Source organism: Leptidea sinapis, chromosome 4 (assembly GCF_905404315.1).
Source record: "Leptidea sinapis chromosome 4, ilLepSina1.1, whole genome shotgun sequence".
NCBI classification, from domain to species: domain Eukaryota; kingdom Metazoa; phylum Arthropoda; class Insecta; order Lepidoptera; family Pieridae; genus Leptidea; species Leptidea sinapis.
Genome location: NC_066268.1, coordinates 4,009,615 through 4,153,793, shown reverse-complemented (window position 1 = coordinate 4,153,793; position 144,179 = coordinate 4,009,615). Strand labels below are relative to the sequence as shown.

General features: G+C 34.3%; 1 protein-coding gene, 1 long non-coding RNA gene and 1 pseudogene across 4 annotated transcripts; 2 read left to right on the top strand and 1 right to left on the bottom strand.

Moving 5' to 3' along the window:
- Positions 1 to 38,371: 38,371 nt before the first annotated feature.
- On the bottom strand, positions 38,372 to 40,754 carry LOC126980045 (uncharacterized; annotated as a pseudogene).
- A 287-nt stretch (positions 40,755 to 41,041) lies between these two features.
- On the top strand, positions 41,042 to 45,601 carry LOC126979853 (uncharacterized). Of its 3 annotated transcripts, XR_007732887.1 has the most exons (5): positions 41,042 to 41,468; positions 42,027 to 42,218; positions 42,411 to 42,677; positions 42,770 to 42,910; positions 45,386 to 45,601. It is a non-coding gene; the product is annotated as an uncharacterized LOC126979853 (long non-coding RNA). The 3 variants fall into 3 exon arrangements; XR_007732886.1 differs by lacking the exon at positions 42,027 to 42,218; XR_007732888.1 differs by lacking the exons at positions 42,027 to 42,218; positions 42,411 to 42,677.
- Positions 45,602 to 51,722: 6,121 nt separating this feature from the next.
- Positions 51,723 to 138,382, top strand: LOC126980044 (uncharacterized). Its single transcript, XM_050829671.1, has 17 exons — positions 51,723 to 51,825; positions 52,597 to 52,717; positions 53,259 to 53,283; positions 56,169 to 56,309; positions 56,877 to 57,060; positions 60,189 to 60,338; positions 68,553 to 68,724; positions 80,586 to 80,714; positions 83,228 to 83,373; positions 85,564 to 85,780; positions 87,164 to 87,438; positions 87,803 to 87,984; positions 91,255 to 91,446; positions 118,136 to 118,295; positions 125,458 to 125,582; positions 126,426 to 126,595; positions 133,385 to 138,382. Exons 1-17 carry the CDS (start codon positions 51,723 to 51,725, stop codon positions 133,566 to 133,568), a joined length of 2,676 nt encoding a protein of 891 aa, XP_050685628.1. The 3' UTR covers positions 133,569 to 138,382.
- The last annotated feature ends 5,797 nt before the right edge of the window (positions 138,383 to 144,179 follow it).

Below are 144,179 nucleotides of genomic sequence, written 5' to 3'. Positions count from 1 at the left end.
ATTTTCAAGGCGTTTAGAGCAAGCCCTCTAAACTGACCATAAATCATGATTAAAATCGGGACCCGACGACGGCCAATCTTCAGCTCTGATGAAGTCCGAAACGTTCATTTCCAACCAAGACTGCGTAGACTGAGGTTTATGACCAGACCCGGCGCCGAGTCTTGCTGGAAGGACCATTCTTGGTTATTGAACATGGTGTTGTTAAAGGGCTTCACAAGTTTCTGAAGAATAGTATCTTTTTTTTATGGAATTGGAGGCCAAACGAGCGTAAGGTCACCTGTTGTTAAGTGATCACCGCCGCCCACAATCTCTTGCAACACCAGAGGAATCACAGGAGCGTTGCCGGCCTTTAAGAAAAGAGTACGCGCTTTTTTTGAAGGTATCCATGTCGTGTCGTGCCAGAAATACCGCACAAGGAAGTTCATTCCACAGCTTTGTAGTACGTGGAAGAAAGCTCCTTGAAAACCGCACTGTGGAGGACCGCCACATATCCAGATGGTGGGGATGATATCCTAACTTGTGGCGTGTCGTGCGAAGGTGGAATTCGGCGGCAGGAATCAGGTTAAACAGCTCTTCGGAACACTCACCTTGATAAATGCGGTAGAAGACACACAATGAAGCGACGTCTCTACGCAACGCCAAGTGATCTAGCCGTTCACAGAGCACTGGGTCCCCGACAATTCGAGCTGCTCTGCGTTGCACGCGGTCAAATGGATCGAGCTGATACTGAGGTGCGCCAGACCAGAGATGATAGCAATACTCCATGTGTGGCCGGACCTGCGCATCTTAATACACTTGTGACGATGTTTTGATACCTTTTTCACAAAAGTATGTCTCAGTCACATATTATAGCTAATACCCCACCAAACCATCACTCAAGTCGGATAGTTCCTACATTGCACTCTGTCGACTAATTGGGAAGCTTTCTTTGAGCTCTGAGCCGAGTTAAAATGTTGCTCAATTGTAAAAATTTTCTCATCTGTAAACAAGATTTTTCTGTGACCTCCTTTTGCGTACCGCTTCAGTAGTTGTTTTGATTTTACATCCCTATTCTTTCTTAAATTAAGATTTAAGAAATGACTACTACGTCTCTTATAGGCTGCAAGTCCTAAGACATCTTTTAAAATACGCGATATGGTTCTTGGTGCTATCTTCATCTCCCAAGATAAAATCTTTTGCTTTTGGACAGCATTTCTTCAAATTCTTTCCTTTACTGCTTTGACCACCTTTTTCGTACGAACACTAGGTTCTGAATGGCCAGATCTTTTTCTGTCACAGACAGAGGAGGTCTCATTGTACCTATTGATAGCCCGGTACATAAACATTTTATTAATAACAAGCGTATGAAGAGTTTTAAAAATTGCATACCTACTTTGTGTAATACAATCACAGTGATTCCGTTCGCTTTATCACCCCATTTTAATATCGCGAAATTTTGTACAATGTATTGGCGCCAAAATCAGAATACTCAATGAACAATTATATAAAAATGATAGATTCCAAATTCAAATATAATATTTTGTTTATTTTTAATTGTAACAATATTTATGACCAGACTGATTATAAATTATAACACCCTGACACTCTATTATTAAATACATCGTGAACAATAAATCGATGCTTAAAGTAGGTCGTAAGTAATACGTCAATTGTAGCCACAAAAACCTCTAAGGCGGTAACAGAGCGACCTAATTAATGAAGGGCGAACCTGGGGCAAATTAATCCATATATAAAACCTTCTAGCCGCCCACCACATATGCTGCTTGAGTGACTTTTTCTATTTCATACAGCTATTTATATCCTCAATGTTTACGTTGCAGAGGGTAGGGGTTTTATGAATTTAATTATGTGAAGCATCAACACCGGAACCGATGTGCTTAAAAACTCTTATTTTTTTCAAATATTGTTTCTTTTTTTATTACATAATTTTGCTAGACAACCGATGAAGACAGGCCAGGAATATTACTTTTGTTTGCGTGGCAAGCTACGTCTTACACTTGCGATCACTGCTTCTCTATCTGTAATGAAATGAAGAAATAGTTACTCACATGAAAGTTAGTTAAGAGTAGGTCGAGTACTAACGTAGTTTTTAAGTCTGACTACCATGATTTTGAGTCTGGAAGTAGTTAAATCAAAAATCAAGCAAGATGATGCGTCATTCAAACGGTTGGCTCAGTTGGTAAGAGCACTCGAACGGAATTCGAAGGGTCACGGGTTCGAGTCCCACATCGCTCATAAATTTTGGTTACAAAAAAAAATTATTGGATATATTTAAATATCATATTGGAATAAAAAATTAGCATCGCGGGGGTTTGTTGTGACGCAAACTCTTACCCTTTCACTCAAGCTCATTTAAGGCATTTAGTGTTTAAAGGACCTTATTAACTCAAATATGTGACTGATTTGCGAACAAGGCATATCTCTATACGTTTTCACGGAATAATTTAAAATCCAAACGGTTTTATTACTACAATCGGAATGGGTACTAATTTACAAATATAGAATTAAATTAATATGTGCAGTGTACAATACTAGTATTTTAAATTTTAGATTTCATGAGGTAAGAATTTCAAAATGACTCTTAACCTTGTGATGAGACAACATCAAGATAGCAACCTATCTTCAATGTTATAAGATACTTTTTCAATAATTGATGAGAAGTCAGCCTTTGATTTCGAAGCTTAATAAAGATGAAGATTTAATAAGAATATAGGCAGTAATATTCAGGTTCGAATTCTTCGCGAGTACAATAAGTTAAACGATACCAATTCAGAACTTGATATATTCGGTGGTGGGCTGGTCAGGTTTAAAGAAAGTGTTGTTAAACACTTAGCTGGTACTCAATCTGCATTTGTCAAATAAGTAGTTTTTCTTTTTTTTTCGTCTTCATTATTTTAATAAGTTAAAGTTATAATTTGTACTTTCATTTTTTATTTTTTTGTTTTTATTATAGTTTAGATAGTATTAGTTCTATTTTTCAGAAGTATGTAGGGAGTATTTTTTGTAATTTTTATGTTCACCATAATTGTCGTATGCTTTAGAACTACTAATTGTAACATTAGATTAAGAAAATTGTATTGTATATGATGTGGTGTGCTTTAATAAATAAATAAATAAATAAATAAATATACAAATTATACATTTTAAAATAAAGGTAAACCTTTGCTTCTAATTGTTTTCTCAAATTTTTTATACAACTGCTGTGAAAAGGGGGGCTTCCTTGCAAAGGATTATGGTTGATAAATCAGTAATGTGCAAGCACTATATAGTAGCTGGGTAAATTACTTGGCTAATTAAGCTTCACATCTTATCTATCGAGTGACGAGCGCAACTGTGATACTGCAAATAATTTAGGATAAAAATCTAGAATCCTGAAAGTGCAATGCATTGTAATGGGCAGGACCTATCACTTACAATCTAGGGAATGTGTTACGAATATTGTCACCTTTTTTCATAACAACACAACACTATTACTTACACACACACACACACACTCACGAACATTAGCACACGCGATTGCGCGAACCGCGCTCTTTATTTCTATTTGCTAAATTTAATCTATAATACTCACTACAAGACTATATTATATGTTACATTTTCTTTTATTTGTAAACCTAAGATTTTTTGGTAATGTTAAAATTTATTGAGCTATAGTTTGTAAGTAGCCATGGGAAAAGTACTCAACAGTCACCGTTCAAGATGGCGGCCAGGTCGAAACCCGCCATCTTGAACGCCTTGCTTTGCTTAACACCTCATACCTTCTAAATATATATTTGAATGATATACAGTTAAACACAATTATAATCTACATTTAATGCGTAAAAATATTTTCATATTCATTTAAATATGTATTAAGCCTGAATATATATATTCTATCTAATATATAAAATTCTCATGTCGCGGTGTTTGTAGTTAAACTCCTTCGAAACGGCTTGACCGATTCTCATGAAATTTTGAGTGCATATTGGGCAGGTCTGAGAATCGGACAACATCTATTTTTCATCCCCCTAAATATTAAGGGTGGTCCACGCAATTTTTTTTTATTTTTTTTTTTTATATTTTTTTATTTGTTTGATTATGAGTCAGCATTAAATAATAATATAATATATAAAATACATACAACTTCAAATTTTCACCCATCTACGATCAACAGATACTTTTGTATCGCGATTTTAATTTCGGCAATACAACGTTTGCTGGGTCAGCTAGTATATAAGCATATCATCATATAAGCCTTGAGTGAAACATATACATACGTAACTTATATAAATACATATTAAAAAACTATAACTTGGAAATGAATATTCACATATATCATACAGATGTTAATTGCTCACTACGATTCGACCCCGGGTCCTTTAGCTCAGAAATCAGGGGTGCCAACGACAAGGCTATAAGGCCGTAAAGATTTTTGAAGATAAAAATTGTAATCATACAAAAAAAAAAGTATAGAATTAACAGTTTTATTAAGAATTCAGATGTTGTTATTTAACAAATATCGCATTGTTGCAGTCATAAACTGCGAAAACAATTAAAAGTTTTAGTTTTGAGGTAAGAATCTGTTATGTGGATTCTAAAAGTGGCGGTTTGACATTTCAGGCATGCGCAGTACATTCCGTAGTCGAGCTTTCGTAGTGCGACGTATCGCATCATAAGGCTCGCACGCGGCTTGAGCTGAACGAGCGCCCTGGATCGAGAACTTGACCACGTGTGTCTATGACTTTAGACATTACACGTCTGTGCTGTTAGATTTAAAGTGAATATTTCTAGTGAAGTGAGTGAAGTTCTTTGGTTGTTCTTATGTTATTTTGGTAAGTTTGTCAACTTGAATACTCCTAACATAATATTATTTTTGCCGGCTTGATTATGGGTACCACAACGGCACAGGATGGCGCCTTTTTCAACCGCAAAGCAGTAATGTGTAAGCATTATTGTGTTTCAGTCTGAAGGGCGCCGTAGCTGGTGAAATTACGAGGTCAATGATACTTAACATCGTATGTCTCAAGGTGACGATCGCAATTGTAGTGCCGCTCAGATTATTTGGGTTTTTTAAGAATCCTGAGCGGCACTGAATTGTAATGGGCAGGGTGTATCAATTATCATCAGCTGAACATCCTGTTCGTCTCATCCCTTATTGTCAAAAAAAAATTATCTCTAATATTACTCGTACGTGTTATATTTAGAAGGAACAAGAAATATACTGTTTGTGTATTATTTTTCTTCATACTTAGAACACACTCCCTTAAGGGCCAGTAACGCAACTCTTGACTCTTTGGTGTTGCTCACTCTCCGGCATGGATAACCTAAATTGATATAATTTCTTTAAAAACAAGAACACTCAAGTGACCGATTAGATTGCTATTACATGAATCACAATATTCCAATTCAAATTCAAATATTTTTATTCAAATTCAAATATTTTTATTCATAATATAAGTCAAATACTACCACTCATTCTAAAACGAATGCCACAGACCTGAAGAAAATGGTTATTTTTTTAATAAAAAAAAAATCTTTACAAAGTAATATCGTACAATGAAACATAATATTTAATAGCCTGAGGGCGATCGCTCCATTCCCAATCTGTAGCATCATTAAGGAAGTCATTCATGTTATAGTAACCTTAACCAAACTTACGTTTTTTAACAATTCTTTTTAATAACGTTATATTTTTGTTTTTAACATTTTTTGAGTTCTGTAAAAGCTTAAACATCGCCCCACAAAAGACTTACTAACTCGACTTAGCCGAGTAGTAGGCATTATAAGTTTATGTCTGTTCCTGTATGTCTCTAAAGACCCAATAAGCAGTGAAAATATTGTGAATTTTATATAATAGCTAATAAGTACGAATGCAAATATATATAAAAAAGTATTCTAACATAAAATTTTCTCCTTTCATAAAACTTCTTTCTTATGTCTCAAGGTGACGAGGGCAATTGTACTGCTGCTAGGAAGTTTTGAGTTTTTCAAGAATCCTGAGTTGTACTGCTTTGTAATGGGCAGGGCGTATCAATTACCATCAGCTGAACGTCCTGCACGTCTCGGCCCTTATTAACATAAAAAAAATCTAGGGCACAATTTTTTTTTTTTTTGGAAATAATCTCAGCAATTCTTGTATTACTATCTTTATAATCAAACATTACCCAATCCATTCTGGATATTAGATATAGTTTTCGAAGTAGCAGAAACCATATAAGCCACTTGGATGTGTGACGATCCTATGTAGGTTTTCAAGAAAGTTTCTTCCATGTTTGTACATCTATTTCTTCCAAAGTATGGAATGAGTTTCCTTGTGAGGTGTTTCCAGGACGGTACGACATGGGTACCTTTGAAAACTGGGTACCTGAAAGATTACCTAACCTTACCTGATCACGAAACATAAGGTGACTCATACGGTCAATTATTATATAAAATAACTAGCTGACACGGCAAAACGTTGTTTTGTCATATAAATTATTTTTAGAGTTAGACCGTTTCGTGGACAATGCAACATTACTTTTTTTTTTCTAAAATAGAAGAATTTTTCTGAAATAAACTTAGCCCAAGTTACTCCTTATTACATAAGCCACCTGCCAATAAAAGTCCCGCCAAAATAGGTCCAGCCATTTCAGAGATTAGCCGTAATAAACAGACAGACAGACAAAAATTGTAAAAAATCTTAGTTTGATGTATGTACCGTATATATATATTCATATACATGTAGTAAAATACGGTTATTTCGATATTACAAATAGATACTCCAATTTTATTCATATTATATATAGATTTAAATTTAGTAAATGATTATAATTTCAAACCATATATATGCGTTAATTTTTTCAAAATTTAAAATAATAATATATATATTTAGATTATGAATAATGTAAGACGCTTAAGATAAAACTAAATATTTTCGTTACGAAATTTTTAAACAAGAAGATTACCTGTATAATTATCATAACAGAGCCTTAAATCCACATATAAATATATATACTAGCTGACCCAGCAAACGTATTGCCAATTAAAGTAATAAAAAAAATCAATAATTAAAATTTTTGGGCTATAATAAATAGGTGACGACCGATTCTCAAACCTACCAAATATATCGTACATTTTAACATTCTACAATAATCATTATATTCGATTGCCATCTTTCAACTCTATTGCGTATCTGTGGATGGAATAAAATAATATTAAAATCGTGATACAAAAATAGGTGTTGATCGTAGACGGGTAAAAATTTGATGTTGTATGTATTTTTTAATGCAAAATCATATAAAATAAAATAAAATATCAAAAAAATTAAATTTATTTTTTATCATTTAGGAGCATGATAAATAGATGTTGGCCGATTCTCAACCTACCTGATATACACACAAATTTTCAAACAAATTATTTTGGACTCATAAGATATTTTTTAAACAAATGGCGTTCTCAGAGAGAAGAAACGGCACAAGAAATCCTCCTTGTTTTGTGTTTTGCACTCTTCATCTTTATAATATAACTTTGCAATTGATAAAATTATTTTATCATTAATGCCAGGCTGTGTATTTTTACAGCAGAGCTTTTGTGTATGAAAACATCAAATTTATTTATAGACAACGCCTAAATAGCGCCTATAACTTTAATATATATATATATATATATATATATATATATATATAAGATCATAAGATAGTTGGAATTAATGTTCTAAACTTTGTTAATGAATATTGTAGATTGTTATTATTTTATAGCGACTGTACAATATTGTATATTTTTATTGAAAAGAGCGCAGAAAAAAGAATGCTGGGAGAGTTTCTTGCGCCGCTTCTTCTCTCTCAGAGCGCCATTTGTTTCCGAAGCGGTAGTAGTATCTAGTAGTATAAGAAATGACATCAAAAAGAATTCTAAAGGAATCAATTTTGAGAAAATAAATGCCTTTTATGCCTTTTGTAATACTCATTTGAATGCTATTGTAATTTTTGTACTTCATCCTGACTTGCACTAAATAACTTATAAAGTTTGACAGTGAATAAAGATTTTTTTTGACTTTAACTTTGACTATACAAGTGTAGAATTTTTATAAATGTATACCTACACCTACATATTTGAGATTACAATCTTATCAGTTAGTTTCGAATTATGAAGGTTAAAATCTATATCAAGACGTCCTGCTGCCAAAGGCCTCTACCAAAGATCTCCACGAGGATCGTTCCTATGCTGCCCTCATACAACCTATTCCGGCGATCTTGACCAGATCTTATGGGGGGCTTTCAAACACTGCGTCTTCTGGTACGTCGGTGCGGCCTTTTTAATGAAAAATATAATATTGTACTGTCATTGCTATTGCTATAAAATAATCATAATCTAGTCCCAGTAGTAGATTTTCGATACAGCCATTTTTTAATAAAAAACTTTACTGCACGAACGGCCATCCAACCATCGAGCTATGTGCCCAGGCCACTACCGCTTCAGTTTCGCAATCATCTGGGCTATCTGCTCATTTCTCATTTGATCTCGCAGGGAAACTCCGAGAAAAGCCCTTTGCAATGCCCTTTGTGCGACCAAAAATAAAAAGAGAGTTTTCTCAAAAATAATAATAAAATCTATTCATTATTAATAATACGTTATGCGAAAAACTTACGTCACCATAATAATGTTGTGGAGCACGAGTAGAGAATACTAAATAAGACAAATGATCCCTTTTTCTGTTGTGAAACAATAATGTACAAAAATTATTGTGTGTCGGTCTGAATGGTGTCGTAGCTAGTGAAATACTGGGTCTCAGCCCAGAACATTAATAATATGAAGTATTTGAAGAGAATACAGACTAAAATTTAACAACAACGATTGTAACGACAGAATCATCCAAACCACAAGTAGCACCCGATCACTCAAGCAAATCAAGCAAACAAAATATTAAAAAAGCGGCCAAGTGAGAATTGGCTCGCCCATGAAGGGTTCCGTAGCAGGAAGTAACATTGAATGAAAGGAAAATTGTGGCTTATGGTTTATGGCGTATTAAAAAAAACTACCTACTAGATCTCGTTCAAACCAATTTTCGGTGGAAGTTCGCATGGAAATGTACATCATATATTTTTTTTAATTTTATCATTCTCTTATTTTAAAAGTTACAGGGGGGGAGGGGACACACTTGACCACTTTGTAAGTGGCTCTCGCGCAAACTATTTAGTTTAAAAAAAATCATATTAGAAACCTAAACATCATTTTTGAACACCTATCCATAAATACCCCACACGTATTTGATGAAAAAAAATTTTTGAGTTTCAATTTTAAGTATGGGGGGTTCCCCATATATGGGGTTGGTGGTTACCAATATTTATAGTTTGTTCTTTCTATTTTTGTGTAAAAATCTTAATGCAGTTCACAGAATACATCTACTTACCAAGTTTCAACAGTATCGTTCTTATAGTTTCGTAAAAAAGTGGCTGTGACATACGGACGGACAGACAGACAGACATGACGAATCAATAAGAGTTCCGTTGTTTGCCATTTGGCTACGAAACCCTAAAATGCACAGCTTTCTTGTAACATGAATGAGTGTAAATCAATAACAATCAAATCACACACAAATCATCATTTCAATTGAACTTATATTGGTGTTGTTTTATATTTAAGGGTTAATAGAATAATTAGATTAAGTAGGTCAGGAGAGGCGGCAAAAGGATTGCGTTGGCTTAGTCACTGCAAGCCACTTTCATTTTTTGTATGCAAGCGAGAGTGCCAAAACTTTTGCGCACTGCGTCGGTGCCGCAAACTGAATATATATGGGGTTAACTTGCCAATTCAAATTTGAGGTATTTTATAACGCTATACTTGGAATATTTTAATTTAATTTCGGATTCAAGAACTATTTAAAAAAAAATGTGTCCAAAAGTAGTATTCCGCACGTTATATAAAGAGATATATGTAGGTACTTATCACAGACCAAATAATAAAAAACTTACAATTTTTTATATAAGATAGTGCAATAAATTATTAAATAATTTAAGTATAATATCTTTATTATGCTCTTGCATGAAACAGTATAGGACATATTATTTGAAATGTATTTAATGTGTCGAGTGTTGGGTGAATGGATGTCAGGGTGAGTGCTAATGATATGTGAAGTAGGTATTTATATTACTGATCGTGACAGATAAAAGTAGAGGAGTAGAAAAAACCACTTAAAATTAAAAATCACCGTGACATAAAAGAATTGAACACAAAACTCTTTCATTGCTTCGTCTTCTTCGACTTACAGCCAGGATAGACCTCCGATGACCTTGTAGTCACAGAAAACTTGCTAAGCCTCGAACTCAATTCGTTGTAATTTAATCTTTCTGTCAATTTGCTGTAGTTTAAGCCCACAGCTGTGACTTTCATACAATTGTGTACTAGCTTATAATTTTCCACGTAGCAAGTCCGCACCTTATATGAAGTGATTTTGAAGTAAACGTATAAGTGTTGTTTAGAGAAATAGAAATAATATGTACTAAAACAACGAACTTTAACTAGAAACCTTAAAAAATATAATATAATAAATAAAATAATTGTATGAATAAATCTAAGAAAATTATAAATATCCGTAAATTCAGCTCGGCTGAAAACAAAACGCGATCCATGTGGAAAATAATACACAATTAAAGAAATAAAAATAATATAAGAGTCGTGCAAAACATAAGTCTTACAAATTCAGAGATTAATATTATAGTTGACCCTAAATCATTTTTTATGCATTCAATAAATTCCATTTATCATTATATAAACAATATGTTATATTTTTAAAGAGATAACCCTCACTTCTAGGATTAATACACAAATAAAATTTGAAAAACAAAATTTTATGAACGATGCGGGATTCGAACCAACGACCTCCGGCGTTCCGTACCGGTGCTCTAACCAACTGAGCTAACCGTTCGAGTACCGCCTCGTTATAAGATTCTGTTTGTTTTGTTCAACTCTCAGGTTGTGGCTTCATCTACAGGATCTACTTTACAGTTGATAACCTGCTCAACCCCAATATTTGCATATTAGGAAATTGACTTGAGATGTCGCTCTTGTAAATCTAAACAATATGTTATGTTTTTAAACTGATAACCCTCACTTCTAGGATTAATACACAAATAAAATTTGAAAAACAAAATTTTATGAACGATGCGGGATTTGAATTTCAAATTTTTAAAAAATAAAATTTTAAATATTTGTGTATTAATCCTAGAAGTGAGGGTTATCACTTTAAAAACATAACATATTGTCCATTTATCAATCTCAACAAGCCCTAAAGTAAACAAGACAAAATTCCTATAAATTAAAATAAAACAATATCTTCAGACAAACAAAAAAAGAACTATTTGTCGTATCTCCGTATGGCCAACGCCCTTCGATAAACTTCCCTAGAATCACCAAGTTTGGAATACTGGGTCTCGGAATCTCGAGCGATTGCCGATTTCACTTTCAATATATTAATTGAAATAAGGGTTTTATGAGATATTTTGGATGAATTTTTTGGCTTATAAATACTTGTCTTGTTAAGTAGAAAGCTCTCAAGAAGGCTTATTTTTTCTGACATATACAACATATATTGTTATTGTATACAAAAATGTTTACAAAAACTTAATAAATTACATATATAGGTTTTAGTCCTTCCTCTCCTCGAGAAGCGAAAACAGAACGACAATGAGTTTATCGCGAACAGACAGACTCACGCAGCGGAGGATTTTGTGTTATAATACTATGTAGTAATATTGCTGTGCAAGGCTGCAGGTTACATATTATCTACCTGTATATTGTACCACCATTTTGTAATAAAAAGATTTTGATTTTATTTGGTATGAAACTCAATAACTGCGAAGCAGGTTTTTATCATCATTTATGTAGTATGCATCAATAAACAGTCTCAGACCAGTGGGAGGCTCCTTTGCACAGGATGCCGGCTAGATTATGGGTACCAACGGCGCCTATTTCTGCCGTGAAGCTGTAATGCGTAAGCATTACTGTGTTTCGGTCTGAAGGGCGCGGTAGCTAGTGAAATTACTGGGCAAATGAGACTTAACATCTTGTCTCAAGGTGACGAGCGCAGTTGTAGTGCAGCTCAGAATTTTTGGGGGTTTCTAGAATCCTGAGCGGCACTGCATTGTAATGGGCAGGGCGCATAAATTACCATCAGCTGAACGTCTTGCTCGTCTTGTCCCTTATTTTCATAAAAAAAAAGACTTTATTCATTCACTAGTAAGGATCTAGTGTATATTTTTAACGCGCTTTGTTAGCTTGTTATGTATATATCTACATATTATGTTTGTATTTATGTAACGAAATCACTACAGTTACATACGTAGTGTATGTACTTACATATAGCTTATGTTGTACGGAGTCATTTACGAAAACACGGTAAGCGCCGCTCAAGATTCTTGATAAACGAAAAAATTGTACTTTGTACTTTTTTTTTAAACAGTATATAAACTAAACATATTGTACTCGCCAAACTTTTACGTTTGATGGCGACATAACGCTCTTATATAAAACAATACTTTGTATAGTGAATACTTGAAACAAATATATATATACTAGCTGAACCGACAGACGTTGTTCTGTAGATAATTAAAAAGAATACTGTTTTATAAGAATTTGCCAATAATATTTCAAAACATCAAGAATTCGTAAAAAATGCTCCCTGTTGTTATAATGAAATTGTTTCACAGCGGAACTGTCAAACCGTGCGTCACTAAATTCTCTCATAGAAAATATTATGTTCATACAAAACCAATAATTATGGGTCCCAAATCGAAATAAAAATCCTATCTCTCAAGTAGGAACAAACTGCACTAAATGAAGTAATCCCCATTAAAATCCGTTCATTAGTTTAGGAGTCTATCGCGGATAAACAACGTGTCACGTAACTTATATATATTAAGATATATATTAAGATTATATACACATATTACATTAATGTCTTACAAAATATTATTAACATTAACCTTATCACATATTTTCTAAGAGTAAAACTTTTTTAGTTTGTTTTTTTATATAATACTTGCTCAGTTTTGGTGTTTGCCTCAGAAATTGTACATTATTAAAAACCTTAGGTAATATACACTTAGTTAAACGTTTTCCATGATAATTTTTAAACTTTGGCTGATATTTTTTTCTGTGTCTTACACTTTTTATTTCATTAATTTTTTTTACATTAAATTTATGTTCATCACTAAAATAATATTCTATTCCTATTAAATACCTAAATTTCTAATCTATCGGTAATATATTGCACATTTTAAACAAGTGATTGTAAATTTTATTGCAACTCTCTTCGCCTCTTTTATTTACTAAATATTTAAAAACCTTATTTGCAATTACTTGCTACAATTGCGCTCGTCACCATGATACACTTATGTCTCAATGTTAAGTCTCATTTGGCCAGTAATTTCACTAGCTACGGCGCCCTTCAGACCGAAACACAATTATGTTTACACATTATTACTTCACGGTAGAAATAGGCGCCGTTGTAGTACCCATAATCTAGCCGGCATTCTGTGCAAAGGAGCCTCCCACTGGTGAAATATGTTTCCTGTTATAATGAAATTGTTTCACAGCAGAACTGTCAAACCGTGCGTCAATAAATTCTCTCATAAAAATATGTCCCTACCGTATAATCTAAATAAAGACTATCCTATCTCTTGAGTTGGACTAAACTGCACTCCATGAAGTAATCCCCATTAAAATCCGTTCATTAGTTTAGGAGTTCACTGGAAACAAATATCAGTACACTAGATTTATTAAGTACTAGCTGACTCGGCAAACGGTTTTTTGCCATATAAATTATTTTTATAGTTAAACCGTTTCTTGGACATAGCAACATTACTTTATTTTTCTAACATAAAACATTTTTTCTAAAATAAACGTAGCCTAAGTTACTCTTTATTATATCAGCTACCTGCCAATAAAAGTCCTGTCAAAATAGGCTAGAAATGGCTGGACCATTTCAGAGATTAGCCGGAATAAACAGACAGACAGACAAAAATTGTAAAAATTGTTATTTTTGTGTATGGACATGTATTCAGAGACATGTAGTAAAAAACGGTTATGTTAATATTACAAACACACACTCAAATTTTATTTATAGGTATAGATAAAGAAGGTACACACATGTATATAATAAAAAGTTAAGCAATAAAATAACGTGCCATTTCTGATTTTATAGTATCGATACGGTGATGCTCTTCGAAGATATTATTTCAACGTTACGAATATCTATCGGATTCACGCTTGGTAAGTGGAACGTGTTTGAGTTGGTGCTTAATCAAAGTAACTTTTAAATATATATTGACATAGTGACACAACCGTGACCCAGTTGAGTATGCTTGGAAACGAATGCCGACGGCCCGACAATAATTCGTCACTGCATTTCTACACAGACAAAAGCCTCGACTTCTTTCTGGCATAATTACACAAGTCGATGTACCTATAATGTCATATTTCTTTATGAAACAAAATCCGTATTGTTTAATTTAGTAAACTAGCCGTTAACCTCGACTTTGTTCACATTTATCAGTGTAACCATATTAATTGGTGCTCCAGTTCTGCCACACATGCATATTGTCAGCGTTTATTTGCATCTATTTCCACGGACATGCATTTCGTCGGTCTGCCGCTGTTCCTCTTCAGATGAACACTAGAACACTATTCACTTTCCACTCCTTTTCTTATTTCCTTCTTTTCCGTTTCACTTTCGAGTACAAACTAGAACTGCTGTTGGCCACGCAAAGTTCGGTTTATATTACCCCGAGTCTGTTCTATTTTAAATTTAAATTGTACTATAAATTCTAGTAAACACTTTTCCGCTGAGCTAAGAGTAGTGTTGACGGAGCTGTCGAAATTATCAATGCCTTGAAATTTGACAACTCTCGTCATGTACGAGGGCAGCACTGAAAATGTCGGGAATCAAGGAAGTGACACAACATTACTATTTAAAAATGTATTTATTGCTTTTTGAAGTATTCTCCGCGAAATTTGACACATTTTTCCATACGATGGAACCAATCATTGAAGCAACCATTCCATTCGGAAGTTGGGGTCTCCAAAATGGCCTGTTTTGTAGGCGTCCACAGCTTCTTCAGGTGATGAAAATCTCTGACCACGCAATTTATTCTTTATTTTAGGGAAAGTATAGAAATCATTAGGGGTTAGGTCGGGGCTGTACGGTGGGTGGTCTAATAATTCTATGTTTTCTTGCTCTAAAAATTCTTTTGTCCTGTGCGCGGTGTGAGAACTCGCATTGTCGTGATGAAAGATGATGCGGCGGTTGCAGTTCTCTTTATGGAGTTCAGAAACGACCTGTGGCGAACAAATGCTAGTATACCGTAACCGTTCTTTGTCCCTCAAGAGGAATAGTCGCAACATGGCCGGTTTTAATACTCGTACATCGAAGCGTTGCTACGCGACAATATATACAAAACAATCAAACAAATCTGATGAGATAACCTTAACGATGTTTAAGGCAGTGTTTGTATGAAACGTATTAGATCGACTGTTTTTTCTCTGACTTACTTTGCACATCCGACTACCATTAAATGTCATTTTTGTTTTTATATTATATAGCCTATGGACACTCACAAATATTGTGGCCTTGTATCGGAAACATGTCTGAGTTTCAGAATCAGTTTAGTAGATCCAGAGGGGTAATCCCTTACAATCTCACAAAGTATACCACTTTATAATATGAGTCAGTCAGTCTTACCTTAATTATGATTTGAGGACACTCCTAAAATTGCCACAGCCTTTCCGTACGTGGCTTAAATATATTGGTTTATATATATACACAAATAAAATTTGAAAAACAAAATTTTATGAACGATGCGGGATTCGAACCCACGACCTCCGGTGTTTCTGCTCTAACCAACTGAGCTAACCGTTCGAGTACCACCTCGTTATAAAATTCCGTTTGCTTTGTTCAACTCTCAGGTTTTGGCTTCATCTACAGGATCTACTTTACAGTTGGTACTCGAACGGTTAGCTCAGTTGGTTAGAGCACGGGCACGGAACGCCGGAGGTCGTGGGTTCGAATCCCACATCGTTCATAAAATGTTGTTTTTCAAATTTTATTTGTGTATTAAACCTAGAAGTGAGGGTTATCTCTTTAAAAATATAACATATTGTTTATATATATATTCAAAATTCAAATTTCTTTATTGGTATTAAAACTATTACATGATATAATAAGTTGGGATCTTCTTTTAGGTGACAAAACCTGTGACAGAAGATCCCGCTCTTTCATATTTATGATCAGTACCTACTTAACACTAGGTGTGAGTGTGTGTAAGTGAATGTGTATTGTGTTCGATAATATATTGTGTAATAAGCATTATAAATACATCTACATATATAAAAGTGAATTGCTGTTCGTTAGTCTCGCTAAAACTCGAGAACGGCTGGACGGATTTGGCAAACTGAGGTCTTGAATTATTTGTGGAGGTCCAGAGAAGGTTTTAAAGGTGAATAAATAGGAAAATTCTGCTAAATTAATTAAAAACAACAAATTTGTTTTTCCTTTGATGTGTCCATACATAATTTCTATGAGAGAATTTATTGACGCACGGTTTGACAGTTCTGCTGTGAAACCATTTCATTACTACAGCAGTGTGTATATTTTACGAAGTAATTTTTGATGTTATGATATATTATTAACAAAAACATATAAAAACATAATTTTATTTATTATATACAGAACAACGTCTGTCGGGTCAGCTAGTAAAGAATAAAGTCCTTAAGAATTTATTATGTTTATATTTTTGGTTTGAAATATAAAGAGTTAATGAAATGATAAATTAATACATATTATAGAGTAGGCAGTTTTTAACTCTCTTGTCTTCTCATAGTTTTTGGTCAGTATCCATCTTGTTACAGCTTTTTTCAGTATACAGTATATATATTTTTTCTGTTGCACAAAAATATTTAGAACTGTGGCAACCCTTAGTTCAAATTCAAATATTTTTTTAAAAAATAGGATTTAACATCACTTATGGAAAATCAAAAAAAAACTACCACCCATTCCAAAATGAATGCAACAATGAATGAAACAAATGAATGGGTGCAACAAACTCAGCGAGCTTTTTTTTCATCATAAAATATGTTTACAAAGTAAAATTGTACAAGTATATAATATATAATATGTGTGTAAAAGTTGTCAATTTTATGTTATATATATATATATATTATTAAACTTCTTATTTAATAGCCTGAGGGCGGTCGCTCCATTCCCAATCCGTGGTATCATTAAGGTAGTCATTTATGTTATAGTAAGCTTTGCCACACAAACGATTTGTAACAATTCTTTTGAATCGCGTAATACTTTTGTTTTGAACAATTTCTGGGATCTTGTTGTAAAAGCATATACATCGCCTCACAAAAGACTTACTAACTCGACTTGGCCGAGTAGTAGGCATTATAAGCTTATATAGCAAGTATACAGTAATTTGTAAAGTGTAGCCTTTTTAAAATTATATATATTGCCTTTACACCATCTTTTAATCATTGAGGCCATTAACTGAAACACGCATTTTGAAGTTCAAGAAGGTAGATAGATTTCAAAACAGTGGCAACACCGAAAAAGAGGCCACTGCCGTGCTGTCAAGTATGAGATGTTGATCATGTGACTTCCTATTTAATGTAAAATATATTAAAATAATAAATTTATCCGGAGTTTCAATAACAAACATTTTAAAATCCTCAAAAAATTGCATTTCTTATTATCGAATAATCATTGTATTTAAATCGACTTAGTACAATATAACCTTAAAGCACTTTCGCACTACATCCGATCCGAATCCGATCCGTATCTATGACAACACAGTCTGGTGCAGTAGTCGTACAACTATTTTTCTAATGGTTGACGGAAAGAAATTGGATGACGGAAGCCGGATCTAGTGCGTAAACTACAATAAAAATAGTTCTGCGACTACTTCGGACCGTGTTTTCACGGATACGGAAAACTCTTACGCGTGTACAATTTAATTTAACAAGATATGCGTTAGCTAGTGGTTTGCTAGTGTAATATTCATGACAATAAGGAGCTAATTCAAAAAGTGGCTGACTTTTTACGACATGTTAATCAAAATCGGTTACAGTAACAATGGACTCGCTTACATTTTCTATGTTTATACGTCTAGATAGACTGTGACAGCTGTGAAAACGTCGAAAAAAATTGAGGTTGACAGCACGCACACTAACACAAAGTGACATACAAATCGCGAGTTTAAGACATAGCTTGTCATGCACATTAAAATAATAAACCTGACCTGTTTTCATCGATTGTCTAACTTCAAGAGGCTCTATCTAGACGTATACCTTATCTTAGGTTTAAACATTTACAGCCTTACAAATTAACTTCGTATAAAGTTATACCTCAAGATAAACAAAGAATATGCAAAATGTTTTTTTTTTATAATATATTAATATTGACACACTTTTTACACAAATTATCTTGCCCCAAGTTAAGCATATATAGCCTGTGTTACAATACAATGATATATTTAATACAATATACTTACTTAAACATACATAAATTCATATAAACATACATAAATACATTTAAACATCCATGAGTCGGAAACAAACATACATATTCATCATATAAATGCTTATACGCTATACATCATATGTATGCTGTCACCTACCGGGATTCAAACCCGGGACCTCTAGCTTAGTAGTAGGATCGCAAACCACTCGGCTATACAGGTCGTCAAAATTGTTGTTAACAACAATGTCAATGCAATGATAATTCTGAAGTTTTTCGAATGTCAAGCAGCCTTGCAAATAAACGCAGGAAACGTTATACGTCCGATTAAACCAATCGTAAGCAAAATGTCTATTTGTAAGCATTTTGCATATTCTTGGTTTATGCTAAGGTATAACTTTATGCCAATTTTATTTGTAAGGCCGTTATGGAACAATGTTCTATATTGTCTGTCATTATTTTAATAAATTTCCGCTCCATTCTTTAAAAAGTTTTGAAAACAAACCACGTCCTTCCCATTATTCTTCTGAAGACTAATTTTCCTTCCGTGTGAAATCAGCTGTTGAAAAGTCAGTTTCCCTGCCAGCGATAGTAGACGTTCTTAATAATTTTTCAATTGTTCAAATTCCTTGAATATTCTTATACTGCTCCATACAATTTTGTAATTTGAATCTTAAGACTGGAGTAGAGTAGAGGATTAATCCCGTAGATATATGATGAGATATGTAAGTAGTGCTATAACCAACTTTTATGAGGAATATTTTTTAACCAGCCTAGCGAAACGTGCAGTCATTGATACATTGACAGATGACTGCTATAATCTTGTATAAAACAGAGATAGCCAAAATCTACTGCGTTTTAAGCGACTGTTCGCTTTCATACTTAGCCGGATTATACTTCGTCGCCATACAGTAATTACTATTTCAAACTTATGTCAAATCACTGCACGTTTCATACTAAACTAAATTTTCATTTTTTACTTAGTCTCTTTTTATGTAGCAGTTTATGCGTTTACTGTTATATAGTATTTACATCCTTTTTGCTTCTGACAGTCGATTTGTATTGCCAATTATAATTTTTTAATCCTTCTTTTGGCATACAACCGATATAAAACGTTTTGGTGATTATTTTTTTATCAATACATCTAATTACGTATTGGTATATATTTAGTATGAATGTTACACACAATTGTTTTCTGTATTAGATGAATTTAGATATCTACATTGATAATATTCATTTGAAATTAAAATATATCAAAAATCCACCAATTTATAATAAACTAGCTGACATGACAGACGCTGTTCTGTTTATAGAAAAAAAAAAAGATGTAAGTATTCGGAAATAATGTAGTCAACATCCATTGGAAATGATAAGTGTGTAAACATGTTTTACATTTCCGCTTTATTAGTGTAAATCTTTTAAAGTATTAAAATGGATATAGTAAAATATCCTTAAGAGATACAGATATACGCCATCGCATACTTTTCTGTAGACCTGTGTAAGATACCTAGACAGTTCCAACCATAAATTACTTTGTTCTATCTCAAAAGGCTTACACAGTGTTTCCGATGAAATATTCCAGACGACTTATTTTTTTTCGACATCTCCAACAAATATCTTCAATACATACAAAAATGTATTAAACAACTTAACAAATTATATAATCTTAATTATATATATTATATATTAAGACCTTCCTCGAGAACCACGCTATCCATTAGTGAAAACGGTATGAAAATCAATGCAGTAGTTTTTCAGTTTATCGCCATCAGACAGACAGACAGACGCAGTGGATGACTTTGTTTTTATAGTAGTATGTAGTGATTATTTATTGAAACAAATTACGTGTTCGTTTCTATAATATATATTTAACTTAACTTTCGGAGTTGTGTGTCGGGGTGTCCTAATCTTTTGCACGCGAAACTCAACCGAACAGAGCTATTATCAACTGAATAATTTTATTCTTCAAACTATTTGTTTTCTTTCATTGCCATTATCGTACATATGACCAACGTATGTCATTATGTGTAAGGCATTAGTTTAAATAATTTGACTTTTGAGTATTTTTGTTGCGTCACTTTACATATATTATAGTCAAAATGATTTGTAAAACAATTAAAGCTCAATCTTTTGTGAGATGGCGGTAAATGTATAAAAATAACTACGTTTAAAAAAACCGACTTTCAAAACTAAAACGTATAAAACAACTTAATAAAGATTAAATTTAATACACCCTTGAAAACCTTATTTGTTTAATATTAATAAAATACCTGCTATTATTTGAATGTGCTAGCATTGATAGGGGTTAAGTGGGTGCTAAGCTCTAAAAAAAAATAAAAACTCATATTATAAACAGTAACTTATTTATTCACTTGCTGTAATTATCAACGACGTCCGCCCGCGCGTATCTGCGCGCTTGGGCTGTTTTGACCTAGGCTCAAAGTCTCCCGTGGCGAGTGTAGGTACCTACGGTATTATTATATTTAACCCTTACATAATAAAAATAACAATCGAAATGAGAACCTCCTCCTTTTTGAAGTCGGTTAAAAAGAAAAGACAACTTGACATTCCCATGTGTTATTTCCTTGACGTACATGAATAAAGTGATTATGATTTGAATTGTGTTAATTTTGACCTAGAATCTAGACGACTTGTTCAGTCATATGACCAGCCTCAAACATTTTTGCGAACGAGTGAATGAGTTTTTGTAGCATAAAACCTTTTTCATTCAAAAACATACGCGGCGCTATGCTAAAAGAGCATAAAATGATATTTGATAAGTTCAGAACCAATTTAACCAACCTATGTTAATTCGTACAGATATGTGAGGCCTGAATTAAACGGTTACAAATTTAATTAATATTATTATTCGAAATGGTAATGATTCGTGTAAAGCAATATTTAATTTAAACAACGATTACATTACTCAATTATATTAAATACTCAATTCTATTAGGGCGATAGGTTTGTATAAGCGTATACTTAATTTTTTTAGTAAGTATAATTTTCTTTATTTGAATTTGGTTTGTTTTCAATAACACAACCTGATGATGGTTGCGTTTTTAAAGGGAGCACAGCTTAGTGTCAAGTTTGATAATGAAATTCAGTAAATTTTTTTTTTATGAAAATAAGGAACTGGACTGAACGCAGCAGGACGTTCAGCTGATGGTAATTGTAAGATTCTTGAAAAACCCAAAAAAATTGAGCAGCACTACAATTATTGCGCTCGTCACCTTGAGACATAAGATGTTATGTCTTATTTGCCCAGTAATTTCACTAGCTACGGCGCCCTTCAGACCGAAACACAGTAATGTTTACACAGTACTGCTTCACGGCAGAAACAGGCGCCGTTGTGGTATATATAAACTAGACGGCATCCTGTGCAAAGGATGGTAAAGATGGTATAGTCCAGTCATTATAGTTTGCCCTGTACTTTTCCAGGGGCGTAAAAAGAATAGGGGAGTCCCAGGCCCATGGGTGTCGTAAGAGGCGACTAAGGGCTTTTTAGAAGTGGGAGAGTCACGCTGCCGTCTTTTGACGTCAGCACAATCGGGCCAGGCTCGTCCGGGTCCAAGGACAAACGAGGCAGTATCACCACGGCACCCCGCTCCACACTCAAAGGTGGACTTTTGCAATATCAGGGGAATTCACTCCAATTTAAACGCCGTCCACCACCACCTTGAGACGGCGCAGCCGGCCTTGTGTTTCCTTACTGAGACGCAGATATCTCGACCTAGCGATACGTCATATTTAACGTACCCCGGGTACAAAATTGAGCACAATTTTTTTGCCTCATGCCGGGGTATGTGTGTACGTTAGGGAGGATATCTGCTGTCGCCGTCTCGGCAATTTTGAGGGTAGGGACCTGTCCACTCTCTGGCTCCGCGTAGATTTAGAGGATCGCGTCCGCATCTATGCGTGTGTCTACAGGTCCCATAGTGGTAACGCAGAAACCGATCACCGATGGGCTGCGTTCAAGCGGCAATTGACGACGTACTTGCACAGATCCCCTCCGCTGAAATAGTAGTCTTGGGTGATTTCAACGGGCACAATGCCGAATGGCTTGGATCACGTACCACAGACTACGCAGGGCGATCTGTGCATAATTTTGCATTGGTGTATGGTCTGTCCCAATTGGTTGAGTTGCCAACGCGGCTCCCGGATGTGGATAGCCACATGCCGTCCTTATTGGATCTTCTGCTGACTACACATCCCGATGGTTACCAGGTCTTTGTCGACGCCCCTCTCGGAACGTCCGACCATTGCCTGGTCAGGAGTGTAGTGCCTATCCGACGCCAACGTCGCAGATCACCAGCGACCCGCCGCGTTTGGCACTACAAGTCAGCAGATTGGGACAGGATGCGTTCCTTTTTTGTTGCATCCTACCCTTGGGGCAGGGTTTGTTTCCCTTCGGATGATCCTAGTGCCTGCGCCGTTGCAGTAGCCGATGTGATACTACAGGGTATGGATATTTTATACCAAACTCTGTAGTACCCACCGGTGGCAGATCACAGCCCTGGTTCGATGCGTCAGTTAAAGCAGCATCTGACTGCAAAAAACAGGCGTATCGAACTTGGGTTGCGGCGCTGGGCACAAAGGATCCGAACTGCACAGTTCTTAAGAGGAAAAACAACCGTGCCTCCAGATTTTTTAAGCGGCAAATCGCCCGTGCAATGTAACAAAACAAAGCACGTCATCAAAATTGGCGAGGAGCTTTCCAGTTACCCGACTGGAACACGCAAGTTCTGGTCGTTGTCGAAAGCTGCTCTTGGTAACTTCAGCCAGCCGTCCATGCCGCCGTTCCACATGAGGAATGACACCCTGGCCCATACGGCAAAAGAGAAAGCCGATCTCTTGTGCACTCTTTTCGCCTCCAACTCAACTCTTGACGACAACGGAAAACGACCGCCGCCCACCCTGCGGCGTCAGAGCTCTATGCCTGAAGTACAGTTCAGAGAGAAAACTGTTAGGCGAGCTCTGTTTTCGTTGGACGTCAGGAAGTCGAGCGGGCCGGATGGAATTTCTCCAATCGTGCTTAGAACGTGTGCCCCTAAGTTGACGCCGGTGCTAACGCGTTTATTCCGGCACTCTTATCCTAAAGGCGTAGTTCCTGACTCATGGAAGTCTGCCCTTGTCCATCCGATCCACAGAAAAGGAGACAGTTCGGATCCGGCAAACTACAGGCCTATTGCTATTACCTCCCTGCTCTCCAAAATCACGGAGAGCATAATTAGCCGTCAGCTCTTGGTATACCTAGAGGGTCACCAGTTGATCAACGACCGAAAATACGGGTTTCGCCATGGTCGGTCGGCAGGTGATCTTCTGGTATCCCTGACACATAGATAGGCTGCGGCTATTGAAAGCAAGGGGGAAGGCCTGGCAGTTAGCCTGGATATAGCGAAGGCCTTTGATCGTGTATGGCACAAGGCGCTCCTCTCCAAACTTCCATCATTTGGGCTTCCCGAGAGCTTGTGCAAGTGGACCTCCAGCTTCCTCACTGGGCGTAGCATACAGGTCGTTGTCGACGGATATTGCTCGAACCCGAAGCCCGTGAATGCTGGAGTGCCCCAAGGCTGTGTTCTGTCTCCCACGCTGTTTCTTCTGCATATATTGATATGTTGGACACCTCCAACATTCATTGCTATGCAGACGACAGCACTGGTGATGCCATATACACGGACCATGCAGGTCTCTCTCGGGAAATCGTCGACCAGTGCCGGGAGAAACTTGTGTCTTCTATCGAGTCCTCTCTTGAGAAGGTCGCGGAATTGGGTAAATTGAACCTTGTCCAATTTAACCCCCAGAAGACTCAAGTTTGCGCGTTTACCACTAAAAAAACCCCATTTGTCGTATCACCGCTCTTCGACAACACTTCCCTCAAAGCCTCGCCTAGTATCGGAATACTGGGTCTGGAAATCTCGAGCGATTGCCAATTTCGTGGTCATCTGGAAGGCAAAGCCAAATTGGCTTCAAAGAAACTGGGCGTCATTAATAGAGCACGGCAATACTTCAAGCCGGCCCACATGGAGTATTGTTGTCATCTCTGGTCTGGCGCACCCCAGCATCAGCTCGATCCATTTGACCGCGTGCAACGCAGAGCAGCTCGAATTGTCGGGGTCCCAGTGCTCTGTGCTCGGCTGGATCACTTGGCGTTGCATAGAGACGTCGCTTCATTGTGTGTCTTCTACCGCATTTATCTCGGGGAATGTTCCGAAGAGCTGTTTAACCTGATTCCTGCTGCCGAATTCCACCTTCGCACGACACGCCACAAGTTAGGATATCATCCTCACCATCTGGATGTGTGGCGGACCTCCACAGTGCGGTTTTCAAGGAGCTTTCTTCCACGTACTACAAAGCTGTGGAATGAGCTTCCTTGTGCGGTGTTTCAGGGACGATACGACATGGGTACCTTCAAAAACCTCTAAGGCCGGCAACGCTCCTGTGATTCCTCTGGTGTTGCAAGAGATTGTGGGCGGCGGTGACCACTTAACAACAGGTGACCCGTACGCTCCATTCCGTATAAAAAAAAAAATATAGTAAGTTCACCTCGGAATTCGAGATACCCAGCTGTTCATAGATACAAGTATTTACAGACTGTAAATACTTGTATATTGACACCCTAAAAGTTGTCTCAAAACCTACATATGGTAGGGTGTAAGCAACTATTAAATTTCAAGGTCAAATATCTCATTTCCTATGGATTTTTTGCTATTTGTATATTTTACTATTAATATTGTAGAAAACAAATTTCTCTACAAATTTTGATTTAAAAATTTTTTAAACGGTGAACCGTTTTCGAGATAGAGGGCGTAGAGCGCGCGGTCACAGCTTCACTTCAGGTCAACCGGTGCCTCCGGTCGAAAACGCGCCATATATAGTTGATGAACTATCGATAAATCAATGATTATTGATTGATTGATTTGTCAATTTTTATTAACTATTATATTATATGTAGGTTTTGAGACAACTTTTAGGGTGTCAATATACAAGTATTTACAGCTGGGTATCTCGAATTCCGAGATTCTTATCCAATTTAAGCTTAAATGACTGGACTAGAAAGGGCATGTTTACACCGTTATATTTTTTTCTGTAATATATTGCAAAATAATTACAGTAAGCGAATTGTCATGCAATTGTGTGCAATGATAGATCTCAGTTAGTAATGATTACTCCAGCAATATTTTTATGGTAGCGAACGGCAAATGAACATACATCTGGGTTACCTGATGGTAAGTCATCACCGTGGCCCATACTCTCTAGTAACACCAAAGGCATTTCTGACGTTATAAAGCGTCAAGTAAACGTATATAGCGAGTGACAACGGGTCCATCCATTGTGTCGCAAACGCTTTTAAAAATATTTTTTTTTACAATATAGTGATTTTTTTTAGGTCTGTATTTCAGAAGGAGTCTAAAGATATTGTATTCGGTGATCTAATATATTTTTACACTGTCTTACATACACAGTTTTGTGGAAGAATGCTCACTATATACCCCATAAAAATGAGACCTCCCTAAAATCACGCCATCGATTTGTTGTTTAATTAATAAATTCTTAATTTTTGCCGGGTCTTATATCAGTATTATATTTATTAAAATAAAGCACTTTTTGAAGGATTTTATGAAATTATAGCTATTTTTTTTACATTTTCATTATTATGTTAGTTAACGCGACGTTTCTTGAAACTAATGTAAAAAACACACTACCAAATACACGCGTTTTCATCGTTTAAAAAGTGTTTTATTTAAACTCGCGTTAATCAAAGAAAATACTATTATAATTATATTATTAAACTATATTTTTTTTTAGATAATTCATGTAACATAAATCAATTTTTACTTGTAACAAAACTAATGGCCATTAGGTATATAAAATTCTGGGATGAATGAAAGATTGAACGATATAAAGGTGAGGCAATTTAGAGCGTTACACCGCAATAATGCAAAGCTTTCATTACAGTCCCTAAGCTAGGGATTTACGTTGAGCTGTAAAAAGTTGGAGTAGTTTATGAGGTTTTGCGGCCTGTGTTGAAGTGATTACAGTACTTTACAGTTTAGATGTTGCCAGGGATCAATAATTTCTTATTTAGGAACGTAACAACAATTTCAGTTTAATATTCGTTATTTTAAATCTTAAAATTTCCTGCAGCTTTCAATTCGACTGCATGTTTTTTTGTGTTTGTTACCTCTTTGTGTTTTTTTTTTTTATGAAAATACGGGACGAGACGAGCTGGACGTTCAGCTCATGGCTATTGGTATGCCCTGTTCTTTTTTCTTTATTTCTTTTTGAATCTTGAAAAGCCCAAAAATTCTAAGCGGGACTACAATTGCACTCGTCACCTTGAGACATAAGATGTTAAGTCTCATTTGCCCAGTAATTTCACTAGTTACGGCGCCCTTCAGACCGAAACACAGTAATGCTTACACATTACTGCTTCACGGCAGAAATAAGCGCCGTTGTAGTACCCATAATATAGCCGGCATCCTATGCAAAGGAGTCCCCCATTAGTAAACCATTGTACCAGACATTTTGAAATTGGTGGTAGTTACTACTTAACATCAACATATTTAATACTGACATTACATATTAAGGTATTTTGTGTAAGTGTATGATATCGTAATTTTTTATGTATTAATTCAAAATGTTGTGGATTCAGTTTATTTTTCGCTTTTTAGTTACCTTTTTTTAAGGTTTATGCATAATGAAGTAAATAAATATGTTAGTGGTGTTTTTGGAATATCTTGCATTATTTGCTACTGAAATGAAGTCAGAAATCTCATGATTTTGTGCCTTTTCTTGAGCCTTAAGTATTTGTTAATTGCCAGAATTAATGATTCTAGGTCTATGATCTCCAGGATATAATTTACCTGCGTATTAAAATGTAGGCCTGATATTATATATATAATATTTTGATTCAGTTCCGTCAAGGCTTGTAACACGTATTTGATGTTAATTTATTGATACTTCCGAGCGTTCCTGCGAAAAGGAGGAATTGACAGACGCGCAGATTAACAAGTAACGGGACTCTAAAAACGAAAGAATGGTACGAGTCTAGAAAATCACATCTGCGATACACGATTTAGACTTTGACATTTATGTTCAAATCATTAACGGGTGCAATTAAGCTAAATCAAAAAAATTGCGAATATATTTAATATGTTACTCCAATATTAGAGGATAATTGTTTTGTCGCAGCCTCCTACAAAATATACGCTTAATACACGTAAAATATACTAACACAATTCGGAAATACCTCTTGTAATATTATATAACCACATTCCTGCTATTCAGATCAATTTATTACGTAGGAATACGGATAGTAAATCATGTTGTAGTTGACAAACGACATAGCTCGTTATAATATCATCGTTTCCAGGGCCTTTTATATTCCATGCCTGGAGTTGACGCCAAATTTTACCTTCAGTGCTATCTTAGAAATACGAAATTAACCTTAATACTTCCTATTATTTTATTGCAAGATATTTAAAATCGTTGACCTAATATGAATTAGAATGCTGTTAAGTTAATTCATAATTTTACTTACATAAAATATATTGTAATTTTAGCTTGCTGTAGTTCTGTTCTCTGCAATTTTATTTAATTTTTGACAATTTTTCATTATTATCATTTGAAACGATGATATCAATATTTTCCATGTCGTATCACCATATTAATGGAAAATAAGCTACAATTTAAGTAAGTACTAAGAAATGGAGCTTCTAAAGATGCTTGTTGTCTCCCATCAATTTCATATAGCGTGTCTGGTTGTGATTATTTGACTGATAAACCTGTATCCATTTAAGAAAATTTATCGTATAGAGGCGAAACACGTGTCGAATCGTTTTAAAAACAAATTTTGGCGAAATTAACACTAAAGAAAACTTAAATCATTTGTACTGCATCCATTTTCCAATTATTCACATAATATTTGACTAAGTACTATTGACAAAATTGAATCGTTGCTCACGTTAATGTCAGAGTCAGTCATAATAAACACAGACGTACATACATTTCCTATGTAACTGTTGTATTTTTATTGGACACTAAAAGTCCACCAGTTGCCATACAATCATTTTTGTACAAATATTAAACCTAACTGTTATGATTTTAAAAGTATTATCATCTGAGTGGGTCATGAAACAATTTTGTCGATCGTAAATTAAGTTTAAAAATTGGGATTGACATTGAAATACCTTTTAATTTTTGTTATTCATCCAGCAACCAGTTTTTGGTCTAGTTGTATTGAGACAGTGGCCTATAAATGACATTGGCTATTTTATAAATATATTCTAATCCTCACATCTGACACATACTGGGTACAAGCAAATGATGTTATCAAACTAGATCAAGCCGCTTAGAAATAGTTTAACAGCCGTTTCCAATTATCTCTAGTTACGAATAGGTTGTTATCAACGTTTAATGACAAGATCTTATCTATCCATAGTTATGTCCAATATACTTATATTATTAGTTATAGTCCAATGCTATCGGTCGATAGTTTATTCAAATGCATGTAAGCGTAAAAGGATGGATTTGTCTACCTCTAGTTAAATTAAGGATAGATAGGATATTGAAAACGGCCGACAGAACAATTTAAAGGTTGAAAGCTTAGATAATTTATACGTCTCTAGCAGCAAGAGGCTCTAACGTATAAATTATCTAAGGTTGAAAGTGAAAATGTACAAAAAAATAGATTGGAAAGCAGACTACGTTCATATTATATAAAACAATGACTAGAAGAAGGATCTGTTAAATGAGTGAAAGGAAAATGCAATTAGTGAAGCGGCGAAAATCCTTCACAGCGGAGGGATCGTTTTTTGCTAAAGACATAAATCTTTCATGTTTGAACTGTGTTTTTCGACAAGTTAGGGTCAGCTTGTTCCCTCGTAAAATCCTTTCCTTGTTTACTCTTGCTTTTACAAATATTCTGAGCGTCGAGTGCGCTTCTTCTTAATACATTATTGTATAAGCTCTCGAGAGTTTCATACTCTAATATATTACACGCGTTATAAATTACCATATACACTCGAGGTGAGTTAAATGAAGAGCAATTTTGAGCTTTAATATTCAGGGAGTTGTATTAAGTAAAAAGGCTTCGAAATTTTTCATTACACACTTAACATGTAAGTTTTTCTTTTATGAATGAGACATAAGATGTTAAGCCTCATTTGCCCAGTAATTTCACTATCTACGGCGCCCTTCAGACCAAAACACAGTAATCCTTACACATTACTGCTTCACGGCAGAAATAGGCGCCGTTGTGGTACCCATAATCAATCCGGCTTCCTGTGCAAAGGAGCCTCCCACTGATTGATTATATAGTAAGCATTTTGTATTATATTAATTTTACTGAAAATAACACGAAGCGTATGTAACTTACAAAACCTGAAAAATGCCATTGAGTGTCAAGATGCCACGCACACAAGCATCTAATAGTTGCCGTACTAAAAACTATAATTGTTCTTAAGTAGTGCGGTATGTAGTGTGAGCCCAGCGGAGACCAATCCTTAATCTAAGTATTTATTACAAAAATAATAGGAACTAAAATGTTAAAAGTACAAATATGACTGGTATTTCAAATTAATAAAACCATTAAGCCTTAATAAATCATTTTTCTTTTCGGCTGATAATAATATGAACAGCGAAAAACAAAATACTGTAGGAATTGCAAAACAAAAGCAATAAGCACTTTACAAAGCACTTGTTTTGACGGGCCCTTTTTATTGAATGTGAAATCAATGCAGATTGGATATCCGATTACGAAATTTAAATGCGGTTCGTTTTTCATCATTCGTATTTTATTCACACACATAACATCGCGGTTTTCGTATTTCCTGTTATAATTTGTCAAAGCTTTTTCAATAGATTTAATAATTATTTGTGGGTAAGATTTTATGATTCATTGGTTAATGTTTATACAAAATTATAACTTGGAAGATCCTTTCGCAGTTTACAGTTTGTTTATCTTAGATCAGTGAGATGCGTGTTACTCATAGAAAACATACAATATTTTATATTAGAAGGGGCAAATGGAGTAAGTTGCTTACGTGATGGGAAATTGAGAATCATCTGGCCCATGGACATCCGCAATACCAGGGGTCAAGAGATGGGATTCCAGCCTCAAAGTTGAGGGTATCCTCTTACATTAATGCAAAACTAGTTTTTGGACCTCTTCCAATCCTAAGAAATATAAGATACGCAGAAGATACTATTTTGAAATTGCCTTTAAAAGCATGTAAGCGTGTACACCTTCTTTAAAGGCCAGCAACGCTCCTGTGATTCCTTTGGTGTTGCAAGAGAATGTGGGCGGCGGTGAAGACTTAACACTAGGTGACCGATACGCACGTTTCTCCTCCTTTTCCATGAATAAAGTCATTATTGGATATTCTGTAAATATAAAAGATCCCAAACAAACACTCAAATTTGCTAAAACAGCGTATCTCAGTTGAAGTAAAAGATATCATATGTTTTGTATAAAGAAAAGAAATTTTTTACAAAAAAGCAACCGACTTCAAAAACACTACTCGAAAACAATAGATTATAATATGCACTCAAAAGTATAATAATAATTGCTTAATACTTAATTAATTTAATTCTAGTAACGATTATTGTTATTTTTGGAAGCTTTCAAATACAAAAAGAATTATCCAGTCGAAAGTTCTGAGGTAACAAAAAACATACTAACGAATTGAGAACCTCCTCCTTTTATGAAGTCGGTTAAAAAGAATAACATCGCTATAAAGAAACAGTTAGTATCGTGTATAACTGAGAACTGTTCGCACTGATAAATAGTTCGGCAAGCTGTGTCGTACAACCCGCATAAAACAGCTCTTTGTGAAATGCCTCGTAAATCACCACACGAGTTGAGTTTCTTGCAAAAGTACCGCCGTATATTATTTAAGCAGTCGGCGTCAGTGGGCTCCTTTATGTATCGTGCAATTTCCTGCTTCTCCATAGAATCGTTAGGAAACGTATAGATACAAAACAGTCATATTTTTTCTTTGAAAAGAAATGACTATTGGGTTTCATATGAGTGCCTATCACATGATTTATGAACAGGAAAAATCAAAACCATCGGGGCTAGTAGCACAGTAATGTATAAAAAGGTTTCTAGTATATATTTTCACGATAAGCTAATATAAAAAAAGGTACGATCTTTATAAGATACTTTTCCATACAATAAAAATGAAAATTTAATTCAATAGCGTGTACATAACAAAATTATTTCTTTTTTTTGTCCTGTATCCGCCCAGACTGACTAGAAATATCTTATATATAAAATTCTCGTACCCCGTGTTTGTTACCAAATTCCTCCGAAACTTCTAAGCCAATTTGTTTGAAAATTTGTGGGTATATCGGGTCAGTCTGCATCTGCCAACATTTATTTTTCATACCCTTAAATGATAAGGTTCACTCACCCCTAAACAATTTTAAATATTTTTTTGACAATTGTTTTTATATTTATAATGATCCACATTTAAAAAATACATACAACTTCAAATTTTCAACCGTCTACGATCAACACCTATTTTTGTATCGCGATTTCTATATTATTCTAATTCATCCACAGATACGCAATAGAGTTACAAGATAGCGATCGAATATAATGATTATTGTAGTACGATAATTTTCATGTACCTACGCTTTATTTGATAGGTTTGAGAATCGGTCGTCATCTATTTTTTATACCTCAAAAATTTTAATTACTGATTGAATTTTTTTATTACTTTATATGGCAATACTACGTTTGCTGGGTCCAGCAAGTAACGTTATAGTATGTAGTTATTTATGCAACTGTTGTGTAATAAAGGATATTAAAACACGAATGTGGGTTTAATAACTAATTATCAACAGTTGCATACAAGACTTTATCTACACCCATAATTTGAATCCTCTAAAATATTCTGAAACAGTTAGCTTACTGCTAACATTAAAACTGCCAGTGCTAATAGTAACCTTATATCATCCATTTTTAATTATATACAAATAAACTAAGTATTAATAATAATAATATATCTTTATTAAAAGGTATGCACCCATTAATGAAAGAATTATTTACTTTAGTAGTAATTTACATTTTGTATAGTGTAATTATTAAAATTCACTTGAATATTTATTTTCTTTTGCAGCGTTTATAATATCTGACAGTGTTCTGTCAAAACTTGAATCGCTCATTTTTTGTAAACAAAACAATAAAAATATCAAAGCAAAATGGCGGGGTTTCGATTTTTTTTTATGGCGCGCGAAGTTCTGGTAGTGTAGAACGCGCTTAAACGAAAATGTTCTTTTTTGAAATTTATACAGATACCACGCATTGAGCAATAAGAACGTGGCTGTTGTTGAAACTCTTTGCGCATGACGGGATCGAAAACAAACAAAGGAGTGTTGTAATGATGTTCAGTATAACATTACAACACTCGTTTGGATGATGTTAGGGTTATTAGGACATTAGGTGTTTTAATGTTGGCAAAAAGCTAACTGTTTCAGAATCTTTAATAGAGGACTTAAAGCATGGGTGTAGTTAAAAATTATTAACACCATATTAGTGTTAGACAACTCCACTTATATATACTGAGAGGGCCTCCGATTGGCAGGACTAAAGTAATTGCACTGCTACTCTTTTTTAATTTCACTAGGTACGTTTTATTTATTTTTCATTATTAACGTTTACGAGTTAAATATTTTTATGACCTTTGTTTAGTTAAAAATAAGTTATTATTATCATTAGTAAAAAAAATTAATTTTGAACACACTATTGAAATATATGAGCAACTTTATAGATCGGTGTTCTATTTTGTAGTGCATTGTGTTATAAGTAGATATTACATAATATTATAAGGTGTTAGCGTCTTGCCCAGTCAACCAGAAAAACAAATTTAAGTTCTAAGTCAATAGTATGCAAATTTTTTGTGCTATCTGTACAAGACGTGAACTCCAATACAGCAGTAATTACGAGTTTACTTTTTGTAGAAAAGGATCCACGGAGTGCTATCATTACAGTACGCATCTATACTAGATAGAAAGTGAGCACACCCTGGGAATATGTCGATGTGTAAAAATTACAAAAATAATGTTCTAAAAAGAAGTATTCTACATAGTAGAATACATAGATATTATTATTACTAAATGACCCGACAGTCGCTGTTCTGTTACTAGGACAAAAATGATGTACGTGAGTATTCAGGAGTAATGTAGTCTAAAGCCATCGGAAATGAATGATTTTATAATAATTATGTAGTAATAAAATGATTTCTGTAAACAGCTTCTATATTACCGCACTATAATTGCCAATTTTTTAAGTACCAATTGAAATGGATATAGTTGTGATCCTTAAGAGATACACTTGTGCCATCGTGGACTTTTCTATAACACTATATAAGATACATAATTCCAAAATACATTATTTTGTTATATCTCAAAGAGTTTAGACATCATTTTCGTTAAAATCTCCCAGATGCCTTATTTTTCGGACACCTCCAACAAATATCATTATTGTATGCAAAAATGTATATAAAATTATATCACTTCGAATAATTCTAGTGGGAATTTCTTTAATTTTTCTACGTGTTAAAACTACATTAGAGACAAAAGGGTTGCCATTTCATGAATGTATTTGCTTCAATGTTTTAGTTACACAGACAAACAATATCGGTACGAGTGATGGAGTCGGATCAAACATTTAAAATAGAAGGGATTTTCAAAACATTGTTACGCAAATATGGAATCGTGCCGCCGACCAATGGATGGATCAAGTTAAAATATTCCAATTTCACAATGCTTTTTCCCACTGGACTCGCAAAAAAATCCACATTTAATTGAAGAACAATGTTTTATTGTTTTCATATTTTATTCCAAGATCCAATTTATTAATCAGAGTACCTAATATGCAAATACCTCTTTGAAAACAATTACAATATAGAAAAGGTCTTATTCAATATTAAATTGCTGGTATTTATAATTGTCAATTTACCAAATTTTTTTTGCCCTATCTGCCTATTTAATTTACTTTTTTTATGCCTAGCTGTTGATTAACAGTAGACTTCTTTATTTAAATGTACAAAGCTAAAACTTTATATCATGTATAGGTTTAGATATACTGTGACAACTGTGAAAATTGATTTTGACTGTTAACCTCTATTTTGAGCAACGCACGCACACTTACACAAAGTGACATAAAAAACGCGATTTTAAGACATAGCTTGTCTTTCGTCGGTTTTCTAGCAACAAGAGGCTCTATCTAGCCGTTATAACTATCTAAGGCTTATAACTATTAGATTTTAATTACTATAATGCTTATTTTCCTTTTGAACCATTAAAAAGGTAAATAAAAGTCATTTCCTGGCTGTGAATACACGGCGTTACTGTATATATTTTCAAAAATATTGATATTTTAAATTTTCTCGCTCAAAATAATTTCTACTTAAAATTTTAATCGCAAAATTCTAGAATATAAAGTGGAGATAAGTAAGTTATACCATTGAAACTTTAATAAGCAGTTGTAAAGAAAGACTATACAGTTATATAAGTGATATTCCACAGATGTGGATCCACAGATTCCGGAAATGATGTACGGAATCGGCAAGTAAAAAGCATTAAGTCTGTCTGCAGATTTCGATTTGCTATGGGAAAATTGCATTTTCGAACCGGCTGCTGTGGCGACGCCGAGGCGGCGATGTCTGTTTTCGAACGCTTTCAACGCTTACTTAAGAATTTCACCTTAGTCGATTTTTACGGTAGGTATTTGTTATTTATAAAGTTATGTTCAAATTCAAATTTAAATTCAAAAACACTTTATTCATGTAGGTCACGGAAATGACACTTATGAATGTAAAAAAAAATGTTTCTTATTGAATTTACCGCTAATTCGTAAAGGGTTGAGCTAATGAGAAGAATTGCCACTCTTTTAAGTCAAGATTTACATATTAATTGTTTTACAAATCATTTCAATTACAATATATGCAAACTGACGCAACAAAAATACTCAAATGTCAAAATTGAAAGGCTTACACGAGTAAGTCAAAAAAGAAAAAAAGTAAATTAATACTCATAAACACAAGAGTTATTGAGTATAGTAGATGCATCAATCCACACATACCGTAAATAAATAGAGGCAGTATGTGAGCATTTCATTAAATAAAATATATAATAACTTTAACTTTAAAGGAAATAAAAATAATAAAAAACACATCAATCAGACCTCCCGGTAACAAGATCATCCAGCCACCACGAGTAGCACCCGTTCATTTCGAGCATGACGCATGGACCAGCCATCGCCTCCCTCGACCATATTTTAGGGAAGGGAACAACCCGCCCCACGTCGTTCCTTTGCCGTATTTTAAACTAGTCGCTCATCTCGACTAGGCTTAGGCTGAATTTCACAGATTTAAATGTAAAATATGTAATGTGAAGTAGTGCTCTTTTGAACAGCAAAATTTTCAAACCAAAATTGACTCTATCTATTGCGTATCATCGAATATTTGAATAAAATACAGCCAATTCTTATTCAAATATTATTACTTATTGAACACCTCAGAAGAATGGGCGCAAGAAACTCAACTTTTTTTGTAAAAATATGAATTACAATGTAATATCGTACAATAAACATAATTAAAGAGCCTGAGGGTGTTCGCTTCAGTCCCAGTCTATGGTATCATTAAGAAAATCATTTATGTTACCTTTCCCACACAAACGTTTTTTAACAATTATTTTAAGATTTCGTAACACATTTGTTTTGTACATTTTCTGGGATCATAATAATTGTAAAAGCATACACATCGCCCAGTAAGACTCCTGACTCAACTTAACCAAGTAGTAGGCATAACAAGTTTATGTGTGTTCCTCGTGTTAATATTATGATCGTCACAGATTCTAGCAAATTCCTCAATGTATGTTTTTGAAGATATAGAACAGTATCTAGAATATATTGAGAAGCAACAGTCAAAATGTTTTGTCAAATTTGTCCTCTCAATGATTCATTAGGACCTAGGTTATAAATAGCTCGAACAGCCCTTTTCGTTAGCACAAACTTGGTATTAATATCGGCTGCCCCATAACAATATACAATGTAACTCAGTGAAAACAAACTACTCTGTTGGTGAAAGTACTTTTAAAACGATCGAGCAGTGTTAATAGCTGATATTCAAATACAATTCTTTATAATCGGCTTTCTATACCACCTATACCAGGCTCCTTTGCACAGGATGCCGGCTAGATTATGGGTACCACAACGGCGCCTATTTCTGCCGTGAAGCAGTAATGTGTAAGCATTACTGTGTTACGGTCTGAAGGGCGCCGTAACTAGTGAAATTACTGGGCAAATGAGACTTAACATCTTGTCTCAAAGTGACGAGCGCAGTTGTAGTGCCGCTCAGAATTTTTGGGGTTTACAAGTATCCTGAGCGGCACTGCATTGTAATGGGCAGGGCGTATCAATTACCATCAGCTGAACGTCCTGCTCGTCTCGTCCCTCATTTTAATTAAAAAATAAGCAATTAAAATATTTTTTTTAATGTTTTGTCTATGTAGATGCGCAAAGTTTTTCAATTAGATAATTTTATTATTTTTATGCAAAATATATTGCTTATAACAGATTCTGATTCAGATATTATACTAGGTGTATATAATATCAAACCGTTTTGTCTTCATCCATGTTTTTTTTTATTTGGAATTATTATACTTGTATAAAAAAAATATTATTAACAATTAACTTTAAATAACAATCTAATATAAACGTACGAATTGCTATATAATTTTTTAGCTTTTGACAAAAAGTTTTCAAGAACTAGGTAAGTAAGTTATCGTTTAACCTCCTTAATGAAAATAAGGGACGAGACGAGTAGGACATTCAGCTGATGTTAATTGATACGCCCTACCCATTACAATGCAGTGCCGCTCAGGATTCTCGAAAAACCCAAAAATTCTGAGCAACACCACAATTGCGCTCGTCACCTTAAGACAAAAGATGTTAAGTCTCATTTTCCCAGTAATTTCACTAGCTACGGCGCCCTTTGGACCGAAACACAGCAATGTTTACACATTACTGCTTCACGGCAGAAATATGTGCCGTTGTGGTACCCATAATCTAGCCGGCTTCCTGTGCAAAGGAGGTGTTTAACCTGTTGTTCTAGTAATGTTTTTCTCTTAAGTAATCATAGGTTCTATAAATAATCACAAATCAATATTTTATTCGGATATGAATGTAAATACATAGATATTAAAATTTTATTATACTAAGCCAGAAGCAGCTATATACCTACTTACTGTGATACTTTTTAAATAGTAAACCACCCTGTCTGGAAAATTCGAAAAATCTTTTTTAATTTATTAAGGTGCCCATACACGGAACAATTTGTCGTTTCGATCGATCGTCAAGAAAATCGTACTATTTATCTTTCGATTTCCGTCCGCTCACACACGAACGATGTGATCGAACGATTCTCAGTCTCTGTGCGGAGAGAAAACGTGTAGCACGTACGCGGGTGAGCGATGAAGTCGCAACTACTTTGTTTAAGCGCATTGGCGTTCATTTTATATAAAAAAAGACTTTCTGCAATAAATAAAAGAAAGACTAGGAGAGAATGGACTAAGAGATGGCTTCTGAAAAGACATCAATATTCTCACATCAATCTTATTGTGGAATTACGTTTTCATCCTAAAGATTGGCATAACTACCTTAGGATGTCAGAAGAAACATATTTAGAGCTCTTGCATAAGGTATCTTCCAGAATTAAAAAAAATGATACCAATATGAGACAAGCTATTACTCCTCACGAACGTCTAACTGCAACACTGTGTTTTCTGGCTACTGGAAGGACTTACGAAGATTTAAAATTTACTACGTTGATTTCACCACAGTCTTTGGGAAGGATCATTCCAGAAACATGCGAAGCCATTTTCAACGCATTAAAGGATTACTGTAAGGCAAGTAAATTTTACCATAGCAGTTGATTATTATGCGCTGTTTGTTGGTGATGATAAGTAGGTAAAATGAAATATAAATATATTATATAATATTATATTATCGACAAATTATTGTTTTACATCTTATATAATAACGTATCTTAACGTATCGTATCTTTTACAAAAGCTAAAATTACTTTCACTCAACAGAAAAAGTATTATAAAATGTTTGCGCATCATTAAGTATTTGTACTTCTGGTATATGAACATGGACTGGAGATTCTTCTTCGTACTCGCGTGTATGAAAGTTGAGTTCTTGTTGTGTGGATGCTTGAGTTGTATGAACGATTGTTTGTGTGGATGGCTGTAGTATGAGTGGCTCACGTGCCTGAAAGTCGAGTTCTTGCTGTGTGGATGGTTGAGTTGTATGAATTATTGTTTGTGTAGGTTGCTGTAGTATGAGTGACTCACGAGCCTGAAAGTTGAGTTCTTGCTGTGTGGATGGTTGAGTTGTATGAACTATTGTTTGTGTAGGTTGCTGTAGTATGAGTGACTCACGAGCCTGAAAGTTGAGTTCTTTTTGTGTGGATGGTTGAGTTTTATGTACGAATCTTTGTGTTGGTGTCTGTAGTATAAATGGCTCACGTGCTGCAAAATTGAGTACTTGTGAAGAGAGTGGTTGTAATTTTTGTGAATGAGAAGTAGGAAAGGTTTGAGTGGGAAGGTGTAGGAAACACTGTCTGTTTAAATTACCCATTTCGGCCTCAAACAAGGCATCGTTTATAATTTTTTCTGCAAGTAAGCGCTGATTTGTAGGCAGAGATCGCAACTTATGTGCCACGTTTTTACCGAAGGCATCATACTTGTCTTCTGCTGTTATTTCAGATATTTTATTGCCTATAATTTCAATCGTTCGATCAACATGTTGGGGAACTGACAGTTTTTTCTGGCGTTTAAAACTACGGTCTTGTTGAGGCTCACTTAATCTTTCAACTGATGCGATATCTGATCTTGGTGAAGGGATTTCATCTATGGTGGTTTCAGTACTCTCGCCATCAGATTGCTGAAACAATTAATAAAAAATAATTATTTATTTGTTGCAGTTTCCAACAAGCGAGAACGAATGGATCGAAATTGGGAAAAACTTCAAAGAAAGATGGGATTTTCCTAATTGTTTGGGCGCTGTCGACGGGAAACATAAAAGGATAAGACCTCCTCCAGGAGCTGGATCTTATTTTTATAATTATAAACATTTTCATAGTCAAGTCCTAATGGCCATTGCTAACGCCAATTATGAGTTCATTTATTTTCATTTTGGCACAAACGGCAGAGTCTCGGATGGTGGTGTTATAAATGAAACGGACTTCTACAAAAACCTCTTAAATAATTCCTTAAACTTGCCAAATCCTACTATAGTAAATGGAAAAACTTTGCCTTATGTTTTCGTAGGCGATGAAGCCTTTGCGTTAAGGAATAATTTCATGAAACCTTTTAATAAAAAACAACTCAATATTCAAAGGAGAATTTATAATTACCGTTTATCTAGATCAAGAAGAATAATAGAAAATGTATTCGGAATTTTAGTTGCCAGGTTTGGTATATAAAAAACAGAAATTAACATGGATTTAGACAACATAAATAAAATAGTAATGGCTTGCTGTGCTCTGCATAATTACTTACGCCGTAATAGTCCTAACACCTATACACCGTAAAATGTATTTGATAGCGAGAATTTTGAGAATAATGCATTTGAAGAAGGCCTCCGGTGTGATTTGTTAGGACTTAGAAGACGACCATTACGTAGTAACGATACCGGTAATAACGTAAGAGAATTATTTGTAGACTATTTTAATAATGTCGGATCTGTACCTTAGCAAAACAACTTCATAGGGCTTTATTAATAGAGTTGCTCCGTCCGTTTACGGTCGCTTGCGCAGTTAAGTTGGTGAAAATAAATGCATAAAACATATTAATAAATATATAAAAAAATAAATATTGTGTATTTACTGTATCCATTGAACTACTTGTCGCTCCATATGGCTGCTCTTGTTCTTTTAAAAACATTAAGTTTTCATAGTACAACAACTTTGGTACATAAATATTGTCAGTACCACTTCCCGATGCACGAGAATACTCCACTTTTTAAAGTTCCTTACGGAAAACAGTACGCAAGTTGTTAATTTTCTTTTGCACTTTACTTATGTCTGCACTGGGATCTACTTCCTTCATTTTTCTTAGTAATACCATATAACATCCAGTTCGTTTGGTCGTATGGTAGTCCTTGTGTTTTATTTTCCATAAAACTTCGTGTTCTCGGAGTAACTCTATAAATTCCAACAGGAAATCCTTGCTCCACGACATCGCGAAAAATTAGAAGTACCGTACGTGCTACTTGCGCCAAAGATAGAGGCAGACTGACGATGATCGCATCCGATCACGCCGTACACGTGCGATATATCGAACGATGTTCAGATCGCAATCGATATTTTCGGGGCTGCCTGTTGCGATCTCCAATCGATCGTGCGACCACAAAATTGGATGCTATATTGCCCACACACGTACAATCCGTCGTTCGATTTTAACATCGAACGACGAATCGTTACGATAATTGTTCCGTGTATGGGCACCTTAAGAGAACTAAATTTAAAGTGACATTCAAATTCTAGTGATAGACGTAAACCGTTAGATTGAAAACTAAGAAAAATATTTTTGGTATTATTATGAAAAAATTATAGTGTAAAAAAGTACAAAATAAAATAATAAAAATGTGCTGTTGTTACGACGAAGTATGAAGTACTTTGAAGTAACTCCTGTCCTTGTGGCGTCATGTGAGACTAAATGCGATACTCCTGTTATATGTTACCCATGCTTACCACGTTGTCCAAAGGCACAATTAGTTTACTGCTGCGATAAAAAACCAAACTCGCAAGAAAGACCCAGAAATAATAGCCATCCGGGAAAAAGTAGAAGTAAAACGGAAACAATATAATGTCGAAGGTCATGCTCGCCACCTTGTTGCACATCCTGTAAACAGCCAAGCTGTGAACCTGTAAATGTGAAATACGTGATCCCGTGCTATGGATACGAAGATGGTAGAATTGTAAGTACTTTTGCTGTTTTATTAAAAATGGGGATACGCCATACTTTTTTGGATACATTCCAAATACTTAGTGTTGCAGTATTATTAGTTACAAACTTCGTATTTCTATTTTCCAATTCCTGAAACCAACGATATATGTATAGGCCATTTATATTCGTTGTTGGTTTCAGGAAAGATATGTTGAAAGTCGTCAAGGTAGGCTTCCAACTTCTGCGTACTGTCGCAATGGGATGCAAGATCAATTACATGGCTATCGAGGTGCTATAAGATATTTGTGCGCTGGAGAAAAATGTAATCAGTGTAATTTATGCTTTTTTTATAGTAAATATATTTATTATTGCAATACAGTGGAGAAAAATTAATCAGTCGGTAAATAATCAGTGTTGCGTTTACACTGCTGTTGAGCCTCTTCGTGTAATATATCCTAGGATTACTCAGGAAGTTTGGCCAGTAAAAAGAAATAAAGACAAAAAAATAATTTGATAATAGTTATATCAAACTGCGAGTTAATAATGAAAATGTATGATGTTTACAAACTTAAGAGAACTCAACCAACAGGTAAACCCTATGCCCTCCTCAGCTTTGAAAAGAAATGGACTTCAAGATCAAAAGTTTATCGAAAGCGGAGGAATTTCATATAAAAGAAAAAGTTGGGATAATGCGTGTTGGAGCGATTATCCATTTTGCTTTCCAATTCAAAACACGATGAAACTCCCTGTTATTGTTGCTAAGAAGTGATGAATCTATTAGGTGCGTTGGTAATTAATTTTGTCACTTGCAACCGTTTAGCGGTAGTGAAAAATGAAAAGAAACTGAGGCTTTTGTCCTTACCCCGCGCGATCACTAAGATAAAAATTATTAAAATAATACATTGAGATATTGTAAATTTACTATCGTAAAGTTATGAGAGATATATTTTCAAATTAGCGCTGTCGGTTGCAGGTGAGAAAACTGCCGGTTTCTGCTTTCAAAAGGAATGGAATGCAGGACCAAGAACATTCGAAACTCATGGGTTCTACCAACTTTCTGATGAGATGTCCTCGTGATGTATTAATAGAATTCGATGTCTGCTCAAAGCCTGTTAAAATATGCGATCCCGTTAAAGTACCAACATACGCAAGTGAAGATTTAAATCCTAAACGATATAAAAAGCGACCTATTAAAGTTGCTCTTGAAGATGTTTTAGATGACTAAGAATTCATACTCTAGGTATTTACAGACTGTTATATTACTACAATGTAATTATTTAATATCAAGTGCGAAGTTCAGCACCTACCTGCAAAGTATTTTCTTTGTTTTAGGTAAATCAACCTACGGTTCTTATGCGGCGCGCCTGCGAGGTCGCTGTAGGTAACCGAACAAGAAGGAAACCATTTGTCGAGACAAGTTACAGCGCAGATTCAGAAAAAGAAATAAGTCGCTACGCTTCAGAAGATGACTGGGTATTTTTCTAGTTATATTTTTTTTAAAGTAGTTAAAAAAATATTCACAACATGAAAGTTTTACCTTAATAAAACCAAAGGGAATGGTAGAGTTATCTGAATCGAGAATAACCTCAGACCAAAGTCATAGTCATAAATACTTTATTTACATAAAATCAGCAGATTGCTCGTCAAAGTCAATTTTTTACAGAGCCCAGTAAGGGGCACTATAATAAGCTTGTAGTTAATTATAGTGTTTAGATTATGGTTGTCGCTTATTTTACTGTATAAATTATAATGTTTGTGTACGTGCAGGAGATTGCTATAAATATATTGGCCGTACATGGTATAATATGACCTTCTATGAATTTTTCTATTAGACATTCTCGTGGGTTCATTTGGTATATGGTACGTACAACTCTATTTGACTATTCCTACTATTCCAAGTTAACTTCACATTTTAAAGATATTGTTTCACGTACGACATTACGTACGCACTGACATACCACGGGCAATAAACATTATTTTAAAGTATTAGCAAATATTTTGCAAGTCCCAATGAACGATCGCACTTATTTACATTGAAGATCATTGATATCGTATTCTGTTTCCACACAACATCAGAATAGTTATAATAACAATACAGATTTAATACGATAAACCTTATTTCATGACTTATAACAGTCAATGAATTATTACAGCTCTGTTGATATCAATTTGGATTGTGAAAATGAAACCTCTAAATACGGGTAGAATTACATGCTATCGTTATGATTATGCAAAGCGTTCGTTTGTAACAGCACACCAAACTCGAAATTTCATGTGCTCCTTTAAAGTCTTTAGCGAAATTTGAATTTTAATTGAATCACCGCTCAACCCTAACGGTAAATAATTATACGAGATTAGACGTGACTTAGCAGTCCCGCTTGTTTAGGAGTTTTCGGAACTGATCGTCTCGACCTAAACCACGTATTTATTCGACGGATGACTGCCGGGTCCTGATGAGGATTATATTATTTGCATCCGTATAAAGTTGTAGCTTCTCTTCAGAGCCCCAGTAATCCACAAATTTTATGTGACACTTACTGACTCTATCCATATACCCTTTGTTGATTAGGGAAATAAGTTTTGGAGAACGTTGGATTAAGTAGGTGCTTAATTAATTTTATCATGATTTGATGTTCATAGTCTGCTTTTAAATTAACATTTTTCCGCTATTTATGTACATCGGATTACGGGATTTAAACTTTCGGCCTCTCTAGTAATTAACAGAGAGCGTGGAACTCTGAAACAAAGTTCTGGCATTTCCGTCTTGGCGATTTTTTACCTGAAAATAAAATTAATTTGCGAAGATTACAGTTTGTTAAGATTTTCTGCATCAGCAAAATTTTGGTTTATTAAGCCAGTTTTTTGTGTATGTAATATAAATTTTGATTATATTCAATTATACTATTTTATGGTGAGGTACTAAATTGTATTTGGTTTATATTTTCCATTTTATGAGAATGCCTGGGCCAATTTGGATAGTGTTTTATGATATTGGTGTAAAAATGGAAGGTTTTTACAAAAAGTTAAATTCTTTTAAGATTTTTTTAATGAAAATAAGGGACGAGACGTATTAATTACCATCAGCCGAACGACTTGTTGCGACAGTGCCGCTCAGGATTCTTGAAAAACCCAAAAATTCTGAGCGGCACTTCAATTGCGCTCTTCATCTTTAGACATAAGATGTCAAGTCTCACTTACCCAGTAATTTCACTAGCTACGGCGCCCTTCAGACCGAAACACAGCAATGTTAACATATTACTGCTTCACGGCAGAAATAGGCGTCGTTGTGGTACCTATAAGCTAGCAGACATCATGTGCAAAGGAGCCTCCCACTGGTGTCTGAAGTGACCAAGAAACATGAAATTGTGGATTCCTAGCTGCCATTTCTATTCTGCCATATTTCATTCTAACAAACACTATGCTATACACATTATTTACTTAAAATCAATGCAAGGTTCGGTTGCTTAATATGGAGGAAAGACATGATCAGTTTTCTTTCAGTGCCTGTTAGGTTCATCATCATCATTTCAATCGGAAGACGTCTCCGTCTCCGAAAGGCCTCTCCCAAAGAAGCCATGACGATCAGTTTTGCGCTGCCCTCATCCAACCTACTGCGGCGTTTGGGCCTACGAACACTGCGTCTTTTAGGTTAACTAGTCAAAAATTTTTGTCATAGAGATCTATACGAAATTAAGTATTTTTTTAATGCAGGCGTTTTTTTCAGTTTCTATCAATTAGTAGTTGTGATTCGCTTTAAGGTGCGTCGTAGCTAGTGTAATTACTGGGTTAATGAGACTTAACATATGTCTCAATGTGAAGAACGCAATTGTAATTCCGCTGAGAATTGTAGAAATTTTTATTAAATTTTTTTTCTGAGCGTCACTGCAATGCAGTGCATATTCTTTCATGTCAAAAAAATGATTAAATTAATATATATTTTTTATTCAGGGTAATTGTTGTTATCATTTTGAGAAAAAAACATGTGATCCTGTTCCTACGTGTCACCCTAGCATCTCTTGTCCTGGCAACTGCGTTCCAGCGAAGTGTATTCCTAAGAAAAATTGTTACTACTATTGCTGTTAACTTGTTGTTCTATATTTTTTTTAAAGATACGATATTAAACTTAACAACTGGCGGCTATATTAAATTATATTACCAGATGTATTTTGCTTTTCTTTATCTTAACGCAGCACTAATTTTTACGAGTTTAATTCTGTCCGAGTGCAGTAACAAATTACGGTACGCAGACGTGGTCGCTTACTATGAGCCTGATGAGAAAGCTCATGGTCGCTTAGTGGGCAATGGAAAGGGCTATGCTCGGAATTTTCCTGCGCGATCGAATCAAAGGATGAGACTCTTAGGAGAATAAAAGCCACCGACATAGCCCAAATGATTGCGAAACTGAAGTCGCAGTGGGTAGGGCACATGTTCGACGTATAGATGGCGATCGGGGCAGAAAAGTCTTCGAATAGCGACCACGTACCGGAATATGCAGTGTTGTTAGGACAAGATCACCGGAACACGTTGGATAAGGACAGCGCAGGAGCGATCGTCGAGGAGATCTTTGGGGGAGGCCTTTGTCCAGCATTGGACGTCTTCCGGCTGATGATGATGGAGAAAAATGGTCGAACGAAAAAGTTACGAACGCTGCCAAACGATAGGAGATATTACATTATTATTATTATGACTGTTTAATATTTTAGTATCTCGCAGCATTAAAACACCAACTAATATGGTTATGGTAAATATGGACGAAGTCATACCTTAACAACCCATTGACTTTTCACTATACTACCTATAGTGAAAAGTAAATGGGCGTACTTCGCTTGTTTTAATGTGCAAAGTATCATTTATTGCTTTGAGTTTTAGCGCCAAAATTAAACTCTTGCAAATTAGGCTTGTTGATTTAATTAAGTAACTACAGTACATTTTAATGTAAGTGCCTTTTCACATGCATATGTCATGGCACCGTTGCCGTGCTAAGTAGAAATGTATGAGATACAATGACAGCTTTCACATGGCACCGCGACCGTGCCGTGACCGTGATTTTCCACTGTAAACACGGTTTTGAACGCAGCATCCGTCTTTGTGGTAATGTACTGACTTATATAGGCTCGTTCATATGAACACGGGCGCAAAACGGTGGTCTAGTGCCTCCATAATACTGCGTGCGACCACCGCTCGCCGCCGCTGTGCGACCGTGAATAAACCATATTCATGTGAAAGAACTTGCAAACTGCAACCGTATGCATATAAAATAAACACTTATCCTAATAGGCGTAGCAATTAATCACTAAGTTTGATGACTTAAATTCGCCTTCTAACAGCAAGTATAAATTTTATTTATAGACTTATTATTTATGAGTAGGATAAAAGAGTATGATATCACCTGATGGTATGTGATCACCGCTGCCTATATTCTCCTGTGAGAACTAGAGGAATCACACGAACTTTTCCGATCTTATAAATGCTTTGAACAAAAGTACGTGGCAGGCGAGAATCGAAACGGGGGCTTCAAATCATGATTCTGTCTAAAGATTCTGTCTCTACTATGGATTAAGGGTCTGAAATAAAGTATTATTATTATTAAAGTCGAACAACACAAGTTTAAGCTATTCAAATGCGTATAATGTCACTTTGAAGATATTTTTGCAATATCGATCTGTTAAGTTTGTTTTTAGCGTTTGGTAAGTTAGATCCATCTTTAGGTAAGCTGTACATGTGGGTACTCGTGTTACGATCGAGCTTTTCATCTCAGAGCGTGATGCAAACAGAATTTAACCACTTCATTCGTTGGCGTGACGGATCCGCCTTACGTACGATAAAATGTATGTGCGCCAAAAGAAGTCTTAACTTCAGAAGTTTCTCTTGCATTGTGGTTTCACTAAAACTACACAATTGCATATTTTCATAACTTCGACACGAAAAAACTACTACTAGTACAAATAGTACTTCCCTTCACGAACTCTTTCTTATTTATTATTTGCAATAACTTGCTAGTTACTATCAATGATATTTGAAGGTATAGATAGGTTACGTAGACAACATTCGGTGTTTGAAAATGATACACTTACGCACACATGAATAACATTGCAATAGCACACTACATTACGATAACACGTCAAAGAAGGATAGTAAATACAATTATCGCAAGCGAAAAAGAGAAAAATCTAATTTGCTAATTGCTTCATATTTGTATAAAAAAATACAGTTAATTCATCAGATATGATTTTTACCGTACACCGTGATTTATGCCTAAATTACGATTCATTCATAAGTTCATGTGGTAAAAGCTGTAAAGTAGTAAACATGCATTGAAATTAGGTAGATAATGTGTCATTGATTTTATAAAAAAATAATTTAATATTGATTATAATATACAACGTGAATCAAAAAAGGTATAACATCCCTTCAATGCTACGTTACATAAGTCATATGCAATAGTATTGTGATGTTTAAATTTGAATAAATAAAATAAATAAGAATGAAAAAAGCCCCTACAAAATAAAAATATTATTTTTCAATGTCTTTTCTCAGACAACCCTAACTTTTAAAGAGACCGCCATTTAATATGGGCGAAGCCGTTGTTTGTAAACAAAATTAGGTAACCTACCTACGGACTTAAACATTAGGTATTCGATAATAATAGTACATACCAATCTTGCTGCGCAGCTTTTTAGCACTCCTTGAGTTTCACAATAAATACACAGAAAACACCACATCACGTCATGTTGATTATGTTTTAGGTAGTTAGGTACCTAAGTAGATACCTAGTTATTTCATCACTATTACATTCAAAACAGCCCAGGTACATCACACATGATACAGTTATAAGGAGGTACGTAGGTTTTGCAGCAACACCACTAAAGGAAGGGTTCAATCATGCACCAATCTTCGGAAACAGGCGTATGAGGGATGCCTCCTATTCCGGTACCGACGCGGACGGTGGTACAATTCGCGAGCTGCGACCAGATTGTAACATGTCGTAATATCATGTCGTAATATTCATTGTTCCCATAATCTGCCATGATTATTACGAAAATACTGCAATCCAAAAGCCCAACGCGACGATCTAACAAACATGAATGTCGGAACACAAATAAAGCATAAAAAATATTTAATAAAATGTCCATTGAATTAGGTATTATGAAGTATGCACACTCGCCGAAATAACAAGTGGCTTTTATTTTTTATGGAAAGGGAAGACAAACGAACGTACGGGTCACCTGGTGTTAAGTGATCACCGCCGCTCACATTCTCTTGCAACACCAGAGGAATCACAGGAGCGTTGCCGGCCTTTAAGGAAGCAGTATGCGCTTTTATTGAAGGTACCCATGTCGTATCATCCGTCATCAGTATTCATTTACTAGGCGAGAATGTAAAGGAAGTGTTGTCAAAGAGCGGTGATACGACAAATGCGGTTTTATTAGTGGAATACGCGCAAACTTGAGTCTTCTGGGAGTTAAATTGGACAAGGTTCATATTTACCCACATAATAGGGGCAAGCCTCCACATTTCTAAACTCTGGTCTGCTACTCAGAAATTTCTTACTAAAACCCCAATGCTTTGCAAATGCCCGGCCCGGGAATGAAATACCTACCTATCTATTATTAATACGAGAATGGTCAAAGACATCTATTTTTGACTAAAGTTATCCGTGAAGAACAATTTCTTAATAGGAGCCTATTAGAATTATCTTTATTGGATATTACATTTTTTTGTGTTAAGAAGGGACAAGACGAGCTGGACATTCAGCGAATGGTAATTGATACGCCCTGCCCATTACAATGCAGTGCCCATCAAGAGTAAAGAAAAACCCAAAAACGCGGAACTACAATTGCGCTCGTCACCTTGAGACATCAATCATTCAAATAATCCTATATTAAAGTGCTTAGGTAATAACTTATCAAAAATGAGAATTCATTTAATTTCCAACACAACATAAATATCTTGCATTAGAAATGGTTCGGTGTGTAGGTTCCTTTACAATCGGCAATCCCTTTGATTTTACAAACACATAAACAGTCTCCAATCACAGAACAGTAAATATTTGAATCATGATATTCACACAATTCAAAGAGTAAAAATGCCGATAGGCCGAACTTTTTAACCTAAAAGTATGCATTACAGAGTTTCATAATTGGATTAGTATTACCTATCTTTATTGGTAATTAAATAAATACAAATTTAGAATGATTTTCAATGTCAGCTAAAGAAAATGCACATACAAAATAACTTGGTCTTCATGGCCAAATGAGATTATAATTTTTCTCACAGTTGCTATGAGCAGTAGGCATTTTACTATTATCTGATATTATGTCACATCTACGTTATTCATCTGTTTTAGGTCAAAGAGAGTTCAGAAAAACAGCTGATAAGGGTTGTGGGATGCATAGTTTTTGCGAAAACTGTGGACTTTAAATATTGTATTCAAACATAACGCTAATTCATTTCTGACTTCACATAGCCATTAGAGATGATCTAAGGAATGTCGGGTTAAGGCATAGTATACCCTTTTTGATTCACGTTGTATAGCCACATTGATGATATCAATCGTTTATACATAAAATAATAAAAAACATACAGACATGAAAACAAAGCCGAAAGGTATCTACAGTAAGGGTCTAATTTTTACAATTTTACTAACAAAGCGACGGCTCCCCAAAACTTTTAAGATTACAATTATTATTTTTTGTATCTTATATTATTTATGAATGTCTTTTTGTTGAGGGTTTATAACATTAAGGTAATGGGATAAGAAGAAAAAGATCCATTGATTCTTCTGCAGTTAGCAAGGGATATACTGAAAGGGACAGTTTTACTGAAAAAACTCCTACGTAAACAAATAACAGTCACTGTCTACATGCGCTACCTACCCTAGAACTTGTTTTAGTAGTTTGATAGTTCAGCTGCCTATATACGTACTTGTTTATATTACATTTCGTATTACATTCACTGCAACAACGACTTTTTTACATCATTTACTAAAATATTCTACCTCGATCAATCCTCGATACATCGATACCTCGATCCCGCAACAGACAGCATCAATATTTCGTCATTTCTGTACGATAATCTATGATCGGCTTGGAAGCGATCGGCGTTGTCATGGCGACATATTTATTTTGTTAGATAAATAATGAAATCAAATGAAATTTTAAAATTCATGATTTCTTAACTGTGGTATGTAATTCTCTGATTTTTTTACTTTCGTAATTAGTGCATCTTCCCATAACACAAGACAGCATTTTAATGTTATACCTATATCAAATTGTAAGCAATTCTGTCAACAACAAACGCGTGTGTACCGGGTACGCGGGTTTTCGTATCGAGAGAGCGACTACGACCAAAGGAACCAATTGACTCCATTTAGGCGATTGATTTACGGCGCGCTAGTGACATATTTTTTGACTTTTAATACTGTATTATCATTGTTTACTATACTAGTTATTATACCAAAACATAACTGGCCAGTAGTTCTTCATATGCGTTTGACCTCTTTGGTTAACTAGTAATAGCACAAAGGCGGAACAATCAGAAACAGAAATTTCAAACTCCCATAAGAATATTTAATATTGTTCCTGCTATACTTCTTAAGCCAATTTTATTATTTTAAACAGCATACCACCAGTTGCAGAAAGCATCCTTAAAGTTAATGTTTCTTGAAATATAATACCGTCACTTTTTTTTTAATTTTGACAGTCAAAGATAGCATGTGATGTAATGAAACATTAACTTTAAGAATGCTTTCTGCAACAGGCGGGATGTGATATAACAACAAACTCGAAAAATGAGCTCATTAAATCTGTAATTAATATTGAAATACATATTGGTGGTAAAAATAAACATAAGAAGTTATTCGTGGATAGAGTAGATAAAATATTATGAAGGGCTTAAACAATTACTAAAACAATAAAAACAAACATTTATATTTAACAACACTTATCTTAAATCACCACACACATTACATACTATGAGAACATCGTTAGATCTTAGTGCTAGTTACTGTATATTTATCTACGTAAAAGAAGTGTTTTCCGATATTAAGGATATTGTTTTGTTTCAGACAACGCTGTGGCCAAAATGTGAAAAGGAATAAAATGGAAATGGAAATGGGAATTACTAAGAATTGGAACGATGCTACAATAAACTAGATGCTTGTAGTATTTGTGATACGAGCGGTCAATGATGAGTGTTGAGAAGTTATCGTGTTATTTGTACGCCGGGTCGTGAGCTGTGGGCAAATGAAAAGACGACGCGTGGGCCGCGGTGCGCATGCGCGGTAATGCCCGTGCGCAACATGCGTCATTGCGCGGCGTTGCTTCTCGCTCTTCTGTGCGCAGTTTCGGCACAAATTGCATGGACACCGATATTTTTGGATGGCAGCAGTAAGTATCGAAATGTTCTTTATTTATTAAAATAATCTGCTCGCGTCGCTAAACTAAATTTAGAATAAAAAGGTGCATCAGCAGCACTAGGGCGGAAATCATTGTATTTGATATTTAGCTAGAAGTTATATTCTCTTTGATTTAGGCTGCCAGTTTCCGCCACTGCGAATGGCATCTCGATGGTTGAATAAGTGTCATTATTCCCTTGACTTGTGTCACTTTTTAACACTGACCTCTACTTTAAGCCACTGGACTGGAGGAATTAATTCAAAATGCAAAAAATACTTCAGAGTATTTTTCGTTCCTTCGTAGCATTTGTATTGTATGTCAAAATTAGTTCTCTAGACGCTCGCGAGTGGCGCTTCAAATAGGCACACAAAATTTGCTGTCAAACACAGGTCAGTGCTTTTTGATTTTTGGATAAAAAATAATTTACCACAAAATCTTAAATGTATAGCTATACACCATTATACTCCGTCAAACTTCTTTAGATTCTACTTTCGGGTGCCGGAATTGTTTAGCTTAAAATCGCGATAGAATTTTCCGCAATCCAACATAATCATCGATGATTTAAGCCGCCGCCGCCTCTGGCGCCAGAGGTCATGGGTTTGAGTCCCGCATCGTTCATAAAATTATTTTTTTCAAATTTTATTTTTGTATTATATGAGTCTTATTTATATTTTGTTAGAGTATTATTTATATTATATTTTAAATTTTATTTGTGTAAATAAATACTGTTGATAGGTGGTTGAATAAACTTTTTTTAAACAGGCCAAGTCGACCTCTGGACCCAATCATCTTCTGGATGTGCGTGTCCTGGAGATGGTGGGGATGACTGTGCCTGCTGTGTTCGTGATGGAGCGTGTCCTTGTGGAGAAGTAGCACCTACTCGGTGTGCCCAGTGTGGCCTGGAACAATACTGCTCCAACAGTAAGTTATAATATTATTAAAAATATGTGACATCAACTGTCAAATTTACTGCACGGCCAGAGCACCCTCCCGTTCCCCGCTCCTCCCCTCGCTCTAATTCTGTTGCGACCGTACGGTTTGCAGTTTCATTACCGTTAGGAATATGTGATATTTTCGTGTTACCACTGCTTTGTTTTAGACGTTTTCATTGTAACGTTTTGACTTTTGTTTTTAATAGTTATGTTCTTCTGTGTCACTATAATAGTACTGCCAGGAAATTAATTCATTTTTTACCTAGCCCAGATTATTGTATTGATTTTAATTAATAGCATTACAATATAACACACACCGCTTTACATCAAACTACATATAATACTGAATAAAATATATCGTTATTTATTTATTAATAATAATATCCTAGTGATGCTTGTTGTGCATACCGTAACAAAGCGACAATGTGACGTCATCTACGTCAGACCCTGAAATATTGTAACCAGGTAGTTGTTACCGTCATGTAAAAACAGCACTAATGAAGAAATTGACGGTCAGGTAAGTGAAGGTGAGACGCGCTGTATTTCAATGGCTGCGTGATATTAGTAGAGACTTTTTCTGCTTCATAAATACAGGCGTGCACAAATTATTTACTCAAGCGTTTAATGGAAGAACAAAAAAAAACTATAGGTATCTGTTCATTCCTCTCGTGTGATATACAAGCTATCTACAAGCTCTCGCAAGGTAATTTGCAATTTTCGTATTTTATCTTATATAATTTAGCGCACGGTTATTGTTTCATTTGGTGAAAGATTTATTTTCTAATCGTATACATGAATGGCAATTACAGCGTCAAGTGGCTTTTGTGCTGCTGAGTCATTATGTAACGGACTTTTTTTCCAATTGAAAAACAGAGGTCGGTATTTGAATTCATGAGCTAAATTTAGCATTGTTGCAATAGTTTTGGGCCTTACTAGAAAATACCAAATTACCTAATCCTAATCCAGGGATTCCAGCTGTGATAGACCTTAAAAATCATACTGTATTTAGTTGGCATTCTGTACCCATATTTCTGCAAACGTTCAGGTTTGCAAAATTCTTAATAGAATTTTCTTTTGTCTTTTGATTTCCCTTATATTACTGTATTATGGGAAGTTGTGTTGTGCTACAATATTAATAAGTAATGCTTAAGTAACTAGTTAAGTCACTTGAGACCAATTTGAAGCCACATAATCTATCCTCGGGATTACGCATCTTAAACCCCTTAATCCCGGTCTTGAAAAACATGATCAGGATTGTGTTCTCTAGAGGTAATCCATTATAAGCAGATAAACATGCATTAGAGCTTCAACTTTGGCCTGTTTCTGAATCTTAGATTGTTGTTTTAGTTATTTTCAAGTTCCCGGTATCTTTTCCAATGGATTGCAGAGTCTGTTATATTCAAATAAAACTTGATTTATAATACTATTCTAATTATAAAATATGGCGTATCATTCTTAGAGAATTGACGATCTCTGCTTGGTATAAAAACAAACATGAGACTGGTAAGATAGATTGGAAACTCCGTGTAATACCTTTTATCCTGATTACCACAGCAGAATACGATATATGCAAAAAAAATAGAGTATGTGCAACAAATTCTCGTTTAAATATATAAGGCGTACGGGGGATGACCTCCATACGACTTATCATACCTCCATAATTTGGAAATGTCATGAAAGGCACTTTGTCGAATCAATTACCCACTGCTGTGTTCCCAAACCAAAAAGACTTCGGGACCTTCAAGAAAAGAGCATGCAAACTTCAAACGCCGGCAATGCATCTCTTGACCCCCGGTTTTGTGGATGTCCATGGGCGGCTATCTCACCACTTTCCATAACGTTCTTGCCCGTTTGCCCCCTCTTAAATAAAAAATGCCAGGTCAACTCAAGGTTGCCATATTCTTATTATTTTTCTTCTGTCATCTCATAACTAAATTAATGATCAATATCGTTTAGCAACACCGTTTTTCCCTATCCAGTTTAGAGATGGGAATAAATCTATAATTTCGAGATGGATAACCAATGGCAAAAATTCAATTTCATTTTTCCAGTAACTATAAATTTCAATTGGGAGTACTAGAGGGGGCTAACTCGCCTCCAAGCCTCACCCCCACTCATCCAACGATTCGTGCTAACACAAACTATTGCAAATCCGCTGTTTAAATTTTACAAGTAAATTTATTACTATCATGATATTGCCCTGTGCAGCCGTGCCATTTCTCAGTGGTTACGTTTACGTTATTTGGTAGGAAATACAGTAGGTATGTACCTAAAGAAACTCATAAAAATAAGCTGCCTATAACCGAATATTTAATACGGCTTAACTAACTTGTTTAAGACCTGTCTTCTAGACTTGTTTTTTACCAGTTGGAGTCCTTTGCAAAGGACGCCAGCGAGATTATGAGTACCACAACGGCGCCTATTTCTGCCGTGAAGCGTAATGTGTAATTACTGTGTTTCGGTCTAATGGGCGCCGTAGCTAGTGAAATTACTGAGCAAACGAGAATTAACATTTTGTATCTCAAGGTGACGAGCGCAGTTGTATTGCCGCTCAGATTTTTTTTCAAGAATCCTGATCGGCACTTCATTGTAAGGGGCAGGGCATATTAATTACCATTTGTAAAGGTCCAGCTCGTCTCGTCCCTTATTTTCATAAAAAAAAACCTATCGGGAGTACTTCATTAAGAAGCATTTTTTATGGAAAAGGAGGACAAACCTAATGGTATGTGATCACCATGACCCATACTCTTTTGTAACACCAGACCTTGTTAATCAACTTATGAATTCAAAATATTAAAAATATATTTGTTTGTCGGGGCGAGAATAAAAAACGCGGTTCGGCGGTGAGAGTAAGCGGTTTTACTTTTGGTATGTTATGGTATAATCGGGCTAATTTCCCCAACTCGACGACTGCGCGCCTATTTTGCGTGGTTGGGAATATACTTGTTATTCCTGCCACCCTAATTCCTGCAGAAACCTTAGAATCTCTTCTCTTTTCTAAAGACTTCCGGGAGTGCGTTTGGGGTACCAAGATGTTGAGCACGTTAGGAAGGCCGTTATCCGTCTAAGTTGAATTCTATTGAGCTTAATATGGCGATTTGCCATAATGGCATCAATATTGGGGATTGTCTCCCGTGTTTGTCTACAGTCCTCTAGTGCTAACCATAGATTTTTGTGTTGATGTCTTGTGCATTTACGAATTTGGCTCTTGAGCCAGCCAGAAGGTAGGGGTATGATTGGTTGTGGCCCTATGGCAGTAATATTTGAGCCTCTTCTAGCTAACTCATCTGCCATATCATTTCCGCATGAGTTGCTGTGACCTTTAATCCATTGAATAGTAACTTCGGTATATCGGGTAACCATACCGAACACATATGATTTAAGGTGTTATGACATTCATAGATCATACCCCAAGTGGTGGAGTTGCTATTCAATACGGACAAACTGTGTGATAGTATGCGGATGTGGAAGTCTTTGACATTCCGCGCCTCGATTTTTCGAACTGCCTCAAGGATACCTAGACAATCAGCCTGGTACCTAAGGGTAATGAGATTTTTATGTTCAGATCATCGGAAGAAATGCCGCAACCTGTTGGTTGCCGCAAAAACTTGGTTTTAGATTCGTCAGTGAATATCCTTAGGTCCCTGATATTGAGACCTTCATTTGGATCCTCTTCAAGCTGTATTTTATATTTTTTGTCTAAAATATATTTAATTTGAATTGAAAATTAGGTGTATTGGTGATAATATACCCCAATCACATGACACATAGACCCTGAGACTTAAAAGATATTATAATATCTCTATAGGCAATAAACATTACACTTATTAATTCGTATTTAGTTACTTACATATATTCATAAATTGGTTAATATATTATAATAAATAACATAATATATTGTACACTATTACAAAGACTTTACACCAACGTAAAAATCTATTGATACCTTTTTCAATTTAGAATATTAATATTTTAATAGAATTAAGGTTGATTTCCATCTTTCATCAGTAAAAAGTGAGTGCGTATATTTGTAATGATATGTTACAAAATATGATGTGCATTTAAAATTCTGAATCTTATTTTCATCTAATACAATCTTTATTTGTCCAGTGTGCAACATTACCATTGATTCCCGGATTCTCAGAAGCAAATCCGGGAAGACTTTTGGACAAATCAAGTCTCCTTCAATCGAAGGTCCTGGATACTGCTCTTACCTACTGCAGCCTGATGCGGGACAACGCGTTGAGATCCAAATTTACAGACTACTTTCTGTTGGAAGATTCAATGGTTCAAGGTAAGTTCTTTAAAATAATATATCCATTACACTAGTTGCTTACCAATCATGAACCTTATAAACAACAAGACTACTAATACTTATATAATACTAGCTGCCCCGAAAGACGTTGTTCTGTAGATAATAAAAAAAAATACTGTTTTATAGGAATTTGCCAATAATCAAAACATCAAGAATTATTTCGTAAAAAATGCTCCCTGTTGTTATAATAAAATTGTTTCACAGCGGAACTGTCAAACCGTGCGTCACTCATTGATATACAAAAAACCTTTTTGAAAAATTAGTTTTTTGTACATCAATGGCGTCACTAAATTCTCTCATAGAAAATATGTCCATACAAAACAAATATTGAAAATAAAAAGAATTATGGATCCGAAATCGAAATAAAAACTGTCCTATCTCTCAAGTTGGACCAAATTGCACTCTATGGAGTAATCCCCATTAAAATCCGTTCATTAGTTTAGGAGTCCATCGCGGACAAACTACGTGTCACGTAAATTATATATATTAAGATTAGCAAGGCACATAATTCAAATAATCAACTGAGGTGAGTTGACGCTTCACGCTCATTGGTCAGGAAGTAATCACATAATCATAAAAAATCGCTTCTGGCTACTTTGGATTTTTAAAAGATCTGTGTTCACCATTTATTAATTACCACGCAAATTAATGGTCTATGGGTACAAGGTCTCTAATACAAAGTCAAAAAATAACTAATTTTTAATTAAGTACCAGAAAAAGTTTGGTCAATGATGAAGAGATAGTAAATATGCAGTTTGTTTTGTAATGTAAAATAGGAGCATTATTACATAGTTTTTTCGACATATTGTTTTATAAGTGTGTTAACTAATGGTAAGTAATAAATCAAGTTTTTTTTGTTAAAATTTAAATAGCATTGTGTAATTTTTATACACGACAAAATATCAACAAATAAAGCATAATTAAATTGTTTCTACTTTTAATTAAGTGAAATAATGTGGATAAAAGTTTTATCTCGGTTACATATAGTTAACACACAAACTTTTTAATTAAGTTTGAAGATCAAGCCTTTCAATTCATCAAGAATTTAACAGCCTTACAAAGAAACTTGATATAAAGTTATGTCTGAAAATAAACCAAGAATATGCAAAGTGTTTACAAATAGACATTTTGCTTATGATTGGTTTATTCGGACGTATAACGTTTCCCGCGTTTATTTGCAATGCTGCTTGTCATTCGGAAAACTTCAGAATTATCATTGTATTGATAGTGTAATTGGCAGCGATATACGGCCATTTTCAATAACCTATTTAACCTTAGTTTAACTTACGGATACATTGCCGTCAGCGTTTAATGACAAGATCTTATCTATCCATAGTTATGTCCAATATAGTTATAGACCAATGTTATCTGTCAATAGGTTATTGAAATGTAAGTAAGCGTAAAAGGATAGATTTGTCTACGTCTAGTAAGTTAAACTAAGGATAGATAGGTTATTGAAAACAGCCGATAGTCAAACTTTTGCTTAATCTCAGTTTGATTCTCAGTTATAACTTAAAACCAAGTTTATTTATAAAGCCGTATTCGATTCATTAATGCTGAAATTGCAATTCAAACTAAATTTAACGGTGTAACTACGATATACTATATAAAACCCCGTGCATAAGATTCTAATTACCAAAACCTACTTGGTCGCTTGGCTTGATTTACTCACGTTTGAAATAGAATATCCCAACTTTTGCTTTTGTCTTGATTTGGTGGTTACGAAACTTGGAAACTCCTTGACAACGCTAAGCTAGATATAAATTCACCTAGTTCCGTTTCCAAGCAAACATTGTATATACAAATTTATAGATATGGGAGTTCTTGTTGTACCAAACTTAATCAACGAAACTGTAGAGCATTTTCAGCGTAAATTGTTTTGATGATTGTATGAAAAACAAATTATTAAATACCCGCATTTTCACATTTGTCACTAGTGCATGTCGTACGTTTGTACCTCCCTGAATGCTGATAAAAATGTCACATGAATTAATCCAGACAAAATTCTTCATTATCATTTGTAGCTTTGATCGAAGTATTCCATGTATTCCATATAGTCTTCCTACCTATGCTTACTACTTTGTATTAATAAAAAATCCATCTGAAACTATAAAATGGTTTCTTTAATTGGTTAAAAGAAATAGAGCAATAATTTTCAATAAATATTTAATTTTCTTCATTTTCCAACAAGATTCAGTTTCAATTGCATTACAGAAGTAATTTGTATTATTTATTGATACAGTCTTGAGCTTTCTAAAATTTCAAAACCTAAAAACAGAGAGAAGTGAGCGCCAAATTTATCCTGAAAGAGAAAAACCACATTTTGAGAAATTGATGTCTTTATTCTACCCGAATCATTCAAACGGCAGCCATTACAGTCTTATACAACTTTTTCCAAATATAACGGAAAAGTGTTATAAGCTTTCGCAGTATTTACGTTCGTAGTTAGTAGATGCCTAATAAAGGTATAATACTACTAACGCATTCATATGACACAGATACTATATAAATACCCAGTAGCCAATGTTTACGGAATGTTGTGATAATTACTTGACCAATAAGCCTTCAGCACCCGGCACCCGCTCACTTCGGATGGTTGATCGAATTGTTTGCATTAAGAAAATATTATAGTAGTGGAAATTATTGCTGATTATAAATCATTTGATGAGATTACTTTTATTTATCATTCTATTTCATTATTCACATGCTACTTTTCGATGGACAAATCGATGGTCTTGTCACTGAAGTCATATTTTATATTATTTACTATTAAAATGAAGTATAAAATGGCCGTTGAAATGTTTCAATCTGAAGGTCGCCGTAGCTAGTAAAATTATTGGGCAAATGAGACTTAACATCTTACCCATTTCTTAAGGTGACGAGCGCATTTGTAGTACTGCTCAGAATTTTTGAGGTTTTTCAACAGTCCTGGGCGCACTGCATTGTAATGGGCAGTCTCGTCTGTCCGTCTCGTCCCTTATTTTCATAAAAAAACTTTTGGAGGATAGCGTGACCGATGATTATCACTTAACATCACGTGAATTGGTTCCACCTTTCCAATTAATTAAATTCTAAATCGTACTTATTATAATGCCTTTCGAATTTAGTTGTGTTGGCGGCTGGCTTCAACTTGGTGGTGCTAGTGCTGTACAGGATGCTAGTGGTGCAGCGGAAACCAGACTCTGTGGAGCCAATGAGAGGTACACTCCACCAGTGGTTCTCTTTGCTGATCATGGAGCCTCAATACTGGACTTTAGGTATGCATTAATTAAATTTTGCTTTCCATTGTGCCTGTTATACCAATTAAAAATTATTCTCTTTTCTTAGATCCATTAGCTTCTTTAATTCTGTTTGTTTCAATCGTTTTAATTTTCCCCAGGATAAAAGAAAAAACTGTGAGATCACAGTTCTTAGCCTTCTTCAGTTTTACCTCCCTGAGTAACACACAAGGAGTTGGGTTTCATCCACGAGGCGGTTCTAGAATACCACATACAGGTTAATAATTATTAAGTAATTTAAACAAAATGTCTTTGAAACTTGTCATTCCTTTCTTCTCTCTCAAAGCGCAATTTGTTCCTAAAAAGCTATGGTAGTGAAGTTAAACATATTTCTTTAGTTTCGAATTTATTAATAATGACAATAAATGAAATAGATAACTTAACAGGCACGTACGTATCCTGATGCGATAGCCTATAATTTTTAGTGGATCAGACGAATCACACGAGTTATTTTGAAAGGACCTCTATTGATCTGGAAACGCCGCGCAGGAAATTCCATTTTTCACTTTGATTGTACGTGGAAGAAAGTTTTAAAACGTCACTGTGAAGAAGATCATACAACCATTAATAGTATGAAATTTATGTTTCTGGCTTTAATGGTGTGATAGGCAAATAGCTCCTTAGGACACTTAGTGTGATATCTGTGGTCCAAGCGCTAAGCAATAGTTTGATCCGATGATGCTGGGGTTCTCCAGACCAGAGATAGAGTTAATAATCCGTACTTGGCAGAAACAAAAGATTGACCATAGACAGTCATTCAATCATTCATTGATCGATTGACAATCCTTTAGATATGCCAAGAGTTGGTGGTTCATGAGGCTTTCCATAGGCTTGAGAGCAGAGAGATTTGTTAACTCCTGACTATATGCCTGTAGTTTGTCGGATAGATTCAGAGGGATAGATCAGCTGGAAATGAGTTGACTTCCAAGAGACCGAAAGATCACCTTTTGAATATGAGTTCGAGAATAAATATTGCATTGTGGGATTGGCTATAATATTTTACATATGGAGACGAAAATAAGTGTTTTTCTGTATCATTCGATAACTCTCTATTTTATTCCTATGTGTGGATGAAATTACAAATATTTATTTTATATTTTTGTACTTAAAATCTTACAGGGATAAGAACAGAAAAGCTTAAAGAAAATATCAAAAAGGAAATGTTACATAAACTTATATTTTTCATAACGATTCACTCGTTCACTATATGCTCATGATGTTACAATGTTGCTCGTAATAGGAACAGCAAAGTGCGAAATTGCATACAATGTTAAAATATATTGTGAAGTTACTTGCACTTAGCTTGAAATTCAGACAAGGGTTTAGTTATACTGCGCTTTGAATATCATTTTGTAAAAATATCTAATATTTTTTTTATGGAATAGGAGGACAAACGAGCGTACTGGTGTTAAGTGGTTAAGTGATCATCGCCGCCCACATTCTCTTGCAACACCAGAGGAATCACAAGAGCGTTGCCAGCCTTTAAGGAAGGTGTACGCGCTTTTTTTGATGTATTTAATACTGTTGATAAAAAGGATTATAAGATTAACGATACATAAAGCAAAAAATCTAATAAAGTCGCACCTGAAAAATGAAACCCTGAAATGTGAATAATGGATAGGACGCTGTTCATTGCTCTTGTTGGCTTATCGATCGTGTTCGCTTCATCGGTGTTATTCTAAGTGCTAGGCAGTAGACTGCTCTGTGGATCTATATACGTCGTATGTTTGCTATAAATATATAATAAGTAGTAATCACTCCAGTTCTTGGAGTTGAATAAAAATATATATTTCTTAGTTTTCAATTTTTACTGCGAACTTTACTTGAGGTGGTTTGGTCATGTAAAGATGATGGAAGTAGGTTTGTATGATGGAAGATAAAGCAATAGCTTTATGTCGATCTAGGCCTTCATCGGAACAGGAATACAGAAAAGGGTACAAGTTAATGGAGCCAGATATTTAATAAAAAAATAATTACTTAACTTACACACATTTACTGAAGTAGGCGTTTCTTTGCGGAAATCCATAATTATACAAATGATTTAAGTTTTCTTTAGTGTTAATTGCACCAATATTTGTTTAACGACACGAGACTAAAAATCAGTCTCGTGCCAGATTTTTGCGAGACAACACGTCCTGAGGATGCTTCGTGTAGAGGCGAAACACGTGTCGAATTGTTTAAAACAAATATTGGTGGAATTAACACTAAAGAAAATTTAAATCATTTCTTACACACATTATTGAACTGGAATATAAAAGAGTTTAAAAAGTAAAGACTTTTATATGTACTATTACAATGCGAGTACTAATTAATTGAATTATTACTCTAGGTATATGCATAAAAGCTTAATTATTTATATTTTATTTTTAATAATTTGCAGGTCAACATTTTCAGTTTAATTTACACAAAAACCTTTTGTAAGAATTCAATTACAATTTTATGCATTTTAATATTTTAAAATGTATTTTATTAACCGACTTCAAAAAAGGAGGAGGTTCTCAATTCGTCGGTATGTTTTTTTTTTATGTTTGTTACCTCATAACTTTCGACTGGGAAAACCGATTTTGATAATTCTTTTTTTATTGGAAAGGATATACTTCAAAGATAGGAGATTTGGTGAGAGTTTGCTTAGGTTCTGATTACGGAATCTATGACAACGTAACGGATCTCTTCAATTCTTAGGAGCTAAGTAACGATACTCGGCCAAATCTTTTTTATGCTATCCGGACAATAATCATAACTAGAATTAGATTAATTAATTAAATTGTATAAAATACGTAATTATTTTTATGCTTTTTAGTGCATATTATATCTATTGTTTTGGAATAGTGTTTTTGAAGTCGGTTGTTTTTTTGTTAATTTTTTTTATAAAGTAGCGCAATGCTTCCGTTGGTCAAAGAAACAACGAAATAAAAGTTTACATTTTCTTAATATATAAATCCAGTGTCCTGCTGTTTATTTCCAGTGAACTCCCTAAACTAATGAACGGGTTTTAATGGTGATTACTTCATGGAGTGCAGTTTAGTTCAACCTGAGAGATAGGATAGTTTTTATTTCGATTTGGTACCCATAACTATTTTTATTTCCAAAATTTGTTTTGTTTGGACATATTTTCAATTAGAGAATTTATTGACGCATGGTTTGACAGTTCTGCTGTGAAACAATTTCATTTAAACAACAGGAAGCATATTTTACGAAATAATTCTTGATATTATGAAATATTATTGACAAAATAAAAAAAAAACTGTATTTTATTTATTATGTACAGAACAACGTCTGTCGGGTCAGCTAGTATCCAATATAAAATCAATGTAAAGTATCGGCTATATCACATTGTTTTATTCTTCAATATCAGTTCGGCTCGAAGGGAGTAATGAACCGTTAAATTTAGCAGGTAGACTCATCTCAAGTTTTTTTCCCTCAGTTTTACGTGAGGGTATTTTTCTTTATCTTTCCTTCCAATTTACTCGGACTCATCTATACATAAAGTATCCTCGCGCTTTTGACTATATGGATTATACGATTGAAGAGAAAGGTTTTCATTGTGTATGTAATTTATATATTTTTCATAAATATAAAATACTAGTTAACCCGGCAAACGTTGTTTTGCCATATAAATTGTATTGATCTTTTGCTTGCTAGTTGATAAGAGATGGCGCTAGTTGTATTCATTAGTAACAATCACACTTCTTTTATATTTTGTATAATTCACACTATAGTTTTATAAATTATAGCCTATATGTTAATCTGGTGTGTAAGCTATATTATTGTAAAGTTTCATCAAAATCTATTCAGTAGATTTTGCGTTAAAGAAGTTCAAACATACATCCAGACATACAAACTTTCACATTTATAATATTAGTAGGATTATTGAATTTGATTCTTGTTTTTATATCTTGCTTCAATCATTTGATAACTTATTGTACCCTCGCGGCTACATGATTTCATGTCCTAATGTCTCGACCTCTCGAGTTCACCGCTGCGTTGGAAGATGTCTTTAAGCTTCTGGACTGGAATGGCCTCAATACCCAAGGTTTCAAAATGAACATAGACAAGACGAAGATCATGTCAAATGTCCGTGTTGCACCTACTTCCATAACAATGGGAACTCTACTCTGGAAATTGTCAACGAGTACGTCTATCTCAGACAAATAATCCAGTAAGGCAGGTCCAATTTCACGAAAAAAGGTCACTCGTCGAATCCAACTAGGATGGGCAGCGTTCGGGAAGCTCCATAAAATCTTCTCGTCCGAAATACCACCACCCAGTGTCTGAAGACGAAGGTTTTCAACCAGTGTGTGTTGCCAGTTAAGACTTACGGTACGCAGACGTGGTCGTTAAGAATGGGCCTTATGATAAAGCTCATGGTCACTCAGAGGGCAATGGAGAGGGCTATGGGCGGAGTTTGCCTGCTAGATCGAATCAGAAATGAGGAGATCCGTAGGAGAACTAAAGTCACCGACATATCCCAAATTTTTGCGAAACTGAAGTGGCAGTGGGCAGTCACTTGCCCAATCAGTATTGTCTACTTCGTAATTGTTATACTTTTAAAAAACAAATAATAGTATTTTATTAATATTAAAGGTTAAGGTTTGTATAAGAGGTGTATTAAATTAAATTTTTAGTTATTTGATGCTTTCCAGTTTTTGAAGTCGGTTTTTGTAAACGTAGTTTATTTTTTACGTTTTAGTGTCAGTTAATAATAATATATAATCAACCTGAATGAAAACTCATATGTGCAAATAAAAAGGCATACACAGAAAACAATTATGTCATCCAGGTAGACAAAAATTTTTATATAAATGTTCATAAAATGAAAACTACTGGGCCAAACTATGTAAATTTTTTATGGGACCAAATGGCATCTATTTCGCATCCAACAAGAGAATTACGTAAATCAGTTCATAAATCTCAGAGTAATCGGTGTACATACATAAAAAAAAATACCGAACGAATTGATAACCTCCTCCTTTTTGAAGTCGGTGAAAAATTACATTAAGATGGGTCACGATTCAATTTTATTTATTTATTCATGTATAGGAAACAAGAAGTATAATGAAAAATATTAACAAAGCTTAAAAGTCAGATATTTAGTTAAAAGGTAACAAAAGATAAAATAAAAACCACAAATCAAGTAATACAAACTAACAAATAATTCCAATCTATATAAGTTACACAATGTTACACGCTACTATTACACAATACTACAACAAATTAGTTACAATGAGTTAAGGATTCAGAAAAAAATATAAGAATGGGGTTACAAAAAATAGTAATTATTTTAAATTATTACAAACCAGTGATCTGAAAACATTTAACTTTTCATGAAATATGTCAATATGAGTGTATATTTTTGTCGATAGTGCATTGAAATAACGCGATGATATCCTACCCTCATCCACTTTCTGAAAGCCGTTAAATTTTGTACTGGTCTCAGACAAGTGAAGCCATTTTGAGAGGTTAAATATTATGTAAATTTTAATCCCTGTTCACTATTTAAAAGAGAAAGTGATTATATTTTTAAATGTGACCCAGCCAGTTTCGAATCTTTTAATTTGCGAAGAAATAAATTAAAAAGTTTGAAGTCTTAATAGTTATCTCATACTAATAGCATTCTATAAGTAGTTTGTTTTATAATGGGGCGAGACAAGCAGGACTTTCAGCTGATGGTAATTGATACACCCTGCCCATTAAGATAATTATCCTGGAATCATCCATGGTTTGATGGTACGTTTTGATTTAGGGATCGGTACAGATTTGGAGTTTTTAGAATTCTGACTGGCTCTACAATTATTGTGGTCATCACCTTGAGACATAAGATATTAAGTCTCATTTGCCCAGTTATTTCACTAGCTACGGCATGCTTCAGATCGAAATAATAATGCTAACCCATTACTGCTCATGGCAGATATAGGCGCTGTTGTGGTACCCATAATCTAGCCGGCAATAGACTACAAAGTTATAAACCAATCCCGTACATTGACCACTAGTACTCGTTTCACACCAAGCATCCTCTTAACCAGAATGATTATGGCTTACATTAAAAATTCACTCAAGACAAAGGCTACAGAAATCAATCTACGTGATCCGTTCCACTTTTGCACGACACGCCACAAGTTAGGATATCATCCCCACCATCTGATCTGATGTGTGGCGGTCCCCCACAGTGCGGTTTTCAAAGAGCTTTCTTCCACGTACTACAAAGCTGTGGAATGAGCTTGCTTGTGCGGTGTTTCCGGGACGATACGACATGGGTACCTTCAAAAAAAGCGCGTACACCTTCCTTAAAGGCCGGCAATGCTCCTGTGATTCCTCTCTTGTTGTAGGAAGTTGTGATCGGCGGTGATCACTTAACACCAAGTGACTCATACGCTCGTTTTTCCTTCTATTCCATAAAAAAAAATACATAATGTGTTCAGATTGAAATTGAAGAACTTGTCCTCAGTATTTACAGGTCACTGTCAAACAATGATGCTTTAGAAACCAAAAAACGATATTTGTAACTGGAAATATAGACATTAACTTTATAGTCAAAGATAATGCACCAGGTTTCAAACATAATGATAGACACTCTTATCTAATATATAAAATTCTCATGTCGCGGTGTTTGTAGTTAAACTCCTTCGAAACGGCTTGACCGATTCTCATGAAATTTTGAGTGCATATTGGGTAGGTCTGTGAATCGGACAACATTTACTTTTCATCTCCCTAAATGTTAAGGGTGGTCCACGGCAATTGTTTTTTATTTTTTTTTTAAATTTCTTTGATTATGAATCAGCATTAAAAATACATACAACTTCTAATTTTCAACCATCTACGATCAACAGTTACTTTTGTATCGCGATTTTAATATTGGCAATACAACGTTTGCTGGGTCAGCTAGTCTTAAAATAATATACAGGATGGTTTTTTGAGAAGGTGATGGCCAAGTCGGAAACTATTAGACTTATAGAAAAGTCATGAAAGAAGTCATGCCCTCGATTTATAAGAAACCAATAACTGCAGATTTCGTTTTTAGCAGTTAGGTCATTAGAGAGACGCATAAACTTATGCATTGGAATCAACAGCAACCATTTTGAACAACTTATTAGTTAGGTAAAAGTGTGATATGAAAATTAATTTGTATTTTTTTTTCTATTTGCTTTCATTTTTAGTGATACATATCTTTGCGAAACTTGATTTAAAAAAAATATATGCCGTTTGGTTTCTTATAAATCGAGGGCATGACTCCTTTCACGACTTTTGTCTATGTTTCGTAGTTTCCGACTTGGCCATCACCGCCCTTCTATATGATAGCTACCTTTGTTATCATTCCTGGACATACTTTACCAACCTATTGATAGCTTTTGGACCACTTTATGATCAAATTAAATAAAAATATCTATCGTGCTCAAATAGCTGTCTTAAATACCACAATAGCCGACAATGCCATGATTGATTTGCTGTTATCATATATTAAAAGTAATAGTAATGCTCCTTAGCCCACAATTAAAATTGATTTTGATAAATCTCTATCAAGCCTTATAGAAAAGAATCTACCACAACTGTTATGTGATGATCCAAGCCTGGTGATTGAACTCATCACTAAAGTGGTTACAGAAGCCTAAAGTTGTTTTACCAGTGGGATGCTCCTTTGAACAGAATTTCGGCTAGAGTGAGGGTACCACAACCGCGCCTATTTCCGCCGTGAAGCAGTTATGTGTAAACATTAGTGTGTTTCGGTCTGAAGGGCCCCGTAGCTAGTAAAATTACTGGGCAAATGAGACTTATGTCTCAAGGTGACGGGCGCAATTGTAGAGTCCTTCAGAATTTTAAAAACTCCAAATCTGTACCGATCCCTAAATCAAAACGTACCATCAAACCATGGATGGATCATTATGTGACATGTACACAATTATTTTCATTCAAATAAGAATTTATAATCACACGTCAAAAAAGAGAGAGATGCCTTAGAAATTAAAAGAGCGTTTTCGAGAAGGAATAACAATAGCAAGCATAGTGAAAAGATATAAAACCATGTTATTAAAACAAAACACAACTGTATAGGTTGATTTATAGATAGATTAACTAATCTCTAATTTAGAACTAGCTAAACAGAATTCGTGTAGCATAACACCTAAGGCTCAAACCATGTCATACAAGCCGTGAAGCGTGTTATTACCCCGTTAATAATTAACGTTGTATGTTCAACAGATTGCGACTGGTTGTACCAAGATGTGTCGTGTAGATCGGCTCCGTGTGTGTTGGCCAGTCCTGGCTATCCGGGTCTGTATCCACCACATCGCCGCTGTCGATACCTGCTCGCTACTAACTCAGTACATACGAGGGTCAAGATAATATTTACATCTATCATTCTACCACGAAAGTAAGTATTTTTCTTTACTTTTATCATAAAAACGGATTACAAAAAAATTATTACAATCTTATAAATTGGTTATTCGCCTTAGGCTAATAAAAAAAAATAACTTAATTTATTATAATAATATATTAATAATAAGCCATTTATTCCTTAACCCATAATATACAATCAAATGTTAGTAATTTAAAGTTCTTAAGATCTAGTGTTAATTTTATTTAAAGTGACCAGTTTAATTATTTATTCTATATAATTTTGTGTATGGACCCCATTTTGGGTACAGGCCTTCCCCAACTTTTTTAAATTTTTCCCTATCCTTGCCCAGATCGATCCAGTTTCTCCCCACTGCCTGCACGATGTCATCTTTCCATCTCTGCTTTGGTCTACCAGTGCATCCTTTACCTGGTGGTCCTTTCACATTCAAATTCAAAAACACTTTATTCATGTAGGTCACGGAAATGACACTTATGAATGTCAAAAAAAAATGTTTCTTATTGAATTTACCGCTACTTCATAAAGGGTTGAGCTAATGAGAAGAAGTAGCAAGAAACTCATTGCCACTCTTTTAAGTCAAGATTTACATTTTAATTGTTTTACAAATCATTTCAATTACAATATATGCAAAGTGACGCATAATAATACTCAAATGTCAAAAACTGAATGGCTTAAACGAGTAAGTCAAAAGAAAAAAGTAAATTAATACTTATAAACACAAGAGTTATTGAGTATAGTAGATGCATCAATCCACACATACCGTAAATAAATAGAGGCATTATGTGAGCATCTCATAATATAAAATATATAATAACTTTAACTTTAAAGGAAATAATAATAATAAAAAACACATCAAGCAGACCTCCCGGTAACAAGATCATCCAGCCACCACGAGTAGCACCCGTTCACGAGCATGACGCATGGACCAGCCATCGCCTCCCTCGACCATATTTTAGGGAAGGGAACGACCCGCCCCACGTCGCCGTCACAAGCAGAGGCATTTAAGCGAGCATGACGATACCTGTCACGAGAAATCTACCGAATAACAAAACAATTCAAGTTCAGCTACATATTATGGAATACTTAGTAAATGCCTCTACTTACAATTTTCTTTCAAATTACATAACTAGTTATTATTTTTCTTATTAAAATTGATTAAAAAACAGAAACAATATTAATATTTAAATTATATAACTATATTTCCATTTGGTGGTCTCTATTGTCCACCTTCTGTCTGTGAAGCGTGCAATGTGGCCAGCCCATTGCCATTTCAATGTTAGCGCGTGTCTTAGTGCATCCGTAAGCTTGGTTTTCTTTCTAATGTCTTCACTACGTACTTTTTGTAGTTTTCTGATCCGCAATATGCTTCTCTCCATTGCTTTTTGTGTCTTTTCTATTTTTTGTTTTATTTCTTTTGTGAATGCCCAGGTTTGACAGCCATATAGCAGACATGGCGTAATACAACTGTCGATCACGATTTTTTTCATATGCAGGCTATAATTGCCTTATAATATTTCGCTAAGCGACCAGAATTTTTTCCACGATAATGTTATTCTCCTCTTTACTTCTCCTAAGTTGCTGTTTGTATTGAATGAGACTTGTTTCCCCAAATAGATGAAACTGTCAACATATTCTTTTGTGTGTCCGTTTACTTGTGTTGGCCTTCTGTAATTGTTAGTCATTATTTTTGTCTTGTTTGTGTCGTTACCATTTCCTCTAAGTCTTTAGGTGATTCAGCCAGTATCGCAATGTCATCTGCAAATCGCAGATGATTGGTATTTACCAACGAGGTATTTACCATTTAACAGAATTCCTTTGTGTGTCTAATATATTTTACTGAAAATGTCTTGAAGAACCGCTATAAAAAGTTTAGGTGACAGTGGGTCACGTTGTCTTAGACCTCGTTCAATTTTGAAGGGTTCTCCGCTGGTCTCCAGTCTAACTTTGCTTGTATTATTTTCATACACGTTTTTTATAATGTTGATATATTTCTCGTCGATATTTAAAGAGTAAAGCGCGTTCCAGAGGAGATGTGACTGATGCTATCGAAGGCTTTTCTAAAATCTATAAACGCTATATAGAGTGGTCTGTTAAATTCGTGTGTTTTTCTATTACTTGTTCAATTGTCTGTATGTGATCAATAGTGCTGAAACCTGAGCGGAAGCCTCCATGCTCTGTAGGTTTTGTGTTGTCAATTTCCTGAGTTATTCGTTTCAGAATTATTGAAGCAAAGAGTTTATATGTGCTTGATAGAAGACTAATTGGCTTATAGTTGTCTATATCTTGCGGATTGCATTAAAATAAAAGTTATGTCTGACGAACACCAACCTTTGGGAACAGTCTCTGTGTTCAGGATCATATTAAATAATTTAGTCAGGTGGTGTAGTAGGACTGCTGCTCCCGTTTTTATAGCTTCATTGCTGATACCATCTGGGCCAGGGCTCTTTTCATTTTTTAATTGTATTATGTGTGTATGCACTTCCTTTTTATCGAATAATTCCACAGTGTTAGGTTTTTATTTCACAGTAAGTTCGGTATTCAGTGACATCGTTCTCATTTTCACTTTTCATGTACAAATTTTTATAGAAGATTGTTGCATGTTCAATGACGTTTTTCCTCGTTTTCGTTTCCTCTGATATATGGTTAAGGTCATGTACCCATTTTTTTTTTGAGTGGTTAATTCCTTGTATGCTCTTTTTGTACTTCTGAATTTTATTGAAATCTCAACTTATTTATTGAGATAACATTAGCACATATAGATCCAATATTAGTCTATTTAGTTTATATATTAGTTTTTAGACAAATGCAGGCAAATTATTAAAAAAAAACTTAAATTATTAGCGCACCAACGTTTACCGTTTGACATTTGACAACCGTCCTTTAATTTATTTAGTAGAGTAAAACTAAGTCGAGTTAATAAGTCGTTTATGGGGCTATTTATATGCTTTTAAAACAAGATCCCAGAACATTTTAAAATGTTTCAAAATAAAATTATATTCAAAAGAATTGTTAAAAAACGTTTGTGTGGTAAAGGGGTTACTATAACATAAATATTTTTTAATGATATTACAGATAGGGAATGGAGCGACCACCCTCAGGCTATTATATAATAAGTAATTTATAAAAAAAAATAGATCCTTTATCAATAAAAGTAAAGATATAAATAAAAATAGATATAAATGACTTTATTAATGAAACCATAGCTTAGGAATGGAGCAATCGCTGCCAGGCTATTTAATTAGTAAATTTATTTTTATCGCAGAATTATAAACGAAATTGCCCTGTAAACCAAAACACAAAAATACTTGCATATTACTACTTCCCAATTAATGAAGTATAATAAACTTAACGTAAGCGTTACACAATAAATAAGTTTTAGGTTAGAAATTTTCGAGAAAGATTAATCACAAGTTAGTAAATTATATGTTAGCCGTTTAATTAAGGTTTAAATATATTTCCTTGGTAATATAAATGTTTTCATTCACCGAGCGAAAGTCAAAGTCCTAATACAGTCTAAATTAGTTGACGAAACTTATTTGAACCTACCTGCCGTTGTTCCTCGGGTTATATTATTCAGAAGGAAAATTTGTTAATAAAATACTTGAGTTTTTATTCGTCTCCCTTTTGTTAGCTAAGTTCCCGCGCTCCGGAAAATTTCAAAATTTATTCCCTTTCCCGAGCTGGTGAGCGTGCAAATCAAGTTTATATTAAGATAATTATAAAGTTCTTTATGATTAGGTTATGTTGTACCTTCACTAACTCTTTAATCAACTTTGTTTTGGGCATTTTTCTCAATGTTTACTGAGGTGTAAAAAAGACAAAATTGATTTTTTTAAGAATAAGGGATGAGACGAGCTAGACGTTCAGCTGATAGTAATTCATACGCCCTGCCCATTACAATGGCGTACCTCAAGGTCTGAAGGACGTCGTAGCTAGTGAAATTACTGGGCAAATGAGATTAAACATCTTATGACTCAAGGTGACGAGCGAAACAATTGTACTGCCACTCAGAATTTTTGGGTTTTTTTTTTTCAAGAATCGCGGAAGAGCGGCACTGTTATGTTATGCGTATAGCGTATCAATTACCATCAGCTAAACGTCCTGCTCGCCTCGTCCTTTATTTTCGTAAAACAAAATACGGTACTTATAACAAATACTAAATACAAAACTTTTTATCAGCCTTAATCTTTTTGTAAAAAGCTGACTACAAATAGCTATCTACTTTTTATTTTGTAAATTGTATTTACAATTTACAAGAAAAACTTAAAATCTTAGTAATGTTACGCTAAGTCACATTAGGTACTCAGGTGGCACTATGTCGTCACTTTGAAGCATACGATATTAGTACTCATTAGCACAGTAATTTCACTCGCTACACTTCAAAGTGAAACAAAATAATGCTCGTACGTTACTGCTTGACAACAGAAAATGGCACCATGTGGTACCTAGCTAGAATCCTGAGCAACAAAATTATTTCACTGGCAAATATACAAAATTCGACGTGTCAGCTTCGACGTGTCGTAGCGAACGGTCGGTTTTCCAGTCTCTAAATAACTTGTGATTAATAAAAATGTCGTCGTGTTCAATTTGTGGTGATGTGCTAATCGACTTTGTAAAATGTAATAGATGTAGTCGTATGCTCCACTATGGGTGTGCTGGAGTGACAGAAGCTAGCTACAAGAAGATGAACATCGATAGGTGAGTGAACTGGCGCTGCGTCCAATGCCGTTCTGGCGGTGTCGGATCTTCCAGCTCTGATATGCAAAACGTTCTTTCAGAGATCAGAGCTTTACGGGATGATTTTAGTACCGTAAAGTACGAGTTGAATAATGGATCCAGGATGAATAATGTAGAAATCTCTGGTGTACGAGTAATGAATGGGGAAAACCTTCAAACTATATTACATAATATAAGTGCCAAAGTAGGTCATCAACTCGACCATAAGGACATCGATCACATACACCGTGTGCGTCGTTTTGATACGAAATCAGATAAAAACGGTCAGGCTCCCGTCCCCGCGATAGTGGTAAAGTTCACGAGTCGCTTTTGCAAAGACCAGTTCCTGTCGGCGGTTCGTGCGCGGCGTGGCCTCACCACCGCGGACCTGGGAGTAGCCGGTCCTGCCACTAGCATCTACGTCGGGGATCACCTTACACCCGAGAATAAACTATTATTGAAGCGTGCTCGTGAACTGAAATTGCAATTTAAGTATGATTACCTGTGGGTACTGGGACTGTAAGATTCTGATGCGTAAGTGTGAAAAGTCTAAAGTCATTCATATCTGTAAGCCATCTGATTTAAATAAACTCAAATGACTATGTACATGCAAACATTTAAATGGCTATGTTATTCATATAATGAAACAGGTAATTACTATTTTTCTACATATAATATACGAGAGATCAGTGCTAATAACTGCATATTATTTGCAAATAAGTGCATTGTTACGATTCTTAAGTATTATTAATTTAAACTTTGTGACGTTTTATCATCATGTGTTGTTAAAATTGTTGTGTATCTTCGTGTATTTCTTGTTTATTGTTACATTATTGCGGGTAGATTCATATTTTGATTTATACAGCAATAGTAATTATAGTTCCACAGATAACTTGCTGTTTGCCGATTTGTCACTAGTAGTATTAATAGTTATCATAAAGTATAAGTATAATACACTTACGGATTTTTTTAAAAATGGATAAAAATAAATTGCATGGATATTATCAAAACACGAGAGGCCTTCGTGGTAGATCACATGAATTTTTGGCGCGACTGTCCTTATCTAATTATGATTTTGTTTGTTTGACCGAGACTTGGCTTACTCCTGACTTTTACGATAGAGAATATTTTAATAATAACTACGTAGTGTTCCGTGCGGACCGATCACTTGAGGCAAGTGGCGCGGCGCGGGGGGGCGGGGTTGCGGTAGCGGTTCGGGGGGACTATCACCCCGTGCGCCGACACTGGCCTGTCCCGTCTCCAGCGCATTGTGAAGCCGTTTGGGTGGCTGTACCTCTTCGAGATAGTAAGTACAATAATGTTGTGCCTACATACCTCATGGGCAAGGCCATCGAGACACCCTGCTATCATTTTTTGACTTAGTTGCGCAACTTATTATTGATAATCCGGCGGATTTAATTTTACTGTGTGGTGATTTTAATATGACAGCAACAAAGTGGACTTTCTTTGATAGTTACAGTTTGGTTGCAAATCCCAGTGTTAATATGTAAACACAGTCATTGGCCGAATTCATGTCATTAACTAATCTGAAACAACACAATTCTATTCTAAACCATAATAATCGTTTGCTCGATTTAATTTTTAGTAATTTAAACTGTAATATAGTAAGATGTGATAGTCCACTTACCACCTGCGAGGATGGACACAACCCCTCTTTGAACATTGATTGTAGCATAAACAGTAAGTTAGCTTTAAAACCGGCTAATAAGAGTAATTTAAATTTTCATGCAGACTATGCACAGATTAACTTAGAGCTCTCGCAGATTAAGTGGAGTGACTTTTTCTGAAATTTGGATATGGAAAAGTGTATCAATATATTTTATAATAATATTAATCAATTAATTTACAAATATACTCCTTTGCGTACTGTTAGATCATTTTGTTCTTTTCCGATTTGTTATACCCGCCCGTTGTTAAAAGTTTTAAAAGAAAAACGGAAATATCATACTTTATGGAAAAAATATGGCAATAGGCTGGATTATGATAGTTTTAGTTTATTAAGAAAAAGAGTAATTAAACTAGAGAAAGAATGTTACAACAATTATATTAAATTTGCTGAATCGAAGATCAATTCCTGTCCTAAATTTTTTTGGAACTATTTTAAATCTATATCTGCAAACAGTGGTATCCCCCAAAATATGACTTATAAGAATAGAAGTATTTCTGATGGTAAAGACATCTGTGATGCATTTAATGATCATTTCCATTCTGTTTTTGAACTTCCAAAATCTGATCATAATACACTGGCCTGCAAAAGTAAGTATCACACTTTTCAAATTATTTTTTTTTTCTTAAATATAGAAGGTAGAGATTTAAGATTAAAAACGTTTTGTTGCAAATTTTATAGGCTTTAATTCTTAGAAACTAAAATTATACATAAGTAACATTTTTAACTTAAAAAAAGATAATACAATGAAAATAGACATTTTTAGTTTAGTGTAAAAAAATTCAACTAAAATGTATTACATGTTATTTAATTTTTAATAACTGGTATTGCCTCCTCGAGCTCTGATTACAGCTTCGAGCCGGTTTGGCATACTGAACACTAGGTTTCGGAGCCGATGTTGGGGAATATTCTCCCATTCTTCTACCAGGGCCTGCTTTAGTGCCCTGAGGGTAGTAGGTGGTGGTCTGCGATTTCTGACTAGCCTCCCAAGCTCATCCCAGGCGTGATCAATCGGGTTGAGATTAGGACTTCTTGATGGCCAAGCCATCACGCTGATACCGACCTCCTGAAATATACTCTTGTACGATATGAGCCGTGTGTGGCCGGGCATTACCATGCATCAGCATCGATCCATCACCCATATTTGCTAAATACGGCCCTGCATACTCATTGAGAATCTCTTGAGCATATCTTTGCCCAGTGAGGGTGCCATTTTCTATGGCTACTAGCTCTGTGCGACCTTCTGAAGATATGCCAGCCCATACATGTACACTGCCTCCACCGTATTGGACTCTTTCTGAGATGCAGGCTTGAAGGTATCGCTCACTAGGTCGCCTGTAAACACTTCGCCTTCCATCAGAAGTGTAAAGGGAGAATCGAGACTCATCTGCAAACAAAATACTTGACCATTCTTCTTCATCCCACTGCATGTGTTCACGGGCGTATCGCAGTCTCGCTACTCGATGCTGTCTCTCGAGTTTTGGGCCACTCGCTGGTCTTCGGGGTTTCAAATTTGCTTCAGCAAGTCTTCTCACTGTAATGTCACTAATGTAGTCCCTCCGGGTCTGAAGCAGCTGTTGCTGGACTTCACCTGCATTTTGGTGGCGATTTCTTAACACAGTGGAAATAATATAACGATATTCTCGGGCACTGGAACACCTGGGTCTGCCATTACAAGGTCTCCTCAGATTGTGTCCAGCCTCTTCGTACCTTCGCTTTACCTTCTGAACCGTTCGTACCGTCACACCTACCATTCTTGAAGTGCGACGCATACTGATGCCTAGTTCCAGAAAAGCCATGATCCTAGCACATTCTTCAACTGAAAGAGGCATGATAAATAAATGTTATGTGCTTTTTAGCATAAATTTTTAAAACAAGACCCATCGATCTTGAAAAAAATTTAAAACAGAAAGAAAAATGTGAATGGTAAAATTGTAATTCGGAAAGGTCCACTTTGAAAAAAGGAATGGTTTTGTTTTTGAAGTTTTTTTTCAGCTAATTCTTAAAAGAAGGTTACCGACTATAAAGTTTTTATGTACAAAATTAAATTCTCTTTGGAGTCCTTTTTATTTCGAAAGTATATCTTGTGAACTTAAAACGTTATCCCAATTTTAAAAGTGTGATACTTTCTTTTGAAGGCCAGTGTAGTAGTAACTTTTTAGATAATTGTGAATTACCTGCCTGCGCCTTGTTAGATATAAATTCAGTAGAAATTACACATGATTTAGTATTTAAATATTTAAAATCTATTGACGTGAATAAGGGTGCAGGGCCGGATGGTATTCATCCTATTTTCATTCGTTCATGTGCTTCAAGTCTTGCTTTGCCAATAACGTTACTTTATCAGAGTTCTATCCAAGAAGGTGTATTCCCTTCGTTGTGGAAACATTTGTAAGTACAGACCTATCTCCAAGCTGTGCCATTTTGGTAAGTTATTGGAGAAGACTGTTACTGCGCAACTCTCCGCTTCTGTACGCAGAATAATATCTCCATGTCAACATGGTTTTTACACAGGACGTAGTGTGGAATCTAACTTGCTTACATTCACCGAAATTATACTTAATGCAATGAATGAAGGTTGTCAGGTAGACGCAGTGTACAGCGATTTTGCCAAAGCTTTTGACAAAATTTGCCATAAAACATTAATTTTAAAGCTCTGGCGTCTTGGAGTACATGGTGATCTTCTGCGCTGGATAAAATCATACATAGATAATAGGAGTCAGGCTGTTGCTCTCGCTGGTTATACTTCTAACTACAGAAATATTAGCTCGGGTATACCGCAGGGTTCTCATTTAGGCCCGTTACTTTTTATACTTTATGTTTATGACATTTCTAGTATTGTGAATGGATATAATATGCTAATATACGCAGATGACACAAAGATCTTTAAAATTGTGTGGAGTGTGCATGATTGCTACTCATTACAAGCAGATCTCACTTCTTTCGAGGGATATTGCAAGGGTAATAGTCTATTCTTGAACCCTGATAAGTGTCATGTGATCACTTATACACGCAAGATAAACCCGATCATATTCGCTTATACTATTTCTGATAAGCCATTAAAAAGAGTTACTGAAGTGCAAGATCTGGGTGTTATCCTTGATTCAAAGCTTACCTTTGTACCATACATTGATAACATTCTTAAAAAAGCGTACAAAAAATTAGGATTTATATTGAGAATAGGAAAGCCTTTTAAAAACACACAAACTCATAAAATTTTGTTTAATAGTTTTGTAAGAAGTAATTTAGAATTTGCATCCTCTGTTTTGAACCCGTTTTTCAAAATTCATGTTGATCGAATTGAAAGGATCCAAAAGAAATTTACGAAGACCTCAGATTATAAAACCGGTAATATATACACTGATTATGACATATCGGCAAACAGACATAGAATTGAAGATCTTGAAAAACGACGTCATTTTATTGATACTGTTATTTTGTACAAAATAATTAATAATATTATGGATTGTCCCTCGTTGTTGCAATGTATAAACATAAAAATACCTCGCCCTCCAAAACGCACATGTCATTCAAACGAATTATTTCATGTAAATCAATGTTCTAGTTGTTATGTAGAAAATAGTTTTGTTCGTCGTGCGAGTAAATTTTACAATAATAATTTACACCATGCGTATAGTGTAGATATAGCTTCCTGTTCCAGTTTATCAAATTTTAAAAAACAAATTAAAATAATTTTATTTAAATTCTCATAGAACTTGTATGATCTTTTAAAGTATTTGAATATGTTTGTATAATTATAATAGACTGTTCGCTATTAAACCTGTTAATTAAGGAAACTCTAGGTCTAGTATCTGTTATTTAATTTTGTAAATCGTAAGTAGTAAGTCTGTTTCTGAATAAATAAATAAAATAAAATAAATAAAAATAAAAAAATATAGTTGTGAATAACATTTTTTTATGACAGTAAGGGACGAGACAGAGCAGGTCGTTGAGCTGATAGTAATTGATACACCCTGCCCATAACAATGCAATGCCGCTCAGGATTCTTGAAGAACCCAAAAATTCTGAGCGGCACTACAATTGCGCTCGTCACCTTGAAACATAAAATGTTAAGTCTCGTTTGCCCAGTAATTTCACTAGCTACTCCTTGACGGCAGAAATAGGCGCCATTGTGGTATCCATAATCTAGCCGGCATCCTGTGCAAAGGAGCCTCCCACTGGTAAAACTATTAAACAATGAAAAATCATTAAAAAGTCTCGAGAATTTGATGTTATTAAACAGATTATTCTGGAAATATCTCTCTCAATATAACCTATAAATTCATTGAAACAAAAAAGATATCAGAAGCATTGTTGAAAACCGCAATACAAGATTTTTTTCTAAAAGCATTATCGTACCCGTATAAAACTCTGTTCGTTTGAAAAAGCTGACGAACTAAATCGGTTTAGTGAGTAAATAAAGTGACGTCGTTCTGTCTGCTACCCCTATTCGTTACTTAAAAATTTACAGTGACATTATCAACTTTGGAAAGTAGGGTGTCCATTCTGTTTAATTGATGCTTTCAATTCTGCTTGAGCTATGAATAGGTTAATTGAAATTCAGCTGAATATAGTAAAATATAACGTCACAATGGATTACAACATTTCGAACTGCTGAACAGTTTGTGTAGCGTTTATTATTATTACTACTTTCGTTATATTAGTGGTACTAAGACCAATATTTTGGTGTGGATATAAAAAATGGGTGGCATTGAATTATCATGGAAGTGACTCTTTGTTTAGTGAAAGTTTTTTATGTTTTGTCATTCTAATACACTTTTGATCACATTCAGATCATTTTAAAGGGAAAAGACACGAACTTGTCCCCATTTAATTATGTGGAAGGCTCCTTTGCACAGGATGCCAGCTAGATTATGAGTACTACAATGGCACCTATTTATGCCGTGAAGCAGTAATGTGTAAGTATTACTGTGTTTCGGTCGGAAGAGAGTCGTAGCTAGTGAATTTACTGGGCAAATGAGACTTAACATCTTATGTCTCAAGGTGACGAGCGCAGTTGTACAGAATTATTGTGGTTTTTCAAGAATCCTGAGCAGCACTGCATTGTTATGGGCAGGGCATATCAATTACCATCAGCTGAACATCATAATCGTCTCGTTCCTTATTTTCATAATATTAATTATTAGATTTTGTTTTATGTCACCTCCGCTAACGGACACAAGCTTGACTCCTAAATAGATGACTTTAGAATGGCTAACATCACAGAGATTTGTTATGCATGCTTTGTAATGTAGATATCAAACACAATAGTTTGCTGAGATTTTTAAATAACTATTATTCAATTAATAAAAAAAAGGGAAAAACGGAAATTTATTGTTTAAAAGTTATGAATTTATACTTAGGTATATACGTCAGGGTTACAGCCTAGTGTTGATTTTAGATCTTTTCCATCGATAATTAAATTTATGATAATACAATTATTATTAATGGCTACTTGTTTTATGTTATCTAGTCACTGCTCATCGGATTATCTAACTCTTCGGGCCGGCAGTTCACCTTCCGCACCGCTGTTAGCTTCTATCTGCTCTGAACGTAGCGCCACGCTAGAACAACCAGGACCAAATTTGCTGTTAGAATTTAAGTGAGTGCGTACAACTATTTATTCTAAATCTATAGTAATAACAACGTTTGAGATGCATGGTATCTGCCCCAGATGTGTCAGATCCTGATTCCTGCCGCCGAATTACACCTTCACGACCTCACCACCTGCACGACACACCACAAGTTAGGATATCATTCCCACCATCTGGTTGTGTGGCGGTCCTCCACAGTGCGGTTTTCAAGGAGGTTTCTTCCACGTACGTAAACCTGTGGAATGAACTTCCTTGTGCGGTGTTTGCGGAACGATACGACATGGGTACCTTCAAAAAAAGCGAATATACCTTCCTTAAAGGCCGGCAACGCTCCTGTGATTCCTCTGGTGTTGCAAGAGAATGTGGGTGGCGGTGATAACTTAACACCAGGTGACTTGTACGCTCGTTTATCCTCCTTTTCCATAAAAAAATTACTTGTGGGTTTTGAATTATACCTCTGCAGAAATACTATGAGGTCTAAAGCCATTAGGAGGGATCTAACTAATAAAGCTAAATCTTTAATAGAATTTTTTTTATGCCATTTTTTAATTTCAGAAAAGGCGTGGTAAAAGTTATTATGCAACTGTCGTGTAATAAGGGGTATAAAAACACGAATGTGGGTTTTTTAACATGAGTGTTATTTTACCCCTTATGACACAACAGTTGCATACAAGACTCTATCTACACCATATTAACCATTAAATTATCCAAACTAGTGTTGTAATGTTGTACTGAACTTCATTACAACACTCGTTTGGATGATGTAATGGTTATTAGGACTGGCTTTTTTAATGTTAGCAGTAAGATAACTGTTTTAGAATCTTTAAAAGAGGATTCCAAGCAGATAAAATATAAATAAAAATAAAATATAAGATTCTAAGTAGATAAATAATATTATCTTATAAAGATATGCACATCACAATGCATTCAGTACCTTTTCTCGCTAACAACTAACTCAATCCGTCAATGACACGCATCAAGGTGACCTATAGGATGAAAAATTACAAATATGAATATGCTCCCGCACCATCAACTTTTCACCATTGACATTGATTGACATGCGGAAGTCCGTAACGAAGTAGATCCGTTAAAAACGAGTCATTATTTTATTGTCAAGAGGACCTTCAATATTCGACGCAAGTTTCGCCTCTATACGAGGCATCCTCAGGAGACTAGTCTCTGATCTCTATAGGACTCCTCGTGTAGAGGCAAAAATGTGTTGAATTGTTTGAAGACGAATATTGGCGGAATTAACACTCAGGAAAACTCAAAACATTTACGGATTATGGATAATTTTGGATTTCCGCAAAATAACGCCTATTACAATAAATTATTTTTGGAAAAGTTTATTAATCACGTTCCATTACAATTCCAACTAGTGCATTAGCAAAATGCCATATCCTCTAATTTATACTAACGTCACCATTTAATCTGTGGTTGATTAGCATTTATATGCATAATTTATTGAGTCGTATCAATCAGGTAACGGTAGAAAAATATGTAATGAAATATATCTTTATCTTTTTTGCATACCACAAAATAATTAAACATAACAAACATCGAGACTACAAAAAGCAATAGGCGGCCTTATCGCTTAAGAGCGATTTCTACCAGGCAACCTGTAATGAAGTTGTTTTATTTGAAAAAATAACAGAAGGTGGTGTTACCGATGTGCATATAATTTAAACAAACACATACAGTAAATAATTCCAAAAAAAGAACTAGTAATGAATTTGTCACAGTAACAAATAATGATTATTACCTTTTACTTACTTTCTAAAATTATTTACGGAACCTTATCATCCTATTCACTGACCAGCTTCATAGAATAATTGGAAAGATGTTTTTTTTTAATGACAGTAAGGGACGAGACGAGCAGGAGGTTCAACTGATAGTAATTACTATCTATTGGGCGTATCAATTGATACGCCTTGTCCAGTAGAATGTAGTGCCGCTCAGGATTCTTGAATAGCCCAAAAATTCTGAGCGGCACTACGATTAAGCTCGCCACATTGAGACATAAGTTCGATGGATTATGAAAATGTTCGATGATATTGCAAAAAGAGAGAAGTCATACAAATGCATACATACAACATAATATATTATTATATTATGATTAATAATTGTTCGATAACCTGAATGGACTGTATAGATAGTAAAGAATAAAATAATGATGATTCGGATGAGAACCTGTCAGTGAATTCTAGGTACTGTTAAAAATAGTTTTTCATCCTCTAACCTTGATCTCCCACTTAATTGCTCCGCTTTGGCTTCCTCGTATATGGCATTCAATTGCACAGTAGTTTCACTAGGCGCATTCAGATTAAAACACAATAAAGCTTACACATTACTGCTTCGCGGCAGAAAAAAGGCGCCGTTGTGATACCCATAATCTAGCCGGTATCCTGTGCAAAGAAGACTTGATACTTGAAGACGATGATAAAATTTATAACATCTGAGTGTCTTTACTTCTTTTTAAGAAACCTTTTTTTAATTATTTGATTGTCTTGTCTGTGTTTAGTTCCGGTCCCCTAGTTCCACCTTACGATTACAATGGTTTCATCGCAAGATTGGAGTTCCAAGAGAAGATAAAACCAAGTGGACCACCGCCAACAGTGCTTGCAGCTTCGGAACCCTTAGCTGCACTTACCCATCATACACATCATGGTAAGTTCAATTAGCAATATTATATAATTTAACGACCACAGATCCTCTGATGTTAAGGGCATAAATTCAAAGGGATTGCATTGGGTTTGCCTAGCGATTAAGATTAAAAAAAGCTATTGGGTTTGGTAATTTAAACGCACTTCAAATTTAAATATCTGTATTTTACAGTTTCCACTGACAATTTATTATCATTGAACACAATTTGGGAAGCGTTACCCCTTACAATTCACAATAAGTTATGTTAACGCTAAGCACGACCGTCACAGTGATGATGTTACCAGCTACACTACCACTACAGTAGTGCCAACTAACTTACACGAATCAAGTTAGCTAAAGATCTGAATATAATTCTTTTTTTTATATATTTTTATATGAAATATATTATATATTTTTTACATCGTATCGAGCATACCAGCCTCCAGTATGGCCTTAAAATAAACCGGCAGAAAACAAAAATGATGATTGTCGATCGAAGTCAAAACAATGCACCAGATATAGTCGAGATTGCTAATTGCGAGGTTGTACAGTCATACATATACTTAGGATCACTGGTCGCTAATACTGGTGGCTCGGAAGACGAAATTAGAAGGCGAATGGCTATTACCAGATCTGCAATGCAGAAGTTGACGAGGATATGGCGGGACAGGAATATCACCAAAGCTACTAAAGTTCAGTTAGTAAGATCTCTAGTGTTTCCCATACTACTATATGGTGCCGAAACATGGACAGTCAAAGAACGAGAGAGACAAAGGATAGACGCACTAGAAATGTGGTGTTGGAGACGAATGCTACGAGTATCTTGGACACAACGCCGCACAAACGTCTCGATACTTGAAGAGCTCAAGGTGAAAGAAAGGCTTTCATCTATAGTCAGAGCCCGTATCCTCAGATATTTCGGACATATCACGCGACGTGGAGAGCATGCCATAGAGAGACTTGTTGTTCAGGGAAGGGTCAACGGCAGTAGGTCAAGAGGACGCTCCCCTATGCGCTGGACAGACCAGATCAAAGCCTTAACCAATACTCCCCTCAACACATGTGCCAGAGAAGCAATAGCCAGGGATAACTGGCGTAGAATCGTTCGTCGTTCGACGTGACCACGACTGCTCTGTCAAGAGTAGTCCGACGAAGAAGAAGAAGAAGAAGAATATATTTTTTATATTATATATATTCTTTCAAGTTATATTCCTATCTCTACTAACTATCGATAGCAACTTCGTAACGAATTGAATACAAATCGGTGTTAATAGCTTAAGAGCTGCTTTATCTTTAATAGTAAGTATTATAAAAAAATTATGTCTCTTATAGATTTCTATAATATAACACTATTCCAACACAAGAAGCAGCAGTATCCGTTACGCATTTTTATGACTTATAATAAAAATTAAATAATTTGAAAGTAATTAATAATCGCAGAGCAGCTCGAATTGTCGGGGACCCAGTGCTCTGCGAACGGCTGGATCACTTGGCGTTGCGTAGAGACGTCGCTTCATTGTGTGTCTTCTACCGCATTTATCGCGGGGAGTGTTCCGAAGAGCTGTATAACCTGATTCCTGCCACCGAATTCCACCTTCCCCAGACACGCCACAAGTTAGGATATCATCCCCACCATCTAGATGTGTGGCGGTCCTCCACAGTGCGGTTTTCAAGGAGCTTTCTTCCTCGTACTACAACGCTGTGGAATGAGCTTCCTTGTGCGGTGTTTCCGGGACGATACGACATGGGTAACTTCAAAAAAAGCGCGTACACCTTAAAGGCTGGCAACGCTCTTGTGATTCCTCTGGTGTTGCAAGAGAATGTGGGCGGCGGTGATCACTTAACACCCGTACGCTCGTTTGTCCTCCTATTCCATAAAAAAATGTAGTAAATGTATAATGTAATATAAAAGTATAATTTTTTTCTTACCATCAGAAAATCTAATTAATTATGTTAATAATACAATTATTTTTTGTTAGAAGAATTGAATATGCAATTAATACATCAATGATCTTCTTTTTAAATTTGATATATTAATAGGATGTGCCAATGTCATAATCAAATTTCGTGAACTATTTTATTTTTTCCGGAAAGTATCATTAAATTATAATATATATAAAAAGCCTTTAAATAAAGTAAGGAAAGATTAACATATTTGTAGCAATTTATATTCTTGGCAAGGAAATATTTTCGCAATAAAACCGTATTTCACAGGGGACAAGTTAGCGATAGAAAACGATGTTATATCAAACGAGATATCAAGTAACGGTCGAGTGGGGTGTGGTGCGACTGTGAGAGGGTACGGTGCGGGTGGAGCGAGATCCGGACATTTTGATACTAGATCTTCTGCGTGGAGAACTCAGTGTGCGATACATTTGCTTGGCACACCCGCAGACGTGGTTCAAGTTTCGCTGTTTAACTATAATCTAAGGTAAAGTATTTTGTGTCTTGTATATTCTGTAGCTAAAATTTAAAGGCTTTGTTTGCTATAATTAATTTTGAACTTAAATAAAAAAATGTAAATTATTACACCTTATTGGCAGAGTTGATGACATAAAAATTCTACTATCTTCTATATATATATATAATGAAAATGGTCATTGTTTGAGACTCTTTTACGCCTAAACGATCTGATCGTATCGAAATGAATCTACCACCATTCGATGCGAAATGTTTATCCCTATTTTTCGAATTCCAACGTTCCTTCCTTTTAAAATTCGTCAAGCGAAGCGGGCGGGAACGGCTATTATCTAAATAAAATAAGAAATATATACTGTGTAATAATATTATACATGTGACAGCGGTTGTAACAATCACTCAAAAACGACTGAGTCGATAATATATTAACTAATTTAGTCACGGGTAACAGTTAGTAAAGACAATGGACTGTAAATCAAAAGTTATACTTGAATTGCAACATCGCAGTTATGTTATAACACATAATATAACCCTGTAGTTAATAAACCTTGTAACTTGTAAGTTATTCTACACATTTAACTGGTACTTCTGACTTTTTGGAATTCTTTTAAAATGTCAAAAAATGTACTTATTATATAGTAGAAATATAATGTAATACATAAAATACATAGTTCTGTAAGTTCAGAAAAAGCACGTACACCTTAAAGGCCCGCAACGCTCCTGTGATTCCTGTGGTGTTGCAAGTGAATTTGAGTGGTTGTGATCACTACCAGGTGACCCGTACGCTCGTTTGTCCTCCTTTTCCATAAAAAAAGTTCTATCTAATTTACTATCATCGCTTTGAAAAAATTTATGCCCATTTTTTTATTATTATTTCTGAGTATGCCCGAGTTATATATCTTTCAACGACGAAATTGTAGATGTTCATTACACAAATAAACCTGAAAACAACATTTTATGAACGATGCGGCACCTGCGACCTCTAGCGTTCCGTGCGGACGCTCTTTCCAACTGAGCCAACCGTTCGAGTAACGTATCGTTTATAAAATCTTGTATGCTTTGTTCAACTCTCAATTTCCTAATATGCAGATATTGGAGTTGAGCAGGTTATCAACTGTAAAGTAGATCCTGTTGATGAAGCCACAACCTGAGAGTTGAACTAAGCATACAAGATAACATAGAAACGATACGTCACTCGAACGGTTGGCTCAGTTGGAAAGAGCGCTCGCACGGAACGCGAGAGATCGCGGGTTCGAGTCCCGCTTCGTTAATAAAATTTGGTTTTCAGTTTTATTTGTGTAATTAATCCCAGGAGTGAGGGTTTTGAGTGACTTTAAAAACATAACAAATTGTGTAGCTGTTCATGTCAAATACAATCATAAAAACTATTTAATAGGTTGCAAAGCTGTCGGTCTCATATTGAGATACTGGAAGGGCTTCATGACTTTGGGAATCGTGTAGACCGATCCGAGAGATACGAGAGAGGGGACAGAGCTCTTTTACGCGTTTGTGGACCCTCTGTGAGAGAGGCTCGCGATCCCTCTGGAAGATTCCTTGTCCGCCAAGCTGTCACTTCGAAAGGTGCTAATTTAACGATCTTGATTCGAAGAGCAGCATCGCAAAGTGCTGATGAAGAAGAATTCGTTGACGGAGCATTTGCATTTCACGATGGTGAGTTTGTAAAAATGATAAGTTTATCACAGTTTTATAGGGCCCATATTTTTGTGATCCACATTTTTGAGTTATTAAACACATGCAACCGTCCTGTAGATATACCTGAGACATAATATAAATAACAGATAATTGTTTAGCACTAAAACAAGATTATACAACATTGAAAAGTATTAAAGAGCAGATGAAGTACTTCATGGTAAGCAGCTTTATATTTCTACAATAATGGCGATATGATTGAGCCATAACGCATCACAAAATCCAAAATGATGATGCCTAGCGTACCACAATACAACCACACCAACCAGACTGCAAAACTAATATAAACTGCTACTAGATAGTACTGGAAGTTTTTGTTTCTCAGAACAACATGAAGGCACGGTATCTCCAGACGCCACATGTGCCTCAACGCATTACGGGCTTGCAGCGCCGCCCCATGGCGGGGTCTCGGCTCCAGCCCACCATCACGTGTTCTGGAACATAGAGGAGAGGCTTCTGTGTACGCATCGGTTTATACCCGCTGCCAATCAGAGCGTCACTATAGAGGTAATACGATTATTATAAAGAACGCCTTATACAATACCACTCCTTGAGACTGATGCCATGACTCGCTCATTCAATTTAATTGAAGCACAATAAAGCTCAAAAAATAACCTTAAATAAAATACAATATGTTCTCAGTCAATTTATTGTGCCCATTCTTCTCATAACCAACATTTCTTTTTAGACGCTACATTTCAAATCGGTTAACTATTAGGCTTATCATATTAATCTTGGACAAAACACCTTATTATTATTTTAAAGATTTCTTTCGACACGCCACAAGTTAGGATATCATCCCCATCATCTGGATGTGTGGCGGTCCTCCACAGTGCGGTTTTCAAGGAGCTTTCTTCCACGTACTACAAAGCTGTGGAATGAGCTTCCTTGTGCGGTGTTGCCAGGACGATACGACATGGGTACCTTCAAAAAACGCGCGTACACCTTCCTTAAAGGCCGGCAACGCTCTTGTGATTCCTCTGGTGTTGCAAGAGAATGTGGACGGCGGTGACAACTTAACACCAGGTGACCCGTACGCTCGTTTGTCCTCCTATTCCATAAAAAAAAATATTTCTTATAAGTAAGAATTATAGTGGTCGGAAAAAGGCCACGAAATTGTACGTGTCTCAACAAAGATTAGAATGCCAATAGCAACAATGAATGATTAAAATTAATCACATTATTTTGAATTTAACATGATTGATAAAAATTTACGAGTTTGATGCGAAGAGTCTGTATGATGCTCATTCCATTCCCTGTTTTGTCCGCTATTTGCGTCATTACGTCTTAAAAGCATTTCAAAGATCTTATAATTTTATCCTAGCTATTTAATAATTAGTAAGCTATTGCATAGCTTCTATCGCGGGCCTTGAGCGTGGAGACCGAATCCAGAAATTCCGTAAGGAAAATAACCTAACACTTACCAGATGTATATAGATATTTCGGCACGGTCATTACAGTTGCCGTGGAACAGCTGTTATCACGTATTCTTTTTTGTGCAGAAGGTCCCACAGGTTCGAGCCTGGGGTACATCTTGATTTTTTTTTAATTTCTTTATTTTTTTATTACATTTTTTGAATTTTTATTATTATGACAAGCATTTTTATTTAGTTTCACCTGTCCCGTTGTCTGTCTGTAATCAAATCTTGCAAGATAAATTTTACTCACTTCCCGTTTGCTTTTTTTTTAATTACTTTTATCAAAAAAAAAATACTGCATAAATAAAATAAATAAACAATTATAATTGCATAAGTTGATAAAAAATGCTATGCAATAGCTATACCGCGGCAGTCCCCGAGTGCCACACGTCTTCTTTGTAAAACTGAATGATTTTAAAGGCAAGCCAAATTCACTGTAGTCCATATATAGACACTCGACAAAAATTCTGTTTTGAATTTATAGAACTAGAAATTATAAAACACAAAGTATGTATTAAACACTTTTTAAAGTCATCTGTATGCGGTTGTTATTTTGAAATTGTCCAATTGCAATTATTTTTTGTGGTTTTTTCTAATGAACTTTGCAAATGGCAAGCTCGCTTAATAAATAAATAATCAATGATTTATACATTCGCGTACAGCCACTAATATTGTATTAGCTGTGAATACGTTTTAATGAAATGGCTGTAACGTGTGTACAGTAACAGTAGTGATTAAATTGATGTCGTTACATATAAATACACTAGTAATAATAATAACTGCATGTAAAATTTCTATATACATACTAGCTGACCCAGCAAACGTTGTATTGCCGATATTAAAATCGTGATACAAAAGTATTTGTTGATCGTAGATGGGTGAAAATTTGAAGTTGTATGTATTTTTTAATGCTGACTCATATTAAATAAAAAAAATTAAAAAAAAAATCGTGTGGACCACCCTTAACATTTAGGGGGATGAAAAATAGATGTTGTCCGATTCTCAGACCTACCCAATATGCACTCAAAATTTCATGAGAATCAGTCAAGCCGTTTCGGAGGAGTTCAAAGTTTAACACCATGACAATTTTATATATTAGATACATGTATGTTAATAGTCCATAGATATTCGGTCCTGTAATGTAATCCAGTATTATTTTACTCCTATATTGGTAAGTTCATGAAAACTCTTACTCTTGGGGCATTTTACTTGAGATTTTAGTACAGCCTCGGTGGACCAATTTTCAACACTTAATTAAAACTATACATACAAAGTGAAGTAATAATAATAAAATGTTTTGCAAAACATATTTGTTGATAAAATATGTTTTAAAATCTCAATCTGAATATAGTCAATCTCTCAATTTAAATATCATTAGAAGTTATTGTCTCAAAATTTATTAGAAATCATTTTGGCTTCATTTACTTCACCTAAGATACAAATAGCGCTTTGAAAGCGAAGGCATGGTACAGAAACTTTCCCAGTTGTGTATTTTGATCTATTAAAAAAATGCAACTATGCAATATTGCTTAGATCATTTATATCTTTAGATAGACTAATACAGCTGTAAAAACGATGATAAAAATTGAGTTTAGAACTAACCTCGATTTTGAGCAATAATTCACTTTCACCAGTGGGAGGCTTCTTTGCACAGGATGCCGGCTAGATTATGGGTACTACAACGGTGCCTTTTTCTGTCGTGAAGCAGTAATGTGTAAATATTACTGTGTTTCGGTCTGAAGGGCGCCGTAGCTAGTGAAATTACTGGGCAAATGAGACTCAACATTTTATGTCTCTAGGTGATCAGCGCAATTGAAGTGCCGCTCAATTTTCGGTCTTTTGAAGAATCCTGAGTGGCACTGCATTGCAATGGGCAGGGCGTATTACCATCAGCTGAACGTGCTCGTCTCGTCCTGTATTTTCATAAAAAAAAACTAACACAAAATGATGTATATTAATACATCGCGAGTGTAAGACGCAACTTGTCACGCACACTAAAGTATTAAGCCTGGCCTGTTTTTATCGGTTGCCTAACAGCAAGAGACTTTATCTGGACGTATAACTTACGAAAACAATATTATAATATACTAACCTATATATATAATAACCTACTAAGCTAGAGGTGTCCCGGGTTCGAATCCCGGTAGGTGCAAGCATTTATATGATGAATATGGATGTTTTTTTCCGAGTCTAAATGTATTTATGTATGTTTAAGTAAGTATATTGTATTAAATATAACATTGTCTTGTAACCCATAACACTGGCTATATATGCTTAACTTGGGGCAAGATAATTTGTGTAAAAAGTGTGTCAATATTATTATTATTATAATATTGTAATGCTACATTTCTACTCCCAGATCCAAAGGCTGGAAAGAATGTGGAGTGCTGAGCCAACCAGCTTGGTAGTTCCTGGTGCGTCAGGATGCCGGACTGCTTGCGGTGATGCCGGCTGCGAGTGCCGCTCAGCCACGCCGCTTCACTATCATGACCACATCGCTCTGGTGGCAGGCGATGGAACACACCTCTCCTGCTTATGTGGAGACTTTCAAGTAAGTTTGCTTCGTTATCATCTTATCAACAAGTGACATTTTTTTTACCTGGTGTTAAGTGATCACCACCGCCGACATTCTCTTTCAACACCAGAGGAACCAATTTAGTGTTGCCGGTCTTTAAGGAACGCGACTGCTCGCAACTTTATTTACTTTAAGTAGAACCGTTATTAATTTACTTGAATTGAAATTACTTAGTACAATATAACATAAGTTACATTTAACAGGAGCTTTTAATCGAAATTCGGTCAATGCCGTTTCAAAGCTCTTAATTGATATTTTTAAGCTTAATTTATGCTCTATTAAAATAGTCAAAAAATGTAGATACGACCAATCGTTTCAGAAATATTAAATTGTATATCTAGGCGCTATGGATGGAGGTCACTGACCACTGTGACGTCATTACTTTACACTCGAATCGGTGCGCGATTTTATGGCCTAAAGTGGGTTGTAATAGAATAACATGAAAAATTACTTAATTTTTGTTATGAACAAATGCTCTCACTGCCAAAGCTCTAAATAAATAAGATAAAAAATAAATGGTTTAAAGTTAAGATGGATTCAATGAAGATATGAGTAATTTTTCAATATGAATGCCGACGTGCAATCAAGGCAGCAAAAATACCTCATGAATTCAGCGTGCGTTTTCGGTTTAATCGCTCCCTAAGAGGAAACAATAATTTGGAAAGGAAGGAAGGAATACCAGCCTCTCAGAAAATTTTTAGAAAGAAAGAAAAACATTTATTTCAACACACACAAATAACAAAATGAAGCAACTTAAAAATATAAAAACGTGTGGTTTTTAAAAAAGGAGCCACTCAGCATGTGTTCCAACATAAGTGTGTTGCAACGATGGTCTTCTGTGACCGACGCGTGACACATGAACCTCAAAGGCGAAACCTTGACTGAATTAAGATGTGACTATATAGCTAAACTTAAAAACAAGAAGAGATATAGAAGTAGTTATAATTAAAAACTATAATTATATAATTATACTAGCTGATACAGCAAACGTTGTATTGCCGATATTAAAATTGCGATACAAAAGTAACTGTTGATCGTAGATGGGTGAAAATTTGAAGTAGTATGTATTTTTTAATGTTGACTCATAATTAAACAAATTTTAAAAAAAATTGGCGTGGACCACCCTTAACATTTAGGGGGATGAAAAATAGATGTTGTCCGATTTTCAGACCTACCCAAAATGCACTCAAAATTTCATGAGAATCGGTGATGCCGTTTCGAAGGAGTTTAACTACAAACACCGCGACATGAGAATTTTATATATTAGATATTACTTAAATTTATGATAAGCTTACCCCGTAGAATATTAATCGTAACAGTTTAGTGGTTACTTCATAGTGTAATACTACAGCTTCCGCAGATCCGTTCAAGCGATAACAGCTGACGTCTGTTGTATTGGACTTTGAACAAAGATCGCAGAACTTGCCCCAACTCGTCAACTGATCTTCGACAATATTACTCAACATCCCACACCGCTACAACTCAAAAATATCTTTGATTAACGCAAGTGTTACCAATTTAAATAAAAGACGCGACCGTTCGCGTAACGCTAGCGTGCGTTTGTTACGCTCTCGTCACGCATTCATCAGCTTAATCCCCAAGTGAACCATGGGTAAAGAAGTTTAACTTCAATAATTTGAATTTTCGATTATAATTCATACTTTTACCCGCTTATTCATAATGGTCCGCTAACTTTAAACAGCTGCTACCGAGTTTTATTTTTCATTCTGACTTAGGTCAATTGAATAAGACAGAGTGAGAATTGGCAATGCTTTAAGTTAGCAGACTATTATGAATAAGGGGGTTACCCTTCATATTACTATTCATTGTAACGTACTTTGAATACGTCCTATATAGTCCTAAGTCTTAAGAAAAAATATAGACAACATAAATGGCGTGGTGGACGACATAAAACAAGATCATAAAACTTTTGTAGAAAAGTTAACAAAAAGAAACAGCGAGAAATACGCTTAAATTTGTACATCATTAAGTCAAAGACATTTAAAATAAGTGTAGCTATGAAAGGAATGAAAAGGAACCATAATTCCATTAATGAAATGTCTGTCGTTACATCTGACGATAATTGCTTGTCACACAAAGGAAAATTCTGAGCAATGGAAGGAACCAATCAAGAATCGCTTTCTTGCGACGGCCGAACAAATTAACTAGCTTATATAAATATCTTCGACTATATAACTGACTAATGAGCCCACAGCGGATTGTCCTCGTCTTTTTGTATTTTTCCTTTCCCTACTTGAACCGAAATGATTTCTACAAGAAATTTGAGAGGTTCTTGACTAATAAATACAAACAATATGTATTTTTTAGAGTCAAACAAATTGAATTGTTTAACATTAAAATTGTTCATTTGTTTTTAGTAATTGTATAGGTATAATGCGACATCCGGATGTTTGAGTTGTCTAACCTTCCGAAATCGGCAAGAACGGCGTGATTTTGGCGCACCCACAGCGTTCTGTCAATGCGTATTATTTTACGTGTATCAATAAATTGCATATAATTAGGATGATTTGAGTGAATGTATCTGAATGCTATTGAAACAAGCTATAAGACCATGCAAAATAAACCACCTTATAAACAAAATAAGGGTCAGAACTTGATGAGGGAATAGTGTGCCGTACGGCACTTTCGATTTTGGTGATCTTAAAAGCCTGTACCCTAGCGCACTTGCCGATTGCGGAAGTCTATTAGTTAGAGCTCTGGATCAAATTCCGCTTTGTCCATAAATTTTCGTACATTATTTAAAGTCCAGGCAGTATTACCCCGATAATCCTTTTTTGTTAAGATTATGAGTATTAGAAATACTATTCATTCGACGATGAGTAAATTTAATTCATATATAATCTATCTTATCAACCATAAGTTGTGAGTCTTCTTGAGTGTAAAGTACGCTAACATTTGTATTTAATCAATTCGACACGTGTTTCGCTTTGACACAATGCATCCTCAGGAGATGTTGATACGACAAATTATAGCACGAGACTCAAGTCTTGAGTCCTAATTTAATAAGTTTTCTATCTTACAATCTCTTTGTATGAAAGAGTTAGTAATCTTTCATGTATATATAATGAAAATGGTCTTTGTTTGAAGCTCTTGCAAGCCTAAACCACTGATCGTATTGACATGAAACTACCACCATTCGATGCTAAATTTATCCTTGATGGTTTATGGCTACTTATTCTTACTTATTCGAATTCCAACGTTCCTTCCTATTTGAAATTCGCCCAGCGAAGCGAGCGGAAACGGCTAGTATATTTATATACTTATACATCTAGTGAAAAGAGCGTCTGTGGTGAAAAGGTTAGTGTCTTTACCTTTAATCCCCCCTCGCAACTTCCCATGTGTGTTCGGGTTTCTAAATTCATATTATGTACTTTTACTCACCTCACTTACGGTAAAGAAAAACGTCCTGATGGCACTTACACACACATGCCAAGAAATTTAAAGGTTGTCTGTAAAATTGACTTATTTTACTGGGTTTTCACGTAAAATTGGCGCACAATGTAGACGCCTAGTTGCGGAAAATGGGCTGTGAACCAACCAAAGCGAAAGTTTATAGGAATGTGTAGATGTATGTTTGTTACGTCTCTCACGCAAAAACTAATGAATGGATTTTAATTAAAAATTACAGTAATATAGCTTACATAACAGAATAACACATAGGCTATAATTTATAAAGATATAGTGTGAATTATCGATAATAATAATATAAGTATCGAGTAATTAGGACATAAAACTGCAATCTGCTAGCTATTCATGCGTGCGCCGGAAAAACTGTAGGAGTTACGATATAAATCCTCCTTATATTATAAATGCGTGTCATGTCAGCTTGTGAAATAAAAAAATAAACAGAAAAACAACAACTATATTAATATTCTATCCTCTATAAACATGTGCCTAGTATGTTAACCCTAGGAAGATCAATTTATTCCGTGTGAATGGTCTGAATTTCGTGAAAACGTATGTACATTCGTATATCCAAACAAAACAATCCTTTGCCAAATATCCTGAGAGTAACACGCGAGAGATTTAACAAAATCCTTTCGCGCTCGGGCTGCGTCGAACGAAAGCCCCGTACAATGGTACATCGTTGGAATGGAATGCCATAAATAATGTACTGGGTAGAGGAAAGGATTTATTAAAACAACTGTATATTTTATCTAATCCGTATTTTCTATAAGCATGTCGATATATTTTCGTATGGAATGGTAACTCTATAAATAATTTATAATAGGCATGACAGTATTATTAACGATTATTCCATTTCCAACGGTGGAAAACTTATTTTCATTTTAGCTTATTTTGGGTAGAAATCATCAAATTTTCTGTTCACCAAGTTTATACCTTTGAGTAATTTACGTTAAGACACATGCCTCTAAAACTCCGCTTACTTGAATATTTCTTAATATTGAATAAGTAATTAACTATTTGTGAATATCATTAACAAGATTTATGAATGTGACGTCACTCGAATGGTTGGCTCACAAGAAACGCGCGAGGTCGCGGGTTCGAGTCCCGCATCGTTCATAAATTTGTGTAATTAATCCCACTTTAAAAATCATCACTTTAAAAAAGAAATAACAAATTGTTTTGAATTTAATTACGTTAACTAGGGTGGCTTCTATTTTTAAGGTAATTACCACACCATTCGTGAAAAATTACCCTAAATTCAATCCATTTCACCACGTTATACTTTCAAACAAAATAATACTTTTGGTATACAATTGTTGACAAAAATAAATGGCAGAGATATGAGGAAACACACAAAACATTAACTCCTGTTTTTAAATGTGGTTTAAAATATAATTTATGTATTAACTCTTTATTTATTCATATTTTTAAATTACAAGTTCGTTGCCATTTTTAAATTCAAGAAAAATTATAGGAATATATAATTAATATGTTCATATTAATATTACTGTCGAGAACTGCTCCAAAGAGGATGTAAATACTACGTAATAAGAGGCGGGCCTGCCTAAATAAAATTGAAATTTAGTTTAGTATGAAACGTGCTGTCATCTGACATAAGTTTGAAATAGTAGTTATTACAGTATCGCGATTGGCCACGAAGTATAATCTAGCTAAGTTTGAAAGCGAACAATTGCTTAAAACGCAGTGGATGTCGTCAAGCTCCGTTTTTTACAAGATAATAGCCGTCATCTGTCAATCTATCAATGACTGCATGTTTAATACAATCGAGTGAATCCCTTTTTTCTAAGAGAGTTTCGCTAGGCTGAACTGCTCGTCTCGTACTATATTGTCTTAAAGAAACTATCGTACTTTTTACTGTTTCGTCTGTGCTATCGCGAAGGTATATTGTTTGAGTATTCCTCAAGATGAAAGAGACCTCAGCTAATAACTACTCTTAATTAGTAAGAGTTAAATCACATTTTTTAAGAAGACATTTCAACCATCACGCCGTGTTTAGCCATCATTATATAATATTCTGATAATAAACTTATAAAGTTAATCTATATATATACAACAAAGTCGTGTTAGTTACACCATTTATAACTCAATAACGGCTGGACCATTTTTTCTGTTGTTTGATTTTTTGGGTTTCTCTTAGTCCGGAATAGGATAATAAGTATTAAAATATTGAAAAAATCACAAAAATATTATTATAAAAACATTTATTTTCTCATACATTTTGTATGGATTGACATTTTGATGACATCTCGAGAGCAGAAAAAATTCAATGTAGTTTTTTGTTAGTTTCACTCTACATGAGTAATAATACAACTGACAGTGCACGTCATGTTATTCAAGTTGACTGGTGGGTGCAAGGACGTAATATAACATTCTATACATAAGTACTGATTTGAATCAAGCAGCATTTCGATACGATTGCAGTACTGATTACCGCTTGCATACTAGCGTTAACATTGGGTCAATGGACGTTCTTTGCAAGTATTTTCCGGAGAAACGCCAGGATTGTGCTGCCTTAGTGGGAAACTACCCAATCACGACAATTTCTAGCAAACACTCAAAAATACAATGTTTGTTTCCAAATGTCCTCATTTGGGGCAGACATTATCTAAGAACGACGATTTAATCCGACATTCAGGGTATTAATTTATTTATATTCTTACACACAATACAGTAGAAAAATAACATACCTACTATACTAATTCCTATGTGTTTACAAAATAAGTGTTTACAAATCAGTAATATGGACTTTGCTTTTGATTTTGTCAATACAAGGACATCTTCACCATCGAATTGGATCATTGCAATCTCTCGAACATGCACACCATAAATTTTAACAATTATATTTCATGGGCACCATGGAGGAACAACGACATGAAGAGATCAATGCAGCAATGATAATAGCAATTCTTCATGATCTGCAGCAACTATTTCATGAACATTTTGCATGTTGAGTTAACCCGCAAATCTTTAATTTCCGATCCGCCTTACATTAGCCATGCCAATTCTTGAAAGTTTGAGGTCTGTATCTAGAAAATCCATTTCTGATGGTCAATCTATATATATAAGAGATTTCCACGTATATAGTCACTCATCACGATATCTCTGGAACAATAAGGCGTAGAGACTTAAAATTTGGTGGGAATATTCCTTTCGTCGAGTAGAGGTCAGCTAAGAACGGATTTTACGAAATTCCATCAGTGAGAGTTTTTTTTTAACAGAACCACGTCTGTCGGGTTCGCTAGTAGAATAATAATTTCAACAATTTACGTTTTTAATTACGCAATGGTAAAAACTAACATAATGTTAGAATTTGTTATGTTTTTAAAGTGATAACCCTCACTTCTGGGATTAATACACAAATAAAATTTTAAAACAAATTTTTTATGAATGATGCGGTACTCTAACCCTCGACCTCTCGCGTTCCGCGCGGGTGATCTTCCGACTGTGCTAACCGTTCGAGTGACGTATCATCATAAACTCTTGTATGCATGGTTATCTCAGCTGGAAGAGCACTCGCACGGAACTCGAGAGGTCGAGGAGAGACTATAACTCATTTGTACCAGTGCTCCACGCTATTTTGTTTGTTTTGTCAGTGTTTAATGTAAATGTTGTTTGTTAGTTTATTTTATTAAAGTGAAACTTTTATTTTCTTTTGGTAAACAACGACACAGCTAGTGAGTCCAAAAAACTGATCAACGAGAAAAAAGCAAATAGTTTTTTTTTATTCAATTTAAATTTTTAGTTAAATGTCAAAAAAAAGTTTCACTTTTATCGTGGTTTCATAAAACCACATAATCCTTTTTTTTTGTGTATAATGTCTCAACAACTGAATCAAAATGATGGGGTTACCGTCTTTATAAAGTCATCCATAAAAGCTAAAGTAAAGGAGATTAGATTGACACATGCGTCTTGTATACAAATTGATATTTTAAATAACTCATTACTATGTATCTATCGTTCCCCATCAATATCGAACATTGAACCGTTTTTAAACTCGTTATGCTGTCAGTTTAGTAAAATTAAAACAAAAAACAACATAGTTATTACCGGAGACTTGAATATAAATCTTATACCAAAAAACGATCTCTCTCAAGAATACTCCTGTATTCTTACACACAATACAGTAGAAGAATAACATACCTACTATAATAGAATAGAGTAAATTATCTCAACACACTCTCAGATTATGGGATACTTCCAGGTCACACGCTGGGAACTAGGGAAAATTCATGCTTGGATCATATTATGTTAAAAATAAATAAACAAAAAATCTCGGCTTTTATCGCCATATTACATACAACTACAACGGACCACTACACTACATTTTTATGCCTGTCTAAAATTAAACATTTTATGAGAGCCAATAAGATAAAAAGTACAATAGACTATGAAAAGGCTCGAAATTATTTACAAGACTTAGGATTACTTGAATTATTTAACTGCACTGATCCGAATGTGTTGAGTGAGCAGCTACTGCAAAAATTATCAGATTCTATAAAAAATAATATTGTAACAGTAAAAATACCAAAGAACAAACGAATTATTAAGCCGTGGATTACTCCCGATATTTTTAGATGTATAAATAACAGAACTAAATTACAAATGCAGTCAAAACATGATCCTCATAACGAAATATTAAAAATAACATATAGTAGATACAGAAACTATGTAAATAACTTAATAAAAAAACTAAAAAGGCAATACGAAAGAGATCTCATTGCAAAATCTGTCGCTAACAATAAATTACTCTGGAGAAATATAAAAAACATCACATACTCAAGTAAAACTAAATCTAAGAGCACAGAGTTACTAAACACCAAATCTTCACCTTATGAATCAGCAAATTTTGTAAACAAGTTCTTTGCAGACATTGGTAAGCAAGTTGCAGAACATATAGATCCTACGCCATTGCACATTTTCAATAATCTAATTAATAATACAGTCACTCAATTAAACTCTTTCGTACTTCTTGAAACAGACCTTGAATCAGACCAGACGAAGTAGATATTGTGTTAAAGAGTCTTAAAACGAACAGTGCTCCTGGGTGGGATGGGATCCCAACTAAGTATTTAAAGTATGTAAAGAATGATATTGTACCAATTATAACCCATCTTTACCCGCTTTATTAAGGGAATCTTCCCTTCCTCCTTAAAACAGTCAATTATTACCCCAGTATACAAGAATGGGGACAGAAATGACGTTAATAATTACAGACCTATATCTATCTTGCCTTGCATTTCTAAAATTTTAGAAAAGCTAATAAATTCTCGCCTTCTTAACTTTCTTAACAGATTTAATATAATATATCCCTCGCAATTTGGATTCAGAAAAGGTATATCCACAGAAGACGCTGTAACTGCGCTATCTTCATTAGTAACCGAACATTTTGATCAAAATTTAAAGTGTATAACAGTATTTCTAGACTTAAAAAAAGCCTTTGACACGGTTTCTGTCCCTATTCTTGTGAACAGGCTGGAAAATATTGGAATCAGAGGTATGCCTTTAACTCTTTTTAAAGATTATCTTTCTCAAAGAAAACAAAAAGTAAAATTAGAACAGTATTCCAGCGAAGCTACAGAGGTAACATATGGTGTACCTCAGGGCAGCATATTAGGCCCTACTTTATTCCTAATATATATAAACGAACTGTGCAATCTTACAATCGATAATGCTAAAATTTTTTCGTACGCTGATGATACAGCCGTTGTCTTTTCTGGAAGTACCTGGGCAGATGTAAAAAATAGCGCTGAAAAAGGAATGGATCAAATATCTGCTTGGCTGAAGTCTAATTTACTATCATTAAATACTTCTAAAACAAATTATATATGCTTCAGTATTTATAATAATAATCAGCCCGATGGCAACTTTAATCTGAAAGTTCATAACTGTAAACTTAGCAAACATAATAACTGTAACTGTCCCCAAATCAATAAAGTAGATAATTTCAAATATCTAGGAGTCATACTTGATCAGAGGCTCTCCTGGTACCCTCACCTTGAGCAACTGGCTGAAAGAGTCAGAAAATTAATATGGGTTTTTCGCTCGCTGAGGTACGTGGTCCCAAAGAATGACAAATCTGAGAACGATAGTGACTCCTCTAAGACTCTGCTAAAGAGAATATATACTGCACTAGTTGAATCCATCCTAACCTACTGCATTCCAGTGTGGGGAGGTGCTGCAAAAATAAAGTTTTTAGACATTGAGCGCTCGCAACGAGCATTGATTAAGGCCATGTATTTCAAACGTTACAGATATTCTACAGAACAACTTTACCTTAAGTGCGGTTTACTCTCTGTGAGGAAACTGTTTCTGAAACATGTTTTAATCAAAAAACATAAAGAAGTACCATGTCTCGTAAATAATAAACAAAGTAGGAGGCAACCTAACGTAACTAAAGTCCCTCGAACAAAAACAAAGTTTGCTAGCGCACAATACAATAGTCTCTCAGCTCAAATTTACAATAAAATAAATAAAAAACTACATATCCACTCAAAACAATATAACGATTGTAAAAAAAATCGTAGAGAAGTGGTTAAAGTCTCTTGACTATGAGGCAACGGAGATTTTACTTAAACAACTTAAATAATGTACAGAGTATAATAACTTATCCAATGTTTACATAGATGAGACAGAAAATATTCCACACGCACTTAACATATATACACGCACACAACACTCACAAAAACACACAGTATCGCACGCATACACACACTCACACATAGTTACACATATTTATCATTTATGTTTATAATAATAAAAAGTGACTTACATGTTCGATAAGAATTAAAAATCGTAATTGTAAATCTTTGTCGCTGTAATTGTTAAGGTGTTCAAAAGTAACTTTCCAAATATTTAAATTGTTAATTTATATTCATTTCATAACCTTTTTAAATTTATATTCATTTCATAACTTTATTATTATTTCACCACCATGTCAATAAAACTTTTGTTAAATATAACACATTGCTGAATTGGAAGAGCGGAGACACCTGGTACAGGCATTATTTGCTTAAAAGGTGACTCCGGCCACTAGCTGCTGTAAACTATGATTTTAAGAGAAATAAATTATTATTATTATTATAATTAATGTAAGAATTTTACAGTTTCAGTACTTTCTAATTTCTATAAATAATTTCTATTAGCTTTGATGCGATTTAAGCTGCATATAAAATGAAACTATAAATCTTGCACGGAAAAATTATAACTCAGTACTAAATGAGATTGTCCTCATAATAAAATTGAGATGTCTCTTGTGCAAAAAGTTTTAGTTGGTGTAGCGTGAGAGCGGCTGTGACTAATTAATTACTACGTAACGAGTATCGTACTAATTCGTTGCTAGTGTTAGAATAATGTCAACTGTTTTGCATTTATACAAGCTTTTATTTCTTTTTTAATTTGTAATAGTGCAGCTCAAACTTATCTTATGTATTTTAGAGCAGCTATCCTCACCCGATGGAGCTGCATATTGGTTAGCTCTGACCATATTCAAAGTCAAAGTCAAAATATTTTATGGACATAAAATCAAAAGACTGCTCGTCAACGTTAATCACAAAAGATACAATTCATATACATATACATATTAATTACATAAAAGTTTAAACATATTTTCAAAACAATGCAAACCAGTGAAACAACACAAGGCTGAACCATATAATCCATAAAAAACAACTATAATACTATTTAATTCCATATTGTAATATCGTTTACGTAATCTTCAATACTGTAATAAGCCTTCGACATAAGTCCGTTTAATAAAAGAATTAAATTTATTTATTGATAATTCAGATACACTTTTTGGTAATTTATTGTAAAATTTAATACTATCGCATGCAAAAGATTTGTTTATTTTACAGAGCCTAGTACGGGGCACTATAAGCTTGTAGTTATTTCTTGTGTTCAAATTATGTTGGTCGCTTATTTTACTGTATAAATTATAATGTATATGTACGTGCAGGAGATTGCTATAAATATAATGGCCGTAACTGAATACTAAAAAACATTCACTTGTAAAGTAGAACAACCAAATTGGGACTGGCTTGTACATTTATGAATTTCATATAGATTATTGTAGGATTTATTACAAGTAAAATGAGATAAAATGGGAAGTCGTAGCTAGTGGAGGTAGTCTAAAAATATTATTTAAAGTTATTTAATGGTTTGGAACAGAATCGAATATCTATTTAATCGATTAATCGAATTTTTCATTACAACAATAAATAAATACAGAAATAATGTGTTTAATATAACTTATCCACATGAACGTGATACTAGTAGTTTTTTTAGTATTCAGTTAGGGTATCAGCTAACGTATATATATTTATTTTATTCTGGTTATCGATTCGATGTAGCTGATAGTAAAATCTAATTTCAATATCATCTGTCAACTGTCAATGTAACTTCTACCATAATTTTTGACTTTGACATAATAAGGTTTATTACTTTAGTATGCGCAACAAGCTACGTCTTAAACTCGCGATTTTTACGTCACTGTGTTAGTGTGCGTGCATTGCTCTAAATTAGAGGTTTTCTGTCAACCTCAATTTTTTTTCGACGTTTTCACCGCTGTCGCATCATATCTAGACGTATAAATGATCTAAGGTCTGAATCATTCAGACTCACGCTCATAACAATAATAAATACTTCAATGTTAATAAAAAAACAATTTCAATGTCAAAAACTTATGAAAAAATATTAAACGTCAAATTTTCGTTGAAAATATTCTAATGATTAATTAAACTCTTGTTGAAATTATATCAACTATGTTGTTCAGTGATTCATACAAATAATAACTTTTAAAACTTCATATACAAAACTCTAATCTAGAATGAAATAGCTAATTTGATACATTTTGATACTTGTTTCGGCAAAAGTTTTAGCAATGGCCGATACGTGACTGCAATATTGACATAGTTTTGAAAACCGCCATACCAAAATTGTTCAAAGGTCGTTGATTGCATTGTTTGCGGTCCACGATATGCAATATTCTAATAGAGGCATGCCTCGGCGGCAATAAGCCGTCGCATAGTTGCTGGCAGCGTGACATGTGTCCATCGTGGCTATTAGTGGCCTCACTCCAAACTACGCTAACAATTTCCTCCCGAAAGCCCGGAATATTCAATTATTAACAACATAACAAAATTATCCGGCTTCACAATTTTCCACTTAGTTACACACGTTGTTAGATACTCTGTGAAGGAAATTTGGAAAACGAGGCTTTTGTTATTTCTGTAATAAGTTGTTAACCTGTTTTCAGGCTTGTTTATAGATCGCTGTTTACAAAAATACTTGTAAACATCATAAATCATAAAAAATTGTTTGAAAAGAAACCATTCTGTATCGATAAGCTAATTAATTTTGTGCGTGCTTCATTTTTGGTGAATTAGTTAGTTTCATGTCGTTTGTGAAAAATGCGGTGTTTGACTTTTTGACAGTAGCTGAACAATATTTTTTTAATTCTTTTCAATCGTAGAACGAACTTATAAAATATATTCAACATTATATATAATTTTATATATGTTTCGAGTTTTATTGATAAGGCCATAACGGCGTTTTTTTTCTTTATTTGGCGTATTGGGTGTGAATATAATAGTTTAGGTACAGTACCATTGTCAGAAAACACCAACATTTTTCCACTATTTTATAATACGCCATTATAAGAAGGAGTACATAAAATATAAATTATAAAGAACTTACACAAACTCTGATACTATATTATACATTAATTACACGATACGATGCAACAATACTTTATAAATTAATTAAGAATAATATTTAAAGAAGTTACAATAATGAGATGTGTGAGCTTATACTTTCAATGGAAATAAATTGAATGACATTCATTTCCTCTTGTGTTAGTAACATCACTTGTCTTTTTTTTTTTTTGATTTTTAATCTTAATATGTATAAATTACGTGACACGTTGTTTGTCCGCGATGAACTCCTAAACTTATGAACGGATTTTAATGGGGATTACTTCATGGAGTGCAGTTTAGTCCAACTTGAGAGATAGGATAGTTTTTATTTCGATTTGGGACCCATAATTATTTTTATTTCCATTATTTGTGTTGTATGGACATATTTTCTGTGAGAGAATTTATTGACGCACGGTTTGACAGTTCTGCTGTGAAACAATTTCATTGTAACAACAAGGAGCATAGTAATTATGTTACCAAATAATTCTTGATGTTTTGAAATATTATTGGCAAATTTCTATAAAACAGTGTTTTTTTTTAATATCTACAGAACAACGTCTGTCGGGTCAGCTAGTTAATAAGTAAATAAGGCTAACTAAAAGGTCTTGCTCCGTCGGGTGTAGCAATAGGTAGAGTCGTTGAGTCTCATTACAGTGTACCCGGTTTGGTCTCGCGGTTTCTCTGGTACCATCGACAAAATTGATTCATAATTCTGCTGCTAAATTTGCTGATAATTCTTTTAAAATCATAAATACGTTAAGGTTCAAATTTGCATGCAAAAGTTTGTATGACAATTGGTGGACTGCACTGTGTTATTACAAAAAAGTTACACATGTGTTGAATACACTATAAAAAAAAATCTATTACAAATCTGTGTCTTTCTGTTGTTTTATTTTGTATAAATATGAAATAAAATATTAAAATAATGTCTGTTAGCCACAGGTTCTTGATGTAAATTAGTTTTAATTAGATAAGGCATGTATATTATTTTCGTAATTATTAAGATAACTTTTTCATATTTTATTCATAATATTATTTGTTATTATATTTTGCTAATGTTAACTTGTATTTGTAGTTTTTGTTCCAAATAAAGATATACTTGCTTACTTATTTAACGGCAAAAAATTATTGCACCTCATTTCGTTTTCATCATCAGCTGTTTTTTATGACTTATACTCCAGATGGATAAACAAAGCCCTTCTTTACAAATGTAGGTAGACATGCTTTAGTGACGCATCACTCATATATAGAAGAAACTCAATTTATGCATCAATTATGGATGTAATAGAAGGAAGTGATCACCTACTATAAAGTGTAATGCGTACTTCTCTTGATTCTTTTTATCTCCATTGCTTAGGCCACGACGTCTATCTGTTAATATTTTACGATCATTTCTCCATTAAGTTGTTGTTATACCATAGGCTCTCACCACTATCCCCTTGGTTCGATCCACGTCACGTACCAATATGTGTCCGATTTGAATTCTTGTGTACGTTAATTCGACGACCAGTGGAAGGCTCCTCTGCACAGGATGCCGGCTAGATTATGGGTACCACAACAGCGTCTATTTCTGCCGTGAAGCAGTAATGACTAAGCATTAATGTGTTTCGGTCCGAAGGGCGCCATAGCTTGTGAAATTTCTTTGCAAATGAGACTTAACATCTTATGTCTCAAGGTGACGAGCGCAGTTGTAGTGCCGTTCAGAATTTTTGAGGTTTTTCAAGAATCCTGAGCGGCACTGCATTGTAATGGGCAGCGCGTATCAATTACCATCAGCTGAACGTCCTGCTCTTCTCGTCTCTTATTTCCATAAAAAAAAATCGACGCTTTATAGTGTCGGTAACGCTCTTGTGAATTCTTATGATTAGTTGAACATATTGGTGATCTAAGTAATAATGCATTTTTAACGTGTACGTTAAATATTCTTAAGGAGAAATTTACCCCTCACTGGATAAGTTATCAACCAATTAGAGAAATGAACTCAAATGATTTCAATAAAAGTCTTGATGGAACTGATCTGGATTTTATATATAATTATGATTATATAAACGATATGGTAACTGCTCTGACATTCTTTATTGTATCTTTATTCGACGTTTATGCTCCTAACAGGAATGTTCTTATCAAAGATAAAAATTACCCATGGATTACGTATAATATTAAATTAATGATGAGGAGGCTCTAATCAAAGCACGTCGTGATAAACAGCACGGGGGGGCGAGAAAGTATTATGAAGATTTAAAAAAATATGTAGAAAATGCATTATTTTGTGAAAAAAATGCATACTTTAAAGAATATATTAATTCGAATATTAGCAAGCCACGTGGTCTATGGCGGCATATAAAGGAGCAGGTACGTATTAACCCACAGAAAAACTTAGTTCTTCCAGTACATTTAAATGACCCCGATAGTATAAATATGCATTTTCTCAATGTTCCCGGAAATAATGATGTTTAGCAAGCAAATTTGGACTCCTATCAGGAGAACCGATTTTGTTCTGCTGTTTTTAACCTAAAAACTGTAAATGAAGAAACAATAACTCGAACTATTCGTAGTCTCAATAAATCCCAGGCTTTTGGAGTTGACGGTATTTCACTATATATGGTGGAACTTACACTATCAAAAATAGTTCCCATACTTACTCATATTATAAACACTTCAATATGCACGGGAAGTTTTCCGGAACTTTGGCAACAGGCAATAGTACAACCAATACAGAAAAATATTACCGTATTAAACTATAAAGACCTTCGCCCGGTTAGTATTATTCCATGTTTATCCAAGGTGTTGTAGAAAATAGTATATAACCAACTTATTGAATACTTGGAAGTAAATAATATTCTGCCAGAATTTCAATCGGGATTTTGCAAAAATAGAGGCATAAATACGGCCTTGACTGATGTTTTTGACAATGTTTTGATGTCTCAGGACTTAGGGAAAGCTACGATTTTAGTTTTACTTGACTATTCACGGGCTTTTGATACTTTGAATGTCCAACTTCTGTTAACCAAACTCGCATACTATGGATTCAGTGACACGGTCTTGCAGTGGAACCACGACTTTTTCTCAGTTTTGTTCTCTTTCCAGAGGTATACCGCAAGGTTCAATTTTAGGTCCACTGCTCTATATTCTGTACAGTGCGGATGTAGTACAGAACATACAATACTGCCGCTACCATATGTATGCTGATGACCTTCAATTATACATTTCGTTACATCCCGATCACGAACACTTGGCTATAGAGCAATTAAACAACGATCTTAATAGTATAGCAGAATGGTCAGAAAGAAATGCATTGGTACTGAACCCTGAGAATACATGCTACTGGGGACGCCTTCTCATTAGAAAAGACTGAGCGCCTAAATCTCGACATTAAAATTGGAAATAAAAGTATAGAACGTGTTTCTGAGGCTCGTAATCTAGACATCATTTTTGACGAGAGTTTGAGGTTCGAAAAATATGTGAATAAAACTATAGCTAACTGTTACTATCGACTTAAAACCCTTTATCGTAAGAAATATTTAAGAAATTACATTAGTACTCAGTTACGTCTTAGATTATGCGATTCACTTATTTTGTTAAAACTGAATTTCGGAGACTTGGTGTATGGGGATCGATTACTGGCTCGCTCTAGGAAGGCAATACAACGTGTACAAAACGCGTGTGCACGCTACTGCTGGGACATACCTGCCCGATCCCATATAACTCCGTTTTTGAACGATGCCGGAGTTCTTAAAATGAGTTGCCGCAAAAAAGTTCATTATGCAGTTATGCTTTTCGGTGTAATAAAATCCAAAACACCATACTACCTCTACAGTAAATTGTCTTGGCTAGGGGATCTCAACGCCACTTATTTAACAAGAGCCTCGCAATATGGACTGACTGTCTTAAAACACCATAGTGCTGCATTTAGAGGAAGTTTTCGCTACAATGCAACCAAATGCTGGAATAATCTTCCACCTCCTCTTCGTGAATTACGAACCGTCGAAAATTATCGCCGGAAATGTAAGGCACGATTCTTGGAACGACAAAAACAAGATTAGCTTTGGGAGCATTGGTGGTGAAAATATAGGTGTTCTCCAGTATTATAGATATATGTTTGTTGATATAGGTTTAAATAGTAGTATTAGTATTAGTTTATTTTAAAACATCTTAATATTTAATTGTCGACTATTTTGTATTGAATTTTATGTATATATTATTATTCGGAATTATTTACTATATATCGAGCGCACTGTATCTCCAAAGTTAAACGGGCACCGCTGATAGCCACGGCCGTGTCACAGATAATCCTGAGTCGATGACCTATTTCCTGCACTGCACATGAACTCTCCAATATTAAATCTATTACTATTTAAATACGTTGTTTTTTGGTTTGTTTTGTACTTTTATCTTTTTATATTAAGTGTATCCTGTGAGTGTTTTGTGAAATAAATGTTTTTCTTTCTTTCTTTCTATTAGGGGTATAATATCGTCGTTTATACTCCTCTTTCATAAAAACATATTGGAAAGCCTAAGTTTGATGTCCCTAACAATAGATTTCAATTTAAATATTACGACCGTTCCCTTTTTTCCACATGTTCTGTCCTGTGTTCTAGTCATCATTACTAGTTCTGTTTTCAAATGTAATGAAAAAGTTTGTGAATTTTGTTTGGCATCTTAGTTTATCTGTATTGTATCCGATACAAGAAATATCAAGAGTTTCGGAAATATATGATTATCCAATATAAACTAGATATTGGCTTTATTAAGAAAAGGACAATGTAACATTGCAAATTCTATTATATCGGTTGCCATTCGACCCTACCCATTTTACAATCAGTACGCAACGAGTAAGCATATTAAGCCCGGATAAGCCGGGATCATAAAGGGTTTCAAGAATATGAAAAGTTTTACATTCTTAATCCAATAGACAGTCAACATAAATTATGTTATATCAATCTAGCGGTCTTTGTTTTTTCACTATTTTGTATAAAAAAACGTTTACCTTATAAGAAATACGGCATGCCTAAGACTTCTTGAAAAGCCCAAAATCTGAGCAGTAGGCACTTATTTTGATAGGTACATAAGATGTTCAAGTCTCATTAGGTCAGTCATTACAATAACTAAGGCTTCCTTCAAACCGAAACACAAACAGCGCTTTCACACTACTGCTTGGAGGCAGAAAAAAGTGCCGCTGTGGTGACCTAGCCAGGATTCTATTTATTTATCGGAGAAAAAAACAGTAACAGATAATGCCAAACATAAGTATTTTAAAATTACATCAGGATTTTAAGAACAAGGGAAAACAAAATATGTGCAAACCAGTACGTACATTATTTACAAAAAACTATCAAAATTTTATGTTTATGAAAAAGATGGCTTATTAGCTGAATCATAAGAGCACTATCTTTAAGATCAATGCTAGAGAAGTACATACGTATTGTAATTTACATAAATTCTAATCAATTGAACTCTACGATCTGAGTTGGTGCGTGATGATGGCAATGAAAAGACGTGCTTCAATAATGAAAATAAAAGAAAAGAGTGTGATACTTGAAGCCTGACTTGCGAGACCAATTGTGGACAATTACATCACCTACACTTATTTTTCTTAAAATTGTCATTTTAAGTAGTAAACTTCTCGTATATCTAGAGAATATATTATATATGTCAAAGATCTATTTCGAATCGAACCATGCTTTGAAGTCACGAATAATATTTACTATTTCAAGTGATTGATTCATTAGCTTATAATGAAAGAAAATTAGTTCGCGTTTTTTAAAGAAGACTACCACTTTCAACTTATCAAAGGCCAAGCCAACTTATTGAGTGCATAGCAAATCTTTTGATATCTTTCTGTACTTAGCGACAATCTGCATTGTTATTTATTTGCTTGAAAATTTCTATAATCAAGCAATCGAAAATTATATAATATAGGAAAAGGAATTAAACCAAAATTCATCCCCGTGGAACAACAGAGGAGACACAGCGAGAATGTTTAAATCCACTAAGCAGGTAAGAAGAATACCATCTAAAAAGTTACTGATAAGATTACTGTTGAAATGAAGTTTTTTGAGCAATAAAAGGAGATCTACTTTGTCGAAACCTTTAGGCAAGTCGGTATTTAAACAAAGTTTAAATCGGTATTAAAACCTTGTTCGAAAGAATCAAAGATAAAGTTGTATCAGATGAAACCTCTTCTTAGAGGCCTCCCATTGGAAAAAAGATATGTTATAAAAAATGTAGATTTTTTTTATGTCAGTTAAACTCTGATATCACGGAATACTTTATTAACTATTTATTCTTTTAGTAAAACTTAGAAAATAATTCAGAGAAGTTCTAATAGTAAATCTGCTTCACATCAAAGGAAGTCTTACTCAATAATGCGAAAGAAATAAAAAAAGAAAAAGAGACAATATATTTAAGTGTAAAATTCGATTCTGGAAAAAGAACAATGAATCTATAATGTATTCGATATTTTATTGTTTAAATGTAAAAGAATATTTATAACATGAATATTATATAATTGACATGAGTACATCTATATGATGGCTCGATAAAAACGGCTTCTTTTCTGAATTTAACATCAAAAGATCGCTTTCATGTGGCGTGACTTGATGTGTAAGAAACGACCCAAATATTGTTGAGTCATAAAATGATATCCAATACGAAGAACCCCCATTATGGATAGATCAGGAATATTGAATGAATAAAATGTATATTTCAGTAGAGATGGATGTTACCAAAATTACCAACCGACAAGAAACAAATTATTAAATGCAGGAAATAAATCGTTTATACTTCTTTTTGTATTTTTTAAGACCGGTAAAAAGTCCTAAGTCTGAATCCAATGTTTTCATTATCTGGGTAAAATTGGTCAAACACCTTCCAATAAGCTGTTAACAACAGGATAAATTTAACCAAGGAACAATATGTTTGTGGGTGTTGACTGAAATATTTTAATTTGGCTGGAAAAAAATGAGTACATAAAGCTTAAATTAAGACAAAATAAAGAAAACATTTAAAAATCGACTCACTTTTATTTTGTAACATAAATAATGTCTTTCGTAATAGTTTTAACAAAACAATAATAATAAAAATCCCTTTCTTAAATTCTTGGAAACAAATGGAAAGACAAAATCACAATCTGTTAATATTATTAACTAATAAAAAAACAAAAAACCTTAACTACTAAAATCCAAAATCAGAACTGAGTTTCGTTTTTACAACCAGCCATAATAGGCTTTTTCTACCTATCTAGATTTTACCGAAGATTTATAAATCAATTAGACTAAAATGCTTAAAATGAAATCTATGTACGTGTTACATGAAATAAATTAAAAAAAAACGAACGTAGTAGAAATATACTACGTACTGAGGAATACGTTTACTACGAATAGATTACGAATTAATAAATACGAATTAGGCCTTCAAATACCTACGAACGTAGGAATTGGAAGGCCTACTTACTAAATAGTAATTAGGCTTTCCAATTCCTTTACCTCTTCCATTAATGCAAGATCTTCGCTTCATAGCTGTTAATATAAAAAAAATACAAGACTTTTAAAATCAGATAGAAATTAATTTTAATAACCTAGGTCATGTAAGTAGGTGTAAAATTTATTATTACATAATTAATTATCTATAAACTTAGTTACACCGAAAGGTGAAAAAATTATTTTAATGAAATTTACTTACTTTAGAAAGCAGTCTGACCGGCGTGAGTGCAGACACACGGGATAACCAAGCGACCGACGGTGCGTCGCGCCCTGAATGTGTTTTTGTTCCTAACAGCCCTATTAAGCGCATACCGCGATGATACTAAACGACAACGCATCCCTTACAAATCTGACAACCGCCTTATTCATATAAAAATCAAATCACGTGACATATATCTAAGCGACAAATATGTTTATAAAGTAGGCAGGTCGTGTTTTACCAAGCGACATACTACCAAATTGAATTTATTCAAGAAAAATTTCTAAACGACATATTTTAAATAGTGAGAAAGGGCAATAATTGACTAACCGCCAAATTACGCCGAGTTACGGTATGGTAAAAATATCTAAGTCACAAAAATAAAAATTAAGCAAGAGGGCAAAAATGTCTTAGTGTGTTTTTTAATGTTTTGGGTCCGAGTAAAAAAAACTAAAAGCCAAAGTACCTACTAAAAATAAAAATCAGGTAAAATTTACTATGTACAGTATCTTATATTGGAAAATTGTCTATGTGGCATTTTTTATAAAAAGGTTAGAAAGTTGTCGTTTAGTCGCCGAAAACTATAAAAAATCACCTAAGATTCGAATAACCAAGCGACATCAAAAGTCATCATAGAAGCATGAGAGTGAGACTAAACGATGCAGTTTTTCTGAATCGTTTGGTGTATATAACTCAATATCGCAAAAAGTGTCGCTTAGTAAATTAAATTTTGCCTTTCCACCGTCGATATATATATATAGGAATATAGACACAAATATCATTTTAGTGAAGTAGGAACTCACATTTATTTAACGTTCTTTATTCAAAATAATAAATATTTTAAAAAGTGCTTATAATCTACTCCATTACAGTAAATTACAATTAAGCCTTATATGAAGGTCTCATATACCTTAGGTAAATAGAGAGCCCGTTGTTTTTCGATCAGAGACTGCCATGCATTGGTCATTTTTCCACCCCATTATTGCTATCGCTATTGGTAGTTCTCACAGCTCTTCTTCTCGGTATGTTTTTATGTGTCTGTGCATTGTGCATACTCGCCCGATACACGCCAGTACCGAAACCTGTCACTGCAAGTGTCTCGCCATTGCTTATTTCGGATTAAGTACCTTCGCTAATCTTTTAATTTCCATTCCTCAGCAGCTGCACATTTCTTTCAATTATACATATTGTTGAAATTATCTTAATATTAATTATTTTATTTTCGTTTCCAACACATTTGATAAATTAATTTTATCTACACCCATGCTTTAAATCCTCTATTAAAGAATCTGAAACATTTAGCTTATTGCCAACATTAAAACACCCAATGTCCTAATAACCATTACATCATCCAAACGAGTGTTGTAATGTTGTACTGAATTTCATAACAACACTCCTATGAACGTCGCGCGCCGTAAAAAAAGTAGGTTATTCGAATCCCCGCCATTTTTCTTCGATATTTTTATTGTTTTGTTTACAAAAATTGAGCGATTTAGTTTAAACGCTGCAAAAGAACATAATATTCAAGTGAATTTTAAATATTGCTCTATGCAAAATGTAAATTACTACTAAAATAAATAATTCTTTCATTAATACTTAGTTTATTTGCATATAATTAGTAATGGATGATATTAGGTGACTACTAAGACTTGATGTTTTAATGTTAGCAGTAAGCTAACAGTTTCAGAATCTTTTAGAGGATTAAAATTCTGGGTGTAGATAAAGTCTTGTGTACTTATTACACTCGGCTTCGCCTCGTGAGATAAATACACATTCGTGTTTTAATACCCCTTATTACACAACAGTTGCATAAATAACTATTACGTAATATTATTTCGAAACAACCTGACAGCAATCTAGTAGCCACGCGCTAGTGTAGGCACTGACACCTTCTTGTCCCACGACGCACCGTAGCCATTCAGTACTTGCAGGTGATTAGTGCCCATGTAAGGTAACATTTTTTTTTTGAATATATAATTTGTTTGAAAATCTGAAAATTTCAATTATTTACTTTAAATTTTTAGAGTAATTTTTATGATTACGGTTAAGTAGTTTCACCCGTATGTTCATTTAATGCCGTTGTAGCGGCACGCTGTTTATAAATAAAGGCTGGAGTAAAGTATTATGTATAAAGAAACTAGTATTAAGCGTTTATAACAATTAAACCAACGATTAACTAATTTTAACTTTTATATTTGTGAATATCTTGCCATTATGAACAACATTTATTTTTATTAAAAAGAGAATTTTATGTTTGTTCATTATGATAGAATAGATTAGAGCCGTGTCCACCAACAGACGTTTAAAAAATAAACTACGGCATAAGGTTTAAACGGCCGTTTATTAATATTTTAGAGTTCATCGTGCACTAACCATTGATTAGGTACTTTAACCGATTGATTAACTTAAACAAAGTAAAACACGTAGGTTAACACTTGTTTTGCCCAATGACGTGATAAATTGTGTAACATATTATGTCTGTTTCATAATAAAAATGCAAGACGCTTTGAATTATATTTTTGAAGAAGACGATATATTAGATGATTTTGATTGAAAATATTGAAAGAACTCCAAAAACTCAAAGAAGCACTCCTCGTTTATTCCAAATACGGAAAAAATTACTTTGATTTGACTGACGAGGAATTTAATGAAAACGCATCTGAATGATTGTTTACTTGTTTCTTTTGCAACAATAACAATATCAATAACCTTAACGGAAGGAAAGCTGCTAAATTAAAAAGCCGTTTAGGCTATGGACATAACTGACCAAGAAGAAATGTAAAGTCAAACTTGGTTCCTGGTTAACTAGACTTCTCCACTAGATTATGAAAATACAGAAGTGGAGTGGAAGTGTAAAATATTCATCACTCTCTCACCCACCTAAGAAAACCACACACAGCACACATACAACTAACAACTCAATCGCTATATATATGTGTGTGACACGTATGTCACAGCCACTTTTTTCCTACACTATAAGAACTTGAAACTTGGTAAGTAAAAAAAATACAAAAAAAAATATTGGGGTTTTTTTTCTCAGAATTTTTTTTTCATCCAACCCATATACATTTTGGGGTTTCCGTATACTTAGAACTTAAAATCAATTTTTTTTTTCCATCCAAACCCATATAAATCCATGTGTGGATCTATGAATAGGGCTTCAAAATGATATTGAGGTTTCAAAGAGACACTGTAACTCCCCCTTCTGTAACTTCTAAATTAAGAGAATAATAAAACTAAAATAAAATATGATGTACATTACCATGCAAACTTCCACCGAAAATCAAGTTGATCGAGATCTAGTTAGTAGTTCCTTTAATACGGCATAAATATTATTATTAATAACTTAATTGAAAAAAAGACACTATTATTAACACATCCATCAAAGCTACAACGAACTACAGGAACATCGACTCTCAAAGAGTCTGACTCCGCACTTGGCCGCTTTTTAATTAATATAATATTTCAAAGACAGTTGGTGAAAAACGTGTCAAGGTTTCATCTAACGAGAGGTCGAGAACGAAGTGTTGTGTCGTGACCATAATGTTACTGAAAAATATCTAGCTTTTATGCGGACCTTCCTTCGCTAATTTACCTTGAAGATAACTTTAGCGGTAAACCGCGGTATGTCATAATATTTCCAATGTGAACATAGAGTTCCACTTCGTTTTAAGGTAAATTAAAGTAGATATATTCAAGAATATACGTGAACTTATGTGATTTAATAACTCATTAAAAACGGGAGAATTTCCTAAGAAGTTGAAAATTGCCAAGCTACTAGTATTCAAAAGTGGAGATAAAAAAAAATTCGAATTATGGACCAATTTCCATACTTTCTTTGCTTGGTAAGGTATTTGAGGCCTTAATTTATTTATGACTGACTATGGCTTTTAAAATTGTAGGTCGAAATGCACAAAATTGATTAATACTTATACTTCATAAGAGGAAAAGAGTAGATGTTATCTACACTGATCTAAGTAAAGCATTCGATCTAGTGCCAATTTCCATCTTACTCTTGAAGTTATCTGTATATGGCATTGCTGGATCAATTTTAAATTTGTTAAATTCATACCTTACTGACAGATGTTTTTACGTAGTGGCTAAGGGATTTGAATCTGTAAAATACGAAATAACATCAGGAGTACCACAAGGGTCACATTTAGGTCCTCTCCTATTTAACATATTTATCAACGACCTTCCAAACTGCTTTAAACACTGCACACCATTTATGTTTGCTGATGACCTAAAAATTCTTAGGATAATCAATGGTCCCGATGACGTTAGCGCATTGCAGTCAGACCTAAATAGTTTATTTAGATGGTCCAAGCTTAATGGTATGATACTGAATAAAAATAAATGCTTTCATATAACGTTTACAAAATGCAAAAATAATATTACAACTAAATACTATTTAGATAATATGCCTCTCAGTACAGTAGATACTATTAAGGATTTGGGTGTTATATTTGATAGCAAACTTACGTTTATACCGCACATAGACTCTATTGTAAGCAGAGCCTCTAAAATGCTGGGATTTGTAATTCGCAATGGCAAAGTTTTTAGGAACTGGCGCACGAAGATGATCCTATATAAAAGTCTCGTTGTGAGTATTTTGGAATACGGTAGTACCGTCTGGAGACCACACTACGCTTGCCATTGTCTCATAATCGAAAGAATTCAGAAGCGTTTTCTTTATCACTTGGCTTTCTCAATTGGGAAATCTAGATCACTCGCAACATACTCTGAAAGATTTACATATTTTAATATACTAACTCTGAAACAACGTAGGGACATATTGGATTTACTTTTCTTATACAAAAGTATTAACAATATTTATGACAACTCCTTTCTGGTGTCTATGTTTAATTTTAGAGTGCCTAGATGCCCACGTAAACCTGTGAACTTATTTGAAAAACCATCTCGCAGAACTATTTTGGGGATCAATTCACCTGTGTCGCGATTATGCAAAATTATAAACGATTATAAATGCTTGGACCCATTCAGTGATTCATTGCCAAGGTTTCGCAAAAATGTAAAAAAATGTATTGTAAATAAATAATTTATAAGTATTCTTGATTTGTTTAATACGTTTATCTTGACTTATTTAGTAGATTTTGTTAATTTCTTAATTTCATTACATTATAGAATGGTTGTTTTATAACTTATATTAATTTTATGTAACTATTTCACACAATATAATTTAGCATGCGGTATTCACCTTAAAAGGTAATGCATTTAGTAATAAGACCCTTGTAAATTAGCATAATAATAATAATTATAAATGTATTATTGTAATTACCACTGGTGAATCTAAATAAATAAATAAATAAAAATAAATACTTCAGAATTATTAATAGACGCGGTTGATAAGAGGAAAAGAGATGTAGATGTTATCTACACTGATTTAAGTAAAGCATTTGATCTAGTATCAATTTTCTTCTTACTTTTGAAGTTATCCGTATATGGCATTGCTGGATCAATTTTAAATTTGTTAAATTCATACCACACTGACAGATGTTTTTACGTAGTAGCTAATGGACTTGAATCTGTAAAAAAAAGCTGTTCATAAGGCAAGAATAAACGTAAGATTCTACGGCATAAAGTTTTCTCTTTATGCCGTAGAATATTTATTTATTGCTGTCATAATTATTTGTATAACAATTAATACTGTATAAGAGTGTTAAAAGCTTAACAAAATTAAACTTAATTAGGATTTGTTTAACATCTGTTGGCGAAAACCAGATCAAACACCTTTGCATAGTTTAAGAGTAGTTACTTGATAACGTTGTCTTATACTTTGAATTATAATAAATGAAACGATGATAAATTGTTCTTTGTTACAGTCTGCCTGGCTGCCTGTAGTTGTTCGTAGTTGGACTAGTCTGAGGTTAGAGTACTCTGTAGCGCACTACACGTACGCGAGTCGAGGGTTCGACTACGCGGCTGCATACAGCTTTAATGACGACGCTATGTGTGGCCAGAGGACCTACACAGTACATTCTGGTAAGTGTTCTACTGAGATATACGACAGTATCAAACATGTAGCTACGTATTCAAGAGAGAATACTGTTGTCTCTTTAACCTTCTGAAATTGGCAGTACCCCACAGCACTAGATTTTTCACATACACCAAAACCGAGAGTGCCGAACGGCACACTATTCCCTCACCAAGTTCTGACCCTTATTTTGTTTATAAGGTGTTTTATTTTACATGGTCTTATAGCCTGTTTCAATAGCTTTCAGATGCAATCTCTCAATTCATCCTAATTATAAGCAGTCTTGCTACACGTAAAATAATACGCATTGACAGAACGCTGCGCGATTGCCAAAATCACGTCAATCTGAGGCATAACGCGCGATCAGAGTTTCCCGAAATGGAATAGTTATTTATTCAACTGTTGTGTAATAAAGGGGTTTTAAAACACGAATGTGGATGATAATAGTATCACATGAGTGTTTTAATACCTAATTATCACCAGTTGCATACAAGACTTTATCTACACCCATAACATGAATCCTCTATAAATGATTCTGAAACAGCTGTTAACATTAAAACAGCCAGTCCTAGTAGTAACTTAATATCATCCATTATTGATTATATACAAATAAGCTAAGTATTTTTCACATAATGAATGAATTATTTATTTTAGTAGTAATATACATTTTGTATAGTGTAATTATTAAAATTCACTTGAATATTATGTTCGGTTGCAGCGTTTAAAAAACTTGAATCGCTGATTTTTTGTAAACAAATCAATGAAAATGGCGGGGATTCGAATAACATATTTTTTTTTATTACGGCGCGCGACGTTCTGATAGTGTGAAACACGCGTAAACGAAAATGTTATTTTTTTTTAATTCATACAGACACCACGCATCGAGCAATAAGAATGTGGCTGTCTGTTGAAACTCTTTGCGCATGAAGGGATCGAAAATAACAAAGGAGTGTTGTTATGAAATTTAGTACAACATTACAACACTCGTTTGGATGATGTAATGGGACATTGGGTGTTTTAATATTGGCAATAAGCTAACTGTTTCAGAATCTTTAATAGAGGTTTTAAAGCATGGGTGTAGATAAAGGTTTATACACTGTTATAAAGACGGCGACAACAATACGGCGATCATGCATGGATGAACATTAAATTTCTATAAGTTCGAAACGAAAATTGCTTGGGTTGGCCGCCGTATTGGTAATTTTTTTTTAATTTCTTGGATATTTTCTTTCAACGTAAGATCGATATGAAATTTAAAAATCGAATACAAATGATCGAACTGCTTCCCGTATAAGGGGCAGCGGCACAATATATATATTATGTACCAGTACGGAAACTACCTACAAACGTTCGAAATGACACACTCACACAAACATGCGCATCTACGAGGCCCTTAAGCAGTTTTCGCGGTCAATACGAGTCGAGTGTCACGTTGTTATTTGTTTCCGTGATCTTTTTAAAAATGCCAGCGTATTGCGTGGTATATGGCTATTTGAACTCAGCTCCATCAAAACTCCAGTTTTCGTTTTTTAAACTATAAAGTAGTATAGTATATGAGAATGATTTATCAAATAATTAATTATTATTATAATTAGTAGGTATTCGAATTATATGTACGTGAGATCGATTATAATAAATTCGTGGATATAATTCACAATTTGCACTAAGATAACGGCTGCAAAATTTATTATCATTTTTTTATGATTGTGATTAAATGGTTTTCTATGATGTTTTTTTATATATTTTTTTTCTTGATAAAAATACTTACCTACATGTGTTTTGTCATGGTTTTCGTGAGTGTTGAAACCAATACCAGCTGGTGCTGCCAAAATGAAAAATTAAAGATGGCATCTGCACAAATTAACAAGTTTTTCGTCACGCATGTCGTTTTCATGGTATTCGAGGGTGCTGAAATAGATACTAGTGTCAGAATGTAAATGCAAGATGGTGGCTGCATGAAAAGTTTTTGACGATGTTGTGATAGTACCTACTGATAGTGCTGTCAAAATGTAAATCCTAGTTGGAGCTACATGAAATTATCAACATTTTATCATGGGTATTGTATTCATGATTCTCGAGGGTGTTGAAGCCGATATTGCTGGACTTAAAAGAAACGAAGACTGAAATAAAATTGTGTCTTCACCAACACTCCTGAAAATCTCAAAAATGATACTCATATTAATTTTATTGAAAATGTCACATCCGCCATGTTGGATCTCGACACTCGAATCTCGACACTCGTGAAAATCTCGAAAATGATACCCAATTTGATTTTATTGTAAAAGTCACATCCACAATCTCGGTTCTCAAAATAGATGTCATATTTGTTATTGACACTCACGAAAACAATAATTGCCCCGTCTAGACATGTCCGTGAGATGACTGCAGGGAGGACGTGTAGAAGTGAAACTTCAACGGACAAAGTTTAAAAACAAATATTTCAAAGCTTTCCGTCAGTATTTCAAAGAAAAAAAATTAAAAACATTTCATAACAGTCATCATGTAGACTATAATATTGCATTATACACTGTATAGCTATCATACATACACTATACATTACAATCTTACGCTTTTACGCGTCAGTATTTCAAAGAAAAAAAATTAAAAAAAAGGTTGTTTAAAAACATTTCATAACAGTCATCATGTAGACTATAATATTGCATTATACACTGTATAGCTATCATACATACACTATACATTACAATCTTACGCTTTTTACTTTTTTACGCTCTGCAACGCCTCATAAGGAACTTCGTTCCGAAACTCCTTCTTTAAAGTCGGTTAGAAAAATAACCTGACAACCCTATTGCTTCAATGGAGTGTACGCACATATAGGTAAGTATTTTTTCTGGCTTAGTTTCCGTACTGATATATATGTCTCAGCGGGACAAGTCATAGTGCCATCGACGTTCTTCCACCCATTACGTCATTAATAATATGTCACTGATGGAGTATTTATCGAGTATTGGAGTACTCCCTCACTGCCCCTGCGTTAGTGATCGGTTGTTCGTTGCCGGAATTTATTACTTTAATGTTCCACCTCGTATATTCTCGGACATAAACAAACTCAGCAATGGAACAATGCAACGTTCGTTAACGGGGATTGAAAAAGCAACCCGTTGCTTCTCAGTTTGGCATACAATAAACTTTATAAAGGTTTTATTTTGTTTTATGTTGGCGAACACGATAACCGATTTTTCGAAGTTATACTTTTAAGGCGCGTTTCTGAAAAAATGATGAGAGTGAAATTTTAAGATACGCCTCACTGTAACACAAAAGTAACAGGTAGGAGTTAGGTCCTAAATTTTTCTGACGTTTGCGTCATTCGTTATTTTTTTGGATTCTTCGTCCATTATTTAGACAGGCAAAGGGTTCAAGCCCATTCAGCTGTATTCATTATTTAATAATTAATTGTCAAAGCCATCTTTGCAAGATTTTTACAAAATTGTTCTTTCTAAAAACACTGTGCTTTTTTACGCCAAAGAAGTATAACTTCTTGCGTGCAAACATAATTACACACACATTTTTTTTTATTAATTAAGTTATTAATAACGTTGAACACATCAGTTATAAATTAAGATTTCTAGACATCACTCAAAAACAATACTAATGTGAAAGCTTTTAATCCTTCTCCTCCTTTGCTACAGTAAAAGCGTCATTATAAAGTTCACTGATACCTAGTCAAAAGCAAGTTGAGGCAGATTTAAGAACAGCTTTACAGAACTTTCGAGACTAATTTTCTTATAAATGTTTAAAAAAATAATTTAATTAAAATAAAATATTAAAACGACCGCCTTATTAACATTCAACATACAAATCACCGCTTAGCACACATCAATGTATATTGTTCTCGGCACACGAGGCGTGTCCTAGAAAATTACTTGCCACAACCTAGTTCCACGCGAGCTAGGAAAATGAAAAATCCTCGAAAGTTATTGTAAAGTTCCAATTACATTGTCGCCATTGTCCTGACATTCCATTTTCGAGTTTCGTATTCGTGCGGGCTTTTTGCGAATGTAAATTTTTAAATAGCCTTTGCTGTTACTTTTTACAATTAAACTTTCTTCATTATATGAAACCTGTAAAATAACGGCTCATGGCTCGTTTTAAATTTGTATTTATATGTCTGGTAATGGCTACCAGTTGCCAGTTGTAATTGAGATTCATCGTGGTCATTATGCTGAACTATAATTCATCTTTTCAAGGATTCTTTTTTTATTAAAATGTTAAGGTTTCATGAATTTTCTATTGTATGGCATTAAAGGCATAAAAGGCATTTATTTTGTCAAAATTCTTCCATTAGAATTCTTTTTGATGTCTTTTCTAACGCTACCATCGCTTCGGTAACAAATGACGCTGTGAGAGAGAAGAAGCGGTGCAAGAAACTCTGCCAGCTTCTTTTTTTGCATTCTTTTTAATAAAATATACAGTAAATTACTGTCATTGTTGTCGCTATAAAATAATCATAATCTAGACCCAGGCTGTCCGATCACTTAGATATTCAGCTGTAGAGTAGTAGGACTTACGACGGTGCTATTATTGTAATGAAACATTTAAATTTATTTATAGATAATGCCTGAACAGTGGATGGGACTTTATTATAAAAGTGTATATATTTACCCTTCAAGCTATTATGTATCTTATGAAGCCTACTAGAATTAGTTACAAGCAATCCCTTATTACTAGTGTTATAATTATGAAAATCAGTATTAAGAGCAAAAAGGACTGACAATGAACAGTCTGAATAAATTTTTCTTTGAGTTACTGTATATCATCATCATCATCATCAGCCGAAAGACGTCCACTGCTGGACAAGAGCCATTTCCACGATAGTCCCCTATGTCTTAATGTGTGTTTATAATTAGTTGATTTTGTATATTTAAATTTACTTCACGGTAAAGAAATGAGCAGTAACAATTTAACTTTCAATGGACAAAAAGACAACAACACCTGTCAAATGACTAATAATTTTGACTTTGACAATATTGATACTGACTTGGTGGGAGCGGAAAAATTTGCCTTAATAAAAGTTCTTAAAGCCTTGTCGGAAGCGGGCTTTTCATTCAATATTCTGAAATGTAAGTTCTTAAAAAAAAAAATATCTCAGCTATGTTTTTCGAGCGGGCGAAGTTACACCAAATCCACATAAGATTCGAGCTCTTGTGGATGCGCCAGCTCAAACCACTGCTACTCAAGTCAGGCCATTTCTCGGTTTGGCTTCAAACTTTCGAAGGGTCATTCCTAATTTTGCAATGCTAGCCGAACCAGCTAGCTAGACGGTAAAGGAAATATTTTTTATTATAATAATAATAATAATAATAATAATAATAATAATAATAATAATAATAATAATAATAATAATAATAATAATAATAATAATAATAATAATAATAATAATAATAATAATAATAATAATAATAATAATAATAATAATAATAATAATAATAATAATAATAATAATAATAATAATAATAATAATAATAATAATAATAATAATAATAATAATAATAATAATAATAATAATAATAATAATAATAATAATAATAATAATAATAATAATAATAATAATAATAATAATAATAATAATAATAATAATAATAATAATAATAATAATAATAATAATAATAATAATAATAATAATAATAATAATAATAATAATAATAATAATAATAATAATAATAATAATAATAATAATAATAATAATAATAATAATAATAATAATAATAATAATAATAATAATAATAATAATAATAATAATAATAATAATAATAATAATAATAATAATAATAATAATAATAATAATAATAATAATAATAATAATAATAATAATAATAATAATAATAATAATAATAATAATAATAATAATAATAATAATAATAATAATAATAATAATAATAATAATAATAATAATAATAATAATAATAATAATAATAATAATAATAATAATAATAATAATAATAATAATAATAATAATAATAATAATAATAATAATAATAATAATAATAATAATAATAATAATAATAATAATAATAATAATAATAATAATAATAATAATAATAATAATAATAATAATAATAATAATAATAATAATAATAATAATAATAATAATAATAATAATAATAATAATAATAATAATAATAATAATAATAATAATAATAATAATAATAATAATAATAATAATAATAATAATAATAATAATAATAATAATAATAATAATAATAATAATAATAATAATAATAATAATAATAATAATAATAATAATAATAATAATAATAATAATAATAATAATAATAATAATAATAATAATAATAATAATAATAATAATAATAATAATAATAATAATAATAATAATAATAATAATAATAATAATAATAATAATAATAATAATAATAATAATAATAATAATAATAATAATAATAATAATAATAATAATAATAATAATAATAATAATAATAATAATAATAATAATAATAATAATTATAATTATAATTATAATTATAATTATAATTATAATTATAATTATAATAATAATAATAATAATAATAAATTTATTGCCTTGAACTTAATTTAAGTATACAATATTAGCTTATTACAAAACATACATTAAGACAAAAGGGAGTAGGCTCAGCTTATGCTGCCTGAAATAATATTTTCATGCAGCGCTGATTTTCAGCCATTCCCATCTCCCTAAGGTGTAAGGTGGGATACATAGTAAAGAGGGCAAACTAATAACGATAACAATGCAGATCTAAACTTTTTCTAAATGTATCAACCTCTGTATAAATTATGAGTGTATTTGTGAGTGTGAGTGTGTGTGTTGTATAAATATATGAGTGTGTGTCAATGTGTCAGTTTAAATGTAATATGAAACGAGTTGCAAATGTTATGGTTTAATCATGAAAAATATTTATATAAGGGAAGTTCTTTCCATACACAATAATTAAAATTTTCAGCTTCCTGTTGTTTTTTTAACATTATTTTTATTATTATCATTATTTACAAACATCGTCGCGACAGTATTTGTTAAAATTTCCCTTTATTTTAAGAATCTAATTGAAAAGCCGCTCCTAAGTTCTCAGTCCTGTTTGTACGTGGACGAAGTCGCGGGGTATCAGCTAGTCTGTTATATTACTATCGCCCAATTTTCTGAAATAAATTTAACTTTAACAGGTGAAATATCTTCAAGAAATGTTTCTGTCACGGGCAGCTTGAATGAATTCTTCTATCAGCAATGCACCTGGGTCCTAGATTCAAACGTCGAGCGACAAGTTTTCATTGACATTTCTTCCGAACAGGTAATATTGCATGTCATTTGTAGCACGAATAAAAATGTGCTGAATTGTAGGCAACTTATCTATAAAAAGTATGTTACTATGTTTTTGGTTTAAATTAAATTATGTTGTGTTTTTTATGACAGTAAGGGACGAGCAGGACGTTCAGCTGATGGTAACTGATACGCCCTGTCCATTACAATGCAGTGCCGCTCAGCATTCTTAAAAAATCCGAAAATTCTGAGCAGCACTACAATTGCGCTCGTTACCTTGAGACACATCAAATACACACAACCATAATTTCACCAGTGAGAGGCATCTTTGCACAGGATACCGGCTAGATTATGGGTACTACAACGGCGCCTCTTTCTACCGTGAAGTAATAATGTGTAAACATTACTGTGTTTTGGGTCTGAAAGGCGCTGTAGCTAGTGAAATTACTGGGCAAATGAGACTTCACAACTTATGTCTCGTCGTCATGGTGACGAGCGCAATCGTAGTGCCACTCAGAATTTTTGGGATTTTCATGAATCCTGTGCGGCACAGCATTGTTACGGGTAGAGCGTATCAATTACATTAATAATGAGCTGAACGTCCTGCTCGTCTCGTCCCTTATTTAAATAAAAGAACAGAATTTATTTTTATTATTTTTGGTCGATTAATCGAATTTAAATAATTTTCTGCTCAATGATACATAAAAAAATTATATAATTATAGAGTAATGGATTATGATGTAATATTTATAAAAAAAAGAAACTGTTTATAACAAAACTATAATAAATCTCGAAGCACAGTTTCTGATGATGCACAAGGAATAGATATTTTCTCATTTTCATTCCCCATCTCAGCCATTATTGTATCGTCCAGGATAAATCATGCAGTTCGTGGAATATAACGATACATGAATGGTCTGGAAGAGGCGTCCACACTGACGGAGGATTAGCAGCAACGGCTGGAGATCTACTCTACACGTTCTGCGCAAGAAACAAGAACCAAACATATACGCTCCCATGGCGATTAAATACAGTTGTTATAAGGTAAGTTATTTGTGAAGTTTGCTTAAGGAAAATGAGTCCAAAAATGGTGACCACCGCGAACCATACGAATAGTTATGAATTCGAAAACCGTAAGCACATTAGTATGGGCTACAAACACTAACTATGGGCCTTATGAGGAAGCTCATTGTCACTTGTTTCCTTGCGAGATCGAATCAGAAATGAGCAGATCCGTAGGAGAACCAAACTCACTGACATAGCCCAAATGATTGCAAAAATGAAGTGGCAATGGACAGGGCACATAGTTCGACGGACAGATGGCCGTTGGGGCACAAAAGTCCTCACGACCACGTACCGGAAGACGCAGTGTTGGTAGGCCTTCCACAAGATGGACCGACGATCTGGTCAAGATCGCCGGAATACGTTGGATGAGGGCAGCGCAGGACCGATCGTCGTAGAGATCTTTGGGGGACGCCTTTGTCCAGCAGTACTTACGTCTTCCGGCTGATTATGATGATGAAACACATTAGTCCTAGGCGGCGGGCGAGATACGAGCGGGGAACCGTGCCACAATTCAGTAATATTATTATATATAACAGTATTTTAACTTCATACTAGAGTGTCGATTTGACGCATGCACAAAACTATTGAGTGCCACGCCGTACGCTGCCGAGCCTGGCCGCTCTCCGAGTAAAATTAGCTGCGCCGCGCCGTCCGCGTCGTAAATCTTTTTGTATCTACCAATCGTAGCGCTCCACCCACACGTAGTTATAAATTTCATGGACACCGCTGAGTTACGCTACTGGTCTATTACTAATATTGTGACCATGGTGAGTATCAGCTGTCAACGGTTCTACTTACTGCACCACAGACGCTGCATGTCAGTTCTGTTAGGTATATAGACTTATGATAAGAGAAGAGTGAACAAGAATAATTAATACTAACACCCCGATTACTTTAAACGCGTACTTTCGCACGCAGTTATTTTCCGTCTGGATGTGTGGCGGTGCTCCACTATGTACTTTTCAAGGAGCATTCTTCCACGTACTACTAAGCTTTGGAATGAGCTTCCTTGTGCGGTGTTTCCGGGACGATACGACATAGGTACCTTCAAAGAAAGCGCGTACCTAAGGGGCCGGCAACGTTCCTGTGATTCCTGTGGTGTTTGAAGAGAATGTGGGCAGCGGTGAACACTTAAGATCAGGTGACTCGTACGCTCGTTTGTCCTCCTTTTTCCATAAAAAAAAGGCAGTGTCTACATACATACATATTTTTATTATATTTTACCGATGAAAGGTAAAATTCTGAAATGTTTGTGGTACGCTTATCTTAATGCAAAACCATGACCTAAATATTTATTAATAACTCTACGTTGAAGCGTTTTAACTGAAAATGTTTAACTTCAAGTAATAATTATTTTAATTGCTTCGCTTGAACGACATCACACTCGACAAATTAAAATAAACTGATCATTATTTATAGTTTTACTAAAAACGTTAAGTTCGCCTTTTTCCAATTTCTAAATTGCAAGTTATTTATATTTTCAAGAATTCATATACTTTCTAAAACTAAAAACATTCTCAAGTTGGCAAATGCGTCAACATCTCTCAGGATAGCATCGACGACAACAGGAACAAACTTGTGTCTGAAATCGAGACTATGCCATGTAAAATCTCGGAATGAGACCGCAAAATTTAGCCCATTTTAACCCCAAAAAGACATAATTTCATGCGTTCGAGCGAGGCTCTTTGGTGGTTGTTTTTACACATTCAAATATGGTGCACCAACTTCAATATTGTGTAAATACTGATTACCTTGTTCCGTACCAAAATTTTACACGCAAAGATACTTGTTCAACCAACCGCATGCGAATCTTATCAATTTATAAACAGCACCCTCCGACAAACTGAAAACAAAAGATTTCATTAAAAAAACAAACGACTTATTATTTCCTTATTTTTTATTTTATCAATTTACAGCGTTACTTGCCAGTATTTCCTTTTTGGTTGCAAATAGTGTGCATCTTATTCTCACTTCTTATTTTGTACGTGCAACCATTTCTTCCCATAGTCATACAGCAATTATTAAAGGAAACCCAATTTAAAAATAAAATTCAATTAGTATTTAAAATTAAACCCAGCTTGCTCGTATTATAGAAATCATTGCACGAGTATGTAGTACATGTTGAGTTTCCCAAATCGCATTTTAACTCGTAAATCTTCAGCAAAGATTCGCGAGAATAACTTTCGAACTTATGCACTAAAATGCATTTGTAGAGTGTTAAGTGTGTTTGCGCATTTACTAAGTGTAACTTCAATGTCGTGGTGAAATATTCGAGAAATTTCCTCACCTTATTCTTATTTGAATTTTATAGTCTAACATTTATTTTATGGGCGATATATTCTTGCGGAAAGATATTGGCACTTCATATTGTACCTTAAGGTATTCGGTTAAATAATAAAAAAGGTACGGCGTGTCAATAGCCTGCGCCTTTGTGCAAAAAAATAATCATTTAAGGATCAATAAATAATGGTAATAGCGGTTCAAGTAAAATTTAAACTGTTATACTTCTGATGAATCCTCGAAAAGACCAAAACCACAGAATTACACCACAGCAACTTAAGCCCTCGTACCTTGGCTTCTGGTGCTGAGTTCGCACTCAGACAAGAATATGGGAAGATATCGCGTTCACACGTGGTTCTTGTAGTGGCTGCCGGCCGGCGATCCTTAATTCTTTTAAATCTACTGTTTGAATGGTTTGATCATAACAAATCAACAAAAAGGATTTTTTAAGGCGGAGCGGCGCTTACTCAATGTAATAAGAATGGCTGTCGGTGAGCTCTGCTACCATCAATTGGCAATGTTGCGAGACAATCCTCAATAAAGTTTCTGGGCGCTGTCATATACGTTTATGGGCGCTGCGTTGTTAGATATTTGCGCGAGGATTCAAAATAGAAGCTATACTTTATAAAAATAATCTTATATATATATGACTAGCTGACCCGACAGACGTTGTTCTGTATTTAATAAATAAAATAATGTTTTTATATGAATTTGTCAATAATATATCATAACATCAAAAATTACTTCGTAAAATATGCACCCTGCTGTCGTAATGAAATTGTTTCACAGCAGAACTGTCAAACCGTGCGTCAATAAATTCTCTCATAGTAATTATGTATGGACACATCAAAGGAAAAACAAATTTGTTGTTTTTATTTAATTTAGCAGAATTTTCCTATTTATTCACCTTTTAAACCTTCTCTGGGCTTCCACAAATAATTCAAGACCAAAATTAGCATAATCGATCCAGCCGTTCTCATCACAACAGCAATTCATTTTTATATATAGATTATTCTTATTGTGTATGAAAAATATCTAAAATATTTATGAAGTGAGAGTTTCTTTAACGCCGCGTTGAGCACTTTTCTTGGGATGGGTATATTATACTAAACTCGCGTCAGGACACGTGACCTGATCGAATTCGTAAGACAGTCGTTGAAATTATGGATGAAAGTTGATTTATCTGAGAGATAAACTTTTTAATGTGAAATAATTGTAATAGTTCTGAAGTGTTTATATGTAATATAAATTGACATTTTTGTCTACGATAGCGCAATAAATGAAAATTGTATTTAACCATGTAAATGCTAGTACTTTTTTAATGATAAACAATGAAATACATGAAAATTATTCTCTAACCATTCCAAAATATTCAAAAATGCACAAAGTTAGTGTTCAAGTTTTCAGTTCTGCCGGCAATGCAACCCGTATTATTTTTTAATATTGAAAAACCCATTGGCGCTTCACCAAAAGTTTCTCTTAAAATACACAAACATCCAATAGTTAATTTACTGATTTCATTGCAGTTATAAAACTAGATAACTGTCTTATGATTCCATAGTAGTGTTATAATTCCTAAGAGTAAAAATCTTTCTGATACCACAATACTCTGAATTATAAATAACATTGAGACCGTTCAATTACTAGTCGACATCATGGATTCCGTAACATCATACAAGATATAAAAGCAAAACTATATTCTTTTGGAAAATAATCGTATTATTTTTTAACTTTACTGTTAGACATTTTGTGATTCTACGGCATGATTTTAATAACTTTTTACTGTAGCCGCTACTAGTTGTTATTTGTCAAAATTTCAGCGCTTCAAACATGCATATAACAGTGGATTTTTAGTAATAAAGTTTCTGTTAGTTACCCTTTGGAACTCTCATATGATGTTAGTGTATCAAGTGCAATATTCTTTAATATCGTCGATGATCAAAGCTGGTGATTGCGAAATATGTAGAACCGTTGACTCTTAAGAATATATAATTGTACAAGTACAGAAGCCTCACTCTGCAAAATCAATCAAAGAAATAGGGCTCTTGCGGCCGTAAGGTTGTAATTCTACAATACATTTTTATTTACCTAGAAGATGCCTCTCTTTCTATCGCGTGACTGTTACCTCTTCTGACGTCGTTAGAGTTGTCTTCTTTATCGAAAGCTGTACCTATTTAGTAGAAGATCATCTCATAAAAATAGCTCCGTTTTTTCTATAATTTAAATAGGTAGGTATGTAATCGTAATTTGAAATCAATATTCTTTCGTTGCCAACATACATTAGTTACAGATAGTATTGTATGCTTAGTACAGCAAATAAAAAGGTAGCTATCATTAATCATAATTCCATAATAATCACTTTAAATTAGATTATTTCAGCGTCTTCGTTTAGGAAGCTTAAAAAAATTAAATTTGGATCGATGAGATTTAATATGCTTTGTTTTTTTTATGTTTCTCCATTTTTAAATGATCGGTCGGATCGGTGGAGTAGGTGAATAACAAAGCTCGGGCGTGCGTCGCTGCTCGCTCGTGGGTCCCTACTGGCTGGGGTGCCCGTGTAAGTATTGAAACTAAGTTTCAATACGGGGAGTGAGACCGGACTGCCACAGTACCTCAGGTTCGAATCTTTAAAGGTCGTTTATTCGACGCTTTCAAGGTCGTAGATCTGGTATTAGATTGATCTGTGTCCGTGAAAACACGGTTCGAAGAAGTCGTAGAACTATTTTTGTGGTAGTCCGCACTAGATCCGGCTTCCGTCATCCGATTTCTTTCCGTCAACCATTAGAAATAGTACACGACTACACCGAACCGTATTCTCACGGGTTTGGATCGGATTCGGATCGGACGTAGTGCGAAAGTGCTCTTACAAGAGAGTATGAGCCGGGCCTGTTCCCTAAAAATAGTATCTGACGAAGACATTATTTCTCATTAAACATCTGTAATCAATTCATTGCAATGATTAAAATATGCATGTTTTGAAAAAGTTCCAAACAATAACGGAGATATTGTACACATGTTTATTTAAAACGTTTTATGTTCATTGTGCAATTAATTTGTAACCACAAACCTGCGGTAACGCGAACAATGTAAATACAGATGGTTAATTATAGCATGCATTAATTATCATACGGACATAATTATAATACTCAATACTTGTGGATAATTATACACATGTGAGTAATAATCCACTGATTCTATACAGATTAAATTAATAAATCTACTTTTTGATTTTTTTTTATGGAATAGTGGCGTGTCGTGCGAAGGTGGAATTACTACTTTTTGATTATTTCTTTTTTCTAATATAAGAGGGGGGAAACGTTTAAGCATTACACAAACAATGAACTCAAGCCCTAAAGGTTGATGCATCCAATATACGATAATTTATGTATAATAGTATGTATGTTACAGCTAATTCCTTACTACTTTTTATGAAATTAATTTATATTATTTAAACACGATTCATATATTGGATGCAGTACCTTAACCACTAATTTGTTATGTATATTACAGCCGTTGTAAAATACTATATTTGATTGAAAAGAGTGGCCGTTGAGTTTGTATTATGTTCTTCTCAAGAGGTAAATATTTTATGGAACATACGGTAAATTCAGTAATTTAAAAGAAATATGTAGTGATGCTTCAAGAGCGCTTAGTTTAAGTTTAAACAAATAAAGTTTATTTGACTTTGACTTTGACTAAGAGACTCACGTAATGGGAAGTGTCAAGAGAAGCAGGGTCAATAAATGCCTTTAAGGTGCGAGTATGTTCTATGCTTGATTTTTCGGAAGAATCATATCGGTTCGTGAAAACACCAGATTACAAAAAAGGCAAGAAATTCCTTCCACATCCGTAGTTTTAGGATGCCAGACGCCAACATGACGCAGGAGAATTGACGCTTTTTAAGGTGATGTCCGGTCGTGGCATTCGGAGGCTAGCATCAACCCAAACAACTCTTCTGAGCACTCCCCTTTATATACGTTAGGAGATTTATCCCTACAGGGAGAACTCACATTTCTACTGAATGCCAAAGTATCAAGCCGGTAATCGGTGCTCATTTGAAAATTTCCACTTTAAAAACCATTTGAAACCTCACACACACGCCTTTTTCCCATCGGGATAGGAAGAACAGAATGCCGCTTACTTCTATCCTTACAAAGTTCATGCGCTTTTTCTACATTCTCTTTTCATGCTTGACGGTTCCGGGTGCTACGGACCTTTCCTATTGAAAATACGATGACGTTCGCAATTTGCTCCTACGAGGTCTCCTGCGACACAATTGCCTTATATATTTAATAAGTCATTATTTATTCACTCATTAGCTCCACGTGTCTAAACCATTCCAGCATTCCTTTCTCAGTCCTTGTCACAACATCTTCATTCAGACCAGTCTCACCATAAACATACTACACATCATTTGAAAGCGCGATTCGCGTATAACTTTAAATTTGTAAAAACGTCTGTAATTTATCCTTTTTTATTTATATTTAGGTTAGTGGCCTTGTCGCGACAGCAACCGCTGTACACAATTCGATGGCGGTCGCAAGTAGTGCGAGCAAACACCAGGCTGGGACCTCCAACGCCTGCCCCAGCTGCTTCAGCGATGGCTGGTCACATCACCGTAAACATTATAAAAGTACTAATTGTGTTATTAATTCTATGTGAAAACATTTAATAGTTTAATAATGAGTGAGACAATCGTAGGTGTAAATAAGTTTTTGTACCAGGCTTATGTCGTTACTCAAGAGGTGGAATAACTGAAGTGTTTGGAATACTGGTATGTCATGTCAATACTTGTCGATGATTTGTAAACAGTAAAACAAGTGAATTGGTGTTGAACAATGTCCCGGTGTGTTATGAGAGTGTTGAAACACATAATTATCGTGTATCAAATCGTAATTTATCACATTTTAACAATGTTTTGATAAATAGTGTTTTGTATTGCTACTTTAAATATGCAGATAATTATTTTCTGCTTTTGTATCGATGTTATTGTAATACCCTTTGGTTTATTGTAATACCTGTGATGTTCTTGAGCGGTAAAGTTAATTTGGAAAACAATAATATACAAATAAACAAAAAACAAATAACAAATTGTTAAGTGCAGAGATTTCCCTCATTCATAACTATTAAATTTACGCTGTTAATGTAGAACCGTAGAGAGTAGAGTACCACAACCTGAGAGTTGAACCAAAATACCAAGATTTGACTAATAAAATGGGGCGTCTCCCGATCACACGCATCGCATTTATTTATATCGTTCACTACTCAAGAACCTTGCTGGGGTCTACGCCTAGAATATATTCTGTTCTGATTTTTATATTTTATTTTATATATTATTATCGTTAGGGATCTAACAACAACATTTGTTGTTAGATCCCTAATCCAACAAGGATTTGTTGGATCATCGATGCATATTCGATGTTTTAGGTTGAGATAGTGATGTTCGAGCGACCTTACGAAATTTCTAACAAGGATATTTCTTATTTTTCCATAAATAGGAATAGTCAAATTATTTCATTATTTTACTGGCGTAATAATAATTATTGTTCTTCGATAAGTTATCGTAACTAAAAGATGTGAGGCGATGTCTGGATAAATAGTGTGGAATAATTATTCGATTAAACATTTTTGCTTGCACAGTCAAACTTTACATTAAATTTTCATATAGTGTAAATGAAAGTGAAATAGAAAATAAAAGACATTAAATTAAATACTTAAATATATATTATTTACATTTAATTCAAATGAAACAAAAATCGTAAACCTCAGTTATTTACCTCAAATATTACCGATTCACGAATGTACTAATTAATATGTTCGATGTAATTCTTGTAGATATATTAGAAAAATGTCAATTATTATGATTGAGGTGTATTTACAAATAATACTTAACTCGATAGCACACTAACGACTGTTATAATTAGAAAAAAATATTGTATACTATACTCTTGGTCGCTCTCATCAACATAATATTATATCTTTCGTGAATATATACTGGATTTGCATTTCGATACCTTAATTTTCAAGTATATAGTCTATGGGATGTCATAGATAGATTGTAATGGTTATTGAAACGCCAAAATAAAGTAATGGATTGACAATTTGATAAATGAAATCGATATTTTTTTTGCGCCCAAACAAAGGGAAAGGGCTACCCTCCGGGATAACGACGGGAGGGAGGTGGTGAATGCTCATGCATACCAACGCAGCCTAAGTCTGTGTTGGTTATGTGGGACTCACGTGAAAACCTAGGTGCCTACCCACTAAGCACCACCTGCAGTTGGCTTTGGGCAGGTGGCCTCTAAGCCTTCATCGAAGGCGACCTTCTCTTGGGGAGAGAGAGGCGCAAGCGGCACTCCCTGTGGAGTATCCGCCGAGATAAATGTGAAATCGACCGTGTAGCGACATCACTACAGAGTGCCAAGTGTTTGATTTTTTAGCTATTCGATCACGTCGAAAGAGCGCCATCTAGTGACAGCAGAGGAAAATATCATAGCGCTCGCATGGAAAGAACATAGAAAGGCGATGAGCGGTCAATACTCAATAATATGATGGCGCAAATGGCAACATAGCTGTGTCATTATTTTATTTCATTATCTCTCGTCCAATATAGCTCTTTATCAGATTGATCCACAGCGATTCTTTGTTGTAATTTTGTAATACAGTGGGACTATGAGTATGATCTTCACAACCTTGAAGACAAAGAGTTAAATTGATCAACCTTTATCGCACCTGCTAGTCGAAATGTACAAGATCCTTCTGTCGCACATAAATGCATCTCATCTAATATATCTAACAATCAGGACTATGTCTCAATCTGTGAATCTTACCAGATGCTGTTAGTCGCCTCGGATATAAATAATAACATTTAAAGTATTTGTTTGTAAATACACTACTTATAGTATAGTAATGCTCACAGTAAATCATTTTGTAAACTATGATTGTATATTTAATAGAATAACTAACTAACTGAAATGTAATATTTTGCGTCAGCTGATTATTTCTTTCTCAAAAAAAAAGACATGGAGTTGTGTTTCTTAAATGTTTTTTATCAGTGAATTTGTTTCAATTTTCCAATTATAACGCTAATAGTTACCAAAGATTGGGTAAGTAGCTCTAATTATAATAATAATAGTAATTATTATATGTGTATAATGTATAAACAAATTAAATATTGAATTGATTTTTTTACGTGGAAACCTAATTTGTTTTCTATAAACAAGAAGACAAGTCCCATCAAGACTGGTTCAGCTATTGAGTGGCAATGATCCAGTCACCGAGAGCTAGGCTTTTGTTGTTGTATATTTAAAATTTACAACAACAAAAACCTTTAAAAAATCTTTAAAATATTTCAAATGTTTGCATACCTTTATTTATTTTCAGTGTGTGTTAACTGTTCCATCTATTTTACTTTATAGAACTCGTGAGGTTTTTTAATAATTTAATAACGTTTTTATTTTTTCAATTAAGTTATAAATAAGTTACACGTCCAACGTATTTTGTTGCATCACTTTAGACTGATTGTATTTAAAATATTTGTAGCATCATTACGCTGTAATATTTATTTAATTTTAAGGATAAAGGTGTAACGTTATTCATTAAGTGTAATTTTTAACCCAAATAAATAAACATTGCGTTTGAGTTTATTTCAAACACACACACATAAAGACAAAAAATATAATAAATTAGTGAATACTAACAGAATTGTGATGAGCACCGTACAATCATTTATTTGCATCAATTAAAATGCTGTTACTCGATATTGCATCAATTTTATTATGGCCCGCTCATTCCTTTGCCACAACAAAGAGATTTGTTGAAAGTGTAATTCAGGTCGCTTCAGGCTCGTACATCAATGCTATCTAAATGTTTATTTTCTAGAGTGCACCGCACTTGGTGTAACGACCTCAACGCGAATAGATGACCACAGACGAGACAGTGTAATCTATTCAGCCGGGTATATTTCACATTGAATTTATATATTTAGTACCTTTTACAATGTACTATGTGTTTGATCAGAATAAAGGAATAACGCATATTAATATTAAGTGATTTGCCTTTTATTTCAATTTATACTTGTTTTCTTGTCTATTCTATTCCTTATATTGTGAATATATAGATCATTTATACGTCTAGATAGACTGTTACAAAAAAGTTTGATTTTGACGGCTTACCTCTATTTTGAGCTATTCACGCAAACTAACTCAAAGTGACATACAAATAGTGAATGTAAGACGTAGCTTGGCACGCACACTACACTAAAAAAATCTGGCTTGTTTTCATCGGTTGTCTAGAAGCAAGAGGCTAAATCTAGACAAATAAATTATCTAAGTATGAGATATTACGAGGTCTTCAGATTTGACAGTTTTGCAAGCGCGATGATCGCGGATTGACTCGCGGATGCGGGTAGAAGAAAACTTTATTGAAATTGGTTCATTGTGTCGCGTGCATCGGTGTCGAATTATTATATCACAGAGAATTGGTATATCTTGAGAGACTTAGTGTTTTTGTTCAGAGTCACAAACGGGCCGTAAAATTATTTTAATGTGTACTTTTCTAATTTACAGCTCATACTTTTGACTTAACGAAGCTGAAAGGGAAAGCTAGACATATATAGAAACATTTACTCGTGTTTTTATAGCGTTTAAGACATCGTGCAATAAGTATAAACATAACTTAAATTAGTGCGCTTATAAAGTTTAATATCATAATACGCTTTTTATTGGCTTCACCTGTTTGTGTGTTTGTTAATAACCGACTCATTTGAGAGCGATTTTGACTCACTTTAAACGGCCAGATTTCTTTCAAACTTCGTATATTTATCAAGGACAGATAACAATACATTAATTTGATAAAATTATTCCATTTTTCAATTTGCAAAAAAAGATTTATTGTTTTTTTTTTTTATGTAATTTTCGTCTATAAGGCAGGAATTGATGTTAATTTTAAATTGTGTGATTTTAAGTTTTTTTAACTACTATTTATTATCAGGCATACCTACTGCCGTGTTGTACTTTAGTATCAAAATAATAGATAAACCGATCAAAATATGTACACGTCATTGAGATGAGTAATAAAATAAAATACGTTTCACATCTAATAAACTTTAATAACGATGTTTAGTAAATCTACTTATATTTTTACTTTACTGACTAACATTTAAAAAAAAACATTATTGTTATTATATATTAAATTGTATATTTAAGCTATTTGTCTGATTTTCAAGTCTCCACACAAAATATTAACACTGGAATCTAGTAAATTATATGAAATATTCACTGCGATGTTGGAGGTTTGGGTATTGAAATGATTATAGTCTGACTGAGATAATAAGCTCCCTGCTACAATATATACAACTTATGTAAACGCTTTATTTCGAGGATAAAACATTACATTATCTATATTACAATTAAAGGATCGTTATAGCACTTTTCTAGCAGATATTTACGCACGCAGAGAACTTTCAACCTACCGGCTCCTAGAACCAATATTACCCTCTTCACAGAAGGTGTTTTTCATTGGATTCTCACATTAATGACAACTTGTTTTCACACGTCTCTAATGCGTCATATAAGAGTTACTACCTAAAGGCTTGTATCTTTATTAATTATTATATAAACTAATATGTCTGTCGGTGTCTTGATCTATGTAATATTGTGTATTCGCCTAAATATTCTATTGTTTACTTATTTACGCATGTTAAGTTGTCATATCTGTATATTTGTATTCTCAGTGAAACTATTCTAGGATATATCCAATATTGTAATTTTTATATTTTATTTAACTTCATTTGTTACTATAGTTATGTATCTCTTTGTTTCTTTAACAAATAAATCAATATAGCTGTAAAGATTAGATAAATAGTTTAATATAAGGTAATAACTAATTATGTAAATCAATATTGTAGATAAACATAGCACAATAGAGTGATACTTATTGTATAGATGACTCTATGAATCTAATTCAATAATGTTTGTTACACGAAATAGACGAAACGAATTATTTGTGTGTATTATTTTTATTTACCTAACCTTTCATTCACCGACTTACAGGCTAAACCATAAACTTAAAAGGCATAAAAGGCATTTATTTTCTTAAAATTGATTCCTTTAGAATTCTTTTTGATGTCATTTCTAATAACTACTAAATACTACTACCGCTTCGGAAACAAATGGCGCTCTGAGAGAGAAGAGGGGGCGCAAGAAACTCTCCCAGCATTCTTTTTTTGCGCTCTTTTCAATAAAAATATACAATATTGTATAGTCATTTCTATCGCTATAAAATAATCACGATCTAGTCCCAGGCTGTCCGATCATTGAGATATTCATCAGTGGAGTAATAGGATTTACGACAGAGCCATCTTTTTATAAAACATTTAAATTTATTTATAGATAATGCCTGAACAGTGGCTGGGACTTTATTATAGAAGTGTATACATTTACCCTTAAAGCTATTATGTATCTTATGAAGCCTACTAGAATTAGTTAGAAGCAATCCCTTATTTCGAGTGTTATAATAATGAAAATCACTATTAAGAGTAAAAAGGTGACGATTTTTGTGAACGTATATTAAATTTTCATAAATGTACTGACAATGAACAGTCATAATATTTATTTCTTTAAAGTTTTCTTTGAGAGACTGTCTATAACCAAGCTGATATATAGCACGAACAGCTCTCTTTTGCAGAGCAAACACTATATCAATGTCAGCAGCATGACCCCATAGTAATATACCGTACGTCACGTACTTAGAATACTAGCGTAATAGACGAACCCTGTGTGAAAGTGATATAACTATCCTTACATAAAAACCTAGGTGTGAGAAAGAGACGGAATAGATGAAGACCATGAAAACGTTTTAAAACAATTTAGTATCTCCTGTGAAATTAGACCGCGTATGTTCTGTTCTGTATTTTAACAGATATTATATATATATATATATATATATATATATCCACAAGTTAGGATATCATCCTCACAATCTGTATGTGTGGCGGTCCTCCACAGTGCGGTTTACAAGGAGCTTTCTTCCACGTACTACAAAGCTGGGGAATGAACTTCCTTGTGCGGTGTTTCCGGGACGATACTACATGGGTACCTTCAAAAAAAGCGCATACACCTTCATTAAAGGCCGGCAACGCTCCTGTGATTCATCTGGTGTTGCAAGAAATTGTGGGCGGCGGTGATCACTTAACAATAGGTACACTCGTTTGTCCTCCTATTCTATAAAATATATTAATAAAAATATAATGGAGCCGTGTTCTGTATTAAATTTGTTTTAATAAAATTGTGTACTAGCTAAAGAAATATTTCAAAAGTAAATACTAATTCTTCAATACTACTTTCGTGATGTTTATTTTCGTAGAACATAATATGCAATAATATACTAAATATTACATTTTATATACGCAGTAAATACTCTATCTTCTAAAGATTATATTAATTTAAAAATTGTGTTAGATAATAAAATATTGTATACGTGAATATGACGCCGTTTATCAAAATTTGTCATAGGGATTGACCAAAAGCAAAATACTGCACACTTCACTTACTCACTAACACATCTGTAAAAGTATCCCACATGAACATTTTTAAATTAAGGCTCGCCGTAATGAAGAGATGGTATGTCTATTACGCTAGGATACTTAGTTTATGGCCGAAATACATTTTCAACAAACCAATTTATTATTATTGTAGTGTACTGACATCTAGTCTTAACAGAGTATGTGTTAACTATCATTGTCACTGTCACGACATCGACAGTGACATTAACCGAGTGACGTTGAGTGCTATATAAGGAATGCACAGTACAGCGGAAATGCGCCTCTCTCTCATTTGCGCCTCTCTCTCCCTTTGCGCCTCTCTCTTCCCAAGAGAAGGTCGCCTTCGATGTAGGCTTAGAGGGCACCTGCCCAAAGCCAACTGCAGGTGGTGCTTAGTGGGTATTCACCTAGGTTTTCACGTGAATCCCACATAACCAACGCAGCCTAAGTCTGCGTTGGTATGCATGAACATTCACCACCTCCCTCCCGTCGTTATCCCGGAGAGTAGCACTTTCCCTTGTTTGGGCGCAAAAAAAAAAGTGGAAGGGCAGTTCTAATCGGCTATTGGTTGCGTGCGAACGTGTCCGGGTGTAGTGCTACGTAGTAAAGATTAGTTGTTTCACTCGTGAGCAAACGATGAACAATACAATTATTACCAGATTTTGTGCGATGGACAATGAGACATACCATCAAATATGGTCCGGTACCAGACCGCGTACGATGGCTCGGTCGTACCAAATCCGATCATGTGCTTAGGCAATTATGCGTACGACGAGAGTGATGGGTAGCAATGTACTACTCATGTACTGCTACAAACAACAATTATACACATTTTTTTTTATGACAGTAAGGGACGCGACGAGCAGGACGTTCAGCTGATGGTAATTGATAGGTCTTGCCTCCATCACCTGATGATAAGTGTTCACCGTCGCCCACATTCACCTGTAAGACGTGAGAATTCACAGGATCGTTGCCAGCCTTCTAGAACAGTATACACGTTTTCATTGAAAGTATCTATGTAGTATCATTCTGGAAACAGGACGGTGTCGTGTTTTTTTGGTCACGAGACGAGCAGAACGTTCAGCTTATTTACCTCCTGCCTATTACATTGCAGTGCCCCTCAGGATTCTTGAAAAACCAAAAATTCTGAGCGGCACTACAATTGCGCTCGTCACCATGAGACATAATATATTAAGTCTCATTAGCCAAGTAATTTCACTAGCTACGGCGCCAAGGTAGAAATATTCGCCGTTGTGGTACCCATAATCTAGCCGGCATCCTGTGCAAAGGGGGCTCCCACTGGTAAACTGTAATATGTCACAATCTCTAAAAAAAAAAGCACCTATGTGCGTGCCATTATACTTTCCCTTTTAGTAATTCATAGCTGATGCGGACAAAATATCTAGAAATATATATAACTCAACGACATGGGCGTGATTTTCGAGGGTCGTTTTCTCTCAAAAATATTTCGGACGTGAGAAAATCCTTTGTGACGAATACAATTTAAAACGGATAATCGTGTATATTTGAGCAACTACAGAATATTAGATTTTTATTTATTTTCATACTTTCACTAAGAATAATTCATGTTGAAGGTAAAAATTATGACGTAAAACAGAAGCCTTCATCTTTCATCAGAAGGTGGAACCTTCTGATGCTCACTGCTCATTTTAAGGTAAGCATGTATTAATTGACGATAAAGAATAACCTATTAGTCGCTATTACTTGCGTAATAATTCATAAGGCATTCAATAATAAAATAGCTATATGCCTAGTTATCGTGTTTTCTTCTTTCTTCTACGATATATCATAGAATATAATATCGACGAATTATTATAATAATATAAGTACTAACTATGTCACATCGCTTTTACAATTTCACTTTTCATAAAGTCTCAGTGCTAGGGGTGCACTAATATTATATTTGTGAATTTAAGTTTGTTTGTTACGCTTTCACGCCTAAACCACTGAACCGATTTTGATTAAATTTAGAACAGAGATTGACAAGCTTTTGGAAAAGGACATAGGCTATCTTTATCGCGAATGAAAGGCTTGGCGGGGTTGAAATAAGGGGTGGAAGTTTGTATGAAAGTTCCTCATTATCGAACGTAACACCATAAAACTTTGTATATAGGCGCTTGATATGAAACAAATGTAAAATTAATCGTTCTAGCACTTTTAAAATCTAGACCTGGGAATGAAAAAAGGGAATGAAAATTCTATTATTGGCAGCTTATAAAAATGAATTAAACATAGCAGTTTGTTGTGTATTATTTGCAATGTAAGTATTTTAAAGAATACTACCAAAACTAAATATAAAAAAAAAAAACTAGTTATATATAAATTGTTAGGGATCAGGAAACTCAATGTGGCGTGAGTCGAAGATGACATCAAATTTATCGGTTCAAAATTTTTCGTAATAGGTACCTATCAGAAGTATTATAACAAAGACGAGATCCTCATCGCATCTTCTACGGTTCGCTTCTGTTTGTATTATTTGGAGTTGTAATCTAACATTTTTTTTATGAAAATAGGAGATAAGACGTTAAGTTGATGGTAATTGATTCGCCCTGCCCATTACAATGCAGTGACGCTCAGGATTGTTGAAAAACTCTAAGTGGCACTACAACTGCGCTCGTCACCTTGATACACAATATGTCAAGTCTCATTTGCCGAGTAATTTCAAGAAGCTACGGCGCCCTTCAGAACGAAACACAATAATGCTTATACATTACTGGTTCACGGTAGAAATAGGCTCCGTTGTGGTGCCCATAATCTAGCCAACATCCGGTGCAAAGGAGCCTCCCACTGGTAATAGTCTAACGTATTATTATATTCTTCCCATTTTAATTTGCCTCATTTCGAAATAAATCCCTCGTATTAAACTTCTACAGTGTCATCAAATTTGCTTCGAGAAGATTAAATGCACTTCTATGGCGTCGCTAGCAGTTTATTGCTCCTTAAAGCTGGTTAGAGTTTCCAGTGAATATAAGCAGAAAATATACAAAAAAAATATACACTTCTTAATGATGAAGATATTTATTTTAAATTTAAATATAGGTTTAAAATACGACGACCTATTATAGGTAAATGAGCCTGAAGTCGACAAATTGTACTTATCGGAATCGAATCTGGTTCTAATCCCAACTGATGCTGTTCATTATCTATGATCACTGTTTAATATCACTGTTTGTTTGAATGTTTATATGTTTACTTACGTATGTATGTTAAATCATTGTCGCAGGAAGGAGGTAATAATACCTGTGAGAAAGCTGGAACTCCACTTGCATTAGCTCTCGGGAAGCCCAAATGATGGAAGTTTTGAGAAAAGCACCTTGTGTCATACACGACCAAAGGCCTTCACAATATTCAGGCTAAATGCTAGGCCTTCGGTAGCCGCCGCCCATCTATATGTTAGATATACCATAAGATCGCCATCTGACCATGGGGAAAGCCGTACTGCCGGTCGTTGATCTACTGGTGACCTTCTAAACATACCAAGACCTGGCGGATAACTATGCAATCCATGATTTTGGAGAGCAGGGACTTTTTAAATAAGGGACGAGACTAGCAGGACGTCCTGCTGATGGTAATTGATACGCTCTGCCCATTACAATGCAGTGCCGCTCAGGATTCTTGAAAAACCCCAAAAATTCTGAGCGGCACTACAACTGCGCTCTTCACCTTGAGACATAAGATGTTCAGTCTCATTTGCCCAGTAATTTCACTAGCTACGGCGCC

Excerpts from the sequence above, each read along its gene's own strand:
- LOC126980044 (XM_050829671.1), top strand. The coding sequence starts at position 51,723 with ATGCCCGTGCGCAACATGCGTCATTGCGCGGCGTTGCTTCTCGCTCTT. Across the intron at positions 87,439-87,802 it reads AGCATTTGCATTTCACGATG|AACAACATGAAGGCACGGTA; the intron begins GTGAGTTTGTAA and ends TTTGTTTCTCAG. Across the intron at positions 126,596-133,384 it reads TTAAATACAGTTGTTATAAG|GTTAGTGGCCTTGTCGCGAC; the intron begins GTAAGTTATTTG and ends ATTTATATTTAG.